Below are 144,179 nucleotides of genomic sequence, written 5' to 3'. Positions count from 1 at the left end.
AAAACATAATGTTGCCCCCACCATGCTTCACAGTAGGTATGGTGTGTTTTGGGTGTGTTTGGGTGTGTATACTGTGTTTGGTTAGCGCCTGGAGCTCAGTCCAAAAACTTCAATCTTAGTCTCCAAAAAGTTCGATCTTAGTCTCATCTGACCATAAAAGCTTTTTCCACATGGTAGCAGAATATTCCAGATGTGTTTTTGCACTGAACTCCAGGTGCAATGTTTGGCGAAAACCAACACAGTACACCACCCAAAACACACCATACCATTTGGTGGGGGCAACATTATGTTGTGGGGATGTTTCTCTTCAGCGGGGACTGGGCAATTGGTCAGGATAGAAGGGAAAATGGATGCTGCCAAGTACACCCACATTCTTAAGGAAAACCTGCGTCCCTCTCCTAGACAACTGAAGATGGGCAGGTCATTCGCCTTCCAAAACGACAATGATCCTAAACATACTGCCAAAAGAACAAAGCAGTGGCTTAAGGATAGGATGGTGAATATCCTTGAGTGGCAAAGTCAGAGCCCTGACTTAAATCCTATGGAAAATCTGTGGATTGACTTGAAGAGAGCAGTCCATCGCCATTCCCTACAGAATTTGACTAAATTTTAACATTTCTGCACGGAAAATTGGGCAAATATTCCCCTATCTAGGTGTGCAAAGCTACAGTATAATAGAGACATATCCAAACAGATTGATGGTTGTAATGAAAGCAAAAGGAAGCTTTACAAAGTATTAAGTCAGGGGTATGATGACTTTTCCAACCCTGTTATTCTAGTTTATAATTTTTTATTAATTTTCAGAACTGTTGACTTCTTTTTCATTATGTTGATGTTGTACAGCTAAATTTGTAAATACAACTGGAACAAGAATTTTTAAAAATGGGTTTTGTTTTCATGCTGTAAGACAAAAAAAGTAACTATTTCAAAAGGGTATGATGACTTTCTATAGGCACTGTATGTCCATTAAATATAATTTTGTCACAACCTGGTATATTAATGAAGTTAAATAGCACTACACCACCATCTACAGTTCTGCATTTTCACCTTAACATTAAAGTATTATAACTTGTGCAGCATTGCATGTCTCTCCCTACAAGCTTTAAACATCATCTTGACAACCATCCTGATATCTTACCTATTTGTGTCTTCTAACAAAAACAAATAGGGTGACACTGGCAGCTTGAACCAAAAAATGCCTGCAAAAGTCTTAACGGAAGCCCTTTTCAGAATTGGCCCCCTGACACAACAGTGGCCCTTGTGGTGTGATACTGTTGTGGTATTTATTGATCATTATTGTTTAATGATCATGCTTGCACACAAGTTGGATTATATTGCACATTTGCCCAAAATTACAGTAGGTAACATGGAAGAAAATGGAAGCACTTTAGGGGGAAAAAAACAGCTTTTTCCATTTTTAAGAATATAGTGATACAATGAAAAATAAATAAATAAATAAGCTGACAACCTGGCTAGAACTCATGTTGAGGGGTTCAATATGAATACTGGATAGGTTGTATTTTGTACCAAAAAGTGTCTGACAAAGTTTTAATGTCAGTTTTGGCCCCCTAGGATTTCAGAGGCCTTTATGAATTTTGCTTAGTGGTGTAATGGCATGGTATGGCCACGTGGTGGGATCTAAATAGTTTAGGTTCAAATGTATGACAACAATGCAGGTGGAGGTCTGCACTCTCTGAGTGCTTTTCTAGTTCTGTGACTTCAGCTAAGTATTTTTCAACTTTGTAACTTTTATATTTTTTGAACTATGAATTAAAAACGATTAAAAATGTCCCCATATACTTAACATTGTGCCGCTGTGACGCCCCTCTGCTCCCCCTACAGGCCGCTTGCTATTCTCCTTGTGGTCACACGGGCAGTTAATTAAGAGGGATTGCCTTCACCTGGTACCGGTGTGGGCATGCAAGCCATCGCCATCCCTTGCATCTCTCTCTCTCCATACACAGACATATTTTGGACACACCACACTGCACACCACTTCTACTCACTTACATATGACCGACACGCATTCATACACCTATAATTTCATCTCCCTAGACATTCTCGTTATCCTAGATTAACCTATTAACCTTAAATCAATATACATTTTTATTGGGAATCGTGTGCCTCTTTTGTGTTGTGCCGTGAGCCGGGCGTAACACAAATTGGGAGCTCTCCGGAATATTTTCTCCGGGTAAATAGCCTATTGTTTGTAGCGTGTTAAAGGTATACTATGCAGGATTGGCGATTTCATCGCCGGTTTCGCTTTCACTTTTCATTTTCGCTCGTTTTATGCTTGCATATTTCTCTGCAGAGCTTCCCCTACAGCTTTAGCGTGTATATTTGACAAAACTCCTCAATCGGTCAGTCTGCCGTGCCTTTTCATGAGACTTTACATGACACTTCCTGGAGTAGAGCATGGGTGCGTGCCCGGTGTCTCCTGAAGTTGCAAGTGTGGTTTTACCGCTACAGACCACTAGAGCGGCCAAAAAATACACCGTTCGACCGGTAATGACTCATTTAATCATATATAACAGTATGGAACGAATAGATTAACTGAAAAACGTTGCATAGTATACCTTTAAAGTTTTCTTTCATATTTCTTCAGTACGTCAACTGCTGTGCACTAGAAGCAGTTGTTCAGCTTGGTCAATTCATGAGTTTCATCAGGTCCCTTTCCAGAGGTGTAGCCTAATCAAGCACCATGCAGTCTGCATTGATAATCATGGTGCTTGATTTTATACACCTGTGGAAAGGGACCTGATGAAACCCACGAATAGACCTGAAGTTCGCCTACAAAAAAAGCTGCCATCTTTGCCCAAATAAGGAGATCCGGTACCTTGAGATTTTTTCTATGGGAAAATAACATGGGGATTTTCAATTATCGCACCTGTTAAACTCTCGCGGGGACGAAGAAATTGGAAATGCAGACGTTTTGCGCTACAAATTTTGACCTCAGCCTTCAAGTGGATACTGTGATCTTTGGTAGGCTAGTTGAAGATGGCACACTTTGATCTTTGCTACCCCAAAGCTAACTTACAATGCAACTTGCCATAGGCAGTTAGCTTCAATTAACACCCAGAACTCCTTATATGGGCAAAGATGGCAGCTTTGGATCCTATTTGTAGGCGAACTTCAGAGGTCTATAGGCCTTTCCTTCGAGCACTGTTTTGTTGTTTTCCGGTTTTGTTAATTTTCGTATTTTATTGTTTTCGCTTATCGTGGAAACAATCCCGGGAAGGAGTTTCTTAAAACTCCTCTGAGGGGCACGTGAGAACGGCTGCACTCATTAGGCAGTGAGCCTCAAGCCTGGCACGCTTCAGAAGCGTCAGGTGTTAAGTCAGCTTAGGAATTAACGACAGGTCTGGAGTGAACGGTGGTCTATGCCGGGGTGAGTAGAAGTTGTTTGTTTATTCACACTGATTAGAGCCAAGTGCGTGTATGTTTGTATCGTTCGTTAGAATACTGTAGGCCTAGCTGTTGGATTGTAGCCCATTTGGTAACTTTGTCGCCAAACATGTGTGCCTGCCCAGCTGCTGGATTTCAATTAGCCTATGTTTGGTGGTGGTAGCTATGAACATGAAATCGTTGTGAACAGTAGTAGTGAAAAAGAGGTAGGTTTGGTCTCGCTTACCTTTGTTGACTAGTAGGCCCTAGCTTTAAATTCAGTATTGGGGTTGTTTAGCTGATACTGACGAACTCACCCATTTGCAGATAAGTTGTGAGCTAAACTGTTTTGTTGTCTGCTTGGAGCAGTAGTTAGCTACAGTTAGTCTGCGTCAAGTTTCTCTTTGTCTAGTAGCGTTGTATTTGAAGCTTGTATTGTGGCAGTGCAGTTCCAAATGTAACGTCTGCTTATATATGGTAAGTCAGTTTAACATTTTATGGGTTGTAGATTGACTGGGGACGCCTAGTTTATTCAACTAGCCATAGAGTGTTATTTCTATTAGGCCTACTAACAAGAGAACATCTGTGGGTGTTAAGCCTAATTGTTAATTTGTTGAGAATATTAAAGGAACACATTAAAGGTGTTCATGTAATTGCGGATGCTCTTTCTTGAGCATAAGCATGTTTGTTGCTTGTGACCTGTTTCTCTCTTGTCTTCCCAGTGTCCAAGGGCCTGGGTGTTGGGACGATTTAAGCCTACCTTACACTGACAAGATTTGGGAAAGATTTCTGAAAGACTGTAGTCTTTTAACTAATGCCCCTCATTCAAGCTTTACTCAAAAGACTACAATCTTTCAAGAATCTTTCCCAAATCTTGCCAGTGTAAGGTAGGCTTTAGAGATGGGACATGGTCAGTTTTTTTTTATTTTTTATTAATGATTGTGTGTTGATGTTTCACTAGGTTTCCTGGGTGGAAACCTTTTGGGGAAGGAGGTGTGATGCCCCTCTGCTTCCCCGACAGGCCGCTTGCTATTCTCTGTTGTGGCCACCCAGTTTGCCGGCTTGCAGTGGCGAGACATACCACTTCTACTCACTTACATATGGCCGACAAGCATTCATACACCTATCATTTCATCCCCCTAGTCATTCTCTTTATCCTAGATTAACCTTAAATAAATATACATTTTTATTAGGAGTCTGTGTGCCTCTTTTGTGTTGTGCCATAAGCTGGGCGTAACAGCCGCCATGTTGGATTTCAACAACCAGCTACTTCACTGGCATGGTAAGCTAGTCCGTGGCTAACTAGCACCTATGACTAGTATTAGCTGCGCAGCCTCAGAGTTTCTTTAAACTATGCAACCACCATGTTTACCCTAGCTACACCTTAGTAACCATATCTACATTATCTATCTATACATTTTTGCATTTTCATGCACTCGTAATTCCTTGGAATTGCATTTCTAGTTACTTATTTATTGTGGCCGTTTTTTCGTTTATTTTAAAAGAGTGGTGGAAACGGGCTTCCGTTGTAAACGCTCATTAGTGTAAAAAAACATCCCCCAGGAGAGTAAAGTGATAATGGTTAAAAAATGTAAACCTTGAAACCTTTGTGAAATATATTTTGAATTGCAACCAAGGATGCATGACTTTTCCACATGACATTATATCTTCATTTTTCATAGCTTCCTGGGTTGGAGGAGGTTACGTACTTGGTATAGCAGAGGCTGTCTATAACCCAAACCAGGGACTGATCTGGGCACAGATGCCACTGCAGTATGCACTATCATTTATTGTTGGTAAGTTTGTTACAGAATTTGTATTTGTGAGTTGTAAAATCATGACTGACTTTTTTGGTCATTTTGATAGCACTGATAAAAGAAGACCCTGTAACACCGTATTATGTAATAACACGGCATTATGTGATAATGTAATAAATGTGCACGCCATTATGTAATAATTGCCGCATTTTGTAATAATCTGCCGTATTATGTGATAAGCTTCTTGAACGCAATATGTAATACATTTTGGCGCATTATGTAAGACGTTATTACATATTGCGGTTGTTACTACATAATGTGGGTGCTGCGATTTTTAATTTTTTTGTTTAAAGAGGAACTATGCAGGATTGGCGCTTTCATCTCTTTTTTTTTGATTTCTGAGCAATTTTGTGACTATGAAAAAGTTGCATAGGGTTTCTTTAACAATTGGTGCATGATGTAATAACCAACCGTAAGTGACATTAAAACAGCAAAATAATTTGTATTTACCTGGATGTAAGCATGGGTGTTGGAAGGAAACCAAAGAGCATGAAAATGCCAATGCAAATGCTCACGGCTTTTTTAATTCCAAAAATAATTCCAACCACAATAGAAGGACACAGAAATGAAGAAAAAAAAACAGACTTGGCCCAATCATCCATATGTGTAGCCTGACTCTTGCCAGACCCTTGTAGTTCCGCCATGCTCCACCAGAGGCGTTTCGCTGAGCTCCACACAAGGGTCTGGACGCGAGGGCAATCCAAACCCCTGGGCCAGTGATCAAAAAATAAGCAACCAATCAGGAGCGCCGAAGCGAGTGTTTGATTCAAATAACAATGGCGGCACGCAGCGAGGAGTCTTGTGCTGACATTGATTCTGCTATTTCAACCGTTTTGTCGAATCTATCGAGTATTCATTCTTTAAAAGATTAACAGAGAATAGTTTTGAAGACATTTATTGGTGGCAAGGATGTTTTTACTCTTCTTCCGACCGGGTTTGGCAAGAGCTTGTAGAAGCCTAGCACGTCATTCAAGATAACAGGCAAGTGGTTTATCGAATCACATGCGAGGATGTTTTACAAGGACCCGCCTTCAGAAATACATCTCCTATCGAGAAGTCCCAGATCCTTGTGTGAAGCAGACAGCGAACTACAGGATCTGGCGAAAGTCAGGTTACCATATGTGACCCTTCAAAGCAAAATCAGTCGCTTTGCGCACAACGTTATTTTGAGAAAATCAATAAACAATTTCACGTTTTCGCATAATTCGACAGTATATAGTGTCGCCCTTAGTCAACTCCGAGGCCAGGTTCTTAATACTGATGTTTTATTGATACAAACAACGTAGAACTAAACAAACAAGACAAACATACCACAGTCAATCATACATTCATAAACACAGACACAAGCTTGAGCATAATTAAATAATAAACAAACAAAGCGCAACATACCACTTGTGCCGGCTTGTTGGCTAAGAGGCGAGGTTAAACTTGTTGAGTATAAGACGGTGTGGGTTAACTCTTGTGAGCTATTAAGACGACATGCCTGCGGTGACTTCTTGTGAGCATGAGCGCATCAAACAGGTAGCTTACCCTTGTAGCCCCACGAGCTCATTCATAGACCTCTGAAGTTCGCCTACAAAAAGGATCCAAAGCTGCCATCTTTGCCCATATAAGGAGATCCGGGAGTTAATTGAAGCTAACTGCCTATGGCAAGTTGCATTGTAAGTTAGCTCTGGGGTAGCAAAGATCAAAGTGTGCCGTCTTCACCTACCGGAGATCACAGTATCCACTAGACGGCAGTGGACAAAACTGTCTAGCGAAAAACGTCTGCATTTCCAATGTCATCATCCCCAGGTGAGTTTAACAGGTGCGATAATTGAAAATCCCCATGTTATTTTCCCATAGAAAAAATCTCAAGATACCGGATATCCTTATTTGGGCAAAGATGGTGGCTTTTTTGTAGGCGAACTTCAGAGGTCTATTAAAATCAACAACTAACAGGAAGTGACATACGTGGATGCATTGTGGGAGATTGAGTCCATCACATATTACAATGTTAATAAATCTCATTACAGCAATCATTAATTTCATAGGAATATGTACATTGCAGCAGTATAAAAAATAAGAATATAATTGTGAAAAATATGCAAGTCTAAGATAAATAAACCAAACGATCAAACTTGTATGGCTGCAGCTACATAATCTACAGTTTAATATCGTGAACTATTTTCACGGAAAAACATACGTCTTGACTGTTAAATCCGGCGAAGATTCAACACCTTTGCAGTCATTCCCGTTGTCCACGCTGCTTAAAAAGGTGATTTTCTCCTCTTCTGGCATATCGTGACAGGAGAACCATGTCAACCTTGGATACGGTTATCTTAGCAATAGTTTGTGTAATACCCTCGATATACATATTGTTGGAAAGCTTAGTTTATGGCCGTTCACGTGAGCACAATAACTTAATTTAGTAAATTTTACCGAAACGACTGGTTTCGCTTTGCAGGGTCACATATGTCTTCCTCTGAATAGAGTATCACACAAACATAATGAGTGAACTGGATTCCGGCTCCAGCTCCACACGCAGACATAGTCCAACATCTAAGTTATGACTGTTAACCATCGTACTTAAATAGTGCTTTTTTGCCTGTTGTTAATCCTTCACCTTCACAATACATGTTCATTGTGTGGGTAGATGACATGACATGGCTTTTTCACCGTCACAGAAGATAAAACACAATTAATTTCACATTTTCACATTTTAAAATACTGTAAAAGGTTAAACATTTTCTTGCTTTACATGAATTTGTTGTTTTAATACCTGAGTTATTTATCGCTTTTTCAGAACTTTGAGCCAAACCTTACAATTGTCCTATGGTGTGATGGTAGACAACATAATTATATAAATATTAACTTTTATAAATAGAGGAAATAATGTTTCAAATTTTTAATGAACGCTCCTGGCATAATTGTGCAAGTGTCTATTTTACTAAGTGGCAATCACTTTTCCCATACATACATTTCTAAAATGGTAGGAACTCCGTAAAGTTCGTCACAGAAAAAAATGTCCTTTGGTGTTATGCAATAACCTGATGTTAAGTTGGCCAAAATCATGGACAAATACATTTAGTTGAAAGACCCCATTCAAGGTCATGTGACTGAAGACCCCAATGAAGCCCTGGAGCAGTGAACATGGTGAGAATTTCTCTCAGAGTTGCTCAGATATTCAACTATGTTTTCAGACCACTGAAGTAGTTAAGTTTTTTTGTCCTTTGGTGTGACACCCCTAAATGCCATTTTTGTATTAAAATTTGTATTTTTAACAGCAGGACTATGTAATATTATGCAAGTGCATGATGTCAGTTGCTAATGACAGCTCAGTTAGTATTAGCATGGTCATTAACTGCCACAACAGCTTAAATGTCCTTTGGTGTGACAGGAAATGTCCTTTGGTGTGACACTTATAATGACTTAAATTCAAATATTTATTGCTGTTTTAGAGACGACATACAATGTTCTGAAGTGTTACTAAAGCAACTATAATATAAAGTACATAAATCTAAAACTTTTTTTTTTATAACAGAAAGAACCTCCCTGCAGGACCTGTGGCCCAACCTGCCCTGGAACTTCCAGTGTTGCCACCAACGAATAGAATGTCATTGTAGATAATTGTGTCAAGTATGATTAAAAACTGCTCTAACAGCTGAAAAAACAGCCTGACCAGCTTAGGGTGGTTTGCTGGTTGACCAGCTTGTTAACCAGCTTGTTTGGCCACCCTATGATGGTTAACCAGCTATAGACCAGCAAAAGTCATGCAAAAACATACCTGCAGCTTACGATGGTAATTCTGCTGGTTTTGCTTGTCGTACCATCTCACGCTGGTCATTTTAGTTGGTGTTGCTGGTCTACATTACTGGTTTTTACTGGTCATGCCAGCTTATGTTGGTCATAGCAAACCAGTATGGCCATCTTACACCTACAATGTAAAGCTTGGCAGGCTGGTCACCAGCATGACCATCTCACACCAGCGGTATCCCACACGACAGGCTGGTCACACCAGCATGACCAGCTTCCTTAGATGGTCACGCCAGCATGTCCACCTGGTGGCCTAACCAGTTATACCAGCAAAGACCAGCAATAGCTGGAGGAAAACCAGCAAAAAACAGCTAAAACCAGCTACCAACATCAACATGGTTTCTTGCTATTTTTCAGTAGGGATGTTTTAGATAGAGTGTACTTCATGAATGTAACGCAATGTTTTAAAATGGAATTTCCCTATTGAGGATTATGGTCCCTCTTTTGGCGATCAAAAACGGATGGTCAGAAGCACAACGTTTATAGACATTAAAGGCATGGCAGTCCACATTCACTAATTTAATGGTGTGATTTTGTCAGGTGCTGGACACAAAAGGGTTGTTCTTATGTCTCTTAATCAGTCATGGGTGTGTTTTGGGCGTAACATCCTTTAAAACAATGAGAATAATATCTATCATTTCCTTCAACAGCAAACAATGCAACTTCACACAGCACATTTGAAGGAATCTGCATGCACACAAGACTATATGGAACAGGGATTCCACTAAACCTTGCTTTACTTGTGACTAGCAGAGTTTAGCCTACATGCATCTGCACTCACCTATTATTTGAACTCATAGACAAAGTGAAACTTCACCGTGGTTTCATAGTCGACAAATTAGTTCAACACAGTTAAGTACTATTACTATTGACTGACAATGGGTTATCATAAAAAAAAATAGCCTGGAAAAAGCAACACTTATCCAACAAATGTCCTCCTTTATCACTGTTACAATAAACACTACATATATTCTGACTCACTTCATGCAATAGCTATCTTTGTCCTTCAGTGTGACATTTTGTCCTATAGTGTGACAAACATAAAACAACAGAAAAACATCCTTAATTTCAAAACGTACTTTAAAAAAAGCCAGGTTTGGCATGAGGGGAGCTCCAATAATGGCTCCTCTTAGATAGGTACAATTTCAAACAGTTTTGTAAGGTTGGCGGAAAAAAATGTATCGACATTCATAGGAAAAAGTCAATCAAGTTCATCTATTCGTGGTGAAAATGATTGTAATTAGAACTTTTATGTGAAATAAATATAATTTTAAGAAAAGAATGATTTAATAATGTGAACAATTCTGTTTCATGTATTTTTTAATGTTATTCAATATCATTTCTTAGTACTTTTTAAATGTCACACCATAGGACACATTCACAGTGCAGATGAGTGTAAACGTGGAAAAAATAGGTGAGGTCATTGACGAAATGAGTGACCACTATTATTTTCAGAAACTACAGTTTCCATACTACATAAATATTTGTATTTTTTCTTTAAAAATTATGTTTTCCAAAAAAAACACTTTTTCTTGGCCAGATGTCAACTACCCGTGTACAGGAGAACAAGCCACGAGAAGCAGGCTATTTACAACGGCAGAACAAAATATAAATATATCGCCACTCTAGGGGGAGCTTGCCAAAAATGTAAACATGCATATTTCCTCTCATCACTCCGATTTCTTCTCTCTTTCAGGTGGTTTAGTCTTTGCTAAGCCAATGAGAGACAGGAAGTATGTGACTGTTATAGACCCATTTCAGATCAGGTACGGCAAAACTATGACTGTTCTGATGGTTATCCCTTCCCTCGTTGGAGACGTATTGTGGGTGGCATGTTCTCTCACAGCTCTGGGTAAAGTAAACCTTTGATATAGCAACACCTTCTATGGGTTTAACATTACATTTGTGTTGGTGCTAAAGATGCAGCATCCAGAAAAAAACAGCAACTGTTATGGGTGTTCTAAATCTATCTTTATCATATATATTGGATTTTAAGTACTTCCTGAAGTCTTGCCTGAGCAACCCTGTTTCTCTCTGAACACCTAGGTGGGATGATTAGCACCGTCCTTGGTATCCAGCATGTCTACTCTGTGGTGATATCTGCAGCTGTAGCAACCATCTACACTCTCCTTGGGGGCCTGTACTCTGTGGCCTACACTGATGTCATCCAGTTAATCTTCATCTTCGTTGGTCTGGTGAGTTTCACCAGAGATGTTATAAAGGAGGAGACAAAGCATTGAAAGAATCCTCCATAGAAATGTATGGGGTTTGAAATGTCAATATGGCAGTTGTCTACATATCCCGCCCCTTCCTTTAAGGAACCAATGGCAGCGGTTGGAAACGGCATGATTGATGATTGCATGATTGACCTTTTGTTTACTCCCCCATCACCCCGTTTAGGGGTTTGTGAAACATGAACAAAAATATTGGAGATTCAAAAATTAAATCGAATCGTGTGGTGCCAAGACATTCCCATCTATATCCAGAGGCAGTTTGTGACTTGTTTTTGTTGCAGGCAACTATCTTCTCAAATGTTGGAATGAGAAGGCCTCGATTCATCAATTTTACTATGAGTGTTGTGATCTTTGCTACTGTGTCATCATGTGTTTTCCTCCAGTGGCTCTGTGTGCCGTTCATCCTCTTGAATCCCATCTCTCTTGACATCAGCATCACAGCCTTCAATCACACCTACCAGGCACCGTGGCTTGGTCAGCTCAAGACCCGGGACATCTCGCTTTGGTTGGATAACTGGCTCACATTGGTAAGGACAAAATGTCTATATGCTCCTTGCTATACTATGCCTTTTGGTGCTAAAACAGTACCCAGTTTGTGCAGGCATGCATTGGCATTTTTTTTCAAGTCAGTGTAGCGTCAGAATGTTATTTTAAGGTAAAATAATTTGTGTGTTGCATTGAATAGTGGATTCTATTGTTATAGTGGAAAAGGAACAAATGAAAATGCCTGTATACTTTGAGAGCTATACTGAAATACTGTAGGCTACTGTGAGGGACCGAGGTGGCCACCCCACGTTGTGGGAGGTGCAGCACTGGTTTTGGTGGTGTTGAGGAAGGAGGTGGCAGGAGACAGCAGTACAATACAAAATATCCATTTATTTCCAACAGGCTGATCAGGGAAGCACGATCAGATCAGAGTCCAGGCATGATACAGGGATCTTCAATAGGCAGGCAACACTTATAGGCAATTAACTAGGCAACAAACTAGGCAATTAACTAGGCAATTAACTAGGCAACAAACTAGGCAACTTTCCGAGCAACAGGTCCAAACAAGGCGATTTGCAAAACTATGGACCAAACTTTCCCCTTTGCCTCACAGCAAGCAAGGGTTACTTTTTACACTTCAAAGAACATCAAGACTTCCCTTAATCCAGGACCTCCACCTCTTCCATGCGGCTTCCCTGTCTCCCGTGTGTGTCTCTGTGTCAAAGACCCCTACCTTAAATAGGCTAGGCCATTAAGTAATTAGTGCTTGGACTAGGGGTGTCACGATTCTCCAAATCCTCGATTCGATTTAATTTTCGATTTTAAAGCCACGATTCGATTCGATTGTCGATCTTTTTTTATTAATGCATTCCTTGTGTCATTATTATTATTATATTAATTTTTATTTTTTGCCCTCTTCCTATTCTGTTTCAGAGGGCTTTTATTTTGAAAGCAATTTTTATTTTGAAACCGTTCCATCCGTGAGGTTGTAAACAAAAAAAAAACGTCAAACATAGACATGTGAACATAGTGAAATGAAGCAACACAGAATGATACTTTGAATGTTTGAGCACACTCTGAAGACACTCTGAAGAGACCCAAGGTTAGTGTTAATGGAATAAGTACTTATCAATGTGCATTTTAAGCCTTAAAGTCATTTTGAACTGTAGGCTAACTAAATCGTTTTTTTTACTTGCTAAGTTGAGAAGGCTAAATTGGTGTTAGGCTAACTGACGTGAATGAACGCAAAAATGCTTCCACACCTGTGATTTCAGAGTAACAAGAGGTTGATGTGCATTTTTTAACTGGCTGCAGCCTAAAATTAGAGGAGTGTTGATGCTGCACGTGTGTGGTTTTGCGTTTTGGGCATACATGCTGGACGTCACGTTGGGGGTGTGGCTGCATCGTCGATTCTACTTTTCAGTTCGAAGTTCGAGATTGAGATGTAATTTCGATCGATTTCGATTTAAAATCGAGATTGTGACACCCTTAGCTTGGACTGAACCACTATATGACGTGTGTGTGGGGGGGAGAGGGCTGTACCATTAACACCACAGTTAAAATCAAAAGCTTATCACAAACACATACAAAGCAATGAACACGGAACTAGTGCATGTGTGTGATACAAAATCTGTTTGCACAAGGCAGAGTCAAAAGTTAGCAGAAGGGGAAAAGGAGAGGTCTTCTTTTTCACAGCTACATGACATCAAAATGTTCAGAGATTCACTGCAGCTGCATGTTTGTTACTGTGGGCCCTAATTTGGATGATAGGCAAAGTGTGAAATCTTAAAGGTGAGGTCAGCGATCGTACATGATTTCAAGCCAGTAACATTTCTTATGTCATTCAGCAATCATCTCCCTATGATCTGCTAGATGCCCGTTCTCAGTCTCAGTAGGCATCCCTGGCTGGAGATAAACAACGTGGGGCAACATGCCCCCCCAGACTCCCTGTGTGGAGTTTCACTGGGAATAGAGATTGAGAACGTGACGTAAAACGCAGCGCATTTTGGGAATCGGGGGCCCAAAAATTAAGTAGTTTTACTGACGTGCGGGAACAACGCAGCGCAGTTGTTGAAATGCCGTTTACCTGCTGTGTTATAAAATTCAATAGAGTAACATGAAGCTTATCTTTTATCGTTTTCCTGCGTGGAAAAATAATAGTACACGCCATGTTTCAGAGGTGACAAAAAGGCGAGGAATGGCATGGATAGCAGCAGTAAGGAAGCGCAAGATTATGTTCTGTTTTTCACAAAAATTTTTCACGATTAGTTTTCATTATTATCGTGCCAGATCATAGACCCAGAACACTAGTTTACATGGGCTGGCATCAGGCTAGCCAAACATACCCATAATTCTTTGTGTTGATGACGTTGGTCACATGTCTTAGCGATCTCTATGCTGAAGGCAGGGAGAGATAATTTGATACTGTAGGCAAAATCTATTTTCTAATACAACAATATGGGCAAGGCCATAACATTGATGAGTCAGCTCAATGGCCCCATACTCCACACAATTACCTATACTTCAAGCATGAACCTTACCTGTTGATAGACTTTGTACTCTGCCCACCATTTGAAATTAGGGCCCTGTGCTTTAAAGGGATGGTTCTGAGTTATTGCATGTTAGGGTCCTTTGCACCATGACCTCGGAAGACATTTTTTCCCCTTGCTCGATCATATTAGTGCCTGCACTGAGCCATTTGCCTATATAATTATAAGTATATAAAAGTATGTACTTTTTTGATCCTGTGAGGGAAATTCGGTCTCTGCATTTATTCCAATTTGTGAATTAGTGAACACACAGCATGCAGTGAATACACAGTGAGGTGCACTAACCCAGAGTAGGGCCCAACAGCAGCACTTAGAATAGAATATATACTTTTTTGATCCCGTGAGGGAAATTCAGTTCTCTGCATTTAACCCAATTTAACCGAATTAGTGAACACACAGTGAGGTGAATCACACAACCCAGAGCAGTGAGCTGCCTGCCCAACCAGCGGCGCTCGGGGAGCAGTGAGGGGTAGGGTGTCTTGCTCAAGGGCACTTCAGCCGTGGACTGGTCAGGGATCGAACCAGCAACCCTCCAGGTACAATCCCGAAGCCCTAATCAGTAGGCCACGGCTGCCTACTGGTTAATGCTAACTCGACCAATGACCGACCAAGGGGAAAAGGCGTCTGGCTTTAGGTCATGGTGCAAAGAAAGGACCCTAGCGTGAAGTTATTCCCAACCATCCCTTTAAGTATGAATGCTAGGAAAATGATCAAGTAAACAATATATTAATACTCTGATTTTAATGGCTAGGGCTTGGGAGCCATGTCTTTCCAGAGTTTTCAACAGAGGAACTTGTCTTCAGTTTCACCAGCTAAAGCACAGATCGCAAATTTCGCTGCAGCAGTGTTGAGTGTCATCTTGTCAGTTCCATCAATACTGATAGGAGCAGTGGCTGCATCTACAGGTTTGAACTGCTTTCTAAACTCCGCTACCAAATGTCAAGTCCATGTGAAACCATATGTTTGTTCTATTAATTGTAACTTAAAGAAATAAAACACAAACATTAAATGTGCTGTATGTAAAACATGTATTGTAATACATCATTAAATGACCATAGTATGCAATAAGATATTAAGGAACATGCTTTTTCAAATGGCTTCACTAACAACAGTACAGTCAGGACATTCACAATTTAAACTTTCATTTGCGGCCTGCAAATACTCTCTATTAGTTTGGCCATTGACATCCCTGCCACCGGTCTGCAATTCTATGCAGATTTGAAACTGGCTACAGTTGGGGCAACTTTGATCTCATCTGACAGTTGGTTCCAGAGCTGAGCTGCATAGCAACTAAAAGCTGCTCCACCATGTTTAGGTCTAACAGTAGGCTTTGCTAAATTTGCGAAATTATTTACCTTATGACTGAGTAGTGTACCTTAAAGGAACACTTCACCGTTTTCTCATATTAAACTACGTTATTCCCTTAACTACGAGTTGATACTGTACCTCTCACGTTTCAATGTGTGCACTCACTGGCTCTGGCGCGCGGGACACTTTGATAGCACTTAGCTAGCCCAGTTCATTCATTAGGATCTCCATGTTTTCCCTATTAAAATACAGTAACACGAGTAGTCACACGACCAATTATGGTGTGACAAAATAAAACGTGGTGCATTTCTAAGCGAGTAAGAGGGATAACCATGTTGTGTGGCGGAATAACACTTGGTAGCACTTACACTCGGCGCAGTAATATCATCACTCTTGCACTTTCAGTCTCACTTTGGAGCAAGGGGGCAGGCATATTCCCGGAAGTAGAAACACGAAATGAGCTGGTGATCAACGCTCTGCTAACTCCCTTGGACGGCCATAGATTTCAGATTTTTTTGCGATCCCATAACTTCATGTAACATGTGCCCTTTGTCTCCCTTATAGCTTCTGTGTATTCTATATAGGGTATCGAAGGCAAAATTAATTAACTTCTTCCCCGTATATTACGTTGGTTTCCCGTAAAGAAGTATTTTAGCATGTCTGTTGTAGGGAAGCTAACGTTCGCCCGTAATGTTTGGATAAGAAGCTGAGTGAGCCTGCACGAAAACCATGACTGAGAGTCATTCGCAAGATCAGTGAAAATGCGTGTAGCCTACGGTAGCCTACTGTTTGATATGGTAAAGCATTACCTAGAGGCAAGTACACATAATAATAATATTAAAAAACGAACGTTAACAATTTCAGAGGTTTTCGATCTATCAGACGAGTTACAGCAGGCTAACGTCACAAAATGAGTTTGAGTCTGCGCAGTACGATGAACAGGAAACAAATTTTTGTTTCAGCCCCCTCTCATTGAGAACGACGGAGTCTGTTTGTCCATTTCTTTTAGGTCTATGCTTTGGAGTGAGGATATCACTGCGCCGAGTCTAAGTGCTCCCAAGTGTTATTCTGCCACACTATATACTGTAGTTATCCCTCTTAACTGCTTGAAAATGCACCACGTTTCATTTTGTCTCACCATACTTGGTTGTGTGACTACTCGTGTAACTGTATTTTAATAGGGAAAACATGGAGGTGTTTGGTCGCTTCTAACTTCATCTTTGTTTGGATCCTCATGAATGAACTGGGCTAGCTAAGTGAAGTAGCAAAGTAGCGCCGTGCGCCAGAGCCAGTGAGTGCACGCATTGAAACATGAGAGGTATGTATCAAAGTTAAGGGAATAACGTACTATAGTTTAATATGAAAACACGGTGAAGTATTCCTTTAAGATTGTTATCACAAAGAATCATGAGTTCGCTTAGCTCAGTTCATGCATGTTTGAATCCTCTGTTTTAAGCACTAGTGGTCATTCTTACATACTCTTTAACACTTCTGGAAGTTAAAGGGATATTCCGCCATTTTTGGAAATACGCTCATTTTCCACCTCCCCTCGAGCAAAACAATCGATATTTACCTTGTTCCCGTTCATCCAGCCATTCTGTGAGTCTGGCGATACAACTTTTAGCTTCAGCCTAGCATAGATCACTGAATCGGATTAGACCATTAGCTTCTCGCCTGCTAGCTTGATGTTTAAAAGTGACTAAGAATTCTGATAATTTTCCCATTTAAAACGTGTCTCCTCTCAAGTTAGAAAGTGCAATAAGACCAACTGAAAATGAAACCTGGCGTTTTTCTAGGCTGATTTGACATGGAACTACACTCTCATCTGGCGTAATAATCAAGGCAACTTGCAAACGTACCATAGGCGCAGTGATATCGTACGCAGCATCTGAAAATAGTCCCCATAGACATCAAGCAGTAGTAGTGCCAGTAGCTGCAAGTTGCCTTGATTATTACGCCAGATGAGAGTGTAGTTCCATGTCAAATCAGCCTAGAAAAACGGCAGGGTTCATTTTCAGTTGGTCTTATTGCACTTTCTAACTTGAGAGGACACACGTTTTAAATGGGAAAATTACCAGAAATATTAGTCACTTTTAAACATGAAGCTAGCAGGCGAGAAGCTAATGGTCTAATCCGATTCAATGATCTATGCTAGGCTGAAGCTAAAAGTTGTATCGCCAGACTCACAGAATGGCTGGATGAACGGGAACAAGGTAAATATCGATTGTTTTGCTCGAGGGAAGGTGGAAAATGAGCGTATTTCCACAAATGGCGGAATATCCCTTTAAGTTAAGAAAAAACATTGCTGTTCCCCTCACCTATTCTGTCATTGTCGTATTGCTATGATGGGCTCATGTTTAAAGTATGCTTGTGTGTGTGTGTGTGTGTGTGTGTGTGTGCACAGACTGGAACCAGACTGACTATGGAATCCCATCTCCATATGAACGCAAAGAGGCACATGTAGTCCTTCCTCTCTGCTTGGAGAACCTCGCTCCCTCCTATGTCTCCATCATTGGGATTGGAGCAGTGACAGCAGCTGCCATGTCCTCCATCGATTCATCCCTCCTTTCCTGCACTTCTATGTTCACCTCAAACCTCTATAAGAAGATCATCAGACAGCAGGTTTGTTTATCTGCGTTAGGGGTTAGCGTTGCCATTGAGTTGCTGTTTTAAATCAAATCAAGTCAATTCAATTCAGTTTAATGGGTAGTTCAGTGGACATTCTACGGGTGCGTCTATTACATCTCAACAGGCATAAGAATACATTTATTAACCCTCTGACTGCCAGGGTTTTAAAAAAAATAAAAATGGATAAACAAAGTAGAGGGAAATACATCAGTGAATGACGCAAGTTTTCAAAAACAATCACAAATAATTCTCTCCCTTTCTCTGTCTGTCGGTCTGTCTCTCTCCCTTTCTCTGTCTCTCTCTGTCTCTCTCTCTCTGTAGGCATCAGACAAGGAGCTGATGTGGGTGATCCGGATAACTGTCGTTGTAGCTGGTGTGATTGGTACTGCGTTGACTTTCATTGATAACAGCATTGTGTTCTTTTGGATCCTAAGTTCTGACATGGCCTACTGCGTCATCCTCCCCCAGTTAGTTTGTGTCCTATTCTGTGATCTCTCCAATAGTTATGGGGCGGTTGTTGGGTTTGTCTTAAGCCTGCTGTTGAGGGTCTTGAGTGGGGAGCCCCTAATCGGCCTCCCGCCAGTTATCTGCTTTCCGGGAGGTGAAGTAATTGATGATGTGTACGTCCAGCCTCACCCTGTCCGCACACTAGCTGCACTCTTTGCGTTTCTTTGCATTCTATTGTTCTCTTACATCTTTGCCTACCTCTTTCGCTGTGGGACACTCCCCAAAAGGTGGGATGTATTTGGTGTCACCAAGGTCACAATCTCTGCATTAGACAACCAAAATAGTGTACCAACATCATTAAATACTGCTGATAGAGAGAGCTTAATGATATCATTGGATGCCAAGAGTTAAATGAAACCCGAATGAACTGTAAAGCTGTAGAGTTCAATTAAGTTCAGTTGAATCAAGAAAATATTGACCAGTAGACCGATGTATGGACAATACATTATCTCTTAGGCCTACTTCTTAGAACTATTGTGAGTTCTTCTTTTTCCTTATATGTTTAGGTTATAGCAAATAAACAGCCTAAATATGTAAGATTTATTTTCTTTTTGTACAAATAAAGTTGTGTACAGGGATGGGCAAAGATACATCAAAATGTATTTGGAAATAAAACGGCAAATGTATAAATGTATCAATATATTCTTTCTACTAAACAGCAGCAATGCCATGATCATTCCATTGTACTTGTACAATGACAATAAAGGCTAGGCTACTACTACTACTGTATGTGTCAAAAAATACTTAATACATCATTAAGTACTGCTGTTAGAGAAGTAACCCCCCCCCCCCCCCCTGAATGATGATAGACATACAGTATAGTTTAATGGATGTTGATATTCATAGTTTAATGGATGTTGATAGTTTAAAACTAGATTTTTTAAAAGTTGAATGTTGATTGTTTAAATGAGGCAAATGTTGAATGGATGTTGATGGGCAGAATGTTTACTGGATATTGATACGCAGATAATTCAATGGATGATGATAGACAGATAGTTAATTAATGTTGATAGACGGATAGTTTAATGGATATTGATGGACATAGTTTAACCCAGGTAAAAAAAGTAGTATACTTCAGTGTATTAGTAATATGGATAAACTACATGAAGTATAAAACAAGTATGCTTCTTGGTTTTTGTGCTTTATTTGAAGTGAATTTAATGTATACTTTAGAAAGTATACTTAGAAATGTGTGTGATTAAGTTCAACTTCTGAGTCCAAAAAGCAAGTATACTAATTTCATAATAATCAAATTGTTTTTTATTGTACTTTTTGAAAGTGTACTTTGTTGTTAGTGTATTTTAAATTTGATAGAAGTACAGTTGTTTCAAGTGTATTAAATTTTATAAACTTAGAGTGGTAATTTGATGTACTTAGACTACTAATGGAAAATGTTTTTACATTGTTCGGCTGATTTCTGAAAAGATTAATGTGGTAAAATGTTGCAGTATGGACGAAATAAGTTTATTTTGTACAAATAATATTTTTTCATTTGGCTCCACATCTTGGTGAGGTAGTAAGTCCACACTATTACCACCATGTATTAATGCACACTTATTATACGGCTCTTCACAATGCAAGTAGAACGCCCCATTGACTTGAATGGGATTTCCCAACGTTCTACCGGTCATTATTTCTTGATAGAGGACCTCTGAAAAAAATAATGACCGCTGTCAATGGCAACAGTCACGTTCTATCTGTGTGGCGAACTATTTATTTTGTTAGCGGAAGCCACGAAACGGTAGCTAAGTCATTGCTAGACACATTGTGGTACGTTTCTTCTCGTTTTGGCAAGTACCCTCCGCTGCGCTTCGGGGTTCAGTTCATCCTGTCGGGAATTATTTTCCGATAATGACCGGCGTTCTATACATTATCCCTTACTTGATTGACAGAAAGGTCACTTTATGTAACAGGTAAAGAACAGTAATTATTTCTACATATATCAAGGTCAAAAAGGGAATCCCTGGAATAGACTATGCTACAGCCCTGTTCAAGTTCTTACTTACTCAGGGGGCAGCCGTGGCCTACTGGTTAGGGCCCGCCGGTTCGATCCTCGACCAGTCCACGGCTGAAGTGCCCTTGAGCAAGGCACCTAACCCCTCACTGCTCCCTGAGCACCGCTGGTTGGGCAGGCAGCTCACTGCTCAAAAGTGATCAATTGTTAAGACAAATCCTAGTTAAACTGCCCCAATACTTGGGAGCAATGCTGCAATGCTCGCCCATTATTGTACTTTTAATATCCTTTTTTTATACATTTCAGGCCTTACGGCCTTTCCTCAGACTGATGACAGTCCCAGAAATCCTAGATGGAAAAAAAATAGACACAGGCAGCCCCCCACCATGGCATGCGCACCACCCAAACCCCCTGTGTGTGTGTGTGTGTGAGGGACCGAGGCGGTCACCCCATGTTGTGGGAGGTGTGACACTGGATGTGTTGGTGTTGAGGAAGGAGATGGCAGGAGACAGCAGTTCCGCATACAAAAAATAGTCATTTATTTAATTGACGGGCAGATCAGGGAATCACAATCCGGGTCCAGGCATGATACAGGGTTCTTCCAGGCAACAACTAGGCACCAAACCAGGCACCAAACTAGGCAACAGACTAGGCACCAAACCAGGCACCAAACTAGGCAACAGATCCATACAAGGCGACTTTGCAAATCTATGGACCAAACTTTCCCCTTTGCCTCACAGCAAGCAAGGGTTACTTTTTCCTAAACTTCAAATGAAAAAAAGACTTCCCTTTACTCCTGGACCTCCAGCTCTTCCCAAGTGGCTTCCCTGTCTCCCGTGTGTCTCTCATATGTGACTTCCATCAGTGAAAGAGCCCTGCCTTAAATAGGCTAGCCCATTAAGCAATTAGTGATTGGACTGAACCACTATAGGACGTGTGTGGGGGGGAGGGGGCTGCACCATTAACACCACAGTTAAAATCAAAAGCATCCACAGACTACATACAAACACATACACATACATAGCAATAAACATTAAAGTGCGTGTGTGCAAAGTCTGTGTAGCACCAGGAAGGCAGTCAAAAGTTTGTCGAAGGGGAAAAGAAAAGGTCTTTTTCACATTTCCTTCCCCTTCTGAAGTCTCACCAACCAGGTGGTGAGACAGGAAGTCTGCCTCATAGTCCTCTGCTACTCACACCTGGGAAACAGTTCCAGGCCAGGAAACCGGCACTTCTGCTGCAGCCAGCACTGGTTTGAGGTCGCCTTTGCTGTGGGGTGTAGGTAGGCACTCCTGGACGGCCCTTCCGGTTTCCGCCTGGTCACAGTCGACCTCTCCACCTTGCAGCAGGTCCTCCTCCAGCGCTGCTGCTCTCTTGGCCCCGTAATCTCCACCAGGGCTGCTCTGGCCAATGCGCAACAAGTCAGTTTCTGCAGAGTTGCTTTGCTCCTGTCTCCCTTTCTCCAGTATCCCCGAGGTCGTACCATCCCACCGCTGCCACCAAATGTGAGGGACCGAGCGTCACCCCTAGTATTGGGATGAGTAGGCTCACTGGCTTGGAGATGGTGGAGGTGGAAAACACGGCAGCCGGAGTATGAAGTTGTATCAAAAATATAGTTATATTTATTTATCATTAACTCAGAATTTCTAGAAAACAAATAACCAAACGCAAAAATAGCACAATGCTTCAATGCTTCAATGCAATAGTAACAGTACCTTGTACATAGCCTCACATCAAGCTAGTACTCACTCTCTCTCATTGGTCTTCAGACTCTTCTCGAGGAGCTGACGCAAAGCTAGGTCAGACCCCTCTGTCTGGTCTCCGCCCGATGCTTGGGCCTCATCATCGCCCTCTGGTGCATCATCTGACTCCGGCTCAACCTCCTCCAGGTTACCTTTCGCTAGTTTGCGGTAGGCCATTTTCCTCCGGGACTGGCCCCGTTTTCCTCCTCTGCCAGCCAGTGTCGGTCAGCGTAACATCCCACCGCTGCCACCAAATGTGAGGGACCGAGGCGGTCACCCCATGTTGTGGGAGGTGTGACACTGGATGTGTTGGTGTTGAGGAAGGAGATGGCAGGAGACAGCAGTTCCGCATACAAAAAATAGTCATTTATTTAATTGACGGGCAGATCAGGGAATCACAATCCGGGTCCAGGCATGATACAGGGTTCTTCCAGGCAACAACTAGGCACCAAACCAGGCACCAAACCAGGCACCAAACCAGGCACCAAACCAGGCACCAAACTAGGCAACAGATCCATACAAGGCGACTTTGCAAATCTATGGACCAAACTTTCCCCTTTGCCTCACAGCAAGCAAGGGTTACTTTTTCCTAAACTTCAAATGAAAAAAAGACTTCCCTTTACTCCTGGACCTCCAGCTCTTCCCAAGTGGCTTCCCTGTCTCCCGTGTGTCTCTCATATGTGACTTCCATCAGTGAAAGAGCCCTGCCTTAAATAGGCTAGCACATTAAGCAATTAGTGATTGGACTGAACCACTATAGGACGTGTGTGTGGGGGGGAGGGGGCTGCACCATTAACACCACAGTTAAAATCAAAAGCATCCACAGACTACATACAAACACATACACATACATAGCAATAAACATTAAAGTGCGTGTGTGCAAAGTCTGTGTAGCACCAGGAAGGCAGTCAAAAGTTTGTCGAAGGGGAAAAGAAAAGGTCTTTTTCACAGTGTGTGTGTGTGTGTGTGTGTGTGTGTGTGTGTGTGTGTGTGTGTGTGTCAAATCCCAGCGGAAGCGGAGTCTTTTTTTTGCATGCCAGTACAAGTTGTTTTTTTTGCAAGTACGAACGACTTCTTTTTTCTTAGATGACATTACCTCGCTGAAAATAAGAGTTTGTGCTTTTGGAACCTGTCAAAGATTGACTAGTTTTATTTCAGTTATGAGTACAGTTAAGTAGAAGTAGGCTTCAGTAGTTGTGAGTAGAAAGGTTTCTTGGTGTTTTGAGCCCCCAACGTTGTCTTCAAGGCAGCGCTGCCTGGAAGGCGCTGGGGTTAGGCATGGGTTAAGGTTAAGGTTAGGAGTATAAGTGCCTACAGCATGTGATTACTCTGGTTTGCTACTGTGTACATTATAACATCCAGATGGCATGAAGCCTACAACCTTAAAAATGTTCACTTCCTTTTTACTTTTTACTTTTACATATAGCCTACTTTTTCAAAAAGACATTGCAGCACCCATAACTAATTTGCATTGAACTACACTGTAAAAAAAAAAAAGCATCTTTAAAAAACAGTCAATTTCCAGCAGCTGGGGCGCCAACAAATAACAGAAAATTACTTATTATTTTCCATAATGAAAATACAGTTTGTAGTTGTAATTTGAACAAGATTTTGCCTTATTTTCATGTTTTTCATGTTTAATTAGAAACATTTTAACATTTTAAAACAATGAAATTACCTAGAAATATGGTAAATAAATGTTACGAATTATGAATACGAGTTACGAATAATAATGCTTACATTTACAGAAATGTGCTGTTATTAGTTAGTTGTATTTGATGTGATATAACAGTATATGACACACAAAATAATGTGATTCATCTTTCAAAACTTGTCACAAAAATGTGGAAAAACATGATATTGGGTTTACTATTGCAATAATTTACTGTTAATTTTAGATCCCATCAAATGCATATTTAGAGCTTCCTGTTAAGCACAATTCACACCAAAGATTCCCGACGTGACGAGACTGAGTTGCAGCGGTGTGAATTAGAAGTTGCACGTAGTTGCAAGCAGTCGCAAGGCGTCGCAGAGCATTAAACACGTTGAGTCGCAGTCGCAAGGTTTTAGAACGTCGCGGCTCGTCTCGTCGGGACGCTTTGGTCTGAACCCTACTTTAGAAACTCTCCGCAATAATATTGTGGGGCCCGGGTTTCTCCAGCAGCGCCTCTGCAGACACATAATGCGAGTAAGCATTGAGAGCCCAACTTTGTGACACCACCAAGGAGGCAGATGAATGCTAATTGAGAAGATAAAGACAATAAAAAATAAACATTATAAACAAGAAACTAACACTTACCCATAATCCTTAACTGCTGTACTGGGATTCAGCCAATGTAAGCCCTAAGGACTAAGGACCAAAAACTCAGACTCAATTAATTGTTGTGTATGTGTATGTGTGTGTGTGTGTGTGTGTGTGTGTGTGTGTGTGTGTGTGTGTGTGTGTGTGTGTGTTTATGTCGTATGCAAAATTTAAAGTAGCCTAATGGATTAACTTTGATTTGTTGTGCTGCATTAGCCTGGCCCTGCCCACCTAGATCTTCTTTCAGGGAGATCTATTCTGGAACACTATAAATCATAACCATTTCCCTCAGACAAGAATAATGTTAGGCCATGCAATCAGCGACGAGATGAGAAGACAAAACCAGGTTGTGGGATAAGGGGGGTGAGGTATGGCTGTCATGTCCCCTCCCTCCAAATCTCTTTAGGAATTACTCATATGCACACATTTATATACACATGAGCTGTAAGAGTAGGAGATATATGCATATAAATAGGAGATACAGGAAAGTTAACAAGCATCATGTGTTGTTGTGGAGAGAATGTGCAAAAATGAGCGGCGGTCATCTAGTTTTTCCAGCTTTCCTACTTTCCTGCTCCTCCTGTTGTGTGCTCTCATCCCTGCTGGCAAATACTGATGTGACAATTGTTTTCTTGTAAAAGGGGGGGGGGGGGGCTAAGGCGATCAGTAGTAGGTCCCAATGCAGATATCATTGCCCCCCCCCCCCCCCCCGCATAAATTCTGCGCACTTTCAGTCAGAGATTAGGGCCAGCACTATTCCTAAAACACATGTATGTCTCCAAAACATTCCTCACTTGTTTTCCAGACATGCATGAAAACAATTAAAACTCACAGCCATAGGTTATTTAGAATGATGACTGTAACCGTCAGATAGGCCTCTGTTTGAAGATTTGGAATAATTCATTTGAAATGGAGTTCCACGGTTTTTCTGGCCGTGTTGGTCGTGTCAATTGTATGAGTATGAACTGTGCTGTCTGTTACAATAAACATTCGAACATTAACTGGAAGACAAGACTTTTTATAAGAACACGCTTCAGCCATAGGACTCCTAATAGATAAGTTTCGTTTATCACACAATTAGCTAAATTTTACTCCAAGGAGCAAAACACCTCCACAGATTTGCACAACATTACACACAATGTCTGCTTCACCTTTTTTGCAAAACATTACACACAGTGATTTGTAAAACTCTACACACATTTCCACACCTTAGACACAGATAAGGATTGTGAGGTTACTTCCTTGTCATTACAAAGCCCCGGATTCCCAATGACTACACTAATGAACGAATTGGATAATCCCATCCACCAGGTGTGTAAGCACACATGTGCAAAATTGAAAACGCAGCACTCAGGTGTACAGTCTTGTTGCTTTTGCAGTAGTTGCTCTTCAGAGTCAAATTGTATGTAGCCTACTTTATGCAGTAGTTTTTGTTTGTGTACAGATTTTATTTGTTCAATTGATTTCATTGTTGGTTGATTACTGTAACTGCTTATGGTTAGAAATACTGTAAGTATTGAAAGAATACTTGAAATATTCAGTCTACAGCAGTCTTCAGTGTTGAGCAGTGCAAGTGCAAGTTTATAGACCTATTTATGTACACTTTCGAACTCGTACACTTTACACATGTCGAACTAATCATGAAGAATGTTTTGGGTTTGTCACACTATTTTTTGGACATCTAAATGGTCCCTTACATAACAATGTCTGGGCAAAAATCTAGCACATGCTATTTCCTAATTTTTCTTTTTAGAAATGTGTTTTGCATTTATCACTGCAGTGTGAAACTGGCTGTAATAGTGTCTGATCATTGAGGACTGTGTTTGTTAAATGACAACTAATAGCATTTTTACAAATATGTGTATATGTTTTGACTGAAGTGTGTATGTTTTGACTGAAGTGTTTCATTTTGCAAATAATCTAGGAATTATGCAAACTGAGTGTGGCGTTTGGATAGCTGTGCTTAAATTTTGTTAAAAAGAACCTGGTTTGAAAAATGGCGTGTAAACAATTGAAAAAAACTGTAAAAGAAAGAAAGATGCTTTAGGGCGCCCTCCAACCAATTGGCCGCCTTGGTGGCCTGTAGGAAGAACCGGTCCTGCCAAACATAGATAAGACAGGACTTTGTAGGCTCAAAAGCCAGACAAGAGCTCTGCCCACTTTAACCAGATCTCTGTGTTTGCTGAAAACTTGTGTGTTTTTGTGCAGATCCTGCAGGCAAAGAGGTTTAAAATCATGGCCCTTAACATACCAGGCCTTATAGCCATGATAGGCTTCTATGCTGCAGTCCTGGCCACGGGAATATGGGCTTCCAAGAAATCCAAAGCAAAAAAGACCACTGGAACAGTCACAGAGGTGGCTCTGCTAGGAGAACGCTCCATAGATCTGTCTGTTGGGATTCTCACAACAACTGGTGAGTTGGTGACCCCTAAAATGTTAACAAATTGCAGGATAGAAAAGTTTCTGTAAGATATTTTGAGCTGCAAACAAGGATGTGGATGATGGGCCCAAGTTAACGTTGTTAATCATCCACACCTGTTCTTTCATGTTTGAAATTGATGGCTCCTGAACAACTAGATTATCTGCCTTATACTCACAACATCTTGAGACAAACTTAAATCAATTGCTTTGTTTCATTTCAAAGCGCTCGAGCAAGAAGAAAATAACTCTCTGTGTCCTAGGCTGTTCAATACACGCGAAGTGCGCAAAAAGTGGCAAATGGCTCTCCAATGTTAATGCAAAACTCACAAAAGTGACTTTTGATCATCAGATGAGAAAACAAATCAAACGAAAATGATTGTTTTGTTTTGTTATTTGTAAAGTAGTCAGATTGAAAACAAATTCATTGATGGCCCACTCGCGAGACAACTTGATATTTCATTGGGTGATCAATCACAAATGAAAGTCTTCTGACTGGATGGACCTGACTGTCAAGTGGGTGACCTATATGATCTCAGGATTTGAGACAACTTATTTACTTTTACCCTATCGGTGATGTGCTGTTACAGTGATAATTCTGCTCAGTACAAGAGTAACAGATTCAGACGTTAGACATGGTTGAACATTGTGTGTACGAGCTGCATTAGTTGAAGCACCATATTAGTTCTGTATATGGGTAATTTAATGTCAAATCAACTGGTGCCTCTGATTCAACCCCATCACATTGCCCTTAGATTTGGGGGGTGATGAAACAGTGTGTTTTGGGTGGTATAGTCTAATGTGTGTGTGTGTGTGTGTGAGTGAGGGGGGTGTACCTATGTGTGTGTGGGGGGCAAGTGCCAAAAGAGATAGAGAGAAAAAGATTAATTTAATAATGATTAATATATTATTACAGTAATTTAAGATTAATAATAAAACATATTTTAAATATCCTGCCCCTGCACTCTCCAACGTCATTAACGGCAAGAAAATGCCCAAAAAATACTTAAAAGAAAAGTGGAAAAGTTCATCAGGAAGGCATGTCAGACAGACAGGAAACCATGTCAGGAGCAGATGTGCTATTTCAAAGTAGTTTAGTTAGGCTTGCCAGGCTACCTCATATGATGCGCTAGGGAAAATGTACAATGTTCACCAACAAATGTAAATGTTAGACATTCAAAATACATGCAGCTGTTATGTTTTTGTAAACAGAAGGTAGATATGTCATTAATTGTCATTATTAAGTTTAAATGTAGTGTAAAGAAGATTATTGGAAAATAACCAAAATCGGCCATAAAATATGAAATTGTCAAACCTATTGTGGTACCCCTAGATCATTATCAATCTTCATATTTATTGTTTTTTCATCAAATGGCACAATATTATCCACAATAGAAGAGTTTTTGAGAGAAAGAGCGGCACTTGATGCACCCTAATGTATATATTTGACTTAGTATTATGACTTTTGACCTTGAATTTTGACTTATTTTATGGCCGTTTTTTCTTTTAAAGTGGTTGAAACGGGCTTCCGTAGTAAACGTTCATAAGTGGCTGTAAAAAAACAATCACACTGGAGAGGAAAGTGATGATGGTTAAAAAATTTAAACCTTGAAACCTTTGTGACATACAGTATATTTTGAATTGCAACCAAGGATGTTTTCCACATGATGAGAATGACATTATATCTTAATTGTAATCTGTTTGTTTTTCATAGCTACCTGGGTTGGAGGAGGTTACATACTTGGTATGGCAGAAGCTGTCTATACTCCAAACAAGGGTCTGATCTGGGCACAGATGCCACTGCAATATGCACTGTCATTTATTGTTGGTAAGTTTGTTACAGAATTTGCATTTGCAAGTGAGTAAAATCATGATGGACCTTTTTGGTCATTTTGAAAGCACTGATGAAAGAAGATTCTGTCAGATGATAATTAAGTAATTAATTCCATCCCCTCACCATGTGTGTATTTCCTGGGCAAAAGTTGAAATCGAACAAAAAACACTTAAATGACATAATCAATATCAATGATTCTCATATAAAACCCCTAAAAGTAGTTTAACGGAAAATAAAACTACATATTTACATGGATATGCATGAAAGTGGTCCTGACTGGGTTGTTTCACATGATGCAAAGGGACAGTAATAAAAAACAATGACAAAACAGCTCTAGGGGAACAAAATCAAAGCTAAAAAAATAGAGGCTAAAGACTAAAGAAATGTTGCAGCAGTAAGCATACGAGTTAGTACAGACATAGTCATAATACACATGTCCTACCGGAATGGTTTCTTTCCTGATTCATTCAAAACAGATTCTCCTGGTAGGAAGGCAGAAGAGATCTACGTTCGGAACAAGATAGCACCCTTTCAATGATGTGTTTTTTAACCCACACACCCAGTGAATCAAATTGACCCTTGGAGTCTATAAGGCTCTCTCTTTTGACGACTGATTGCAATCTGAAACAAAACTATACAGCTATATTCTATACAGCTAACTAAACATATACAGTCTATCTGAGCACAAAGTCCCAGTAGTGCTTCCCTCTTACAGTGACAACAGGGATAGGGCCCAAGGTCAAGACAAATTTTATTCAACAGTCTAAACACATCTGTGTCAACCTTGAAGCAAGAAGGTAGCCCCAGCAAGGCTTTCAGTGTTCAAGGCAGTGGAAAAAAGGGGGGAGCAAGAAGCACAGTGGATAAGAAGTTATCTTGTCTTAGGCACATTCTTTACTGTCAAAGCTTGACGCAGTGTAGTTGACACAAACATACAGTATGTTCCTTGGGAGTCTGTCTTTAGATTAATGTAAATGTATTGAAGGGACCACACAGGAGTCGATATGTATTGTTGGTTTTAAAGTGTAACTTCACCCCATAACTCCACCCACTTCCCATTTCTGAAAAAGGCTTTCAAAATGGGCGGGACGTTCTGAAATTTGGCAGGGAGTGCAGCACTGCTGCAACCAATCAACCATGGTGATTTTGTGTCAAATGAGTGCTAGAACCATGGCTTATCACAGGTAGGCTAATCAGGGCAGCAGGTGTTGGGGCGTTTCATTCTTAATCTCTAACAACCCGGTGACATAGCGTGTTTCTCAAAGTCAAGAGTGCATCCTTGATAGAAGGCTTTCTTTCGAGTCGGGTGCTAGAGAGACAAGGCTACACACCTTCCCAGTAGGGATGCACCGATCCAACTTTTTCAGTCCCGATACCGATACCGATGCCTGGGCTCTGCGTATCGGTCGATATCTGATACCAATCCGATACCATTGTTAATTAATAAACTGTATACCTCACCATGTGGAAAAGACTAAAGGCATCAGGCTTGACTTCATTCTTCATTCTTTCCCTAACTAAACATTACTTTCCTAAAAATATCTAACAAATTAATACTTAGATATAAAGGTAATGTATTATTATTATTAATATTATCATCATTATTGATTATATTACTAGTATTAAAAAAACAGTTGTACACCAGCAGCAACTTGGAACAGCATTCACATTCAAGTTCATAGTTATTACTAGATAATAAATCTAATAAAAAACAATTTTGCAGGTAAAAATCCCATATTAGTGACATACATTGAAACACCCCTGCCAAAATGGTGTCACCCGTGAAACCCCTCTATTTACTCATAGTGGTACGGTCCCGCAGTTTCCCCACGATAAACTAATTGGTTCACACGGAGTTTGAATGGTGGTAAACGGTAGAAGTCGTTCGTTTTATCTAATAAATGATACGTTTTTAACAGCCAGTTTGAACATTTGCATGTCTTTATATCAAAAACAGTTTATACAGATGAGATAAAAATGACGATGTGTTTAGTTTGAGTAGCCTATTTTGTTGAGTGTTACACATTAAACGTGTTGCCTAAATGCAACAAAACGCATGAAGATCATAATTAATCTATGACAAATGGTGGTTAGTATAGATATTCTTGTGATCCTATGACATAAATTTGGTATCTGTATTTATCCCATCCATGAATTTAGACACTCAGAGCACACAGTGAGGTGAGGCACACTCTAACCCGCAGTAGTGAGCTGCTGCTACAGCGGCACTAGGCTAAATGGCTGGTTGCGCGTCATGGCTCAGCCTGTTTTTGAGACCATATTAAATTCGGATCGGCCCATGGATCGGCTCATTTTATCCGATCCCCGATCCAGCTATTTTGTTCATATCGGGGCCGATATCCGATCCAAATATCGGATCGGTGCATCCCTACTTCCCAGTACCTTCCCCAGCTGTCAAAATCACATGCAATGGAACAGCCTAGAGAGTGTGGAAGTGCACGCCGGTTCCGGCTTGGAAGGACCAATTCTTGACTTTGAGAAACACCCTTAGAGTCGCCAGAGAAGTGCAGGACTATCAGCATTTTAGACCAAAATGCCATGGCATGTTTCAACCTGTAGAAGGCGTGGAGAGCTATATCGCCAATGCAAAATTATACAAAATGTTACTTTTCTCGAGAAACTTGATTTTTGTCATATTAACCCTGGTAATAGTGTAGTTCACCACTTATGAGTAAAATCAATCAACAGCTCAAAAAACATATTTGTAGTTACACTTTAAGCAATTTATTTAATGGCCTATACAGACTACACGACTTTTTTGTCTTTCATGATTATCTTTTATGATTGACCATGTCAGACTAGGCGATCAGAGAACCACAAAATCATGCAGCGTCGTGGCCGCAAGAGTGGCCACATTACAAGATCATTTATCGTAGCCTTCTCGTCGTATTTCGTCACAGTGTCAGTGTCAACACGGGAGTCGTAGGAGATTCCCCAAAAATTCTAACATGCTAGACGTCGTTCCCGACTTTGAATATTCGGACCCGACAATGGAAATTTGTCGGCCACGACACAATCGTGGCAAAATCGGCTGAAATCGTGTATTCTGCACAGGCCATAAGAGAAACAAGTAGGCTACTGCTGGCACCAAGGCCAGTCACACTGGCACTGCCTGGGTGTAGGCATGGGCATTGTCACACAAAGAAACCAGGAACATGAAAATGCAAATCCTAGTATTTTCTGCTAATTAACCAACATCTCAGTTACAATGTTTCCCAAACCCGTCGTACTTAGCACTTTTTTTGCCTGCATGTTGTTCTTTTCTCCTCCAGGTGGTTTAGTCTTTGCTAAGCCAATGAGAGAGAGGAAGTATGTGACTGTTATAGACCCATTTCAGATCAGGTACGGCAAAACTATGACTGTTCTGATGGTTATCCCTTCCCTCGTTGGAGACGTGTTGTGGGTGGCATGTGCTCTCACAGCTCTGGGTAAAGTAAACTTTTGATAAATCACCTTCGATGGGTTTAACATTAAATTTGTTTTGATGCTAAAGATAGAGCATCGACACAACCACCAACTGTTATAGGTGTGTTAAATACATCATTGTCATATTGCCTTTATTGGATTGAAAGTACTTTCTACATTAAGTACTTATATATTGCAAGCTTGCCTGAACAACCTCTTTTTTCTCTGAAAACTCCTAGGTGGAATGGTTAGCACCATCATTGATCTCCAGCATGCCTACTCTGTGATGATATCTGCAGCTGTAGCAACCATCTACACTCTCCTTGGGGGGCTGTACTCTGTGGCCTACACTGATGTCATTCAGTTAATCTTCATCTTCGTTGGTCTGGTGAGTTTCACCAGAGATGTTATAAAGGAGGAGACATTCAAATAGTCCTCTTTAGAAATGTACGAGGCTTAATGTCAATAGGCGAGTTTGTGTTGGTGCAAAACTGCGCAGCACAAGATGCACGTGGTTAAAAATCTGTCCACGATGGTCTAGATGGGTGTGTTTACCACTCGGCAGTCGATATCACATGGCCTCAACTTATCGCGGGAGCAAGGCAGCAAGGCGGCTGCTGAGCAGTGGCGCAGCAGCTCTCTACTGTGGAGCCTAGACCCTGCCTTCATGACGTCAGGACTTTGCCCTAATTGGCTTTTACATCCCTGACGTATGTGCAGGTGTGTAGAGGCCTCTTCATATCCACAAGGGTCCGTGCAAAGCCATCGATATCTCAAAGTTGCGTCCCTACCATTGACTCCCGTGTACAAACAATGGCGGCACATCCGGGAACTATTCCATTGAGAATGAATGAATATCTAATAAGACTTTTCTACATGACTTCTAGTCGTGTGCATAATAATGCATTTTCATTGAGTAATATGTGTATGTGGAAAAGCAGTTTATAGTAATTTTCATCGAGTATTTACCGTAAATATTAATGCGATCGCTGCTGTCAATCCCGTAGTAAACCAGGGACCGAGGGAACTACTGAGTCTACCCACTAACCACGTGACCGCTCTAATCTGGCTTTAACGTGGAAGTCAACGGCTGTCGCAACTTTGAGATATCGATGGCTTTGGGTCCGTGCCTCATGTTTCGTCACATGGTCATGTCTAGACCAGTGGTTTTCAAAGTGGGGGCCGCCAGAGGGCGCTAGGGGGGCTGCAGCAAGTTCGATGAAAATATACTGTAATTAAGCAAAAGCAAAAGCAGAAAAAAACCTCATAAAATATTTCTATTATTGTATGTATTGATATGAAATACCATTATAATAATTTGTTGTATACCTGCTGTTGTATACCTTTGAGGGTGTAAGGTAAACCATGATAATAATGTTGACGTTAACAATTAGGCTACTGTAGGCTACCGTGTTCATTTCAAATATCCTTATTATCGCGGTTGATAACCACGGTCTGGAAACAGTGTGTTAAATTCCTTCCAGCTTCATCCGAGCCTGCTTTTGACCTGGTAGGCTACTATGAAGCAAAACTGCACCTACCGATTCTGTTGTCTAATTTGATGGATTTAACCACGATTTGGATTAGGCTACACATTTTAAAAGGCGGAACATTTTTACCGCAAACGTGCACTGTGGCTGTCATAAAGCAACTCTGCGTCTTTATGTACATTCATATTAAATCCATTCCACTAACATTCCACTAGGGCTATCAGGAGAGTACCAAAACATTTTATTTTGAGCACTGGTTGTCACTCAAAAGCATGGTAGATTATAAGCACCCGGCCAATTAAACATGACCTGAAGGAAAAAGTGAACGGGACATGAAGGAAAAAGTGAACGGGACAACACGCAATCCCATGCTATGGTAACCTACCTAAATCATAGAATTTAACATTGCAAGACACTTATCTTTTCTATGACACCAGAAATATTTTCTCTACCTTGTTAGTTTTTTGAACATTCATTTTATGTAATGAAAACATATATACTTGTATTACTGTATGACTATTTTCCTAAAACCGAATGAAACCTAATTACGTTCACATACTTTTTTAAAGTGACAGGCACAGTATCATTAAAGACAAGTGTAATCAATGTGAAGTATTCAAATTACTGAATATTTTTAGCTATAAGTAATTATGCAGATCCTAAAATACTATGTCAACAAAATATATAGTTTATTAATTCACAATATTAATTATAAATTTGCAATGTAATAAACACTGTCACACTTTTTTAAAACAATTTCAGCTTGTGTAGGCCTCAGCTTGTGCTTTTTAAACATATGAACACATATTTTTATTTTAAATAGCGCGATAATACCGAAAACCGTGATAATTTTGGTCACTAAACGTGTAATACCATTACATCCCTAAATACAGAAGTGTTAGTATTGCAAAGCCTATAAAATAAATAGGTTTTCACCTATAGGCCTGTTTTATTTACTTATTTCTACATTTGCCGTATCGTTGATGGGTTCAATACAAAATCATGCAAAAGGGGGGCCTTGGCCACAATCTAGTGGTATTTGGGGGACCTTGTCAAGGGGAAGTTTGGGAACCCCTGGTCTAGACTACGGAAAGTAGAGAGTGTACAACTTCATAGCAGCGTTTGTATCCCCTCCCCTGCTGTCACCGGCAGCTCACGCTGCTGCAAGAGGTCATTTGGAGTTGAACTTAAATGCGCCTAATATGGCAGTTGTCTACATACAGTATCCCGCGCTTTCCTGTTAGTAACCAACTGCATTGTTCAAAACAGCATAATTGACATTTTGCCTTCTGGTTACTTCCTTGTCACCAAAAATGGTGGTCTTCTGAAATTACGAGTCCACCCCACCTCCTTCAATGTTGGACCATGACCGAGTCAAGACCGAGTATTTTTCCTTTCAATTCCAAGACGAGACCGAGTAAGCAAAAAATGGTCTTGAGACTGGTCCGGACTCGAGTACTACACCCTTTACACACCTCCCCTTCATTTGATCTTGTAACTGTAACTGACCAGAGACTTCTATCAAGATGGCCGGCTACTCTGAACTTTGGTTTGACACATTTATGATAATTTAAGAGAGTTGTTCTGCAAGCAGAGGGGTTGTAACTTCACGCCTAGTTCCAAAATTAGAGCTGCATCATAATCTACTCAGTAGAGGCAGCAAGAGAGTTTGGCACTGGTGTGCATATTGATGGAATTGAAGTAATCAAACGCCAAATGTGGAGTACTTGTGGCCTACGTCGCACCCATGTTTCCACCGAGATGTGTATATCCTGAGGCAGTTCTGAGGATTTGTTCCTGTAGGAGGCAATAATAAATGCATTGTTTTATCGTCTCAAATGTTGGAATGAGAAGGCCTCAATTTATCAAATTTACCCAAGCTGCCAACTCTCACGCTTTCGGCGTGTGACACACGATTTTGCCTGTTTACACACGCACACACGCCATACATCCATTTTCTCACGTTAAACAAAATCTGATCTTGGGCTGAGACCTGAAACTCGTTCATTCCTTTTCAAACTCCTCGACGGTAGCCTATGGCGATAAGAAGCGCCACTGTAGGCTAACCCTATTCCTAGTTTGCGATAGAAGAAGGAGACACCCGCAGGAGAAACCTCCATTGTCGAGAAAGTCGCCAATCTGGTCAAAGACTATGATGTTACAATCAATGTCACAAATCATATATACTGTAGGCCTATCGTCAATTAAGAACTCACCCTCTTAAACTTTAAATCTTTAAAGAATTTATTTTGTGTGGATGAACTTGATTCCCTACATGTTAAATGTACACTAAGTTGCACTTTTTGTTTGCTGGAACGTGTGGATGTAATTAAACATTGCAAGACACTCATCTCTTGTATGATCCCAGAAAGATTTTCTTTGACTTGTTTTGAACATGTATTTTATCTAATGACACAGAAAGCTAAATGAATTGCTTCCACATATCCTTGTCATGCACTATATGCAACTTTTCTTTCCACTCGCGTTAAACCTTGAGACTGAAGGCTACCCTCACGTATTTCTTAGGTTGCTTTCACACTAGGTCCGTTTAGCTGGACCGGACCCGAGTGCGGTTACTTCTGCCGTAGTTGGTCTCTGTTCACATTACATGTTTGTCTGCGGACCCGGGTCCGTTTGCGTCATAAGCAACACAAGCTTCCAGAATTCTGTTTACAAAATATCACTTGGCAACACAGCAAAAGGCAGTGCCGGGTCCGCACCCGAGTTCGGTACGGTTGCGTTCACACTATCAAAAACAACCGAACCATCGGCCCAAACGAACCCGGGTCCGGTCCAGCGGACCTAGTGTGAATGGGCCCTTAAAGCGACAGGCACTCAATTACACACACCACTAATGCACACGCAATTAGACCTACACACCACTTAAAGATATGACTAACTGTAATAGTCTTGAAATCAGTAGGCTACACAAATGACTAAACATTTTAGCTACTAGTAATTCTACAGATTGTAAAATACTAAACATTATACAACAATTGGGTTCTATGAAGCTGTTTCTTTGTTTCTGATTGGCCGAGAGACGTTCCATGAGTTGAAATATCCTACGATAATCCACTCGGACTTTTTACAGTTAATAATAAATCACTCCGCGATACAATGTCAAGTTGTGAAGTGTGAAACGAACTGTCACGTTGCATCCAAGCTGAAATACAGACGCTCAGAACATAGAATATGATGGAGGTGGATATTAGCTAGTTGGATGGCATGTAGGCGAAGTAAAATAGTGATGTTTCAAAGCTAAAAGCATGTCCTAACCAGACGCAATGCGAGCTAACGTTTATTAGGCTACATTGCTTGACAACGGGAGAGATAGAACTAACGACTGGCTTTTGGCCATAGCAACGTGCTTTTAGAACTAACGACTGGCCTTTGGCCATAGCAACCATCCATTTAGAACTAGTAACGGCAGTTTGTCCTGCAAGTAATAGAAATTTGTGGCGGAGAGAAGTAGTTCTACAAACAAGACAGTTTTAGCGATTTAAACGTTTACATTATAATGGGAAATTAGCGCAAAAAACAAGTGGTAGAATTGTTGTATAAAAGCAATATAGCACGAGTGGGAGTGGGTTGTTGCTGGATATTCCCACGGGTGTTGTTGCCTGCGCCACTCGGCCTCCGGCCTCGAGGCTACGGCCGAACAACACCCGTGGGAATATCCAGCAACAACCCACTCCCACTCGTGCTATATTGCTTAATTATTGTCAACAAAATATGTACACTTATATGAATTCCAAAATATATGGTACAGAAACATGGCTATAATATTCTCTCTCTCTTTGTGTGTGTGTGTGTGTGTGTGTGTGTGTGTGTGTGTGTGTGTGTGTGTGTGTGTGTGAGTGTGTGTGTGTGTGTGTGTGTGTGTGTGAGTGTGTGTGGAGGGTCAAGCAGAATCTTGGATGGCCACTGGTGTGAATGATCACACAATATTCAATATTAGGCTACTGATGATTAAATCACCAAATACACTAAAGTGGTGAAAAAGTATCGAATTCGCAATTCTTGACATGGTATCGGTATCAAAACAATAATTTTGGTATCAAGACAACACTGGCTGAGTTTTTTGGTCACTCCCGACAGAATCTCACTCCAAGGTATTTTGAAAAGTTGGCAGCTCTGATTTTACTATGAGTGTTGTGATCTTTGCTACTGTGTCATCATGTGTTCTCCTCCAGTGGCTGTGTGTGCCGTTCATGCTCTTGAATCCCATCCCTCTTGACATCAGCGTCACAGCCTTCAATCACACCTACCAGGCACCGTGGCTTGGTCAGCTCAAGACCCGGGACATCTCGCTTTGGTTGGATGAGTGGCTCACATTGGTAAGGACAAAATGTTAAAGAACCACCCAGGAAGAATTGATATCTATTGCATTGGCAATGTGTGACTTCATTTTCAAGTCAGTGTAGCATCAAAATGTCAAAAAGTAAAATAATTGTATGTGTGTTGCTTTAAATAGTGGATTATGCTGTTATAGTGGAAAATAACAAATTAATATGGCCATATACTTTTTAGAGCTATACTGAAACACATCAAAATGTTCAGTGATTCACTGACAGAAGCTGCATGTTCTTTGCTGTGGGCCCTTATTTGGATGATAGGCAAAGTGCAAAATCTTAAAGCCAGTAACATTTCTTGTCTCGTTCAGCAATCATCTCCTTATGATCCACTAGCCTATTCCGTGACACTGTAGGGGAAAAAAATCAGTCTCATCAGTAGGCATCCCTGGCTGGAGATAAACAGTGGGGGCACCCTGCCCCCCAGACAAAAACAAAACCGCTTGTGGAGTTTCACTGAAGGGAGGGGTGTCCTACCTCTCAGGTGTGATTCCTTTGGTCCTTGGTTGAAATAAATGTGCATTATTTTGGACAAAATAATTTGACAATTAGGCAAAATCTATGTGCTAATGTAAAACCATGGGCAAGACCTTAACTGCTAACGTTGATGAATCAGCTCAATGGCCCCATACTCCACATAATTATACAGTATATACTTCGCACATGATAACCTTACAGTACCTGTTGATAGACTTTGTACTTTGCCCACCATTTGAAATCAGGGTCCTGTCCTTTGAAGGGATGGTTCTGAGTTACAGTATTTCACACTAGGGTCCTTTGCGCCATGACCACGAGCCAAACCCCCTCCCAGATAGCGTAAATTACCCCACTAATAAGTTTGTAAGTAGGCTACACCAGGAGTTTATTCAAGTAAATAAAATCACGAGATACATTGTTAGTTCCATTAGTGCCTGCACTATGCCATTCACCAGTAGCAAATTTGCTTATAGTGAATGGCTTGGATCGACCAAGGGGGAAAAACATTTTGGAGGGGGTTTGGCTTGAGGTTACTCCGAACCATCCCTTTAAGCATGAATGCTAGGAACTTAACACGTAAACAATATATTAATACGCTGATTTTAATGGCTAGGGTTTGGGAGCCCTTTCTTTCCAGACTGTTCAACAGAGGAACTTGTCTGCAGTTTCACCAGCTACAGCACAGATCGCAAATTTCGTTGCAGCAGTGTTGTGTGCAATTATGTCAGTTCCTTCAATACTGATAGGAGCAGTGGCTGCATCTACAGGTTTGAATTCCTCTACCAAATATCAAATCCATATGAAGCCATATGTTTGTTCTGTCAATTACAACGTAAATAAATGCAACACAAACCTTAAATCTGCTGTAAGACATGTGTTGTAATGTGGGGGCAGTCGTGGCCTAACTGCTTAAGGCTTCCAGCTTGTGATCGGAGGGTTGCTGCTTTGACCCCCGACCAATCCACGGCTGAGCAAGGCACCTCACCCCTCACACACACACACACACACACACACACACACACACACACAAACACACACTTGAGCAAGGCACCTCACCCCTCACCCACACTTGAGCAAGGCACCTAACCCCTCACACACAAACACCTGAGCAAGGCACCTAACCCCTCATTGCATTAGGATAAATGCAGAGACCGAATTTCCCTCACGGGATCATAAAAGTATATGTGACCCTTCAAAGTGAAATCAGTCGCTTTGCGCACAATGTTATTTTGAGAAAATCGACAATAAACAAACGTGAATTTCACGTTTTCGCATAATTAGACAGTATATAGTACAGTCTACAGTTTCATATCGTGAACGCATTTCACGGAAAAACATATGTTTTGACTGTTACACTCGGCGAAGATTCAACACATTTGCAGTCATTCCCGTTGTCCATGTGTCGCTTAAAAAGGTGATTTCTCCTCTTCTGGCATATCATGACAGGAAAACCATGTCAACTTTGGATGAGGTTATCTTAGCGATGGTTTGTGTAATACCCTCGATATACATATCGTTGGAAAGCTTAGTTCATGGCCGTTCACGTGAGCACAATAACTTAATTTTGTACATTTTACCGAAGCGACTGGTTTCGCTTTGCAGGGTCACATATATACTATACTTATACGTAAGGGATAACGGCCGACGAGGTGATCGTTTCGATAGAAAAAATGGCTAGGTGGAGGTCTAGAACTCCGGCGACGTACGAAGCACGGAGACGGAGTTACCTCCGCCGTGCCATTATTTCCATCGAACCAGTCGACCTTGAAGGCCGTTATCCTGCTAATCTCCCGTTTGTATTCATCCCATATATTTATTCCACCGTAGCCACTTGTGTAGTGTTAATTTCTTATTACAATGTAAACGTTTACATCGCTAAAACTGTCTTGATTGTGGAACTACTTTACTAGGGTGACCAGACGTCCTCTTTTTCCCGGACATGTCCTCTTTTTGAAACCTAAAAATGTGTCCGGGCGGAATTTCAGAATCGTCCGGGATTTTGTTATTCTAGCCTAACGTGTTTTCACCGAATTTGCATTGCTCTTTCATTCACTTAGTAGGCTAATCACGCCCTCCCCCTACAGTTCGCTTTGCATTGAGTTGAAGTGTAGAGCCTGACCTTACCGCCATTGGTCGATATTCTCGGCCGAAACAATTTAATTGGTTATTCACCTCATCAGCGCACACTTCCTTGTTTACCGGCAACGCGCAAAACTATCCGGCATCTTCAGCTATGCCGAAACGCAAGTGCAAGTTCACTGACTAATTGAAACGTAATTTCCATGTTTTCGTCTCGATCGAGATCAATACGAAGCTGAGTGCCTGACCTGCAAAGCAGGCAGTTTAGGAGGACTGAAAAGTATCAGCCATTGGACAACTTTTCAACTTTAAAAATGTCTCATTTTGTGCAATTAGGTTTTATTTTTTCTTATTTTTGTTTTACCATTGTTGTGAATAAACTTTACATTGTATAGCCTACAAATGTATAGTTTGTTTTTGCACATTTAAAACTTTAAACTACAAGTGTTCAAAATAGCCTTTTGAGGCAGTGTTTTTCTGTTAGTGTTGGGCCGGCCAATAAAGCTCATTATCATATATCACCATGTATGTTGACACATGTATATGAATGCACGTGTTCATAGGTGCATAGCCTATGTGACCCAAATGTGCATATATATTTGCCGTGTATGTGCACATATATTTATATATATTTGCCGTGTATGTGCACATATATTTGCCCCCCCGCCCCCCCGCTGAAGTGTCCTCTTTTTTGCAAACTCAAATCTGGTCACCCTAACTTTATGCCACATATCAACTTTCTACTTGCAGGACAAAACTGCCGTTACTAGTTCTAAATGGCTGGTTGCTATGGCCAAAGGCCAGTCGTTAGTTCTAAATGGCTGGTTGCTACGGCCAAAAACCAGTCGTTAGTTCTATCTCTCCCGTTGTCAAGCGGGCATACTCTAGGATTCTGATGAACGTTAACTTTGAAATATCGCTAATTTTCTTAGCCTACTGCCACCCAAGTTAGCTCAGTCGTATGCTACAATGTTACTATGTTCTGCACGTCTGTATTTCAGCTTGGATGCAACGTGACAGTTCATTTAAACTTCGCAACGAGTTTGCCGAATTAATATTCAAGTGTGATACGGGCAACACGTTGGAACTACTTTGAAGGTAGCAGGTTAATGGCCAAGAACGAAGTTAATGGCCACCCCATCAGCCAATCAGAGAAGAGCAGGTTAATTCCATTGTTGAGGGAGATAAATAAATCATAACATTACCTGATATCAGAGATTAAGGAACATGCTATTTTCAAATATGGCTTCACTGACAACAATGGTGCAGTCAGGACATTCACAATGTATTCCCCTCCAACCCCCAGATACTATACATCAATTCTATGCAGATTTGAAACTGGCTACAGTTGGGGCAACTTTGATCTGATCTGAAAATTGATTCAGAGCTGAACTGCATAGCAAGTAGGCTAAAAGCTGCTTCACCATGTTTTGTTTGTGTTTATATTTGCTAACAAGTATTTCTCTTGAGACCAGAGATGTCTGGAAGGTGTGTATTGCTGAAGCATGTCGCTAGATAATTTGGTCCCATTCTATTTAGTAATTTATATAAACAACCACAAGCGCTTTAAAGTAAATTCTGTGACTTACTGGAAGCTAATGCAGGGACTTAAAGGCTTAGCTGTTAGTCAGTGTGATCTGTATCCGTGGAGACCATTTCCAGCACATTTCATACAATCCCTCTAGTTGCGGAGTTCGCTGGTGCTAGGCTAGTGCAAGTCAATGGTATGTACTAGCCTGCCACTAAACACAGTCTTACCCACTTCACAGTATACTCGAATAAATTATAACGTCATACTATCGATTAATTTCCTATTACAATGTAAACATTTACATCGCTAAGACTGTCTGTGAGGGAGGGGGAGGGGGAAGCAACACTGAAATGTTTTAATTTTTCGTCTTTACCCATTTTAAGCACTAGTGGTCATTCTTACATACTCTTTAACACTTCTGGATGTTAAGTTAAAAAAAAACCTACTCTGGCATTGTCCTATTGCTATGGTGGGCTCATGTTTGAAGAATGCTAATGTGTGTGTGTGTGTGTGTGTGTGTGTGTGTGTGTGTGCACAGACTGGAATCAGACTGACTATGGAAGCCCATCTCCATATGAACGCAAAGAGGCACATGTAATCCTTCCTCTCTGCTTGGAGAACCTCGCTCCCTCCTATGTCTCCATCATTGGGATTGGAGCAATAACAGCAGCTGCCATGTCCTCCATCGATTCGTGCCTCCTTTCCTGCACTTCTATTTTCACCTCAAACCTCTATAAGAAGATCATCAGACAGCAGGTTTGTTTATCTGCGTTAGGGGTTAGCGTTGCCGTTGAAATGCTGTTATCAATCAATTCAATTCAATTCAGTTCAATTCAATTCAGTTTAATGGGTGGTTCAATGGGCATTCTATGTGTGCGTCTATAGAGTGCGTAAGTGAAAGTGTCACGTTATCCCGGTAACGCGATTTCCTGTTCTAAACAAACAACTTGCAAGTGGCATTTTCCATTGCCTCACCGTGTTGTTTCTTTCAAAATGAAAATAAATGCATTTTAAGCGTTAAAAATCACTACCATGTCAAGGCGTTTATGTATGCTTCTGGTGTACTAAAAAGAGACGTTCATGCTAGCATGAAAAAAAAAAGTTTATAATCTAACGGCAAGCTGGACTAATATATGATTACGTAAGGGATAATGTATAGAACGCCGGTCATTATCGGAAAATAATTCCCGACAGGACGGACAGAACCCCGACGCGCAGCGGAGGGGTTTTGCTTCGTACTGAAGGGAATTATTTTCAGATAATGACCGGCGTTCTATACATTATCGCGCTTATTATATGGCTACTTGCCAAAACGAGAAAATCAACTTATCTCAATGTGTCTTTAGCAATGACTTGGCTACCGTTTCGTGGCTTCCGCAACAACTAGCGGAGTGAACCCGTTGCCATTGGCAGCGGTCATTATACCTTCGGAGCGGTCATTATGCAGATATAACGGACCGGTAGAACGTTGAGAGGCCCATTCAAAGTGAATGGGAGCTCCCTCAACATTCTAGAGAGCCATATAATAAATGAAGTTAGCTCATGTCAACCGATGTCAACTCGTAAATTAATTTGCGCAAAAAACGTGGCTTTTTCTGTAAAACAATCATCTGCCATAGGATTTCACATCACACTTACGCACTCTATTACATCTCATCCGGCATTAGAACACTTTTATTAACCCTCTGACTGCCAGTTTTTTTTTTTTTTTTTTAAATAGGTAAACAAATTAAGTAGAGGGAAATTCGTCAGTGAATGACACAAGTTTTCAAATACAATCACAAATAATTCTCTCCCTTTCTCTGTCTCTGTCTCTGTCTCTGTCTCTGTCTCTGTCTCTGTCTCTGTCTCTCTCTCTCTCTCTCTCTCTCTCTCTCTGTAGGCATCAGACAAGGAGCTGATGTGGGTGATCCGGATAACTGTCGTTGTAGCTGGTGTGATTGGTACTGCATTGACTTTCATTGATAACAGCATTGTGTTCTTTTGGTTCCTAAGTTCAGACATGGCCTACTGCGTCATCCTCCCCCAGTTAGTCTGTGTCCTATTCTGTGATATCTCCAATAGTTATGGGGCGGTTGTTGGGTTAGTCTTAAGCCTGCTGTTGAGGGTCTTGAGTGGGGAGCCCCTAATCGGCCTCCCGCCAGTTATCTGCTTTCCGGGAGGTGAAATTATTGATGATGTGTACGTCCAGCCTCACCCTGTCCGAACAGTAGTTGCGCTCTTTGCGTTTCTTTGCATTCTATTGTTCTCTTACATCTTTGCCTACCTCTTTCGCCGTGGGACACTCCCCAAAAGGTGGGATGTATTTGGTGTCACCAAGGTCACAATCTCTGCATTAGACAACCAAAATACTGAACCAACATCATTAAGTACTGCTGATAGAGAGAGCTTAATGATATCATTGGATGCCAAGAGTTAAATGAAACCCGAATGAACTGTAAAGCTGTAGAGTTCAATTAAGTTCAGTTGAATCAAGAAAATATTGACCAGTAGACCGATGTATGGACAATACATTATCTCTTAGGCCTACTTCTTAGAACTATTGTGAGTTCTTCTTTTTCCTTATATGTTTAGGTTATAGCAAATAAACAGCCTAAATATGTAAGATTTATTTTCTTTTTGTACAAATAAAGTTGTGTACAGGGATGGGCAAAGATACATCAAAATGTATTTGGAAATAAAACGGCAAATGTATAAATGTATCAATATATTCTTTCTACTAAACAGCAGCAATGCCATGATCATTCCGTTGTACTTGTACAATGACAATAAAGGCTAGGCTACTACTACTACTGTATGTGTCAAAAAATACTTAATACATCATTAAGTACTGCTGTTAGAGAAGTAACCCCCCCCCCCCTGAATGATGATAGACATACAGTATAGTTTAATGGATGTTGATATTCATAGTTTAATGGATGTTGATAGTTTAAAACTAGATTTTTTAAAAGTTGAATGTTGATTGTTTAAATGAGGCAAATGTTGAATGGATGTTGATGGGCAGAATGTTTACTGGATATTGATACGCAGATAATTCAATGGATGATGATAGACAGATAGTTAATTAATGTTGATAGACGGATAGTTTAATGGATATTGATGGACATAGTTTAACCCAGGTAAAAAAAGTAGTATACTTCAGTGTATTAGTAATATGGATAAACTACATGAAGTATAAAACAAGTATGCTTCTTGGTTTTTGTGCTTTATTTGAAGTGAATTTAATGTATACTTTAGAAAGTATACTTAGAAATGTGTGTGATTAAGTTCAACTCCTGAGTCCAAAAAGCAAGTATACTAATTTCATAATAATCAAATTGTTTTTTATTGTACTTTTTGAAAGTGTACTTTGTTGTTAGTGTATTTTAAATTTGATAGAAGTACAGTTGTTTCAAGTGTATTACATTTTATAAACTTAGAGTGGTAATTTGATGTACTTAGACTACTAATGGAAAATGTTTTTACATTGTTCGGCTGATTTCTGAAAAGATTAATGTGGTAAAATGTTGCAGTATGGACGAAATAAGTTTATTTTGTACAAATAATATTTTTTCATTTGGCTCCACATCTTGGTGAGGTAGTAAGTCCACACTATTACCACCATGTATTAATGCACACTTATTATACGGCTCTTCACAATGCAAGTAGAACGCCCCATTGACTTGAATGGGATTTCCCAACGTTCTACCGGTCATTATTTCTTGATAGAGGACCTCTGAAAAAAATAATGACCGCTGTCAATGGCAACAGTCACGTTCTATCTGTGTGGCGAACTATTTATTTTGTTAGCGGAAGCCACGAAACGGTAGCTAAGTCATTGCTAGACACATTGTGGTACGTTTCTTCTCGTTTTGGCAAGTACCCTCCGCTGCGCGTCGGGGTTCAGTTCATCCTGTCGGGAATTATTTTCCGATAATGACCGGCGTTCTATACATTATCCCTTACTTGATTGACAGAAAGGTCACTTTATGTAACAGGTAAAGAACAGTAGTTATTTCTACATATCAAGGTCAAAAAGGGAATCCCTGGAATAGACTATGCTACAGCCCTGTTCAAGTTCTTACTTACTCACGGGGCAGCCGTGGCCTACTGGTTAGGGCCCGCCGGTTCGATCCTCGACCAGTCCACGGCTGAAGTGCCCTTGAGCAAGGCACGTAACCCCTCACTGCTCCCTGAGCACCGCTGGTTGGGCTCACTGCTCAAAAGTGATCAATTGTTAAGACAAATCCTAGTTAAACTGCCCCAATACTTGGGAGCAATGCTGCAATGCTCGCCCATTATTGTACTTTTAATATCCAGCAGATGGCGTGTCCTCCATGGAAAAAAAGCCTTTACCAGATGAAATACAGTATGCAGTGCGTTTAAATACTTCAAAATAACATTTGATAATGGACCTTACATTTTTCAGTAGAGATACAGTGTTTCCCCTAGAATTTTTTCCAGCAGTGGTGCTAGGGTCTGTCAAGCACCCCAATTTCAACGAATGTGGAAGTAGGCCTTATTGTGGTGACATTACTGATCATGTGAAGATGTTGCAGTGGCGCTGAAAATCCAGCCGTGGTGCTGGGCCACTGCTGAATACATTGTAGGGAAAACACTGAGATAGGTGTGTAGATTTGAACAAAAGCTGGTTTGGTTCTTAACCGAAATACAAGCTTCACAGTGATAGCCCCAGGACAAGTAAAAATCTGCACACCGGAGAGTTCCCAATACAGTTCCTTTTTTATACATTTCAGGCCTTACGGCCTTTCCTCAGACTATGATGACAGTCCCAGAAATCCTAGATGGAAAAAAAATAGACACAGGCAGCCCCCCACCATGGCATGCGCACCACCCAAACCCCCTGTGTGCGTGTGTGTGTGTGTGTGTGTGTGTGTGTGTGAGGGACCGAGGCGGTCACCCCATGTTGTGGGAGGTGTGACACTGGATGTGTTGGTGTTGAGGAAGGAGATGGCAGGAGACAGCAGTTCCGCATACAAAAAAATAGTCATTTATTTAATTGACGGGCAGATCAGGGAATCACAATCCGGGTCCAGGCATGATGCAGGGTTCTTCCAGGCAACAACTAGGCACCAAACCAGGCACCAAACCAGGCAACAAACCAGGCACCAAACCAGGCACCAAACCAGGCACCAAACTAGGCAACAGACTAGGCACCAAACCAGGCACCAAACTAGGCAACAGATCCATACAAGGCGACTTTGCAAATCTATGGACCAAACTTTCCCCTTTGCCTCACAGCAAGCAAGGGTTACTTTTTCCTAAACTTCAAATGAAAAAAAGACTTCCCTTTACTCCTGGACCTCCAGCTCTTCCCAAGTGGCTTCCCTGTCTCCCGTGTGTCTCTCATATGTGACTTCCATCAGTGAAAGAGCCCTGCCTTAAATAGGCTAGCCCATTAAGCAATTAGTGATTGGACTGAACCACTATAGGACGTGTGTGTGGGGGGGAGGGGGCTGCACCATTAACACCACAGTTAAAATCAAAAGCATCCACAGACTACATACAAACACATACACATACATAGCAATAAACATTAAAGTGTGTGTGTGCAAAGTCTGTGTAGCACCAGGAAGGCAGTCAAAAGTTTGTCGAAGGGGAAAAGAAAAGGTCTTTTTCACTGTGTGTGTGTGTGTGTGTGTGTGTGTGTGTGTGTGTGTGTGTGTGTGTGTGTGTCAAATCCCAGCGGAAGCGGAGTCTTTTTTTTGCATGCCAGTACAAGTTTTTTTTTTTGCAAGTACGAACGACTTCTTTTTTCTTAGATGACATTACCTCGCTGAAAATAAGAGTTTGTGCTTTTGGAACCTGTCAAAGATTGACTAGTTTTATTTCAGTTATGAGTACAGTTAAGTAGAAGTAGGCTTCAGTAGTTGTGAGTAGAAAGGTTTCTTGGTGTTTTGAGCCCCCAACGTTGTCTTCAAGGCAGCGCTGCCTGGAAGGCGCTGGGGTTAGGCATGGGTTAAGGTTAAGGTTAGGAGTATAAGTGCCTACAGCATGTGATTACTCTGGTTTGCTACTGTGTACATTATAACATCCAGATGGCATGAAGCCTACAACCTTAAAAATGTTAATTTCCTTTTTACTTTTTACTTTTACATATAGCCTACTTTTTCAAAAAGACATTGCAGCACCCATAACTAATTTGCATTGAACTACACTGTAAAAAAAAAAAAACATCTTTAAAAAAACAGTCAATTTCCAGCAGCTGGGGCGCCAACAAATAACAGAAAATTACTTATTATTTTCCATAATGAAAATACAGTTTGTAGTTGTAATTTGAACAAGATTTTGCCTTATTTTCATGTTTTTCATGTTTAATTAGAAACATTTTAACATTTTAAAACAATGAAATTACCTAGAAATATGGTAAATAAATGTTAAGAATTATGAATACGAGTTACGAATAATAATGCTTACATTTACAGAAATGTGCTGTTATTAGTTAGTTGTATTTGATGTGATATAACAGTATATGACACACAAAATAATGCGATTCATCTTTCAAAACATGTCACAAAAATGTGGAAAAACATGATATTGGGTTTACTATTGCAATAATTTACTGTTAATTTTAGATCCCATCAAATGCATATTTAGAGCTTCCTGTTAGAAACTCTCCGCAATAATACTAACATTATTGTGGGGCCCGGGTTTCTCCAGCAGCGCCTCTGCAGACACATAATGCGAGTAAGCATTGAGAGCCCAACTTTGTGACACCACCAAGGAGGCAGATGAATGCTAATTGAGAAGATAAAGACAATAAAGAGTAATGAGAAAAAAAATAAACATTATAAACAAGAAACTAACACTTACCCATAATCCTTAACTGCTGTACTGGGATTCAGCCAATGTGAGCCCTAAGGACTAAGGACCAAAAACTCAGACTCAATTAATTGTTGTGTGTGTGTGTGTGTGTGTGTGTGTGTGTGTGTGTGTGTGTGTGTGTGTGTGTGTGTGTGTTTATGTTGTATGCAAAATTTAAAGTAGCCTAATGGATTAACTTTGATTTGTTGTGCTGTAAGAGTAGGAGATATATGCATATAAATAGGAGATACAGGAAAGTTAACAAGCATCATGTGTTGTTGTGGAGAGAATGTGCAAAAATGAGCGGCGGTCATCTAGTTTTTCCAGCTTTCCTACTTTCCTGCTCCTCCTGTTGTGTGCTCTCATCCCTGCTGGCAAATACTGATGTGACAATTGTTTTCTTGTAAAAGGGGGGGGGGGGGGCTAAGGCAATCAGTAGAGACTGAAGATGTGTGGCAGCCAGACTCTACCATGCCAAAGTTGAGCAGATATCATTGGTCCCAATGCAGATATCATTGGTCCCCCCCCCCCCCCCCGCATAAATTCTGCGCACTTTCAGTCAGAGATTAGGGCCAGCACTATTCCTAAAACACATGTATGTCTCCAAAACATTCCTCACCTGTTTTCCAGACATGCATGAAAACAATTAAAACTCACAGCCATAGGTTATTTAGAATGATGACTGTAACCGTCAGATAGGCCTCTGTTTGACGATTTGGAATAATTCATTTGAAATGGAGTTCCACGGTTTTTCTGGCCGTGTTGGTCGTGTCAATTGTATGAGTATGAACTGTGCTGTTTGTTACAATAAACATTCGAACATTAACTGGAAGACAAGACTTTTTATAAGAACACGCTTCAGCCATAGGACTCCTATTAGATAAGTTTCGTTTATCACACAATTAGCTAAATTTTACTCCAAGGAGCAAAACACCTCCACAGATTTGCACAACATTACACACAATGTCTGCTTCACCCTTTTTGCAAAACATACAGTGATTTGTAAAACTCTACACACATTTCCACACCTTAGACACAGATAAGGATTGTGAGGTTACTTCCTTGTCATTACAAAGCCCCGGATTCCCAATGACTACACTAATGAACGAATTGGATAATCACATCCACCAGGTGTGTAAGCACACATGTGCAAAATTGAAAACGCAGCACTCAGGTGTCGTATACAGTCTTGTTGCTTTTGCAGTAGTTGCTCTTCAGAGTCAAAGTGTATGTAGCCTACTTTATGCAGTAGTTTTTGTTTGTCTACAGATTTTATTTGCTCAATTGATTTCATTGTTGGTTGATTACTGTAACTGCTTATGGTTAGAAATACTGTAAGTATTGAAAGAAATACTTGAAATATTCAGTCTACAGCAGTCTTCAGTGTTGTACAGTGCAAGTGCAAGTCTATAGACCTATTTATGCACAGTAAATTCGCCAGTGTCAAATATGCAGTGTAAAAGTACATTAACTCTTTCCGAGCAAAATTAACAACAGATAGAGTCAACTGCTCTCCAGTGTCAGTGAAAAATCACGTTGTTGAAAGACGTGGTGTCAGAAGTAGAGCTCCGCCTACTTTCTCCTCATTTTTTCAAATCTAACAGAAGATTTCCAGCGCCATTTTTTCTCCTCCGAAGATTTCGGTAAGTGTCGCTTAATCACATATTAAAATAATAATATGACATGTGAATAAAAGTCGCATGATGGAATGACTTTATATTCTTGTTGATCTTATGCTCCGGCTGGTCTTTGGTCTTAAAATAACGTTACCTGATTTTGAAGTGATAGCTGCTAACTAAGCAACTTGAGTGCTAACACTTGTTGAACGGTGCAAGCAACAGTCCATGCTGGTAAAGTTATCTGGTGCTAATGAGAGAGTGTGTGTTACTGTATATTACAATACACGTCGTGAAACATTAATGCCGTCTAATCGTTATTCAGTGAGTCTGTTGTAGTGTTTTGAGGCGAGCTAGTTGCTAACGTTTACCTAGACTACAGTTCGTTAAAATAGCAAACGTTAGCTTTATGCTATGCCAAAAGCCCGGGCAGATATGTAATGACTAGCAGCTAACTAGCTAACTTCTGATTAGATCAGGCCAGTTGAGGTAATCAACATTGTTGTAACATTCTGGAGGGGTGAAAATGTATTTCGTTTTTTTGTTCAATGCTAGGAAAATATTAGTGCCTGGAGCTGTGTGTTGTTGGGAGCTTGAAATGGCTAACTAATGCAATGTTAGGGTGACTAGCGACATGTGTTAGCTGCTACAGCATCTAAGTGCTGTTTCTCTCTGCAGAAAGGATGCTACTAAAGAAGAACTTGGCAATGTCCAGAAGTTTGTAAGAAGCCTAATCTTACAGAGTTTCTGAATGCAGGTAAGAACATAACATGTGCAATTCGTTTTTATAGAAAATAAATAATTAGATTAATTGATCTTTCTGCTAACACAAGCTTTTGTTCTCGTTTCTTTGCCAAGTTTGGTGTCCCACCTGCAATGGAGAGTATGACAATTCTTTGACAGTTTTGGGACAGAGGTGGATGAGGATTTTGCAGATATAATAAATGATCCTTCAACTGGGGTGTTGACCATCAAATATGATACAGGTTTGTTTCAGATACAGATAAAAAGGATCATGTGTATATTTAAATATAAATATATTTGTCATGCTATGTTTACATTGTTAATAAGATGAATGTCTAAGCAACATGTATTTAACCTTTTATATATATATATATATATATATATATATATTTTTTTTTTTTTTTTGACAGTGTCTATCTCCATTGTGGCTTTTGAGTATTCTCAACCGTCATCCCTTAATTCATTGGACTGGCAGGAGACGGTCATCATTCCAGATAGCCCTTCCAGAAAACACCAGAGGCTGGATGCAAAGGCAAAGCAAGTAAGGGTTGACACACATATATCAATGCTTTGTTGTGAAACATCTGATCCTTCTCTTGTACTAATTCATTTGACATGAAAACTAAAACTCTTTATCCATCTTAATTGAAACCTCTGTTGTTTACAGCTTGGGAGAGTGATCTGGCATTAATTTTACTGCTGCTGCATCTAAATCCACCGACAGCGCAGGGTCGGAGGAGACTGGGAAAAGTGGCGGCCTCCCAAGCAGAAAAAAATCTTGTTTTCAAGAAGGTTTGTATGTTACTTCTTTATGACAAGACGTTTTTGATGTTTTTATAGCCACATAAATGTAATTGCCACTCCATGTGTATTTGTCTTCTCAGAGTGAAACAAGCATCTAGGAACATCTAGATGCATTCAGGACCAGCACTCAGCCCTGTCTCCTGGCGGTCGGACTGAAGAAGAGTGAGCTCCACCAAATCCTTGACCAGAACGCCATACCATGCAGGTCCACCTCGTCCCTTGGTGCCTTCAATGAACTCTTCAGGGCACATTTTGTCTTTGGTACTTCGTACAAGCCGATGCGGCACAACATGTATGTATACTCAGATTACAGTGTACATTGATGTTCCTCATGTAGCTGACATTAGGGCAAGAGTGCACTGCCATGTCATACAAACCTAATGTTGTTTTAATGTGACTTTTGAATCAATGAGATGTGTACATATCTTGGAGTTGAGAAGCTAAAAATAAAGTTTTAGAAGTATTATGTGATTGTCATTTTTACCCACTTCATGGTTGGTTTGGATTTGGATTGTTTGGATAAATGTGTCTGCCAAATGTGTTTTATTTGATACAGGTATTTCATTTACTGAAGTAAAATAAGAGGAAAAACAACAATAAATTAAGAGAACAAAACGGTTTACACTAAGGGGAGTAGTTTAGCTTTAACACCAAAATAGAGAGGAAACAACACCAATAGTGTTAATTAACCATTGGTGTTAAGTTTAGTTTACACTTGTCAGTGAATACAGTAACACAATAAGTGTTATTTTTCAACACCAATAGTGTTAAATATACACTTGAAAATTAACACTGTGCTTAGAGTACTTTTAACACTATTTTGGAATGGGACCATATGTTATCTTTAGCGGTGTTAAACTTAACTCTCTAGGAGTTAAATTAACACTGTAAAATTTACTGTGTGTACACTTTCAAACTCGTACACTTTACACATGTCGAACTAATCATGAAGAATGTTGTGGGTTTGTCACACTATTTTTTGGACATCTAAATGGTCCCTTACTGTACATAACAATGTCTGGGCAAAAATCTAGCACATGCTATTTCCTAATTTTTCTTTTTAGAAATGTGTTTTGCATTTATCACTGTGTGAAACTGGCTGCAATAGTGTCTGATCATTGAGGACTGTTTGTTAAATGACAACTAATAGCATTTTTACAAATATGTGTATATGTTTTGACTGAAGTGTGTATGTTTTGACTGAAGTGTTTCATTTTGCAAATAATCTAGGAATTATGCAAACTGAGTGTGGCGTTTGGATAGCTGTGCTTAAATTTTGTTAAAAAGAACCTGGTTTGAAAAATGGCGTGTAAACAATTGAAAAAAACTGTAAAAGAAAGAAAGATGCTTTAGGGCGCCCTCCAACCAATTGGCCGCCTTGGTGGCCTGTAGGAAGAACCGGTCCTGCCAAACATAGATAAGACAGGACTTTGTAGGCTCAAAAGCCAGACAAGAGCTCTGCCCACTTTAACCAGATCTCTGTGTTTGCTGAAAACTTGTGTGTCTTTGTGCAGATCCTGCAGGCAAAGAGGTTTAAAATCATGGCCCTTAACATACCAGGCCTTATAGCCATGATAGGCTTCTATGCTGCAGTCCTGGCCACGGGAATATGGGCTTCCAAGAAATCCAAAGCAAAAAAGACCACTGGAACAGTCACAGAGGTGGCTCTGCTAGGAGAACGCTCCATAGATCTGACTGTTGGGATTTTCACAACAACTGGTGAGTTGGTGACCCCTAAAATGTTAACAAATTGCAGGATAGAAAAGTTTCTGTAAGATATTTTGAGCTGCAAACAAGGATGTGGATGATGGGCCCAAGTTAACGTTGTTAATCATCCACACCTGTTCTTTCATGTTTGAAATTGATGGCTTCTGAACAACTAAATTATCTGCCTTATACTCACAACATCTTGAGACAAACTTAAATCAATTGCTTTGTTTCATTTCAAAGCGCTCGAGCAAGAAGAAAATAACTCTCTGTGTCCTAGGCTGTTCAATACACGCGAAGTGCGCAAAAAGTGGCAAATGGCTCTCCAATCTTAATGCAAAACTCACAAAAGTGACGTTGGATCATCAGATGAGAAAACAAATCAAACGAAAATGATTGTTTTGTTTTGTTATTTGTAAAGTAGTCAGATTGAAAACAAATTCATTGATGGCCCACTCACGAGACAACTTGATATTTCACTGGGTGATCAATCACAAATGAAAGCCTTCTGACTGGATGGACCTGACTGTCAAGTGGGTGACCTATATGATCTCAGGATTTGAGACAACTTATTTAGTTTTACCCTATCGGTGATGTGCTGTTACAGTGATAATGCTGCTCAGTACAAGAGTAACAGATTCAGACATTAGACATGGTTGAACATTGTGTGTACGAGCTGCATTAGTTGCAGCACCATATTAGTTCTGTATATGGGTAATTTAATGTCAAATCAACTGGTGCCTCTGACTCAACCCCATCACATTGCCCTTACATTTGTTTGTTTTTCATAGCTACCTGGGTTGGAGGAGGTTACATACTTGGTATGGCAGAAGCTGTCTATAGCCCAAACCAGGGACTGATCTGGGCACAGATGCCACTGCAGTATGCACTGTCATTTATTGTTGGTAAGTTTGTTACAGAATTTGCATTTGCAAGTGAGTAAAATCATGATGGACCTTTTTGGTCATTTTGAAAGCAATGATGAAAGAAGATTCTGTCAGATGATAATTAAGTAATTAATTCCATCCCCTCACCATGTGTGTATTTCCTGGGCAAAAGTTAAAATCAAACCAAAAACACTTAAATGACACAATCAATATCAATGATTCTCATATAAAACCCCTAAAAGTAGTTTAACGGAAAATAAAACTACATATTTACATGGATATGCATGAAAGTGGTCCTGACTGGGTTGTTTCACATGATGCAAAGAAATGTTACAAAGGGACAGTAATAAAAAACAATGACAAAACAGCTCTAGGGGAACAAAATAAAAGCTAAAAAAATAGAGAGCTAAAGACTAAAGAAATGTTGCAGCAGTAAGCATACGAGTTAGTACAGACATAGTCATAATACACATGTCCTACCGGAATGGTTTCTTTCCTGATTCATTCAAAACAGATTCTCCTGGTAGGAAGGCAGAAGAGATCTACGTTCGGAACAAGATAGCACCCTTTCAATGATGTGTTTTTTAACCCACACACCCAGTGAATCAAATTGACCTTTGGAGTCTATAAAGCTCTCTCTTTTGACGACTGATTGCAATCTGAAACAAAACTAAACAGCTATACAGCTAACTAAACATATACAGTTTACTGTATCTGAGCACAAAGTCCCAGTAGTGCTTCCCTCTTACAGTGACAACAGGGATAGGGCCCAAGGTCAAGACAAAGTTTATTCAACAGTCTAAACACATCTGTGTCAACCTTGAAGCAAGAAGGTAGCCTCAGCAAGGCTTTCAGTGTTCAAGGCAGTGGAAAAAAGGATAAATATGGCAGGTTGTATTGCCATGGGGAGCAAGAAGCACAGTGGATGAGAAGTCTTGTCTTAGGCACATTCTTTACTGTCAAAGCTTGACGCAGTGTAGTTGACACAAACATATGTTCCTTGGGAGTCTGTCTTTAGATGAATGTAAATGTGTTGAAGGGACCACACAGGAGTCAATATGTATTGTTGGTTTTAAAGTGTAACTTCACCCCATAACTCCATCCACTTCACATTTCTGAAAAAGGCTTTCAAAATGGGCGGGACGTTCTGAAATTTGGAAGGGAGTGCAGCACTGCTGCAACCAATCAACCATGATTTTGTGTCAAATGAGTGCTAGAGCCATGGCTTATCACAGGTAGGCTAATCAGGGCAGCAGGTGTTGGGGCGTTTCATTCCTAATTTGTAACAACCCGGTGACGTAGTGTGTTTCTCAAAGTCAAGAGCGCATCCTTGATAGAAGGCTTTCTTTCGAGTCGGGTGCTAGAGAGACAAGGCTACACACCTTCCCAGTACCCTCCCCAGCCGTCAAAATCACATGCAATGGAACAGCCTAGAGAGTGTGGAAGTGCACGCCGGTTCCGGATGCGCGCTTCATTTGAACCGTGGATATTGTGCTGCTTTTACAGGAGTTCCGACAACTGTGCAGCTGCACTTTCCTCTAAATTAACTTTTTTGAGTAGCCTATAGTATTTCCACATTTGACTTGGTCTTCACATCACAATCCGTATTTTATAATTATGTTAGTGTTAATGGAAAGTTATACCGGTAATTGACAACGGCAACGGTAATGTTGACCTTGCACAAAGTTTGCATTGAGCGAAGTTCAGAGATAAATTAATAACAAAAGTCTTATCACAACGTATTCATGCACATTGACATAGGCTAATATGCATTTATCATGAATATGCACAATAACTTGATATAAATGCCTGAGCAAATACGATGGCATTAACAAAACACTTGAGAAATCATATTTAGCCTACTGTACATTAACACACACTGCTTCTCTATACTTTCCATCTCCCTCTCCCTCTTTTTTTAAATCACACCGTCAGAAAATTTCTAATCGTCCATTAGCAAAGGATTGTGGGTTATTTCTTCACGCCGAGGATCCATGGATGCATCCTCCAAAATTTCCAGAAATTCTCAGAACGAAGGACTCAGTACTTGCTAGAATTTGAAAGCATCCTTGACTTTGGAACAGTGCTTGACGAGATTTGATGACGTAACGTCCTTGAAAAAGTGGCTTGGAAGGACCAATTCTTGACTTTGAGAAACACCCTTAGAGAAATACGGATTTCAAAGTTGGACTTCCTGCTTTCAATGATGTAAAAATCATCATTTTACATCATTGAAAGCAGGAAGTCCTATTCATGGGTTTCATTGAAATCCGTATTTCTCCCATCTCAAGGCAAACTGAGGGAATGATGCACGACCATTCAAAAACATGACTGGTTTTCTAAAGATACAAAGCTTAATGCTAATCGGTGAAGTGTCCCTTTAAGAGAAACAAGTAGGCTACTGCTGGCACCAAGGCCAGTCACACTGGCACTGCCTGGGTGTAGGCATGGGCATTGTCACACAAAGAAACCAGAAACATGAAAATGCAAATCCTAGTATTTTCTGCTAACTAACCAACATCTCAGTTACAATGTTTCCCAAACCCGTCGTACCTAGTACTTTTTTTGCCTGTTGTTCTTCTCTCCTCCAGGTGGTTTAGTCTTTGCTAAGCCAATGAGAGAGAGGAGGTATGTGACTGTTATGGACCCATTCCAGATCAGGTACGGCAAAACTATGACTGTTCTGATGGTTATCCCTTCCCTCGTTGGAGACGTGTTGTGGGTGGCGAGTGCTCTCACAGCTCTGGGTAAAGTAAACTTTTGATAAAGCACCTTCGATGGGTTTAACATTAAATTTGTTTTGATGCTAAAGATAGAGCATCCAGACACAACCACCAACTGTTATATGTGTGTTAAATACATAATTATCATATTGCCTTTATTGGATTGAAAGTACTTTCTACATTAAGTACTTATATATTGCAAGCTTGCCTGAACAACCTCTTTTTTCTCTGAAAACTAGGTGGAATGCTTAGCACCATCATTGATCTCCAGCATGTCTACTCTGTGATGATATCTGCAGCTGTAGCAACCATCTACACTCTCCTTGGGGGGCTGTACTCTGTGGCCTACACTGATGTCATCCAGTTAATCTTCATCTTTGTTGGTCTGGTGAGTTTCACCAGAGATGTTATAAAGGAGGAGACATTCAAATAATCCTCTTTAGAAATGTATGAGGCTTAATGTCAATAGGCGAGTTTGTGTTGGTGCAAAACTGCGCAGCACAAGATGCACGTGGTTAAAAATCTGTCCACGATGGTCTAGATGGGTGTGTTTACGACTCGGCAGTCGATATCACATGGCCTCAACTTATCGCGGGAGCAAGGCGGCAAGGCGGCTGCTGAGCAGCGGCTCTCTACTGCGGAGCCTAGACCCTGCCTTCATGACGTCAGGACTTTGCCCTAATTGGCTTTTACATCCACAATTAGGCTACTGTAGGCTACCGTGTTCATTTCAAATATCCTTATTACAGTATCGCGGTTGATAACCACGGTCTGGAAACAGTGTGTTAAATTCCTTCCAGCTTCATCCGAGCCTGCTTTTGACCTGGTAGGCTACTATGAAGCAAAACTGCACCTACTGATTCTGTTGTCTAATTTGATAGTTTTAACCACGATTCGGATTAGGCTACACATTTTAAAAGGCGGAACATTTTTACCGCAAACGTGCGTTGTGGCTGTCATAAAGCAACTCTGCGTCTTTATATACATTCATATTAAATCCATTCCACTAATGTAGGGCTATCAGGAGAATACCAAAACATTTTATTTTGAGCACTGGTTGTCACTCAAAAGCATGGTAGATTATAAGCACCCGGCCAATTAAACATGACCTGAAGGAAAAAGTGAACGGGACATGAAGGAAAAAGTGAACGGGACAACACGCAATCCCTTGCTATGGTAACCTACCTAAATCATAGGATTTAACATTGCAAGACACTTATCTTTTCTATGACACCAGAAATATTTTCTCTACCTTGTTAGTTTTTTGAACATTCATTTTATGTAATGAAAACATATATACTTGGATTACTGTATGCATGACTATTTTCCTAAAACCGAATGAAACCTAATTACGTTCATATACTTTTTTAAAGTGACAGGCACAGTATCATTAAAGACAAGTGTAATCAATGTGAAGTATTCAAATTACTGAATATTTTTAGCTATAAGTAATTATGCAGATCCTAAAATACTATAAATGTCAACAAAATATATAGTTTATTAATTCACAATATTAATTATAAATTTGCAATGTAATAAACACTGTCACACTTTTTAAAAACTATTTCAGCTTGTGTAGGCCTCAGCTTGTGCTTTTTAAACATATGAACACATATTTTTATTTTAAATAGCGCGATAATACCGAAAACCGTGATCATTGTGGTCACTATAACCGTGTAATACCATTACATCCCTAAATACATAAGTGTTAGTATTGCAAAGCCTATAAAATATAGGCCCGTTTTATTTACTTATTTCTACATTTGCCGTATCGTTGATGGGTTCAATACAAAATCATGCAAAAGGGGGGCCTTGGCCACAATCTAGTGGTATTTGGGGGGCCTTGTCAAGGGAAAGTTTGGGAACCCCTGGTCTAGACTACGGGAAGTAGAGAGTGTACAACTTTATAGCAGCGTTTGTATCCCCTCCCCTGCTGTCACCGGCAGCTCTCGCTGCTGCAAGAGGTCATTTGGAGTTGAACTTAAATGCGCCTAATATGGCAGTTGTCTACATACAGTATCCCGCCCTTTCCTGTAAGTAAAAAATGGTGGTCTTCTGAAATTACGAGTCCACCCCACCTCCTTCAATGTTGGACCAAGACCGAGTCAAGACCGAGTCTTTTTCCTTTCAATTCCAAGAGTCTTGAGACTGGTCTCGAGTCCAAGACCGGACTCGAGTACTACACCTGTACACACCTCCCCTTCATTTGATCTTGTAACTGTAACTGACCAGCGACTTTATCAAGATGGCCGGCTACTCTGAACTTTGGTTTGACACATTTATGATCATTTAAGAGAGTTGTTCTGCAAGCAGAGGGGTTGCAACTTCACGCCTAGTTCCAAAATTAGAGCTGCATCATAATCTACTCAGTAGAGGCAGCAAGAGAGTTTGGCACTGGTGTGCATATTGATGGAATTGAAGTAATCAAACGGCAAATGTGGAGTACTTGTGGCCTACGTCGCACCCATGTTTCCACCGAGATATGTGTATGTCCTGAGGCAGTTCTGAGGATTTGTTCCTGTAGGAGGCAACAATAAATGCATTGTTTTATCGTCTCATATGTTGGAATGAGAAGGCCTCAATTTATCAATTTTACCCGAACTGCCAACTCTCACGCTTTCGGCGTGTGACACACGATTTTGCCTGTTTACACACGCACACATACATCCATTTTGTCACGTAAAACAAAATCTAAATCAAAATCACGTATTTCTTAAAGCGACAGGCACTCAATTACACACACCACTAATGCGCACTCAATTAGACCTACACACCACTTAAAGATATGACTAAGTGTAATAGTCTTGAAATCAGTAGGCTACACAAATGACTAAACATTTTAGCTACTAGTTATTCTACAGATTGTAAAATACTAAACATTATTGTCAACAAAATATGTACACTTACAGTAGGTATATGAATTCCAAAATATATGGTACAGAAACATGCATAATATTCTCTCTCTCTTTGTTTGTGTCTGTGTGTGTGTGTGTGTGTGTGAGTGTGTGTGGAGGGTCAAGCAGAATCTTGGATGGCCACTGGTGTGAATGATCACACAATATTCAATATTAGGCTACTGATGATTAAATCACCAAATACACTAAAATGGTGAAAAGTATCGAATTCGCAATTCTTGACTTGGTATCGGTATCAAAACAATAATTTTGGTATCAAGACAACACTAGGCTGAGTGCGGGACAAATTTTTGGTCACTCCCAACAGAATCTCACTCCAAGGTATTTTGAAAAGTTGGCTGCTCTGATTTTACTATGAGTGTTGTGATCTTTGCTACTGTGTCATCATGTGTTCTTCTCCAGTGGCTCTGTGTGCCGTTCATCCTCTTGAATCCCATCTCTCTTGACATCAGCATCACAGCCTTCAATCACACCTACCAGGCACCGTGGCTTGGTCAGCTTAAGACCCGGGACATCTCGGTTTGGTTGGATGAGTGGCTCACATTGGTAAGGACAAAATGTTAAAGAACCACCAAGGAAGAATTGATATGCCCCTTGCTATCAATACTAGCCTATGCCTTTTGGTGCTAAAATCTTTTAGTCAAAAATCGAGCCATAATCCTACCTGATCAACAGTGTCCCATAGTGCAATATTAAGCATTGCTGGCATGCATTGGCAATGTGTGACTACATTTTCAAGTCAGTGTAGCATCAAAATGTAAAAAAGTAAAATAATTGTATGCGTGTTGCTTTAAATAGTGGATTATGCTGTTATAGTGGAAAATAACAAATTAATATGGCCATACCATAGACTGTATATAGTCTATGGGCCATACTGTATACTTTTTAGAGCTATACTGAAACACATCAAAATGTTCAGTGATTCACTGACAGAAGCTGCATGTTCTTTGCTGTGGGCCCTTATTTGGATGATAGGCAAAGTGCAAAATCTTAAAGCCAGTAACATTTCTTGTCTCATTCAGCAATCATCTCCTTATGATCCACTAGCCTATTCCGTGACACTGTAGGGGGGGGGGGGGAATCAGTCTCATCAATAGGCATCCCTGGCTGGAGATAAACAGTGGGGGCAGCCTGCCCCCCCCAGACAAAAACAAAACCACTTGTGGAGTTTCACTGAAGGGAGGGGTGTCCTGCCTCTCAGGTGTGATTCCTTTGGTCCTTGGTTAAAATAAATGTGCATTATTTTGGACAAAATAATTTGACAATTAGGCAAAATCTATGTGCTAATGTAAAACCATGGGCAAGACCTAAGTGCTAACATTGATGAATCAGTGGCCCCATACTCCACATAATTATACAGTATATACTTCGCACATGATAACCTTACAGTACCTGTTGATAGACTTTGTACTTTGCCCACCATTTGAAATCAGGGTCCTGTACTTTGAAGGGATGGTTCCGAGTTACAGTATTTCACACTAGGGTCCTTTGCACCATGACCACGAGCCAAACCCCCTCCCAGATAGCGTAAATTACCCCTATACGCCTATAGCAAATTCGCCTACAGTGAATGGCTTGGATCGACCAAGGGGGAAAAACGTTTTGGAGGGGGTTTGGCTTGAGGTTACTCCGAACTATCCCTTTAAGTATGAATGCTAGGAACTTAACAAGTAAACAATATATTAATACGCTGATTTTAATGGCCAGGGCTTGGGAGCCATTTCTTTCCAGAGTGTTCAACAGAGGAACTTGTCTGCAGTTTCACCAGCTAAAGCACAGATCGCAAATTTCGTTGCAGCAGTGTTGTGTGCAATTATGTCAGTTCCTTCCATACTGATAGGAGCAGTGGCTGCATCTACAGGTTTGAATTCCTCTACCAAATATCAAATCCATATGAAGCCGTATGTTTGTTCTGTCAATTACAACTTAAATAAATGCAACACAAACCTTAAATCTGCTGTAAGACATGTGTTGTAATGTGGGGGCAGCCGTGGCCTAACTGCTTAAGGCTTCCAGCTTGTGACCGGAGGGTTGCTGCTTTGACCCCCGACCAGTCCACGGCTGAAGTGCCCTTGAGCAAGGCACCTCACCCCTCACACACACACACACACACTTGAGCAAGGCACCTCACCCCTCACCCACACACACACTTGAGCAAGGCACCTAACCCCTCACACACACACACCTGAGCAAGGCACCTAACCCCTCATTGCTCCCTGCGCGCCGCTGTTGGGCAGGCAGCTCACTGCTCTGAGTGAGTGTGTGCTTCACCTCACTGTGTATTCACTGCATGCTGTGTGTGTTCACTGATTTCACAAATTAGGATAAATGCAGAGACCGAATTTCCCTCACGGGATCATAAAAGTATATGTGACCCTTCAAAGTGAAATCAGTCGCTTTGCGCACAACGTTATTTTGAGAAAATCGACAATAAACAAACGTGAATTTCACGTTTTCGCATAATTCGACAGTATAGAGTACAGTCTACAGTTTCATATTGTGAACGCATTTCACGGAAAAACATACGTTTTGACTGTTACACTCGGCGAAGATTCAACACATTTGCAGTCATTCCCGTTGTCCATGCGTCGCTTAAAAAGGTGATTTCTCCTCTTCTGGCATATCATGACAGGAAAACCATGTCAACTCTGGATGCGGTTATCTTAGCGATAGTTTGTGTAGGCTAATACCCTCGATATACTGTACATATCGTTGGAAAGCTTAGTTCATGGCCGTTCACGTGAGCACAATAACTTAATTTTGTAAATTTTACCGAAGCGAGTGGTTTCGCTTTGCAGGGTCACATATATGCTATACTTATGTAAGGGATAACGGCTGACGAGGTGACCGGTTTGATGAAAATAATGGCTAGGTGGAGGTCTAGAGCTCCGGCGACGTGCGAAGCACGGAGACGGAGTTACCTCCGCCGTGCCATTATTTCCATCGAACCGGTCGACCTCGAAGGCCGTTATCCCGCTTATCTCCCGTTTGTATTCATCCCATATATTTATTCCACCGTGGCCACTTGTGTAGTGTTAATTTCCTATTACAATGTAAACGTTTACATCGCTAAAACTGTCTTGATTGTGGAACTACTTTCCGCCACATATCAACTTTCTACTTGTAGGACAAAACTGCCGTTACTAGTTCTAAATGGCTGGTTGCTATGGCCAAAGGCCAGTCGTTAGTTCTAAATGGCTGGTTGCTACGGCCAAAAGCCAGTCGTTAGTTCTATCTCTCCCGTTGTCAAGCGGGCATACCCTAGGATTCTGATGAACGTTAACTTTGAAAGATCGCTAATTTTCTTAGCCTACTGCCACCCAAGTTAGCTCAGTCATATGCTACAATGTTACTACGTTCTGCACGTCTGTATTTCAGCTTGGATGCAACGTGACAGTTCATTTAAACTTCGCAACGAGTTTGGCGAATTAATATTCAAGTGTGATACGGGCAACACATTGGAACTACTTCGAAGGTAGCAGGTTATACGAAGTTAATGGCCACCCCATCAGCCAATCAGAGAAGAGAATTCCATTGTTGAGGCAGATACGTAAATAAATCATAACATTACCTGATATCAGAGATTAAGGAACATGCTATTTCAAATATGGCTTCACTGACAACAATGGTGCAGTCAGGACATTCACAATTTATTCCCCTCCAACCCCCAGATACTATACATCAATTCTATGCAGATTTGAAACTGGCTATGGGGCAACTTTGTTCTGATCTGTAAATTGATTCAGAGCTGAACTGCATAGCAAGTAAACGCTGCTTCACCATGTTTAGTTTGTGTTTATATTTGCTAACAAGTATTTCTCCTGAGACCAGAGATGTCTGGAAGGTGTGTATTGCTGAAGCATGTCTGCTAGGTAATTTGGTCCCATTCTATTTAGTAATTTATAAACAAGCACAAGCACTGAGTCAATTCTGTGACTTACTGGAAGCTAGGGACTTAAAGGCTTAACTGTTAGTCAGTGTGATCTGTATCAGTGGAGACCATTTCCAGCACATTTCATACAATCCCTCTAGTTGCGGAGTTCGCTGGTGCTAGGCTAGTGCAAGTCAATGGTATGTGCTAGCCTGCCACTAAACACAGTCTTACCCACTTCACAGTTCACAGTACACTCGAATAAATTATAACGTCATACTATCGATTCATTTCCTATTACAATGTTAACGTTTACATCGCTAAAACTGTCTGTGAGGGAGGGGGAGGGGGAGGGGGAGGGGGAGGGGGAAGCAACACTCAAATGTTTTCATGTTTCGTCTGCATTACCCATTTTAAGCACTAGTGATCATTCTTACATACACTTTAACACTTCTGGATGTTAAGTTAAAAAAAAACTACTCTGTCATTGTCCTATTGCTATGGTGGGCTCATGTTTGAAGAATGCTAATATGTGTGTGTGTGTGTGTGTGTGTGTGTGTGCACAGACTGGAATCAGACTGACTATGGAAGCCCATCTCCATATGAACGCAATGAGGCACATGTAATCCTTCCTCTCTGCTTGGAGAACCTCGCTCCCTCCTATGTCTCCATCATTGGGATTGGAGCAATAACAGCAGCTGCCATGTCCTCCATCGATTCGTGCCTCCTTTCCTGCACGTCTATGTTCACCTCAAACCTCTATAAGAACATCATCAGACAGCAGGTTTGTTTATCTGCGTTAGGGGTTAGCATTGCCGTTGAAATGCTGCTATAAATCAATTCAATTAAATTCAGTTCAATTCAATTCAGTTTAATGGGTGGTTCAATGGGCATTCTATGTGTGCGTCTATAGAGTACGTAAGTGAAAGTGTCACGTTATCCCGGTAACGCGATTTCCTGTTCTAAACAAACGACCTGCAAGTGGCATTTTCCATTGCCTCACCGTGTTGTTTCTTTCAAAATGAAAATAAATGAATTTTAAGCATTAAAAATCACTACCATGTCAAGGTGTTTATGTATGCTTCTGGTGTACTAAAAAGAGACGTTCATGCTAGCATGGAAAAAAAAGTTTATAATCTAACGGCAAGCTGGACTAATATATGATTACATGAAGTTAGCTAATGTCAACCGATGTCAACTCGTAAATTAATTTGCGCAAAAAACGTGGCTTTTTCTGTAAAACAATCATCTGCCATAGGATTTCACATTGTGAATTTGGTTTCGGTTTCGGTTTCGGTTGCTAAGGAAAAGTGACATCACACTTACGCACTCTATTACATCTCATTAGAACACTTTTATTAACCCTTTGACTGCCAGTTTTTTTTTTTTTTTTTTTTTTTTTTATAAAGAAATAAATAAAGTAGAGGGAAATTCGTCAGTGAATGACACAAGTTTTCAAATACAATCACAAATAATTATCTCCCTTTCTCTGTCTGTCTGTCCCTCTCTCTCTCTCTCTCTCTCTCTCTGTAGGCATCAGACAAGGAGCTGATGTGGGTGATCCGGATAACTGTCGTTGTAGCTGGTGTGTTTGGTACTGCATTGACTTTCATTGATAACAGCATTGTGTTCTTTTGGATCATAAGTTCAGACATGGCCTACTGTGTCATCCTCCCCCAGTTAGTTTGTGTCCTATTCTGTGATATCTCCAATAGTTATGGGGCGGTTGTTGGGTTTGTCTTAAGCCTGCTGTTGAGGTTCTTAAGTGGGGAGCCCCTAATCGGCCTCCCGCCAGTTATCTGTTTTCCGGGAGGTGAAGTAATTGATGATGTGTACGTCCAGCCTCACCCTGTCCGAACAGTAGTTGCGCTCTTTGCGTTTCTTTGCATTCTATTGTTCTCTTACATCTTTGCCTACCTCTTTCGCCGTGGGACACTCCCCAAAAGGTGGGATGTATTTGGTGTCACCAAGGTCACAATCTCTGCATTAGACAACCAAAATAGTGTACCAACATCATTAAGTACTGCTGATAGAGAGAGCTTAATGATATCATTGGATGCCAAGAGTTAAATGAAACCCGAATGAACTGTAAAGCTGTAGAGTTCAATTAAGTTCAGTTGAATCAAGAAAGTATTGACCAGTAGACCGATGTATGGACAATACATTATCTCTTAGGCCTACTTCTTAGAACTATTGTGAGTTCTTCTTTTTCCTTATGTGTTTAGGTAATAGCAAATAAACAGCCTAAATATGTAAGATTTATTTTCTTTTTGTACAAATAAAGTTGTGTACAGGGATGGGCAAAGAATACATCAAAATGTATTTGGAAATAAAACGGCAAATTTATAAATGTATCAATATAAACTTTCTACTAAACAGCAGCAATGCCATGTTCATTCCGTTGTACTTGTACAGTGACAATAAAGGCTAGGCTACTACTACTACTGTATGTGTCAAAAAATACTGTATTTTGTATTTTTAATACAAAGGAATATGAAATCTATCAGTTCATTGGCTGAGCTGATGAAGTATTGTAGACAGCAACAGACTTTCGCCTGATAAGATAGGCTACTACTACTACTGTATGTGTCAAAAAATACTAAATACATCATTAATGGATATTGATGGACATAGTTTAACCCAGGTAAAAAAAAGTATACTTCAGTGTATTAGTAATATGGATAAAGTACATGAAGTATAAAACAAGTATGCTTCTTGGTTTTTGTGCTTTATTTGAAGTGAATTTAATGTATACTTTAGAAAGTATACTTACAAATGTGTGTGATTAAGTTCAACTTCTGAGTCCAAAAAGTATACTAATTTCATAATAATCAAATTGTTTTTTATTGTACTTTTTGAAAGTGTACTTTGTTGTTAGTGTATTTTAAATTTGATAGAAGTACAGTTGTTTTAAGTGTATTACATTTTATATACTTAGAGTGGTAATTTAGTGTACTTAGACTACTAATGGAAAATGTTTTTACATTGTTCGGCTGATTTCTGAAAAGATTAATGTGGTAAAATGTTGCAGTATGGACGAAATATGTTTATTTTGTACAAATAATATTTTTTCATTTGGCTCCACATCTTGGTGAGGTAGTACAGTATATAAGTCCACACTATTACCACCATGTATTAATGCACACTTGATTGACAGAAAGGTCACTTTATGTAACAGGTAAAGAACAGTAATTATTTCTACATATATCAAGGTCAAAAAGGGAATCCCTGGAATAGACTATGTTCAAGTTCTTACTTACTTACTCACGGGGCAGCCATGGCCTACTGGTTAGGGCCCGCCGGTTCGATCCTCGACCAGTCCACGGCTGAAGTGCCCTTGAGCAAGGCACCTAACCCCTCGTTGGTTGGGCAGGCAGCTCACTGCTCAAAAGTGATCAATTGTTAAGACAAATCCTAGTTAAACTGCTCCAATACTAGGGAGCAATTCAAGGTTATCTTGCTCAGGAACACAACGCAGCTGAGAATCGGACAAATGATTTTCTGACTGCTGCAATGCTCGCCCATTATTGTACTTTTATTAATAACCAGCAGATGGCGTGTCCTCCACGGAAAAAAAGCCTTTACCAGATGACATATGCAGTGCGTTTTAATACTTCAAAATAACATTTGATAATGGACCTTACATTTTTCAGTAGAGATACAGTGTTTCCCTTAGAATTTTTTCCAGCAGTGGTGCTAGGGTCTTTCAAGCACCCCAATTTCAACGAATGTGGAAGTAGGCCTTATTGTGGTGACATTACTGATCATGTGAAGATGTTGCAGTGGCGCTGAAAATCCAGCCGTGGTGCTGCGCCAGCTGAATACAGTACATTGTAGGGAAAACACTGAGATAGGTGTGTAGATTTGAACAAAAGCTGGTTTGGTTCTTAACCGAAATACAAGCTTCACAGTGATAGCCCCAGGACAAGTAAAAATCTGCACACCGGAGAGTTCCCAATACAGTTCCTTTTTTATACATTTCAGGCCTTACGGCCTTTCCTCAGACTATGATGACAGTCCCAGAAATCCTAGATTGAAAAAAAAAAGACACAGGCAGCCGCCCACCATGGCATGCGCACCACCCAAACCCCCCCCTGTGTGTGTGTGTGTGTGTGTGTGAGTGTGAGTGTGAGTGTGAGTGTGTGTGTGTGTGTGTGTGTGTGTGTGTGTGTGTGTGTGTGTGTGTGTGTGTGTGTGTGTGTGTGTGTGATGCTGTCCGGAGTGCAGCTCAAATCAGCAGCTGGGGCTTCAGTCTCCTCTCCGACGTCTGAGTCTGCAGCTCCAGGGGCGCCTGGTGCCATGGGCCGGGGCTGTTGCCACGGTAACTGAGGTAGATGGGGATCCTCCAGTCGCAGACGGGGTCCAGGTGTTGGATGCTGTCGCCGGCGGTGCCACCCGTGTCCTCCTGCGTTGCCAGCGCCCAGGAGGTGATGCCCGCCAGGAGGCTGTTGGCACACCTGAGCCACAGCGTGTTGACGCTGACGTACGAGGGCACTGCCAACCCCAGCAGCAGGCTGCTCAGGTGCAGCAGCAGGTATGGGCACCATGGCGCGGCGAACAGCAACACGCAGGCAACGTAGATCGGGGGGTCCCGCTGGCACGGATGCTGCATCTCCATCTCAACGGACCAGACGGGCAGGTCGCCGTGGGTGACGGGCAGGTTGCCGTGGGTGACGGGCAGGTTGCGTCTCCACTGTGTTCCGTGCGCCTCCATTTCCGGCGCCACCTGGAGGAGGCGGCGCGTCCAGCGCGGCACGTGGGGCAGGTGCAGCAGCAGCACGAATCCGACCGCCGGCAGCAGCAGCAGGCAGAAGAGATCGACGCCCCGCGCCACGCACACGTCACACACCCGCGTCCACCGCAGCAACCCCGGCCTGCCCTTCACCTCCAGCACCGACAGGTCCGTGTGGAGCGCCGAGTACAGCCCGGCTAGAACCCACAGCGCCAGAACCGCCGCGCCCTGACCCACGCCTCCCCCCGGCCAGCGGGACCGGAACCGGAACGCTCCGTCCTGCCCTCGCCGGGCCACAGAGGCGTAGTCCAGCGCTCCGAGCACCAGCACGGGCAGCGGCAGGAAGGCGTAGACGGCGGAGGCGTGCGTGAGCACCAGGGCCTCGTAACCCGGGTAACCGTCGCAGCAGTCCAGCAGCCGGTCGGCGGTCGTGGCGGCGGCCAGCGCGGCGGGCAACAGGAAGTCGGCCAGGCAGAGCGACAGGAAGCAGAGGCTCATGACGGAGCACGCCGGCCGCTGGAGGCTGTAGTTGAGCGCCAGGACGCAGTTCAGCAGCACCTTGATCAGCAGCATGGGCAGGAAGTCCAGCGAGTGCTCCACCCAGTCCACGTCCCAGTCCGGCCTCTGCTGCAGGGTGGCTGCCAGGCTGTGGTTGCCAAGCAACATGGTTGTTGAGTCGGCTCACTGGCACCACCTGGTGAAGGACAAGGGAACAGCAAAGGCAGTTGGGTTATTTGTGTCTTCCATAGACCTCTGAAGTTCGCCTACAAAAAAGCCACCATCTTTGCCCAAATAAGGAGATCCGGTATCTAAAATAACATTTTCAATTATCCCACCTGTTTAACTCTCACGGGGATGATGACATTGGAAATGCAGACATTTTCCACTACACAGTTTTGTCCACTGCCGTCTAGTGGATACTGTGATCTTCGGCAGGTGAAGACGGCACACTTTGATCTTTGCTACCCCAGAGCTAACTTACCATGCAACTTGCCATAGGCAGTTAACTTCAATTAACTCCCGGGTCTCCTTATATGGACAAAGATGGCAGCTTTGAATCCTTTTTGTAGGCGAACTTCAGAGGTCTATAGCCTGAGGGACCCTCTGATGAACGATGTCTTATTTGATGTACAGTAGGTACGGAGTTGAAAAGCAACACATTCCTGCATGTTTGTGGGAAGAAATAAGTAAGAAATAAGCAGTTTATATCACAATTTTAGCACTGTTTCATTCATGATGCCTCCTGTTACAATCAAGGTTGTAGAACTGAGTTTTAACTGAGTTTAATTCCTAGTTGCCTGCAGCTCGATTTTGGTGTGCATTTGCATCTCTCCTTCCATGACCGGGTAAACTGGTCCGATCTGCCGATGATTAGATTTTGCCCTGCGGCTCAGGCTGGAAACCAAGACTGGGTAAACTGGTCCGATCTGCCGATGATTAGATTTTGCCCTGCAGCTCTGGCTGGAAACCTGCACATTTATCTCTCCTGCTTCCTTTCCATGTTATCACAACCTGGCTTATCCACCAGGCACAGCCAGATCATTGGTCTGATTGGTTGAAGGACTATCCAAAAGCGTAGAGTCATTTGAACTATACCAATTGATCACACCTCTTGTGCAGTAGATATAAAATGCAGACTCCCCAGACTAATGTTCAATCTTAAAAGATTGAGTTTAATATGGTGATAGCCAGACAACTGATATGTAGCTCTTCTAAAATCACTTACCGAGGTGAAAGGTACAGAATAGGCCAATAGGAACGCAATGATCAGTTTCCTCTCCGTGATTCCACAGCAGACACAGGCAATGTTCAGTCTCAAAAGATTGAGCTTAGTCTGGTGATAGCAAAGATCGTATAGTTACTATATGAATCACAAAGGGGTTTTTCAATGGAATGAAATGGCACCCACTTCCGCCTCCTAAAGGGGCGTGATCTGTGACGAGATAATGGGTTTAGAACGGTGTAGAATCAGCAGAAGCAGGTGCCGTTGATGACAGGTTTATTTCTACCATAAAAAAAATGCTCCCGTTTGCCTCCTAAATGGGAGTAGTTGCGTCACAGTGAAACCGGAATTTACCCTCATATGAATCGTCTCGCTTTATAAACCGTCTCTGGTGATAGCCAGGCTACACAGAAGGACCCTGCGCTCATTAGTGCAGGAGCTCCTTACCTCCTTACCAGAAAAAGACCCAGGTAATGTGCATCAATACCCCAACAGCACCTCCAATAACCATCGATGGAGAGGTGCTGACATGTGTTGAAGAATTTTCATACCTTGGAAGCATTATAAGCAGTGAAAGTGGAACACAAAAAGACATAAAGGCACGTCTAAACAAAGAAAGAGGTGCTTTCAGCCAACTGCGCAACATCTGGAAGTCCAAACAATACAGCCTTAGAATCAAGCTCTACAACAGCAATGTCAAGGCTGTCCTGCTGTATGGTTCTGAGTGCTGGAGAGTAACAAAGCAGGATATGAGAAAGGTTGAAGTCTTCCATAACAGCTGCCTCCGTCGACATCTGCAACATATTTTGGCCAAATACAGTCTCAAATGAGGAACTCTACAAGAGGACAGGCAGCTTCCATATGTCTCTTGATATCAAAAAGCGCAGACTAAGATGGCTTGGCCATGTATTGAGGATGCCCAATGAAAGACCACCCAAAGTTGCCTTGAGATGGACACCAATCGGGAAAAGAAAAAGGGGCAGACCAAAGAACACCTGGCAAAGGACAGTGATGACGGAGCTGAAGGGGATGGGTCTTTCCTGGGGCGAAGCACAGGCCAAAGCACGAGACAGGGTTCAGTGGCAGGGTATGGTTGCAGCCTTATGCCCCAACTGGGACGAAGAGGATAAGTAAGTAAGTAAGTCCTTACCTTTCAGAGACGACACTCTAGGTGCCTCTCATTCAGCGATTATACGTCCTCCCTCGCTCATCGGGCCTCGATCCTCACTGATCTACATAAAGAATGATGGTGCGGCAACAATGGGATAGTCTATCCCTTCTTCTATCTTTCGTTATGTAGATCAGTGAGGATCGAGACCCGAGGAGCAAGGGAGGACGTGTAAACGCTGAATGAGAGGCACACCCTGTCGGCTCTCCCAGGGGTCAGGGGTCAGACAGCGTCCCGACGGCAGTGCTGTGGTAGTGGGCTGAAGCAGGTGCGCTGTGGCAGGTGTGCTGGAGATGGGCTGCAGTCTGTCCTCTGAGGCAAAGTCACATCCAAGCAATGCTGTCTAAACACAGAGAAAAACCTTATGATGTTGACAGATGATCAGAAGGACGTGTGTGTGTGTGTGTGCGTGCGTGCGAGAATTATCTGCAGGAGACAGTCTTCTACAGATAACCAGCAAAACAATCAACAATCATCCCAGTGAAGAGCCATCCGCAGAAATACAGAGAAAAGAAAATGTTTAGTCACCGCTGTGACCTCAACTTGCTTTGCTTTTTAATGCCTATATGCAGACATGGTGGTTTGTTAAGATTATGTGACCTGCTCGTTCGATTGTCCAGGGGCTTGATTAGTCCAGACGCTGTTTGACTCCGGGAGTCTTGGGAGGCAACGTTAAAGGCAGCTTCAGTGGCAATGTGGTGGTGACCATACCACCATCAATAAACCATCAATAAAATATCTATCTATCTATCTATCTATCTAGTTCAAGTTCAAAGAGCAAGAGGCACCGACAACAAAATCCAGTCCTACTGTCAAACATGCATCAGATAGGGGTTTTGAAGCTCCTTCCCAACTCCTCTGGCTAAGCCCCAAGGGATAACAGAAACAGAGCCCACCCACACACAGGTAACCCAACAAATAATGTTAAGCTCCAATTCGCTAGGAATTCGACATTAATTTTAACAAACAAACACAAACACAAAAACCCAACCTAGCCTAGCCTCTCATTGAGACACAGTGAGCTAGTTAGTTAGCTCGCTAACTAGCGGGAGCTAGCATAGAGGGGAAAAATAGCTAACGCCAGGACCACACCGTATTTAAACATCAAACACGACAAATAATGACACACCTGTAAAGCATGCAAACAGCACACAGCTGGGTTTGAAGCTCCTTCCCAACTCCTACAAAAAGCAACAAATAATAATGCTAAATAACAGCGATGCTAACTATTAGCCTAGTTGTTAATCGCTAACCAATGTAATGTACAGTAATAACAGAGAGGGTTCAAGTAATAGTAATGAAGGATCTTTGGTAATAACTAACTAGCTAGTTAGCTACAGGCTTGTAATGTAGTAATAACCAGCTAGTTAGCCACCATGGTTAGCCACAGGCTTATGTTACACCATATGTGGGTCTATTACATTACAAAGTACACTAAAACAGACAAGTTACAGCCACAATACATGAAGGGAATGTACACAAAGAAATAATATACAAAATCATAGTTTTAAAAGTGGTGGTTGGCAATGTAGAGAGAGGATAGAGATTAGATTTAGAAAAAGAAATTTTGGAACATTAGGCCTGTCCTGTGAATCACCCCAAGGGTAGTATTCCTCCCTGGACCACCACTGAGCCACCACCAAACCGGTCATGCAGAATGATGGTGCAGGCAGCATAACATTCTCCATGACATCTCCAGACCCTTTCATGTCTGTCATGTGCTCAGGGTGAACTACATACTGTGAAAAGCACAAGGCTAGTTATGTGTGCTACAAATTCCAGTTGAGCTCCACTGAGCTGGTTGTCTTTGTCAATGCCCTCTGTGAACTTGCAATGCACAGACAAACATTTCTGTGATTTGATTGTGCGCTCAGGATGACATTCGTGAAAAAAGCTTGGAGCAATGTTGCAGGGCCAGCTACATGTTTTGAATTTGGATGATTTATGTTCTCAAGTGTTGAGTCATTAAAGTCTCTAGAAACTTCAGGTTGTCATGGGGGGGGGGGGGGGGGGGTTGTGCATTTTTTTAGCTTGTGTTTTGTGTTTGTCACTGTTGATCAAGTTTGACAGCTTTGCTGTTGCCCAACATATAGGCTACCAGCCGACCCAAATGTAGTAGGCTACACTTACTAAGTGTTAAAATCTTATATTGAGACTAAAAAAATATCTAGTTAGTATTGTTTTTAGTATGAGGATTCTTACTTTGAGATTATCTAAAGAGTAAAGTGTAATCTCCCATACTGTTGTCTTTTCAAGCAGCCCTTCTGCTTACTCTGCCTCTATTCATCATGCTACAAACATGTATTCACCTGATGAATGAATACATGTATGGCCATTAAGGCAGAAGTCTGTTGTGGCCTACAGTAAGTGTCAAGAAACATGAGGAGGGTTAATGGCAACATGTATTCATGCTCGTAGAATATGTTTAAATAACATTCAAGGCCGCATGTGGCCATCAGCAATGGGACCAAAGACTTTAGTGTCCATTACTGTGACTAAAATGAAAATGAAACCAGAGAACAACAGAGTCTGCTCTAATCTGACTCAGACCTTGAAGAACAACATTAAGATATTAGGAGAGTATACTGTAGTGGACTTTATTCCCCTGCTCTGGTAGCTTGTTCCACCATCAGGGAACCACAAACCAGAATATACATGTAAGCAGGGCTGGCCACCACACCACCTTCACCAAAGAGGTGATGTTCTCACTGCTGCATCTCATTTCTTTCTTTGTCTGTTTGTTTGTTTATCTGTCAGCACGATTAGCCTACACAAAACCTAAACAGCGGATTTTCATGAAACTTGGTGGACGGGTTGAGGTCAAGGAATAATTTTGTTTTATTTCATGTGTTCAGTCGTTTTCTAAAAAGGCCTATGTGTAGAGACTAGGGCTGTCAATCGATTAACATTAATTAATCTAAATAAATCACATAGAATTTTTGCTGTTAAAGCATCTTAAATATTTCAATTCAAATTAATCATTGAATAATCAGCATTAGCGACATTAAAGTTCAAAAACGTTTTTATTATTACTTTCACTGTTCAAATAATGGGCATAACAATCTATAATATGACCTAATATGCTGAGGAATAAATTCAAAAGTGCCTCGGGAAGAAGTTTTTTTTCCACATACATGTACAAGGCATTTCAGGCCACAGTTATAATAGGGGCCTCAATGTTCAACACTGTTTTTTTGCATTGATTTGGTAGAGTTGACAAACTCTGGTGATATGCAAATTCCTTGCTATGGCAGAGGACTTTATTTTCATCAACACTTTATTTTTATCAGCACTATCAGGCCATTTTTTTTTTTTTTTTTTTAAAGGATGTTCCAATCAATGATCTAGGTAGCACATTCTCTTCTCTCTCCTTTATTTTAGTTGTTGTCAGTTTTAAACCATTTAAAAAAAACTCTTGAATAGCGTGCTGTCAGGCTGCAATCACCGTAAAGGTGAAGCGTGTTGACGCATAACGATACCCTGACTTCTCTCAAATAATTTCAAAATGTAGACTCTGTGGGTAGCTTGAAGTACAGCATAGGCTATTCACATTTAACTCTGATCAAATCACTCAAGGAATGTGACACCTCCAGTTAGACGCTGAAGCAATGTACCCTACCGGGCGCAAGATGGCTTATCTCCAATCCTACCCTCCTCCTGGAGGTATGAGTTAAGATTTGAAACTTCTTCTTCCTGTTCATATACACTGTGAAGAGGAAAATATATCATGCGCACTAAATCCAGAGGAAACTTGTATTTCCCCGGGCAAGCTCCTAGCTAAATAGCAAGTAATAATTGTGGACGCGGCTTAGGTATCCAGCCATTTTCCGAGATTACAGCAAATCTTTGGGTTGTACTGTAGAGTCATGTAAGGTAACACGGAAGACAAGTAGCCTATACTGCGATGGACTGCAACCTAAACGAAGTCAAAGCTTTGATAGTGCTACAGTAGCTCGACCATTCTTCCACGCGCTGGAATACATTACATTACATTACATTACATTACATTACATACATATGGCTGACGCTTTTTAACCAAAGCGACTTACAACATGGTAAATACATTTAAAGGTTTTGAGAGCAATTCTAACAACAATTTTAAAACCACAAGTGCATCAATAAGTGTATAGTAAGTGCATCAATGAGTGCAATTGCAGTAATGCTATGAGAGGAGATGGTCTCTGAAGAGTTGGGTTTTCAGACATTTCTTGAAGATGGCGAGGAACAGGTAGTGTGTTCCACCAATGAGGACCATGCACAGTAGTCTTTCTACGGAGAACCAACTTAGCAACTTCACTCTCCCCTGACTGCTTTAAAATATTTGACTTCGTAGCCATCAGTGATGGAGTCACTGACGGACGTGATCTGCCACTTGTTTTTATTGTGTATAATATGTGTATGAGTACAGTCAATGTGTTTTAAATAACCTATGTGTTTGGAAAGTGTGTGTGTTAAAGTGTATCTTTGGTCACTGCAGGTGTTTCAAAGTTGAACTAAATGTATCAAAACACACCCACCCTCACCCTCACCCCACACACTCAAAGTGGATCGGCAAAGATGTGACTGTGTTCCTTCAGTGCCGAATATTTGATCTGAAATCAAATAAATTACAGATCAACAGTACATGTGTGGTGTGTCATTGCACTATACTTTTTTTAGTATAAGGACAATGTGCCCTCATTTTACTACTGCGTTCAATGTTTAGGAAACAGTGCATTTTCTAAATATACATTATCTCACAAAGGTGACACTTTGCTATAATGTAAAGTAGTCAGTGTACAGCTTGTATTAACAGTGTAAATGTAAAGTCCCCTCAAAATAACTCAATACACAGCCATTAAAGGTGCAACGTTTTTCAGTTAATCAATTAGTTCCATACTGTTATATATGATTAAATGAGTTATTACCGGTCGAACGGTGTTTCTTTCGGCCGCCCTAGTTGTCTGTAGCGGTAGAACCACGCTTGCAACTTCAGGGGACCTCGGGCACGCACCCATGCTCTACTCCAGGAAGTGTCATTTAAAGTCTCATGAAAAGGCACGGCAGACTGACCGATTGAGGAGTTTTGTAAAAAAAAATACACGCTAAAGCTGTAGGGGAAGCTCTGCAGAGACATATGCAAGCATAAAACGAGCGAAAACGAAAAGTGAAAGCGAAACCGGCGATGAAATCACCAATCCTGCATAGTATACCTTTAATATCTAAACCACTGGCAACAAACATGAGTATAGGATCAGTGTTGCGGGGTAACTGACATGTATTCCGGATTACGTATTCTTTTTCATGCCCTGCTTCCTCTTCCTCCTCCATTTAAGCCCTCGTGTTCTCCACCTCCTTTTCAGTCCCTGTCTCCTCCTCCTCTTGGTAGACCCCTCCCTCTATTCTCTCCATCCTTTTCTCTTCTCCTTCATTTCCACACTCTCCTCTGCTGCCTCCTCCTGGACATGAGTGGAAGTGCGTTTTACCTTTTGGACTCAGACGAGCCAATTCACCTGGCATCTCTCTGTGTCCCTTTCCTCCGTCATAGAGAATTGATGCACTACAACACAGTGTGCCTTGTGATAATAATGATCAATCTAACAATCTAAAGCGATAAGTGTAAACTCCCATACTGTTAGTTGCTTAGAGTATAAGCAGCTTTTAGGCTTACTAATGTATTCACCATATTACGCAGTTACTCACTTGTTGAATGAATCTATGGCCATAAAGGCAGAAAACTGCTCTGGTATAAGGGTCAAGAAGCATGACGAGGGTTTAGTTAAAGGCAACATACATTCATGCCCATATATTTTCAAATAACATTCAGGACCACCATGAGGCCATCAGCAATGGGACAAAAGGCAGACGTCGTAGGACAAAACTGATCACATCCTCCTGGACAATGTCTGATATTGTCCGAAATACAAGCCAGAACCATTAGTCTGGAGTCTGGACACTTTCAATGCCCTGTAGAAGACAGGCTTTTTGACCAACTGGCCATCAATTCTCTGCATATTTCACCAGCGAGTTATGCTCATTATGGGTGACTGGGTGAGATCCAAACTGCACTGGATCCTTCTGTGAGTTTAAGAGTGGAAGGGGAGTGGTGGACTTTAGTGACTGAACATCAGGTAATTTGATCAGACTTAGGCCTTGGTAAACCACATTAAACATATCAGGAGGAAACATAGTGGACATTGTAGCCCTGCTTTGGTAGCATGTAGCAGCTTGTTCCACCCTCAGGGAACCACAAACAAGAATATACATACAGTCATGGTTGAAATTGTTGGCAACCATCCTAAAGTTGACTAAAAAGAGGAATATAAAATCATCTTTTGGAAATTGATTTTAATGACTTAAGTAGCCTTAGTGTTTTACCACCAGTAGATACCCCAATTGCAGCCGATATACCATTTCTAAAACGTTAGTCGTACGTTTCAATGTTTACTTGACGTGAGTAGCCTGATGTCAAGCCTCTCCGCCTGCACTCACCGTAAGGGTTAAGTGTGTTTACGCTTAGAGGGCGTGAAAGCTGGAACATTGCCAAATACCTCAAGGGGGAAACACCTCACGCCTATTATTGGTCCTATAAAGCCTGCGACAGGATAGTGACATTGCACTTCCTACCTTAACTCAGCGCCTCAGAGAGTATATATGCATGCGGTTTTGTGGTGGAGGTAAGATAGGCCTACACAGTCCTGGCACTAAAGACCGCTTTCCAAAATCTGCCATTTCTGGAAATCTGTTTGGACATTAATTGGCATGCCGCATGTAAGTGTCTGCGGATGATTATATTGAGATGGACTGCCTGAACCTTAAACGAAGTGACAGTATGTGTACTCTGTCAAACTTCCACACGATGGAATACTGTACAGAATATTTAAAGGTAAGCCTGACCGCGGAAACAAATAAGCAATAAGATAGGGAAACATAACCTATTTACCTGATTACAGTTTTTTTCAATTGCTTACACACAATTTTTAAAACCGAGTTCTGTTTAACAAAATTTAAGCACAGCTATCCAAACGCCACACTCAGTTTGCATAATTCCTTCTTTGCAAAATGAAATTCTTTGCAAAATGAAACACTTCAGTCAAAACATATACACATATTTGTAATAATGCTAGTTGTCATTTAACAAACACAGTCCTCAATGATCCGACTCTATTGCAGCCAGTTTCACACTGCAGTGATAAATGCAAAACACATTTGTAAAAAGAAAAATTAGGAAATAGCATGTGCTAGATCTTTGCCCAGACATTGTTATGGGATCATTTAGATGTCCAAAAAATAGTGACAAACCCACAACATTCTTCATGATTAGTTCGACATATGGAAAGTGTACATAATAGGTCTATAAACTTGCACTTGCACTGTACAACACTGAAGACTGCTGTAGACTGAATATTTCAAGTATTTCTTTCAATACTTAAAGTATTTCTAACCATAATCAGTTACAGTAATCAACCAACAATGAAATCAACTGAACAAATAAAATATGAAGACAAACAAAAACTACTGCATAAAGTACATACACTTTGACTCTGAAGAGCAACTACTGCAAAAGCAACAAGACTGTATACTGTAGCATACCTGAGTGCTGCGTTTTCAATTTTGCACATGTGTGCTTACACATCTGGTGGATGTGATTATCCAATTTGTTCATTAGTGTAGTCATTGGCAATCCGGGGCTTTGTAATGACAAGGAAGTAACCTCACAATCCTTATCTGTGTCTAAGGTGTGGAAATGTGTGTAGAATTTTACAAATCACTGTGTGTAAAGTTTTGCAAAAAGGGTGAAGCAAACATTGTTTGTAATGTTGTGCCAATCTGTGGAGGTGCTTTGCTCCTTGGAGTAAAATTTAGCTAATTGTGTGAAAAAAGTAATTTTAGTGTGTAAACAATCGTAAAAAAAACTGTTAAAAAAAAGTATTATTAGTGACAAAGGATTATGCAAAGCAATCATGTCCCCGTGTCACTATATTTTTAGCAGCCGTTAGGCTACTAATTTCATTGAGTGGAGAAATTAAACAAACCTATTACAATTTGGAGATAAGAAAAGATTGGACAGTTAAAATGCACATAGTACTTGGCTACTTTTTTGCTGACCAATGCACGAACCTAAAACCGGGAGACTGACAAATATGTCAACACTTTGAACGTTTTGTTGCGGTCGGGTTCTGTAAGGGGGACTATGGGAATGTGTGTATGTAGCATTCATTCCTGTTGGTCCCCCTGCCCACTGCTGTTTGTTTGTTTACCCGCTGTCAGTACGTTTACACTATGAATTACACTGTGTACTACACTCCATGAAACTTGGCGGAGGGGTTGAGGGTCAAGGAATAAATGTGTTTTATTTCATGTGTCGGCCCTTGCTCTCCTTGCTGGGTTTTCTAACCTGTTCTGATCTTCTGACTATAGAAAACATAATCATTTATGCTTTTGTTTAGATTAATCTATATTTGAAGGACATTTAATGGGGATCATTGAGAATTCTTACATATTTGCATAGCACAATATGTGTAGGCTCAGAGTCTATGTGCGAACGGAATGCTCCCGACAGAACTCTTGATCTTGGTAGAGTGGACAGCCAAAAACAGAAGCAGGATGCACTCAGCCATTTAGATGGAGCTTCTTGGTTCAATTTAATTTGTGTTGTTATTTATTTGTTGTCGCTTTGGACAAAGGCGTCTGCTAAATAACAATAACCATAACCATGTGTGTGTTCATCTCAATCCATCACAGATGTCAGCGGGAGAGAAGGACAGTCGTGATTCTCCCCCCTCAGCAGCTGCCTTTAAGACGTGAGGTCATGAGGATGGAGGTGGACTCAGCCTCTCAAGGTTAAGAGGTCGTCTGGACGGTCAGCCACTGCTCTCAATGCTGGAAAAAGGCTCAGACATGGACATTATGTCATCAGTCATGTCAGTGGTTCATCATCTCGTAACAGGGTGAACGGCACTTCTGCATTCGCTTCGCAGCCCTATAACAGCACTATGTAAGTTTACCGGATCGGGTAGCGGATCTGTAGTTCGATGGAATGAGACATAAGAAATGTGACTTGCTTCGATGTGGCAACACATCATACTTTCATAAAACCATTCAGATTTACTTTGTGTTCATTTCAATCCATCACAGATGCCAGCAGGAGAGAAGGACAGTTCCACCAGCAGCTGTCTTGAAGAAGCCGGTTGCTCAGGACATGTGGACGTGGGCAAAGAGAGAGAGAAGATGAAGCTGATTGCTCTCCCAGCAGCTGTCTTTAAGGGAGAAGATGAAGCTGGTTGCTCAGGACGTGTGGATGTGAGGCAAGAGATGGACTCAATATTAAGAAGTCTTCTGAATGCTCTCAGTCAGACTTAGACATGGACATTATTTTCAGGGAATCACAAATGACCAATTGTGCAATAGTGTACGATTTCATAGAAACAGTAGCCTACACTATTGCACAATTGCTGGTCATTAGGTACTATTTCTATGTATATATACTGCATGATTGCTTGTGTGTGAGAATGTGTGTGTGTGTGTGTGTGTGTGTGTGTGTGTGTAACATCTCTGGACACAGAGATTGCCCAGTGTACAATATAGCCAAAACACAGAATATTGTCCAAAAGAGCATCACACCTTGCTGAGGGTCCCAGCACTTAAATGAAGCACCAACAACGTAGTTGAACATGGGACCCGTCATGTCTGTTGTAGCCATTGGTGGCCATTAATTCCAAGAAGTAACTGTCACTGGCATGTAAGATCTACAGTAAGCATAAATTCATACATTTAACTTGTCATTTGTCATTGAAATAGGCACCTCACTTGTCACCTTTTGTACAGTCTTTTACATCAAATAGGCAATACAGTACTTTCTTCAAATGTGCCTTAGATCCATGCATGCAAATAGCAAGGCAGAAGAGAGATGGTATCTCTTATGGATAATGAATGATTACTGATTGAAGAATTGTCCAAAGGAGCATCATAGAGTGACATTACATTTCTTTTTTTGAGTTCCACTAAAACTATCTGAGATACAGACGGTTACGTCTGGCATCATGTTTTTGTTTGTTTTTATGTAATTTTCGTAATTTTATGTTTTATTCTGTTCATTTTTTGTACTTATTTGTTTAGATTAATGTTTTCACTCTTTATTTACGCTATTTTCGATAGTCTTGTGCAAGTTGTCTATTTGTTTGTCTGTCTTGTATGTCTTGGTGTCACGGGTACGCTGGCGATTACGCCACTCCGTCCGGCATCTTTTGTCTTGTGCCAACTCTGTCTTTTGAGTGTTTGTCTGTGTTGTTTTTATTATTTGTTGATTTTTGTTTGATATCTGTCTTTGTATGTCTTGTGCCACGGGTACGCTGGCTAGTAAGCCGCTCCGTACGGCATTATCTTATAGCGATTTGTTATTTTTTAAATTTGTTTGTTTGTCTTGGTGTCACGCTTGGTGGGCACGCTGGCGACTACGCCGCTCCGTCTAGCCTCTGTTGTCTTATGTAGGCCTACCCAGAGCCATATATGTTGTTTGTCTGACTGTTTGTTTTACAGCACTTTGGTCAACTGTGGTTGTTTTTTAAAGTGCTATATAAATAAATTGACATTGACATTGACATTGACAGATAGTAAACATTGCAGTGTTTTATGTAAAGCACATCAGTGTGTTGTTGTGAACCTGAAAAAGTAGTTCAATCGCTGCATGTGTGTAACATTTTGTTGCAAGAACGACAAATGGAAAAAGGATTGTTAGGAGCTGACTGCAGGGTTTCACTTTCGAGAGACTTTAACAATACTGCAACGGCACGACTGAATCACCAAAACGGTTTTAAACGAACTTTGATTGAATACGACGAACTGAGTAAGAACTGGACATTGAACTATAAGCTTATTTAAGATTATCCACACTGTTATTGAATGAATGCATATTGATGAATGCACTTTATCTTTTTATCTGTTTGTTTGATTTATCTGAAATTAAACCGTAAAACAACACATCAAATACCTGTGGTAAGAGTTAACTAAAAAAATAAAAAATAGAAACAAATAGCATTAAATAGCAGAAAAATTAGACCATGTTAGTATGTCCTTTATTTAAATCCTTTAACAATGTCTCAGGTACAATATTTTGGACAATAACAAACTATTTGTATAAGATGGGTTATTGACTAATGTACTACACTTCACGGTTGACTCTACAGTATGTGCTTAATCTTAATTTAGTTAAGCAGATGTGAACTTGTTAATCATGTTTGTACACTCCACCATATTCAGACTCCCGTCTCCATCCACGTCGCTATTTTCAAACAACTCTGCTGTCTCTATGTTGTTCTGTAGAGCAGGACAGAATTAGAGTTTTAGAATCCTCGGGCTGATTGGTTCATCTCAATCGGAAAACATAAACCTACTACTAGTCATAAAGGATTGAGATGGGTATACACCACCATGGCTAAACTGGTGGATACACACACACACACACACACACACACACACACACACACACACACACACACACACTACAGAACAATGTGGGAAATTCTATTAGGTCAAGTTCAAAGCGTTTCCAATTTCCAATTCGCCAGAAACACAAATACACATACACACACACACACACACACACACACACACACAGACACATACCTGCGTCACCTGCGGGAACTTCTCCTGGAGCAAGGAGACGAAGTCTCCCAATTCCATTGTGCCGTTTGTTGAATATTGATCACACAATGGTGTATTGGCCTCTAAAGGAAAGAGAGAAAGAGTGAGATTATTTTTGAATAATTTCTCTCTTTTTTTTTTCCTAAGTATATTTTTTGGGGCTTTTTATGCCTTTAATTGGATGGGATGGTAGAGAGAGAGGCAGGAAGTAAGTGGGAGAGAGAGTTGGGGTGGGATGCGGAAAGGACCACGGGGCGGGAATCGAACCCGGGTCGCCGGCATGTGGTGCCCCAGCCAGTCACACCACGGCTGGTGCCATAATTTCTCTTTTTTTTTTTTTTTTTTTTTAAGATTATTTTTTGGGCTTTTTATGCCTTTATTTGGACAGGACAGTAGAGAGAATGACAGGAAGTGAGTGGGAGAGAGAGTCGGGGTGGGATCTGGAAAGGACCACGGGGCGGGAATCGAACCCGGGTCGCCAGCGTACGGTGCAGGTGCCCCAGCCAGTTGCGCCACGGCTGGTGCCATAATTTCTCTTAAATAAGAGCTTATTTAGTTGTCATAATTTGTCAAGTACATTTTATGTGGAAAAAAAAATCTGTAACACGACAACAGTAACGTTGTCAGAATGTATAGAAACCTATACCTGTGCAGTACAGCAGACAGAACAGGCTCAACACTGCCACCAAGGGTCCGTAGCCAGCCATTGCACACATGTCTCGGCCAATGTTGTATTCACACACACACCTGCCCAAAACACAAAATTATTATTCGTTAGTGGTCTAATTAACCCATGAAACACTTGTTAGGGAGACCCAAAATCTTATTCATCAAAGACTGGGCAGCGAAGTTTTGCCTCGGGCGTGGATGGCCAAACTTTCACCTACATAAGTTCCTCAGGTGTGCTACATGTCTGGACAGAGAACACCAGTCCATAATGTGGATTGTTTGCATTCTGACTGAATACTGCCCGAGGCCAAAGTACTTGGTACTGAGATGAGCTAGTCTGAAAAAGGAGAAATCCAGAAGAAATCCAATCTTAACACGGAGCTCAGTTGATCGTGATCATACTGTCGTCGGTCACAAATATGTGACGGTATAACCTAGCTGTCTGGCTGGGCTTACAATGAAATGCAATGTCCGGAAACGCGAGCAATTGGCCTGTCAGCTATCTGAAAACTTTATTTAAGCTAACATCTACACTGGTCTATTTGATGGTGTGTTGGACCTGAATAAGTTGTGTGACCACAATCATAAATCTTTGAGGCTTTCACCTATGGTAACACTGACATAATCTCTAGTTCATTGTTAATTCATCACGTGTAGTATGTCAACATTAGGAATTATGAGTTAGTTTAGCACTTCTTCCTTATGAATTCATTATACCCAGGGGGCAAAGGGTGTTTTACAGACATGGGCTGCTGTAAAAGGTTGTCATGCAAAAATAAAATCTAGGGTGTCCCAGGATCACAACCTGGGTGGCCAACCCGGTCAATAAGCTGCTGTTTGTGTGTTATCGCCCTTTTTATGCCCCATTATAAGTCTATGGACGAATATATTATGGGGTGAATAGGGTAAAAATTTTAACAAATAGATATCCCCACAAAAAATTCTCAGATGATTATTTACATTAAGGCAATAGTTTTTTGTATTGCAAGTTTTTTAAATATCATGCACAAATATGTAAATGAGGCATCATACACTTAAATGTACGCAATAGAAAAGTTTGGCCTGTACCTTATGGGTAAATACAGTAAGAAACAGCCTAGGCTGAGCCTAACCTATATATTTTCTAGGATCTTAAACCCTGTAGATATGATTTAATATGTGCTGAGACAAGTCTCACCTTCTTCCACAACATTTGACAATGAATCTCTCTATAGTATTTGCATTGCATTGTAATGCATGGATTCTCAATGTACACCCATGTAGCTTTATGTTAGTGTAACCCAAAATTGTCCCATGTTAACATTCATTTTTATATTCAGCATAGTCGGACCTTTCACCAAAAGTTTGTTTGGTTGATAGAGGTGCACTTTAAGCCCCCCAAGCCCAAGGCTATATGTATGCAAATCCGTGCATATTTCATTTGATAATGGTTCATCTACATAAATGTATAAAGTATTTCAGAAAACTTGCAATACAAAAAAGTATTGCCTTAATGTAAATAATCATCTGAGAAATGTTTGTGGGAATATCTATTTGTTAAAATTTTTACCCTATTCACCCCATAATATATTCGTCCATAGACTTATAATGGGGCATAAAGAGGGTGATAACACACAAACAGCAGCTTATTGACCGGGTTGTCCACCCAGGTTGTGATCCTGGGACACCCTAGATTTTATTTTTGTATGACAACCTTTTACAGCAGCCCATGTCTGATTTCCCTAACAAAGGGGGTTTTGCCCCCTGGGTATTATGAGTTCAGTATGTACACATTAGGAATTCATCATTACTAACATAGGAAAATACACTGATAACACCTGCTAAGTGAGACAATAGGAGAAGCACATTGGTTAATCCTGAGGAAATGAGAATCATGTTTTGACATAAGACCTCTAAGTTTGGTAATATGTTTTAGGTAATAGCCAAGAAAACATATTTAGCCTGTAGTTATTGCTTTCATGTGGCTGTTGAAGATAACTGTCAATTAAGACACCAAGATTTTTGACAGTAGCCTAGGCTATCCTTTGCTTTAACCCTGTTTTTGCCAGGAAGAGTCCGATCCAATCCAATCCACTTTATATAGCGCAATTTAAACAAACGCAAGGTTTCCGAAGTGCTGCACACCATAACAATAAAGGACAGCAGTAGGATAAATTGATAACATAAAAGTAAAAATTAAAAGTATAAAAGTAATAAAGAGTGGCAATCCTAAGTCTAAGTCTAAGACTCTTGCAAAATAAAATTACTTCAGCTTTTTCTTTGTTTAGCTAAAAAATATGACACTAACAACTGGAGGTCTTAATATAAATAATGGGAGGGAATAAGAGAGAGAGAAGAGCTGGCGTGTCTTACCTGGAGCAAGTGGAAGGATGCGCTGCTTTCTCTGACAAAGTCAACAGTGATGGCGAGGAGGGTGGAATGGAGGGATATTTATACCTCCCAGGTAGGGAGGGTCAGAGGGTGAGACCCTGTGTGTGTGTGTGTGTGTGTGTGTGTGTGTGTGTGTGTGTGCTTGAGTGGGTTGGGACCCCTTGGGGTAACATTACTGGAGAGTCCTGCAAAACCTGTGGCCATTACAAAAAAAGTTGAAAGAAAGTGGAATCCCACCCATCAGTGGACATCGTTGTGTGTGTGTGTGTGTGTGTGTGTGTGTGTGTGCGCGCGCGTCTGCTGAACATTGGGGGTGTGTGAGCAGCATTACTTGCAGTTCCATATAAGCTCTTTATGGGCCATTCCAAGTCAAATCAATTGGTGCCTCACTACTCACTGATATCTGTAAAGACACCAATCGTATAGAATACGATACGATACGATACGATACAACTTTATTTGTCAGTTTGTGCTGAAATTCTTTTTGCATCCCTGAGTAACTCATTTAAGGATTGGAGGACGGAAACAGTACATACATGTACAGACAGACATATAGCATCAATAGACAAACATGAATACATGCAGGACATAAAGGACATTATGCAAACAGACAAACTTGAGACATACAGTAGCCACAATATCAAGCTTCAAGCATGACCGAAGACCAAGAATACAGTACATATATTACAAGAAAGAGGCTACAACAATACATCCAAGTTACCCCCAGAAGAACAGAATGCAGAATTGTTCGTCAGTTCATAATGTGAACTGAATAGTACTGCCCCAAGTCCAAAGTAGTTACTGAGATGAGCTAGTCTGAAGTTGCTGAAATGGCTTAAAGGACAAATCCGGCCAATTTTAACACGGAGCTCAGTTGATCGTGTTCACGGAATACTGTCGGTAACAAGTATTTGACAATATAAAGTTTAAGTGTTGGTGCATGCGTAACTCAAACGCAAATCTATACGGACTCACATTTGGTAGTCACACTTACCACGGTCGATGTTATTGCAGTTAGCAACTATGCTTTTGGGAAACGGACTCCAGAACAGGGTTTGTCAGATAGTGTTGAAAACCATATATTTTCTGTAAGCATATACTCTCAAGATGTGAACTAACATGGGTTTTGACATTTCCCACCTTCCTCATGACTGCTACCCATGCATAATACACTGTGTAAAGTAAGTAAGTAAGTACATTTAGTTTATAGAGCACATTTAAAACAGCTCCACTGACCAAAGTGCTGTACAGAAAATATGGCTAAAAAAAATAGAAAATGAAAGCAAATCAGAACAAGCAAAATATAAGCACTGTGCATTAATGATAATGACCTCCGCCAAGGAGGTTATGTTTTCATCGGGGGATTATTTATTTGTCTGTCTGTCTGTCTGTCTGTCTGTTTGTTTGTTTGTTTGTTTGTTTGTTTGTTCGCAAGATAACTCAAAAAGTTATGGATGGATTTCGATGACATTTTCAGGGAGGTTAACTTTTGGGAGTGATCCGTATCACTGTCTGGATCCAGGAGGCGGTTATGTTTTCGCTTGGCGGAGGTCTGTGCTCTCTGAGTGCTTTTCTAGTTGTAGGTGTGTTTTTTGTCATACAGTACCTGTAGGCCTATATCAATGCCTTTATTTGCCCACCCCCGCCCCCGCCCGTGGGGCAAATTCTTTGTCTTACTGTATATTGTATATTGAGTGCTCTGCAAAGGTTCACCTGTCAGTCCCCATGCTATTTCTGTCTTATACAGACACATATAGTCATCAGAAAGTAACAATAAAGGGTCCTCTCAGTTTGCGGCCAAAAACAGGCCTCTGAACTAACAGCAACAACATGATAAATGGGGACATCATCACAATGTGTGCATTGGGGAAAGGGTTGGAAGCAGAGACTCTTTGTGTCTGTGTCTGTGTGTGTGTGTGTGTGTGTGTGTGTGTGTGTGTGTGTGTGTGTGTGTGTGTGTGTGTGTGTGTGTGTGTGTGTGTGTGTGTGTGTGCGCTGTGCTGTGCTGTGCTGTGCTGTGCTGTGCTGTGCTGTGCTGTGAATCTACTGCTTCCTGCCCATCTAGTTCTGGCCAAACAGCAAAGAGCAGCCTACAGGGGCGAACAGGTCGGTCCACAACATATGGAGTATGTAACTGAACTGGAACCAACAGAACCTGCTCAGTGCTGCTCTGATGGAGGGGGGGGGGGGGGGGGGGGGGGGGGGGTTGTATATTGGCTGGTTTTGATTACTGGGTTTGGTTTTTACCCCCCCCCCCCCCCTCCCCCTCCATAAATTACGCCCCTGGCAGTAGCAGTACGTTTTCATGCAGTTTCATCCACACCCTTCCCTTTCTCTTCACATCCACGCACGTGTGTGTGTGTGTGTGTGTGTGTGTGTGTGTGTGTGTGTGTGTGTGTGTGTGTGTGTGTGTGTGTGTGCTCAAAGAGGTTTCATCCGTACCCTTCCCTTTCTCTTCACATCCACGCACGTGTGTGTGTGTGTGTGTGTGCTCAAATAGGTTTGTGTTTCGTGACTGGGAATGGGAATGCCAGTGTAAAGGAAAAGCTATTTATACCGAAGCCAAGGCATCGTGCAGATCCACAACACTGCTATTCTAAAATGATACCTGCTATTTTTAAATCAACTGCACAGCAAAGCAAAAAAGACACCAAAGGAAGAATTGATGCTTGCAAGGAAGCTCTGCACCACTCAACTTGCGTGTCACTATTATGGCTACAAAAAGACTGCATTCCACTGCACAAAACAAACACACTTAAATTCAATCATATCGAAGGAAATTAAGTTTAGTTTAGTTTATTGAGCTTCAGCCTCATTGCAGGTTCATAAGGACCTGATCAATCAAGACCTGATGACATGTGATTATACAACGTACTCAAAAACCCATTTAATCTCAAATTTTTCACAGACAAGAAAATATCAAAATCATGTATCTTGATAGTTCATACAATAACATGTTTAATGGCACAGGAGCAAATTGGGTTTTTTTTTTGGTCACAATTGTGACCGGCAGGATTAAGGAACAATAACAAACCCTATAGTCCAGCAGCCAAATGCCATAATTTAGGTGAACCTGGTTTTGTCGGTTAAAGTTTTTTTTGTTTGTTTGTAGAATCTGCTAGTGATATCTGCTTGTTACTCTGCTTGTTACTTTTTTTACCCTATTCACCTGTAGTATATCCGCCTTATATTCAACACATTGGACAAGAAAGGCTTAATATACGAAATTGCCCAAGGGATATCACCGGGCACCCTCTTAAATCTTAAAGAGGTACCCCTAGTCTACTAGATTCTGCAACAAAAAAAACTTTAACCGACAAAACCAGGTCTGACCCCATGGCTGCCTGACTACTACAATACAGTACGTCAACCTTATACTAATGCATTGCTCCTCCTTCCAGTACGTTTCAGAGTTGTACATGACTAATTGCCATGAACCAAATTGTTATCTTTCAATCAATGTTTTTTAGATATAGATAAGATAAATAGATAAACAAACCAACATGATTTCAAATAGGTTAACCCTTTCATGCGCAACGTCCACATGCGTGGACAGTAACTTTAACTCTGTTTTCTACTTATTTATCATGTTGATATACACCAATCCACTTCAGGACAGTTTTAGTAGGTCCTTGGCAATATATTAACAATATTTATTATACGGCTCTCTAGAATGTTGAGGGAGCTCCCATTCACTTTGAATGGGCCTCTCAACGTTCTACCGGTCCGTTATATTTGCATAATGACCGCTCCGAAGGTATAATGACCGCTGCCAATGGCAACGGGTTCACTCCGCTAGTTGTTGCGGAAGCCACGAAACGGTAGCCAAGCCAAGTCATTGCTAAAGACACATTGAGATAAGTTTATTTTCTCGTTTTGGCAAGTAGCCGTATAATAAGCGCGATAATGTATAGAACGCCGGTCATTATCTGAAAATAATTCCCTTCAGGACGAAGCAAAACCCCTCCGCTGCGCGTCGGGGTTCAGTTCATCCTGTCGGGAATTATTTTCCGATAATGACCGGCGTTCTATACATTATCCCTTACGTATCATCTTATATTTGGATTATTATATGGCTCTCTAGAATGTTGAGGGAGCTCCCATTCACTTTGAATGGGCCTCTCAACGTTCTACCGGTCCGTTATATCTGCATATTGACCGCTCCGAAGGTATAATGACCGCTGCCAATGGCAACGGGTTCACTCCGCTAGTTGTTGTTGCGGAAGCCACGAAACGGTAGCCAAGTCATTGCTAAAGACACATTGAGATAAGTTGATTTTCTCGTTTTGGCAAGTAGCCATATAATAAGCGCGATAATGTATAGAACGCCGGTCATTATCTGAAAATAATTCCCTTCAGTACGAAGCAAAACCCCTTCGCTGCGCGTCGGGGTTCTGTCCGTCCTGTCGGGAATTATTTTCCGATAATGACCGGCGTTCTATACATTATCCCTTACATATTGACTGCTTGATGACATCATCAATTCAACATGAGTGACAGTATAATGGCCATATGCTGAATGCTCCAGGCATATCTGTAAAAAGCTAGTACTCAAGAAGGCAAAATCATGTAAAAAAAATATTATGCTGTACAGGAGAGTGTGTTGAACAACTCTATGTTTTCAGAAATTAAATCGGATGTAAAATAGAGTTTGTAGACCCTAAAAAGCAACTGTCCACGTATGTGGACGTTGCGCAACAGAGGAGTTAAATGGCCAAAAATTAGATTTTGTAACTAGGACTTTTTTTTTTTTTTTTTTCAAATATGATTTTAATTGCTTTAAATTACAAAGAAACAAATATTTGGTAAACATATTTATAAATAATGACCTAATTACATGTGGTAATGCCAAGGTGGTATGGTAATATGGGGGTAGTAGAGGGTTGGGTGGGTAGTAGAGGGGTGGGTATGAGAGTACTAGAGGTGTGGGTGGATTAGTAGTAGAGGGGTGGGTAGTATGGATGTAGTAGAGGGGTGGTTGGGTAGTGGTGGTAGTAGAGGTGGGTAATATGGGGGTAGTAGAGGGGTGGGTGAGGGTCGGTGAGCAATAATGGGGGTAGTAGAGGGGTTGGGCGGGTAGTATGGAGGTAGTAGAGAGGTGGGTGGGTAGTATGGGGGTAGCAGAGGGCTGGGTGGGTAGTATGGAGGAAGTAGAGGGCCATAGTTTCCACATTTTCTGTCATTACATTTTATCCTTTTTTACCCCTTTGTTGCGCACTGTCCACATACGTGGACAATAACATAACTTCTATATAAAAGCATATTTTTAAAAAATTCCAACTGATTTTCAGTATTGGGCTCATATAGAGTAATAAAATCAATACTAAAAAAATCTAGACACTTTTTTTCATAATGCGTGCATGAAAGGGTTAATTTTGTGCCTTTTGTGCCTTACACTGATAGTAAGCCCCCTATACATTGAGGCAATAAACCCCCAAGTGGTTATTTTCCATTGTGTACAAAGGTGAACATGACAATGGCTGTGCAGTGTGCAAGCATTTTACTTGACTGTACTGTAGGTGTCGCGTTTTCTACACCATCCAAGACCAGTCAAGATCGTCAGCATTCAGTAACTGCGGCTCCCAGCAGAGGGCGCTGTAGACACGCTACCGTCCACTGTGTACAAGTGGCACATGGTGCCCTGCTAAGCTCTGTGGCACGTGTGTGTGTGTGTGTGTGTGTGTGTGTGTGTGTGTGTGCAAAACATAAATAAATGAATAAATGAATAAATGAATGAATGAATGAATGAATGAATGAATGAATGAATAAATAACAGTTATGCGTGGCCAGATATGCAAATGTACTAAAAAAAGCATACCATAGTAGCCTGGCAAGCCGAACTACACTGAAATGTATAGGTTGGGGTCGGACCATTCACAGAGTTGAAGCCTGTGGGTGGGATGAACAGTTGTCTTTCAAACTGCCTCTGCACGTAATAGGCCAGCATTTGTGACCAATCGTAGCCGGTCGGCAAAACGGCAACAGGGCTGCCAAGTTTCAGAAAATTGCTAGTGACAGTGAGATGCGTTCGTCGAACATTTTTTTGACTGTCTGTCACACTCAAACGTGACACTTGGCAGCTCCGATTAGAGTCGCTTTTTCAAGTGTGAACTTACCAAGACAGAGGCAAATAGATGTTACACAGCTCTGCAACAAGTATAGGACAATGATAGACGTAGCAGCCTTAACGTTAACTTGGAAACTCAAAGAGAAACAGCGAATCAACAGTGAAGAAAATCTAGCAAGCAGGAGAACGTTTTAAATCTATATTTATTGGAGTCGGCGCTGTTGTGTGTGAAAGATAAGTTAGATGCCAAGACATACCTTTCGTTGCTTCTGATTTGTTTATTGCGTGATGCCTTCGGGCTCAAGGACTCCGTACACAGATAGAGCGTTCTGATTGGCTCGGCTGAACTCGAGCCTGGCGCAGGCTTGTCCTCAACGGTGCGACCCTAGACCATCCCGCTAGGCAAAAATATTTTTGGCCGCTAGGGTGCGTCTAGATTTCTAGGCTAATACCATAGTGCAATTGGCGCACAATACTAAAATGTACGCACCATCTAGTGAAACAAGCGCACATTTTATCTCAATACAGCTCAATATCATATATATCATATCAATATTATATATATCATATCACATATTAATGAAAGCATTTGAACTGGAACGGAGCTGTTCCAAAGGATTCTAATCCTCACAAGGATTCTACATCATGATGCTGCGGCCCATTGTGCTCTTCCAGCATTTCAGTCCAGGTGAGGGAGCAGTCCTTCTCCATGTCCAGGTGAGGGAGCAGTCCTTCTCCATGTCCAGGTGACGGAGCAGTCTTTCTCCAGGTCCAGGTGAGGGAGCAGTCCTTCTCCATGTCCAGGTGACGGAGCAGTCTTTCTCCAGGTCCAGGTGAGGGAGCAGTCCTTCTCCATGTCCAGGTGAGGGAGCAGTCTTTCTCCAGGTCCAGGTGAGGGAGCAGTCTTTCTCCAGGTGACCTGCGTTGTGTTGTCTGCACTGATGGAACAACTTATGAGCTCCATGATGATCACATCCACACCATCCTCTACTCTCTGATCCACTCCACCCACCCTCCACACACTGCTCTTCTTCAGGTCCTGCCTCCTCTTCCTTTATTTCAGCCCTTGCATCCTGCTCGTCTTGTCAGATCCCTCTCTCCATCCAGTTCACTCTTCCACTTCATCAGCCTCATCTTCATCCTGGTTTCACATGCTCTCCTCTATATAACCACATTTAGTCGAAAGGAAATGACCAAAATCTGCTATCACACGTTTTATGTTTAATGTTTTCATGTGCATTTGTTATAGGGACCTAAAATATTGGCTTGGCGTTAATAAAGTCTGTTGTATTTGCAGACTAAATACTGATTGATGCCATGTGGGGCCACTGTCTCGGGACAGTTGGGTGTCCCGGGACAATGTCTGGGTGTCCCGGGACAGTGCTTAGGTGTCCCGGGACAGTGTCTAGTGTCTCGGGACAGTGCTTAGGTGTCCCGGGACAGTGTCTAGTGTCTCGGGACAGTGCTTGGGTGTCCCGGGACAGTCCACAGGCCACCAGCAACAGTACAGTACAGTTATTGCTCCCACTGCTACTGCTGTGCTGTCAACTTGATTTTTTATTTGTATCTCAGACTATAGCGGTGACCAAGGAAAATCTTACCAATGTCAACTATAGTCAGATTCATTTCTGGTGGCTGATGTGTTGATTAAGCAGCTGTGTGTCTGTCTGTCTGCCCTCTGTAGTGGATCCTGGGATAGATGGTCAAGCAGGTAGGCCTATGACTTCCAGAAACCATACCTTCACATAATGGATGCGGTCCTCTCCAGGTAGCCGCTTACAGAGCTGACAATTCATGGAAAATAGATTGTATGAAGTCCAGCACACATGGGTTTATGTCAGCGCTGTAAGCGGTTACCTGAGGACGGATACACCCACTCACATATTCTGTCATCACGCATACAGACTGGGATTTGTGTGCTGTTGAATCATGCTTTATGGGAATTTATGCTGTTGAACCGTGCCTCATGGGAATTGTATTTCCTTCACAGTGAAACTCCAGAAGAAACAGAAGACAGACAAACTGGGTTTGACACGGGTGAGAAGTGACCTCCTGAACATCACACACACACACACACACACACACACACACACACACCAAAAGTGTCCTCTGTCCCTCTAGTGGCCACAAATCTATATGCACTCTTCCCATAGGACTCAGCTCGTCTCTCAGTGAAGTTGATTAAATGAAGAACAATATCCCTTCGAGCTGTTTGGCTTTGTTGCCTATAATTTAACCCATAACAGCTATATCCAATGGCTCAAATGTAGTATTTGCCTTAATTTAAAGAAAACCATGCAATGTTTGATAGAGCCCTGATGTATAATGTAAATCAGGTTTCTCGAAAGGAATTTGGTCTCTGCATTTATCCCATCCATGAATTAGTGAACACACAGTGAGGTGAAGCACATACTAACCCAGAGCAATGAGCTGCCTTGCTACAGCGGCGCTCGGGGAGCAGTGAGGGGTGAGGTGCTCAAGGGCACTTCAGCTGTGGATGTGACCATAGGAGAACACGGCTCAGCCACTTCCCCCACCCATACGTTTCCAACTCGTCGGGGATTGAACCGGCAACCCTTCAGTTACAAGTCCAAAACCCTAACCAGTAGGCCACAGCTGTAGAGATCTGATATGCATCTGTTAATTAGAAGTGAGTGCTTGTGTCTTTACGTCCCCGCTGATGCCCTGAGTTAGACTCCTCTTCAGACGCCGCTGATGACACTGTCGGGGCACACGGAGGCGGTGTCGTCGGTTCTGTGGATGGACAACGAGGAGATCAGCAGTGCATCATGGGATCATCACACCATCAAGATGTGGGACGCAGAGACAGGCAGTCAGAAGAGCAATCCGGTGAGAACAAACAGCCTGGGCTCTTCTGAGCCCTTCTTCTCTCCTGGTGAGAGTGAGCGGAACAGTCTGAGTTCTTCCTCTCCTCTTCCTATCGTTTGTCTGATTTTTCTCTTTTCCAAATATCTTCTTCCTGCTTCTTGTGACCTCTTCTATGTGTTTCTTCTTTTGTTTTATCCTGTCTTTCTTTGATAGTCTTCCCCCAACTCTCTCAGTACAGTGCAGCAGTCACATGATATCCTCTCTCTGTCTCACCCTGCTGTCCACCCCAGATGGGCAGTAAGGTGTTCAACTGTGTGTGTTTACTCTTTTGTTTTAGCCTCTCTTCTCTTTGATAACTTCTCCACTCCATTTATTTTAATAATGCATATACAGTATTTTATCTCCTCCTTCTCTAACTCTTTCTCCCTGGACCAGGGAGCAGGCTAAAACAAAAGAGTAAACACATGCAGTTGAACACCTTACCCTTTTCTTTTAGCCTCTCTGCTCTTTGATAACTTCTCCACCCCCATTATTTTATCTCTTCCCTCTCTAACTCTCTGTCCCTGGTGCTGTCCACCCCAGACGGGCAGTAAGGTGTTCAACTGTGTGTCCTACTCTCCACTGTGCTGGCAGTTGGTGTCGGGCAGCAGCGACACACACGTCCGGCTGGTGGACCCCCGTGCCAAAGGTCAGACCCTATTAAAGAATAGCAACTGCTGCCTGCAGTTAAAGCAATTAACGGCAAACAGATCAATCAAAGTATTTTACTGTCCATTCTCCCCGGTCACGTTCATTGACTGGTTTGCGCTGTTTGCGCTGCATTTGTTAATCGACTTGAATCGAATGAATGATACGACAGGAAATCCGCCATGTAAAATGTACACAAATTCAGTAGGTCATAAACTTGCTCTTGCACTGCATAACACTGATGCTGCAGATTGAGTATTTCTTGCAGTATTTCTTACCATAATCAGTATGAAATCAATGAAACAAATAAAATCTGTAGACAAATAAAAATGACGGCATAAAGTACATACACTTTGACTCTGAAGAACAACTAGGCCTACTGTAAAAGCAACAAGACTAGCACACCTGAGTGCTGCGTTTTCAAATTAGCATGTGAGTGCTGGTGGCAAAATTAATCAGTCAAAGAAACCTGTCCTCAGTAGGCCATTGAAAGTGTCCAGAAAAAGGATTCTGGCTTGTATAGACCATCTGACAATATCAGCGACTGCCCAGGAGGATGTGATGATTTTGGACATAGGCCTACTTAAAACAAACGTGATCAAACCCTCTGGTTCACTTCTTAAAAGCATAGAGATGGTGTTACAAAGAAAGGGAGATGGAGAACATAAATGGAGGATGAAGAGGAGGCAATGGGCCTGAAAAAGAGCAATGTATTTGTATTTCAAATATGTAATCCGGAATACATATCAGTAGTCCGCAACACTGCATATATTCTACTCACGTTTGTTGCCAGCGGTTTAGACATTAACGGCTGTGTGTTGAATTTTTTGAGGGGACTTTACATTTACACTGCTGTACCCTGACTACTTTAAATTATAGCAAAGTGTCATTTCATCAGTGTTATCCCATGAAAATATCTAATAAAATATTTATAGAAATAGGGCTGTTACCTTTGTAAGATACTGTATATTTAGAAAATGCACTGTTTATTGTACATTGAACATACAATAGTTAAATGAGCACACACTTTAGTAAAATGAGGGCACATTGTCCTTATAAAACAATATAGTGCAATGACACACCACAAATGCACTGTTGATCTATACTTTATTTGATTTCAGATCAAATTCATTAATCCTTGCACTCAAGGAACACAGTCACATCTTTGCAGTTCCACTTTTAGTGTGTGGGGTGTTTTGATTAATTTAGTTCAACTTTGAAACACCTGAAGTGACCAAAGATACTTGGCTCTATTATCAGGATCAACTGGGCATTGTCGCAAGTCACTCGCGCTAGTTTCTTTGGGGGCGGTCCTAGCGCAAAAGGCTATAATGACAGCTTGAAAAGTGAACATTGCGCTCAGCGCAAAGTGAAAGGGGGTTGTCTTAATTTAGTTAATTAGTCGTGGGTGTCTTTTGGGCGTAGCATGCTACAAACCAATTAGATTTTACACTCTCATTCCCTTTAAAAGCCTGGCGCATTGTTCAATGGTCTGTTGGTATTATCATGGCGGAGTTACCTGGGCGTCTACTCCAGAAGAGACCGACTTGCTCGTGCGTGAGGCATGGGCGGCGCGTAATGGAGACTTCCTAACTTCCTAAGCCTTCCCAACTTTTATGCTGGGAAATTGTGAAAATAATGTACATGATGTGTGAATATTATTTTCTAACACGGATAGTTCTGGTCCTTGATGATGATTGGCTGAATCGCGTTCGATGCTGTTATAAAATCCAACACAAACATACACCTTGACCGCATTTCGTTAATGCACTACCACAACTTGCACAAAAGTTAAAGTGGCTGCGTGTCGATGTTGCATGGCAACCATTCCTATGGAAGAAATATGTATTGGCGGAAGAATGATTATCTATGAATACATCGACGTATAGTTACCATTTTAGAAAAGCAATAAGTCACTCTAGTCCATAGTTTAGGCTACACTGATTTTAGAACAGCTAAGGGGGGTTTTAGGCACTTGCTTACGGTCTCTCGGAGCTTATGACTTAAATAGATTATTTCAGAATGAACGCAGCAGCCGCAGCTGTAGTCAGAAGCTAGTTCTCACTATTGATCATTATCATTATTACATTTCCCTTGTGTGTGTGTGTGTGTGTGTGTGTGTGTATTCACACCAAATTGGCATGCCATGCCGTACCCACCCAATATGCACAGCATCCCATTAGCTGCCTGCCATCAGGCTATTTACAATCTTCTATTTTAAGAAAAAGTCAGTCAATACGTTATCAAAATTAACTTAATGCGCTATATAGCTATATCCACGCGCACACATTTCGTCTGAACAGGAGAGATTACGCACGCAGGCTCGCAACTAGGCTACGTGTTGTTTTCTTTTACTCCGCTATCAGCACACAATGTGAAGCTAATTCACTAACTCCTACTCATCATGGATATCGCAAGTTCTTTAAACAAACAAAACAGAAAGGATGGAGGATGGAGGCAGCTAGAGAAGTTATTCCAGATGAGCAATAACAAGGTAGACAGTTGCCAGAACACTACTGTACAGCTGTTTAATGCCAGACGTTAAAGGTATGCTAGAACAAAACTAACTGAAGGTAACTTAGCCATAGGGCTGTGTAATGTTGTCTAAATGAGCAGGTCACTGTTAGACGTTATTGTTGTATTATTGCATGTGGATGTTGTTATGCTATGTATGCTACTTTTTGCTGACCAATACACGAACCTAAAACAGAGAAACGGACAAATATTATTTAATTATATTCGGGCTGCGCGCGCTCCTGCTGATGAAAGAAGTGCGCACTGTGCACTCTTCCATATCCCCAAGCCTCATGCGCTCATATAATAGCCTTTCAGCTATGCGCGAGTGATTTCCGACTAGGTTTTTCCTGGTCAGTGGCGCACTTACTTTCTTCATCCATATATTAGCGACTGGCGAGCTTTGCGCCGGACCACACCTCTTCTCTTCACTGACACGCCCGTTAGGGCGCAATATCATCTCCCATTTAGAGAACGTACATTTGCGCTGGACAAATGAAGGATGCGCTCGCAGAGAATAGTAATTAAAGGTTGCGCAAGTGGCGAAAGCTCATTGCGCGACCGGCAAAATCGGGCCCAATAACACGCACACTTTCCAAACACATAGGTTATATAACACACATTGACTGTACACATTTACATACCTGTATACACAATAAAAACAGGTGGCAGATCATGTCCATTTTGTCAGTCACGCTGACTGAGATAGGCTACACATGTCAAATATTTTAAAGCAGGCGGGGGAGAGTGAAGTTCCTAAGTTGGTTCTCCATAGAAAGAGACTAGTGCATAGACTACAGTGCATATGGATGCCTTTAAGGGCATGTGTTCATGTCATAATGTTCATGTCTGAGTCTTTTTCCAGCATTGGGAGTAGTGGCCGACCATCCAGAGGACCTCTTACAGTAACGTTGAGAGGCTGAGTCCATTTCTCTCCTCATGTCCACATGTCCTGAGTAACCAGCTTCATCTTCTCTCTTAAAGGCAGCTGCTGAGGGAGGAGAATCACGACTGTCCTTCTCTCCCGCTGGCATCGGTGATGGATTGAAATGACACATAGTGAACTCTCTCTGTGTGTGTGTGTGTGTGTGTGTGTGTGTGTGTGTGTGTGTTTTTGGTTAGACTAATCAAGATCTGAAGAATCCTAAAGGTGCTATGTGGAATTCAAGTCAAGCCAGTACTACTCTCTGATTTTAGACATGCCCCATTGTGTGTGTGTGTGTGTGTGTGTGTGTGTGTGTGTGTGTGTGTGTGTGTTTATGTGGAAAGAGGGTTGACAAGCCCTGAGGAGTCTTCAAGCAAGAGTAAACGTGTTTAGTAAAGTTAACCATCTCTCACATAAAAAAACAAACAAACAAAAAAGGCTAGATAACAGGAGAAATACATTTTAGGTCCCCTTTTCCTTCTTCAAATTGTAGCCTACTTTATTTTCTCCAAACTCTGAAATTGGTAGCCTGTTGGGTCCAATGAGTGCCAAAAATCATAGTGACAAAGGAATGATTGCTTTGCAAAATCCCGTTGTCAGTATAGGATACATATCCAAAACATCAGGTCAATTTGTTCTAAGTTTTACATACGACTGTATTCGCATTAAGTCTTACCTTAAAATACAGTATTCCAGCGTGTGGAAGGAGTCCTTTTTACTAATCACGAATTAGATCTGAACAGGGCTGTACACTGCGAGCAGGTTGTCGCAAAAACGATTAAAAATATATTAGTGCGAATATAAAAAAAATATTACTGGCACACATGCGAGTACTGATTTCAACCCTTTCATTCGCATTTTGCTCCTAAAATGAATCCACACCAATTTTTGTGCATCTGTATACAAATTTCAGAGTTGACAACTCTTAGGCCGCACTCACACTAGGTACGTTTCACCCGTACCGTACTGGAGCACGGTTGCCTCTGGTTCCTGGTCTGCGCTCACACTGCATATAATCAAACCGTAATTGGGTACGATTGAGTTGCTGTGTTCTAGAATCTTTATGCAACGTGTGGTTGTTACAGTTTTTGCCTATTGCTTACACACTAAAATCAAATGCTTACACCAAAGCCTCAATACTTAAACTTCTTGTATCATACTTTACACACAGTGTAACCATAGCTTAAACACATTCTCTGCTTTGCACATTGTTTGCAATTCTGCTAAACACTTTTTGCAAAATACTAGCAGCTACACACATTTTTTTTCTGCAAAACCCTTTTTGCAAAACACTACACACTTTTTCTTACATTAAACACTTTGTGCAAAAACAAAATCCCCTGATATCATTGGGAAAACACTTTGTTCAAAATGCTAAACTCATCTGGCAATTGCAAGCACTTACTTATACACCTGAAAACACGTGCATAGAAAACATAACACCAATCGGTCTGAACCTTAGCACTACAAATAGGCCTACAAGCCATTTTGAGAACTATGGGTGCCTCTCAACATCTCTCCTCGATCCTCGAGGGGCGTTCCCACTGATCTATAACTAGCACTGGATAGACTATCCCATTGTTGTCACCCCATCATTCTTAGATCAGTGAGGACGAGGATCGAGGAAGGAAGGGAGGGTGTAAAAAAGACCAAATGAGAGGCACCCAATGAGAGTAAGTATAGGAGGACAAGGAGAGAGAGCTGTCGGACGTGGAAGAGGACAAGGACAAAGACAAGGACCAGTGCAGAGATGTGTCTCAGATGACATCAGGGCTGCTCTGGTCTGAGATGTTGTATACCTGCCCCCTTACAGCCCATTTCTAAATGCAATCGAGGAATTACAGTATTTTCTGCATGGTGGTGGAAAGTTCATGTGAAGACATTGGGGATCAACCCCCCAGCCCCCACCGCATACACACTACAGTAACTTGCACATACTGTATACACACACACACACACACACACACACACACACTCACATGCACATACACACTCACAGACATATACACACACACACGCACACACACAAAACAAATATGTATGTTGTTTTTTTTCAATCGCAAATGATCCATTTGGAGTGCTATTTATTCACGAGTGTCTCATTCCCTGAATGGCCACCTCTGACTTTAGCGAACCCACACTGGAGAGTATGCTACAACTACTGACTTTAGCGAACCCACACTGGAGAGTACTATAGGCTACTGACTTTAGCGAACTTACTGGAGAGAACTCACTCCCTATGTTTTTTATTATAATAAAGAAGAGTTTATTTTTGGACACACGCCTCTCTGGTTTTCTGTGACCCCGAACCTGTGTTGCCTGCAGCTTACAGTTTTTCTCAATTGTTTACACACAATTTCTGGTACTTGAGACACAATTCCAGTAATATGTAGCTCATGCACCAACCTCCTGAACCGATTCTGCTGAGCTATAAGCACAAGTTCTGCTTTACCATCAAATTGCCGTTCTAAAACACACTGTTTTCAAAACACTACACACAATTCTCTGCATTTGACACAATTTTCATGAAGAAAATGTCTTGTTCTCTCAAGGAACACACTGCCATTCAAATTCTAAAGCTAACTGCCCTACCATGCACACTGACTCATCACATGGGCAAACACCTGTCACACAGTTTTACAATTATCAATCACAGCTTCAGTATACAGTAGTAGTACAAGCAGAGGCAGAGCCAGAGGAGTGAGAGTAAGAGGAGGAGGACGGGGAGGCCAAGGACCGTAATCTCCGATGAGATCCGAGCCAGAACATTGCAGTGCTGTGTATCAATACAGTACAGTACCGTAAAGTATACAAGCTCAATGAGCACAGTAGTACAGTATTGCCTGTGTGCTGTTCTGTAGGACTGTAAAAAATAAAGTATGTTTCAAGTATTTGGGGAAAGTATTCCTACTTTGTATTCCTACACAGTTTACAGTATTTTACTATTTGTTTGGCAGCTGAAGGATTACCAACACAAGGGCTTCTGTCTCCTGAAAAGGAAACTGAAATCATGAGTATTGTCCTAGAAGAAAATGCCATAACATTACGGCAAATACAAAGAAAAATAATAGAAAACAATGAGATATTTAAAAATATTGATAGGGTAAGCTTATCAACTTGCTGTATCAGCTTATATACTGTTTGTAGTACTGTTTGTAGGGTAACACTGAACAAAAAAAGGCCCAAGTCATTATGATGATTGGAGAAGAAGTGTTTTCAATTCATTGCCGTGTTTTACACTGAGCACATCAGTGTTCAACTGGTTCTTATAAATGTCTTGATATATGATGGTTTGTGTGTGTCTCTTGAGAACAAAAGAGCATTTTGAGGAGAAATTACATTGTTTTGAAGGTAAAGTGTCATTTTGCAGGAGAATTGCAGGGTTTTGGCCATTGTGTGTGTTGTTTTGGATTTGTGTGTGGAGTTCTAAGAGTATGAGGCATGTTTTTAGAAAATGTGTGTTAACAATCGAGAAAAACTGTATATCCATTACAGTTTTTTCTGAATGCTAAAGCACTAATCGTGATTCTTGTAGCACAATTTCTAAAACTATTAACACATATAGCAAAACCACTCACTGAGTTTGCAAAACTAAAAGCACAAACACTGCTTTGAACTCAGTTTGCAATTTTGTAACACACATTTTGCAAAACTGTAGGCACAATTCACTGCACAACACTCAATTACCAAATTTCCAACACACTCCTAGCAAAATCATACACATGTATGGCTATCATTAGCACTATTTTGCCAACTGTCTGGCACATTTTCACAGGTGAAAACTGTTTTAGATTATTAGTTCACTTTGCAATCAGCCTAAGCAGTGTAAATAAGGCACAGGTAAGATATCCGTGTGGAGTACAATGGAAGGAGCAGGAAGAGTGAGAATTAGAGGAGGCCTAGGAAGAGGACGTGGAGGTGAAGGAGCGAGAGGGAGAGGACGACAAGGACAAGGAGCCCGGTGCCTTGGACAGGAGGACATTGCTTGCAATGTACTGTAGATGAAATTTTGTGGCCGTACCCAGAGAGATGTCATGATGTAGACAGATTTTTATTTTTTTTTGTCTCAGTGAAATTACTATTTTGTGTTTTGACTTTGTATTTGTTTTGATGAGTGTGAACACCAATACTTGAAGTTTGGATTCCTATATGTTTACAGAACTATGACAAAAGTATGACCTCAAACTACTGTAGCCTACCTTGTGCACAGAGAAAGCAAAAGCCAGATGTGTCTTGTATTCATACCATCAGTGTGTAGTTGACACAATGTGTGCTTAGTAGATGATGGCTTGTGAACTGATTGATACAGAAACACCATTTTTACAAAGGTGTGAAGAGTTAATCAAGCTGTGTTCGCTTTTGCAAGAGAAATACAATGTTTTGATAATTTGGTGAAAGGTTTTGCTATTTGTGTGTAGAGTTTTGCAAAAATAGCCAATAGTTACAAAAAAAGTGCTTAACCAATCAGAAAAAACTGTAACCAGTCTCAGAGAGTTAATATTCTGAGGGGAAGGGCCTCAGATGGCGTAGGCCTAGTCGACATGTTGCAAAGTTAGAGCTAACTATCCACTTTGTTAACCTGACTTTCGCCAGATCCTGTAGTTCGCTGTCTGCTTCACACAAGGATCTGGGACTTCTCGATAGGAGATGTATTTCTGAAGGCGGGTCCTTGTAAAACATCCTCGCATGTGATTCGATAAACCACTTGCCTGTTATCTTGAATGACGTGCTAGGCTTCTTCAAGCTCTTGCCAAACCCGGTCGGAAGAAGAGTAAAAACATCCTTGCCACCAATAAATGTCTTCAAAACTATTCTCTGTTAATCTTTTAAAGAATGAATACTCGATAGATTCGACAAAACGGTTGAAATAGCAGAATCAATGTCAGCACAAGACTCCTCGCTGTGTGCCGCCATTGTTATTTGAATCAAACACTCGCTTCGGCGCTCCTGATTGGTTGCTTATTTTTTGAGCACTGGCCCAGGGGTTTGGATTGCCCTCGCGTCCAGACCCTTGTGTGGAGCTCAGCGAAACGCCTCTGGTGGAGCATGGCGGAACTACAAGGGTCTGGCGAGAGTCAGGCTACCACTTTGTCACATAGGCTACCAAACCCCAAGACAAGTCATGGCAGAGTAAGTTACAGTTTTTTCCAATCGTTTACACACAATTTTGAAAACGGGGCTCTTTTTGTCTAAACACATCACACAATTAACCAAACACAACACCCAATCAGCAGAACATAACAGATTGTTAGCAAAATGAAATATTTCTGTCAAAACAATAAACACATTGATAAAACCTTGTACTGTTCTCATATCACTAACACATTCTTTGAATGATTCCACACTGTCGCTATCTTATACACACCAACACAATAAATTCAAAACACATCTGTAAAAACCTTCTTCCAATATATGGATCTTATTCAGACATATTGTTTGAGAGCATTAGGACAATTTAGATTACAAAAATATTTTGATGAACCCTCATCAAGCAATGCACAAAACTGATGCTGCAGACAATATTTCTTTCTTTCACTGTACCAAATGTTCAGTTACAGTGACAAGTCAATCAACAGAAAATGACAAAATTATAGTTCTTACAACTGTAAAATGTAGAAAAATAAAAATGTGTACACAAATGAAAAGTACTGTACACTTACAGTCACTGAAGAAAAACTAAAGCAACAATACAAACAAGTAACAACAATACGTACTAATCTCTCCGTCTAGCTGGATCAAGCCATGAGAGTTCATCCACATCACAGGCTATGGGTGCCTCTCATTTGGGCTTTTATACATCCTCCCTCGCTCCTCGGGCCTCGATCCTCACTGATCGACATAAAGAATAATGGGGCGAAAAACAATGGGATAGTCTATCCAGTGTTAGCTATAGATCAGTGGGAACGCCCCTCGAGGATCGAGCATAACACACCTGAGTGCTGCGGTAGATGTGATTATTCAATTTGTTCATTAGTGTGGTCATTGGCAAGCCAGGGCTTTGTAATGAGAAGGAAGTACCTAACAATCTTTATCTGTGTCTAAGGTGTTAAAATGTGTTTTACGTTTTGACATTCACTGTGTGTAATGTTTTGCAAAAAGTGTGAAGCTGAATTTGTGCATAATGTTGTACTGCTCTGCGCAGGTGTTTTGCTTCTTAAGTGTTAAGTATTGTTAACTGTCTGATAACCTTCATTTTAGTGTGTATACGTTTGGAAAAAACTGTAAGCACCCAGCCAATTAAACATGACCAAGGAAAAAGTGAACGGACAACTCACAATGCCATGCCACGTTAGGCTACCTAAATCATTGACGTTAACATTGCTGGACACTCATCTTTTCTATTACACCGGAAATATTTGTCTTTACCGTTGTTAGTTTTTTGAACATTCATGTTATTTAATGAAAACATGTATCCTTGAACTATGCCTGACTATCCTAATCCTAATGAATGAAACCTAATTATGTTCACGTAGGCTACGGTAGGCCTACTTCCTGAAGTGACAGGCACTCAATTAGACCTCCACACCACCCCTGTAATATCATTAGACAAGACAAGTGTAATCAATATGAAGTATTCAAATTACTTTGAATTTTAAGCAGGATAGGCTAGATCATTCACAGCAGTGGCAATCCTAGTCTCTGCTCAAACCCTCCATACACACAGAAAATGGCTTGTCTGGTTTCTATTTCATATTTTGAATTCAGAATTTGTATACATTTTGTTAACAATTCATAGCATTATAGGATCTGCATGATTACCAGCTTAAGGCAATAAGGTTTTCAATGAAATTGTAGTGCACCTACATTTTTTTCTGTGCTCCTATTTTTTTTTTTTTCCGCAGTCTTTGCACTGCATGGGAAGCTTTATACAGATCTCATCATGAGCATGTGGGTGAACCAGATGACAGTCACAATAGAATCTGGAAACTGGAATCCGGTCTAACAAGACATCTGAATGACATGTCGGAGCACCTATGCTAAGCGTACAACCCTGTATCTGAACATAACACCACACCCTCATCCCTTCTCCGTGTTCTAGCCTTTGCCAACTATCATTACAGTTTTTGCCTATTGCTTACACACGTTTTGCAGCATTTGGCTCATTATGTCAAAACTCTACACACAGCTACAGTATATAAGACATAGCACTTGGGGATAAACAACTCACATCTATGCCAAAATGAAACACTGCAATCAAAACATTACACTCCCTTCTAAAAACTAAATTCTTGCAACAAAACTAAACACACCGTACCATTTGAATTATTCTACATATCACCAGTAACACACTGATGTGCTTTACATGAAACACTGCCGTCTTTGTATTTTTCTTTTTATTATCTTTTTTGGTCATTTTCTCAGACCTCGTCTTCTGTAAAACTCAAAAGTTGTAATCAATCAAGAGTTTTTACAAAAAACAAACATTCTCACAGAAATAAAGAGAAATAGAAACACCAAATATAGCAACAAAACAAAAGAAAAAAACAATTACTGGATCATTTGCAATTGAAAAAAAACAACATACATATTTGTTTTGTGTGTGTGCGTGTGTGTGTGTGTGTGTGTGTGTGTGTGTGTGTGTGTGTGTGTGTGTGTATGTCTGTGAGTGTATATGTGCATGTGAGTGTGTGTGTGTGTGTGTGTGTCTGTGAGTGTGTATACAGTATGTGCAAGTTACTGTAGTGTGTAGGCCTATGTGGTGGGGGCTGGGGGGGATTGATCCCCAATGTCTTCACATGAACTTTCCACCACCATGCAGAAAATACTGTAATTCCTCGATTGCATTTAGAAATGGGCTGTAAGGGGGCAGGTATGCAACTTTTGATATATGAAATTGATATGGTTGTTGAACCAATCTCAGACCAGAGCAGCCCTGCTGTTATCTGAGGCACATCTCTGCACTGGTCCTTGTCTTTGTCCTTGTCCTCTTCCACGTCCGACAGCTCTCTCTCCTTGTCCTCCTATACTTCTTACTCTCATTGGGTGCCTCTCATTTGGTCTTTTATACACCCTCCCTTCCCTCCTCGATCCTCGTACTCACTGATCTAGATAAAGAATGATGGGGTGACAACAATGGGATAGTCTATCCAGTGCTAGTTATAGATCAGTGGGAACGCCCCTCGAGGATCAAGCATCGAGGATCGAGGAGAGATGTTGAGACTTGAGAGGCACCCATAGTTCTCAAAATGGCTTACCTGAGGCCTATTTGTAGTGCTGGTTCAGACTGATTGGTGTTATATTTTCTGTGCACGTGTTTTCAGGTGTATAAGTAAGCGCTTGCAATTGCCAGATGAGTTTAGCATTTTGAACAAAGTGTTTTCCCAATGATATCAGGGGATTTTGTTTTTGCACAAAGTGTTTAATGTAAGAAAAAGTGTGTAGTGTTTTGCAAAAAGGGTTTTGCAGAAAGAAAATGTGTGTAGTGTTTCGCAAAAAGTGTTTTGCAGAATTGCAAACAATGTGCAAAGCAGAGAATGTGTTTAAGCTATGGTTACACTGTGTGTAAAGTATATTACAAAAATGTTAGGTAGGCTATTGAGGCTTTGGTGTAAGCATTTGATTTTAGTGTGTAAGCAATAGGCAAAAACTGTAATAGCCTACCTCAACATTGAGATAGAAGCAGGAAGCTTAATTGAGCAACTAAGCTTCCTGCTTCTATATCTCAATGTTGAGATGGGCTTACAGTTTTTTCTGATTGGTTAAGCACTTTTTTTGTAACTATAAGCTATTTTTGCAAAACTCTACACACAAATAGCATAACATTTCACCAAATTATCAAAACATTGTAGTTCTCTTGCAAAAGCGAATACAGCTTGATTAACTCTTCACACCTTTGTAAAAATGGTGTTTCTGTATCAATCAGTAAACACAAGCCATCATCTACTAAGCACACATTGTGTCAACTACACACTGATGGTATGAATACAAGACACATCTGGCTTTTGCTTTCTCTGTGCACAAGGTAGGCTACAGTATCTCAGTTTGAGGTCATACTTTTGTCATAGTTCTGTAAACATATAGGAATCCAAACTTCAAGTATTGGTGTTCACACTCATCAAAACAAATACAAAGTCAAAACACAAAATAGTAATTCCACTGAGACAAAAAAAAAAAAAAAACTGTCTACATCATGACATCTCTCTGGGTACGGCCACAAAATTTCATCTACAGTACATTGCATGCAATGTCCTCCTGTCCAAGGCACTGGGCTCCTTGTCCTTGTCGTCCTCTCCCTCTCGCTCCTTCACCTCCTCGTCCTCTTCCTAGGCCTCCTCTAATTCTCACTCTTCCTGCTCCTTCCATTGTACTCCACACGGATATCTTACCTGTGCCTTATTTACACTGCTTAGGCTGATTGCAAAGTGAACTAATGATCTAAAACAGTTTTCGCATGTGAAAATGTGCCAGAGGAGTTGGCAAAATAGTGTTAATGATAGCCATACATGATTTTGCTAGGAGTGTGTTGGACATTTGGTAATTGAGTGTAAGCAGTGATTGTGTTTAAAGTTCCGCAAAAAGAGTGTTGTGCAGTGAATTGTGCCTACTGAGTTCAAAGCAGTGTTTGTGCTTTTAGTTTTGCAAACTCAGTGAGTGGTTTTGCTATATGTGTTAATAGTGTTAGAAATTGTGCCACAAGAATCACGATTAGTGTTTAAGCATTCAGAAAAAACTGTAATGATAGTTGGCAAAGGCTAAAACACGGAGAAGAGATGCACGGGTGTGGTGTTAGCGTCAGAACAGGGTATATGCTTAGCTTATCACAGGTCGGTGCTCCGACGTGTCATATAAACCTCGTTCAGCCGGATTCAAGTTTTACAACTTACTGTGGCTGACATGACGCATGTCCTCATGTAAGTGCCACTGTGGATGTTTGTTTCTGTACTGTGGCAGCCTACTCAGCTTATAAATAGCCTAGGCGACATTCACCTTTACGGTGTGACAGCGCGCTATTCAAGTCAAGTGAACATTGAAACGACTTAGACTTTTAAATAGTTTAAAAACGACAACAATTGGGACTATACTGATGGTAAAGCAGTTGACACTCTTTTTTAGAAAATAACTGAAAGGTCTGGAATTCGCAATGCATGCTGAGACGGTCCAAGTCCCGCAAAGCTGCGACAGTTAATTTGACTTAGACAGATAGACAGACAGAGAAAGAAACAGCAATGAAAAAACAGCAGTGAGAAGTGAGAACATCACCTCTTTTGTGAAGATGGTGCGGTGGCCAGCCGTAGCCTACATTCCTGTTTGGGTCCCTGATGATGGAACAAGCTACATGCTACCAGAGCAGGGGAATAAAGTCATGGCCTGCAGTTTAATGTTGTTGCAAGGCTTAGTCATCAGATGCACTCAATGATGTTCTCTGTTCTTGTTTAATTTTAGTCACAGTGGAGCTCATTCTACTTTTAAACTCATAGAAGGACTACAGTTCAACACCACTACTAACTTGAGAGGAAGGGGGGTGAGCAATAGCCGCACATTTATTATTACCATCGACACCAGGACAAGATGAAATGAAAATCGTTAAGGTAAGGCATCCGGGTCTATGATCCTTTCGTTCCCTCATGAAAAGGTTAAAATAATCCAAATAGGCTAGGCCTATTCCTCGTCTTCTTCTTACGCGTTAGAGTGGTAAGTGCCGAGAAGAAGGCCTATAGGCTAATAGGTTGTGAGCCTTTTTATATGGGGTTACAGCAGCCTATGTCGTGAATTAACGGCATCGGTGTGGTAGACTATCCATTTTTAGACTTTCATATCTCTATAAGGCTTATAGAATAACGGGAAGATTATTTGTTGTCTCGTGAAGTTTATTATTCTGTTTCTCATACCCTGAATTCGATTTCAATTTCTTAAAGAAGGCAGTAGCCTAAAACTTTTGGTGAAAGTGTGCTGAAAGCAGTCCAGCAGAAATCTAGAGCTCTAATGAGTAGAGCAACCCAACCGCTTGGTATGATAAATCTGATAAAATGATAACACGTCAATAACATGTGTTGGCTAATGTTCTATGGCCAGGCATTCTAGTTCATTTGTAATAGGCTACCTTCTTAAGACTAAACATGGCAGCACACACACTACCTGGACCAATGACAGAAAATAAAAAGGTTCCAGCTCAGTTTTTCGAGTAACCCTCAACATTGGAACTGAGAATGCCACCATAGATTGTCTACTTTATAAACCGTCCGTAGTGTTGCTTATTAGATAGCCTAGATTTGTTTTCATTATGATGTTGTAATTCGATTCAGTGTATGCATTAGTAATACATTTCATTATAGCCTAATACTGGCCATCTTAACTAAGGGACCCATTCAGTGGAGCACTCATTTTGGGGATGGACCGGCCAAAGCTTAAGCGAAGTCACAGTATGGAGCGTATTCCACCAGTCTTCCACATGCTGGAAGATTTTAAGGTAAGACTTGATGTTACAATTGTTTTTTTGTTTTTTTTTTAAGATTTTTTGGGGGGGGCTTTATATGCCTTTAATTGGACAGGACAGTAGAGAGAATGACAGGAAGCGAGTGGGAGAGAGAGCTGGGGTGGGATCCGGAAAGGACCACGGGGCGGGAATCGAACCCGGGTCGCCGGCGTGCGGTGCAGGTGCCCCAGCCAGTCGCGCCACGGCTGGGGCCTATGTTACAATTGTTTATAAGGAATAAGGTTGTGAACCGATTGACTTGATATTTTGAAAATCTATTGCTACAATTTGGAGATGGAAAATTGTGAACAGAACTGAAATGTTTAAGGGCACACATGGACCTAAAAACTTCATATAACTGCTCCCTGTTATCTGGCCCAGTTTTTGTGTTGGTTTGCATTTTTGTCTAATGAAAGAGACTACCTTTTGTGTGAATAGGGTTAACACAACAACCCACAACACACAAACACAACGCAACACACAAACACGCACCCAGATGCACACACCCATACACAGCACATACATCAATGATCTCCCATCAGTGTGTGACGGTGTGGAGATATTGAATGCTGATGATACAGTCCTGTTTACACATGGCAAAGATCCGGAAAAGGTCGCCTTACAATTGACACATACACTCACTAAAGTCTCAAAGTGGTTGAGCAATTCTTGTCTCACGCTAAACACTGATAAAACTGTCACCATGTTCTTTCGAAATAGATTCAAATTAAGCACTATTCCAAATATATACGTAGATGGTGAAAAACTAAAAAATGTTGATGAGTTCAAATACCTGGGAGTGACCTTAGACTCTACACTCACTTTTAAAAAAACACATAGCATAGCATAGCAAATTTTAGACACATCCGTAACTCACTAAGTGCTGATGCTGCTAACATATATGTAAATGCAATGATTATGTCTCACCTACATTACTGTATGTCAAGCTGGTCACAGGCTGGCAAGACTGCCTTGAAATCCATTAGATCACTTCACAGTCAAGCTCTCAAAGTTCTAGATAGAAGATCAACTCAGTACCATCATTGTGCCATATTGGACAAATATAACATGCTTAGCTTTGATAACCTTATTCTATTCTCTGACATGCGTTTAATACATAAAATAATTCATAATGCTGCTCCACCACCTCTGAAAACATTTGTTCAAACCTGTTCTGAACGAACAGGGAGAGCCACAAGATCTATCACCAGGGGTGATTGTATTCTGCCAAATCGGAACACCACATTTGCGCAGTCAGCCTTTTCTTTTAGAGCTGTTAAAGCATGGAATGCTCTTCCTAGTAATCTGAAAAGCTTTACAGATTTCTACACGTTCTCACGTGAAGTGAAAAAATGGATTTTGAGCAAGCAGTCTTGCCAGCATTACAGTAATCATAGCATTTATACAAATGTATTGGTGTGAGTGAGTGTGAGTATGTGTGTGTGAGTGAGTGAGTGAGTGAGTGAGTGTGTGAGTGAGTGAGTGAGTGAGTGTGTGAGTGAGTTTGTGTGTGTGTGTGTGTGTGTGTGTGTGTGTGTGTGTGTGTGTGTGTGTGTGTGTGTGTGTGTGTGTGTGTGTGTGTGTGTGTGTGTGTGTGTGTGTGTGTGTGTGTGTGTGTGTGAGTGAGTGAGTGTGTGTGTGTGTTTATGAGTGTTATTTTCTTATTTCTTATCTTATCATTCTTAACTTATATGCCCCCCCCCCCCCCCTTACCTGCTCAGGGACTGGCGGATGGAAATTAGCTGTTAGCTATAATCTGGTGCAAGTCATCTCTTTACTATGTAACTAATGAACCTTGTACATGGTCCCTGCTTCAAATAAACTAAATAAACTAAACTAAACTAAACTAAACCCACATACACATGCATAAATTACTATTACCACATAGCCTACCCACCAGACACAGCTCAGAGTTCACTGTGTGTGTGTTCCTTTCCATCCTTCACAGATGCCAGCGAGAGAGAAGGACAGTCAGACCCCTCCACCAGCTGATGAAGCTGGTTGCTCAGGACGTGAGGACGTGAGAGATGGACTCAGCCTGTCAAGGTGAAGAAGTTGTGTGGATGTTCTCTGTCAGCCACTGCTCTCAGTGCTGGAAAAGGGCTCAGACATGGACATTATGGATGTGTACTGTGGCCCTTGAAGACGTCCATATATTCCGTAGCCAGATTACCCGTCTACAGAGATCCAACCTATTTCAATGATGGGGTGGACACACTATCTGTCACTGTTTTTATTGTAAATATTTATGTGTTCAGTCAGTGTGTGTTGTATATTACTCTGAAAGTGAGGGGAAAGTGTACGAGTTACAGTTGCTTTGGTACATTTCTTAGATCAGAATTTAAATTCTCAAAACTGTTTGTTCAAACTCCACACATCATATCACTTGTGCACATCATTAGCAGTTTCTCCCCATCTTGAACAAATAGCAATGCTTTAGTACATCCATGCAACTGATTTTGTACAAATGTCTGCCGTTTTATTTTTATTTATTTATTTATTTCACTCGCTAATGTCATGTTGGTCAAAATGCACTACTGCACTACTGGCTCCCCGCTGAATAGTCTTATCCCATAAAAAAATGTCCTTATTTCATCACATGGAAATATGTTGAACTAGCTGTTATAACTAGTTTTGTAGTCTGTCTATCATATATAAATATATGTGACAGGATCGTCAGAAAGGGTTTTATATTGATCATTGTCTTTTAACAGGATACAACTTTGAAATGTATCCACTGTCTTGAAATCAATTACCTCCAGTCATTTTACTTTGTAGTTTTGATTTAGAAAATAGTGCCTTGTGCATTGTGCATTGCAACTCTCATATTGCCAACAAGACAAACAAGTTTGACTGTCTTAATAAACAAGGGTGATTCCCATCAATCGCTACTCTCAATGCTGGAAAAAGACTCAGACATGGACATGGATGTTTGTAGCCCTGAAAGCCATCCTGCACTGCCTACCCGTCTATGGAGAACCAACTTACCAACTTTGCTTTACCCGGACTGCTTTGAAATATTTGACAGGTGCAACCTATTTCAATGATGGGGTGCCTTTCACAAAATGAACACTGTCGGTCAACTGTTTTTATTGTAGGCCTATGTTTATGTACAGTCATTCAGTGTGTGTTGCATAGCTTGTGGAAAGTGTGTGTGTTAAAGTATATTTGGTAACCTCAGGTGTTTCAGAGATGAGCTAGATTTCTTAAAGTTCTCTACCCACCCTTCGCCCCAACCAACCCCACACACTAGGCCTACAGTATATGATTATCACACCTGTTAAACTCCAACAGGGACGAAGACATTGGAAATGCAGACGTTTTGCGATACACAGCTCTGTCTTCTGCCTTCGAGTGGGTACTGTGATCTTTGGTAGGTAAAGACAGCACACTGTGATCTTTCCTACCCCAGAGCTAACTTACAATGCAACCTGCCATAGGCATTTGGAACGTCAACGGAGAAGTCTTTAAAACATAGACAACCTCTGTAGGAATTTGTCCCTGATGTCTGGGCTATAGCAAATATAATAGGTATTTTTGTAGGCATAGCATGCAAGCCTCGGCTCCAATTTTTGGATGCATTCTGTGGGTCAATTAGTTGCTACCTAACTGAATTACCTGTCTAAAGATATTTCCATTATTCTGGTGAACCTTTGGAAATGCCTCAGGTACACCATACTCAGGAAACACTATTACATTGACTTTGTGTACAACATTTAGCATGGAAATGTCATATTTCTGTGGTAAACCAAAACTACATCTCGCACTTAATTTGTCAAAAAAGGTTGTTTAATGGAGTCAGGACAAAGTCAGCTATTTTGTTCCCAAAAATGTTATCAATCAATATTCAATCAAAAACAAAGACGATATAAAAAAAAGAAAAGAAAACAGAATGTCAACATCTTAACTTCAAACTCACTTTGAATCAGGATCATGAATCCCAAAGGGTTCAGCAGAAACTATATCATTAAAATGAATTGGGGGGCATTATTTTAGATACAGTACAAAAGAATTCAGTGGCATCAGTAAAATCCTGGATGAGCACTTCTTGATAGAGTGCACTGAGAGGAGGTGTGTGTATTTCAGAGGGGAATAAATCAACAGGGCTGCATCATGGGTTCCTCAGGACACAGTAGACAGAGCAGGGAAGGGGTTCTGTTTGCTGACGACAAGTTTCTGATGCTGATGAGAGATGTAGCCTTTGATGTGACCCTACGACAGATACATGTAACTGTTATACACGACAAAAATGACATGTTTACAATTACTGTACAAAATATAAACAAGCCTTATAATATATAACACCCAACAATCTAAAGATCAGAAAAGTGTTCTCACTTGCGAAGAAAGATTAAAAATAGCCACAAGTGGCCTGTTGACCTATTGTTTCACCAGGCAAATGAAGAAAAAGTTGGATTTTGGAGAAGTTACTTAAGGATGAGGCACATAGACTTCTGAAGATAGACTTAGTATGCCAGAGTAAAAGAAAATATAAATGTTTGGCTTGCAGTACCACCACATGGCTGGCTTGTTTCAAATTCAGTTGAGCTTTTATGTACTTTTCTGTTTTTATGAATGGACCTATCGAATTTAGTGAAGACAAACGAGGGTATGGCATTACGGGTTTGTGAGCTGTGGTCTTACCATGTAGATGAGGTTGGCCAGGAGGCACTGCACCTCATCGATATCCACCTCCTCCACCTGCATCATCTTGAGAGCCACAAGAAAGGCATCTAGGGGCAGCTGGTGAGTTCTCAAGAGATGATACCTGCCAATAGAGAAGCTACAGTCAAATTCTGAACTAAGATAATAATGATGATAATAATAATAACAATATTTTGTAGAAAAAACTAAATGTCCTCTGTGCTCCTGAGAATCACTATCTGGTGCGTCAATGGGAAAGGACAAACTGTAGCAAAGAATCAAGGTTCACCAGAGTAACTCAGAGGTGAAGTTTTAGATATTTATTAAGGTGCCAACATTGTGGACTAACGTTTCGATGTTTGCCACGTCTTCATTCATCAAAAAGTTAGTCCACAATGTGAGCAGGCACCGCAAAAAATATCTAAAACTTCACATCTGAGTTGCTCCGGTGAACATTGATTCTTTAATAACAATATTTTCTTTACTGATTTATTGTGAAGTTTAACCATAATTTCTTTCTTATGAGCTGGAACGAAAGGCATATAATTATGTAAATGTTCAACGGTAATGCCCACATACATATTCAGCTTTTAAAATAGCCGCTCAGGTCTACGAGGACACATACACTTTTTTGAAGAGGTTTCTGTAGGTGATGATCTTCAGCTTCTCGAGGATGAGGAAGATGCCACAGCGGATGAAGAAGGTTTCGTGTTTAGTGAGCGCCTCATTCAGCAGCAACAGGTTTCCCTCACTTTTCACAAGGTGGGACGAGGAAGGGAAAGTTATTTTTTTTAGACAGACAGAGACCAGATGCAATACAGATTAGAAAGCATATAGATAGATATACTTTACTGCAGAACAACAATGTTGGTGGAAAATGTTGGTAATTGTGGTTGTTACAGAAAGAGGTAACTCAATCACAATAAAAGACAAAAGAAAGAATAACAAAACAAAACAATTGTAAGAAGAACTAATGGGGACTGATATGAGAACCATAGCTAAGTGTAGTATCATATCAGTATAATAATATCATGTAATATTATACTGTGTATATAATTACATATATGTAATAGCACAAGTATATAATAATATTTTGAATTGTAAGAATAACTAGAAAATTGCATCTCCGAGTAGCTGCAAGAGTGGCCTTGCCCACTAGGGGGCAATGATGTCAACGGGGACTGATATGAGGACCATTGCTCTTGAATAAATAAAAAGATGTTTGCCGACGTTAGGGAGTGACAGGTTTGCGTACCCAACAGCTTTGGTGACGTCTGTGAACTGCATGAGGTCGTACTTCTGCAGGAGTGAATGCGTTGGCATGTGACCCTGAGAGGCAAAGGATGGAAAATGTGTGTGAGACAATCAGGGCTGTATATATATAAAAAATAAAAATAGTGAAAATAAAATCTGGCCCCTTCGCGTTCTTGAGACTACAGCAGGCACATAACTAAAGCACTCTGTTCACGGAGTGTAAGACTGTTTTAGAAGATTGGTCTAATATCTTTTCCAAAATGTCCTATGCCACCATCACCTCTTGTACGCTTCAGTTACATGCCCTCCATGCTTCTGCTACAAACTTTGTTTATTGCAGAAACATGGAATTAAAAAATATATATTAACTACAAAACAGAATTAATGAAAAGGGGGGGAAAAAAAGCAATCTAAAAGTCAGAGGAAGGAAATACGAGTTCCTGTCTGGATTGGCAGACATCATTTTTTTTTTATTTGTATATTGTTGCTCACTGAATTATCTATGTATTTACTTGTTTTTTTTTGTTATCAACTTTTTTATTGTGTTTTTTAGTTAGTACAACAAACACACAAACAAACTGAAATACATGTAAAACAACAAATAAGACAACATACATCAAATAAGACATGTGTATGACATGTGTATGTATTTACTTGTTTACCCACTCTATGACACATGCATAACCTGCATTAGTCAAGTCACACTTATTCATATAGCACACTTAAACGCAATGCAATTGACCCAAGGAGCTCAAATTATCTGTGTCTTACCAAGAGCATCTTGACAGGAAGTAGATAGATGAGGATCAATCTTTTGTTTCTCTGACAGGACCGATGGCAGTGTTGAAAGGCAAAAGACAAATAACCCTCAGCTGGAAAATGATAAATTAAAAAAAGTTGAAATAATAATTTCAGCACGCTTCTCCACTTCATCGATGTCACAGGCTGTGTTTTGTATTGTTGCATTTAGCAGCATTTCATTTAATTTGTGCACCATCTTTAACATTTTGAATAGCCTATTATTATATTCCTTTAACAAGAGCAAATAATAATAATTGGTAAATAATAAATAATAAAAAATAACAATAAACAATAAAAGTTTATGTGGCTATTTTCAGACTTAAGGCAGTCTAACATTGCAGGAGTGTTCCCTTCCCCGTTGTTCGTACTAGAGGAAACGCTTGATGGTGTTTTAAGCCCCCAACGTCGTCTTCCAGGCAGCCCTGCCACCGTTGACTTAAAGCCACCTAAACCTAACCTAACACTAACCCTAACACTAACCCTAACACTAACACTAACACTAACACTAACACTAACACTATCACTATCACTATCACTATCACTATCACTATCACTAACACTAACACTAACACTAACACTATCACTATCACTATCACTATCACTATCACTATCACTATCACTATCACTATCACTAACACTAACACTAACACTAACACTATCACTATCACTATCACTATCACTATCACTATCACTATCACTAACACTAACACTAACACTATCACTATCACTATCACTATCACTATCACTATCACTATCACTAACACTAACACTAACACTAACACTAACACTAACACTAATCCCAAACCTAACCTAACACTAACACTAACACTAACTCTATCACTATCACTATCACTAACACTATCACTATCACTAACACTAACACTATCACTATCACTAACACTAATCCCCAACCTAACACTAACACTAACACTAATCCCAAACCTAACCTAACACTAACACTAACACTAACACTAACACTAACACTAACACTATCACTAACACTATCACTAACACTAATCCCCAACCTATCACTAACACTAACACTAACCCTATCACTATCACTATCACTATCACTATCACTATCACTAACACTATCACTAACACTAACACTATCACTAACACTATCACTAACACTAACACTAACCCTATCACTATCACTATCACTATCACTATCACTAACACTAACACTAACACTAACACTAACCCTAATCCCAAACCTAACCTTAACCCATGCCTAACCCTATCACCTTCCAGGCAGTGCTGCCTTGAAGACAATGTTTGGGGGCTTAAAACACCAAGAAACAGAGGGCTCCGTTTAAGAAACAGTTACTGGCAGAGGAAAAGGCCTCTCACCTAGCTTGAAGTCGCTGTCGAACATGGCCTTCCTTCCAACGTAGTATTTGTAGGTAATCCTCTGTGCCATGCTGTACTCATCTTTAAGGTTGGAGCTGTCAATCGCCCGAATAAGAGGTTTGCACAAGTGCAGCTTACTGATCTATGGAAGGTTTATACGACATACAGTATTCAGAAAAGTATCAATCTTCTTAAAAACACTCCATGTTAATCCTATGTACTAAAGGCTGCAAAAGTATCACAATTACAATTTGAACCAATGCAGTTATCTCAACACAGAGGCTACAAATAATTCAGTCACATGACAGACAGTGAAGCTTCTCGTGCACTTGTGATTCTGGCAAAACTTAGACATTTGGAATATTGACACTGATGTTCAAAAATCATATCACATATGATAAATAGACTTTACACCTTCAAGTAGATCATATCACATATGATAAATAGACCTCACACCTTCACGTAAATCATATTGCATATGATAAATAGACTTCACACCTTGAAGTAGATCTTGAAGAGCTGGTTGATGAGGAAGAGCATACCCCACTTCTTGGAGTCGTCAATGCCAGCACGGCTGGAGAACATTAGAGAATGAATTATTGGGGTGTTAGAGGGTGTCAGAAACCAATCACTACCACAGGGTTTGAAATGTGGACGTGTGTACACACTTAGTTTTTGGTTTGAATGTGTATTTATAAAGTTATGGGCTTAAACAGTTCAAATCGTTATATTTGATATGGACTCTTGCATTTTTATGAAGGGTAGCTACTGTATATGTAGCCAATGGATCTCGATGAGCATTGGGGTGAATATGGCCTTTGTACTAATGTGTTTTGTTAAGTACAAATGACAAAAAATCCCTGACTTCCCATGTCTGGAACATACTTCATCAAAATCCTAAGGTATTCCAGAAATCGAGGGCTGAGAACCAAAGGGGCGTAAGTGACATTTTGGTCAACATTGAGTTATACAGTATATATCTTGACGAGCTCTTTCTAGCTGACAAAATTATAGAAGTAAAATATTTATAAATATAAAGTTGTTGAACAAAAACCAGAGGCCTTTAACTGTGAACATATAGAAGCAATTACAGTAGATTTGTTTTGGCTCTCCTGTAAAGTTGGTGAAATGTCACTTACGCCCCTTTGGTTCTCAGCCCTCGAAATTCCATGACCTGCGGGAACCCTGTGTATGGTGTGTATGTGCTGGGAGACTGGCAGTGTGTACACTACAGTATACTTACTTGTCACTTGTGTATGGTGTGTGTGTGCTGGGAGAGCAGCAGTGTGTACACTTCTACAGTATACTCACTACAGTATACTCACTACAGCATACTTACTTGTCACTGGCACACACTCTGAAGCAGCTCATAAGCAGTTCGGCGGCTTTCTCCAGCATGTCGCCCAGCTTCCCTTTGCCTCTCTTCAGCAGCTGCTGCTCAGCCTGAACACGGGAAACTAAAGGGTTAATCATGCTCAGCCTGAACACGGGACACTAAAGGGTTAATCATGCTCAGCCTGAACACGGGACACTAAAGGGTTAATCATGTCGCCCAGCTTCCCCTTGCCTCTCTTCAGCAGCTGCTGCTCAGCCTGAACACAGGACACTAAAGGGTTAATCATGCTCAGCCTGAACACGGGACACTAAAGGGTTAATCATGTCGCCCAGCTTCCCCTTGCCTCTCTTCAGCAGCTGCTGCTCAGCCTGAACACAGGACACTAAAGGGTTAATCATGTCGCCCAGCTTCCCCTTGCCTCTCTTCAGCAGCTGCTGCTCAGCCTGAACACAGGACACTAAAGGGTTAATCGAAGCATGTCGCCCAGCTTCCCCTTGCCTCTCTTCAGCAGCTGCTGCTCAGCCTGAACACAGGACACTAAAGGGTTAATCATGTCGCCCAGCTTCCCCTTGCCTCTCTTCAGCAGCTGCTGCTCAGCCTGAACACAGGACACTAAAGGGTTAATCATGTCCTCCAGCTTCCCCTTGCCTCTCTTCAGCAGCTGCTGCTCAGCCTGAACACAGGACACTAAAGGGTTAATCATGTCTCAGCCTGAACACAGGACACTAAAGGGTTAATCATGTCGCCCAGCTTCCCCTTGCCTCTCTTCAGCAGCTGCTGCTCAGCCTGAACACAGGACACTAAAGGGTTAATCATGTCTCAGCCTGAACACAGGAAACTAAAGGGTTAATCATGTCCCCCAGCTTCCCCTTGCCTCTCTTCAGCAGCTGCTGCTCAGCCTGAACACAGGACACTAAAGGGTTAATCGAAGCATGTCGCCCAGCTTCCCCTTGCCTCTCTTCAGCAGCTGCTGCTCAGCCTGAACACGGGACACTAAAGGGTTAATCATGTCCCCCAGCTTCCCCTTGCCTCTCTTCAGCAGCTGCTGCTCAGCCTGAACACGGGACACTAAAGGGTTAATCATGTCGCCCAGCTTCCCCTTGCCTCTCTTCAGCAGCTGCTGCTCAGCCTGAACACGGGACACTAAAGGGTTAATCATGTCCCCAGCTGCCCCTTGCCTCTCTTCAGCAGCTGCTGCTCAGCCTGAACACGGGACACTAAAGGGTTAATCATGTCCCCCAGCTTCTCCTTGCCTCTCTTCAGCAGCTGCTGCTCAGCCTGAACACAGGAGACTAAAGGGTTAATCTCAGTGGTTAATCTAACCTCGGTTCTGCTGCTTTTTATACATATTTAATTGTTGTGTTTTAAATGTTTTATGCATGTATGTATGTACAGTATGTATGTATGTTGACCTTGAGTGCCAAGAAAGGCACTTTTAAATAAAATGTTTAATAATAATAATTATTATTATTATAAAAAAAAACTGAAGGAATTGTTGTTCATTCTGTAATAATTCACTGAACGCATTCACTGATTTGATCATAGTTCTGTTTGAAGGAAAACATTTTCTCTGTGTTCAGTCATCTGAAGTGGCCCAGGGCTGCTGCTGACACAACATCCGTATGTTGTCCATATCTATATCCAGGGGTGGAAAAGTCCAGCTTCAGAAAGTAAAAGTCCTACCACATATCTGAGCCAACCATTCACTTAAACCAGCTGATTCTAATTAGCACAACTCTTCAGAGAGCAGCTCATTGGTTGGATTTTTACTTTCTGAATCTGGATTTTTTCCACCTCTGTCTAATATCTATTCAATGCTGTCACATACCATGCAGTGCTGAAGATGAAAACACCACATAACAAGTACAGGAACTTATGTCCTCAGCCCACAACTAAAGATAACTCACATTGTTGGCGAATATCCGTAAGTCCAATGCAACAGCAAACATCATTGGCAATGCCCTGCAAATACCAGACAGCATTACTAACAGCAAAATCACAAATCAACGTCACAAGGGAACGCTGGAGACACAGATGCTATGGGATATTATGGTAAATGTTTACAATCATGGCAGGAGTCTTCTCAAACAGGCACTTGGTCAGCTAGGGGGTCATAGTTAAGTTTACCCTAATCTCAAAGGTAATATTTCATGGCACAACTTCATCACACAATACTGTACATTGGAATCCAATGTGACGATGGGTGAACAAAGTGATTTTTTTTTTTTTACTGTAATTGTGACTCAACCCCAGGGCAGTTCTCATCTTGGTCTAGCCTAAAATAAAAACTACAAACACTAATATATAATAGAAACTCACCAGTTTTCTTCTTTGTGAGCTTGGAAAGCCTTCAGAAATGACGTGAGATGTTAAAGATAATTTTTGGATAAGAGGCCACTCACACAACATGTACAACAAGGTGGCAAAATTCTCACAATATGCAGATTCTTTTTTCTGCCTTACTGAAAGGATATTGGACTACCAAAGATTGGCATTTGTAAGCATCCACAAAATCATGATTGGAGACCGCATATATGCACCTATGAAAAAAATGAAATAAAACATACAAAATAATCATTTATATTTTTGAAGTGAAGCTCCAGTTGAGATACATCAGAATAAAAAGACCAACAAAAAAAAAGGTAACACACATTCTAGTTGATTTTCATCTATTAAATGAAATGATTGAGCTGAAGGAGAAAAAGAGCAGAGGAATGCCATTCTGTTCTTTCTATTTAAAATGCATTATCATTCAAACATTCAATCACAAAACTGTGCACACTACTAGCCATGTTTACATGGACACTTTTAATCCAATTAGAAACGGTATAATGGCTCAATCAGAATAAATGTTCTCATACAAACTCCTCAATCGGAATAGAAATGGCTGATCGGATCAGCATTTTAATTGGAATGAAAGAGGTGGTGTAGTCCATTCCTATTCTGATTGAACAGCCATGTATCCAGTCAATCAGATTGCCTGCTGTATCTTCTCAAGGGCAAGTGGACAAACACGGCTATTCCAATCAAAGACTCCTACAGCACTTGAGAGCACCTGATAAGAACGTACCCCATGCAAACAGACGGCACAGATTTTTCAGTCGGAACAGCTTAATCGGCATGACAACAAAACTATGCATGTGAACGTGGCTACTGTGACATCACATACCTCAAGTGAGCAGCTACCATCTCATCATATGGCGGTTCCAACACCTGCTGACATTTTTCCTCTGGACTTGAAAGCTGTAAATAAAAAAACATAATTTTATACATAACAAGTTTGGAAAACTATATCCAAACCCACCATATGCAGTGGCAATGTGAAAAATGTGGCCACACCCTACAAACATGTTGGTCTGCTGATTTAGTCTTTCTAACAAAACAACAAAGATGACTGTTGTGTCCCAATCTGACTTTGTTATGGCCTTTTATTACCTCTGCCAAGGAGGTCATGTTTTCATCAGGGTTTGCTTGTTTGTTTGTTTGTTTGCTTGTTTGTTTGTTCGCAAGATAATATGGATTTCAATTTCATTTTCAGGGAAGGTCTGAAATAACCCAAGGAAGAAACTATTACATTTTGGGAGTGATCCGTACCACCACCTGGATCCAGAAGGCGGTTATGTTTTCGCTTGGCGGAGGCCTGTGCTCTCTGAGCGCTTTTCTAGTTAAACTTAAAATAACTATTGAACTATAAAATGGCTCGTTATTTGCTTGGATTTGTTTCTAAACCTCCTTGACTATGATGTAGACAGCCATGCATGTAACAGCGTTACCTGGAGCCTCGGATTGGCTACATGTGGGTGTTTGAAAGACAGCAGTTCTGCACAGAACGTCCCATCACGTGTGTCGATAGCCTCCACCACCTTTTGAAATAAAATAAAAACACGGACATGTAAAAAACATTCACGTGTCCTTATACCTCAAAAACCCAAATATTCAAAATAGCAATAACATACAAACCATGCATATGTGAAGAAAATGAATGAATTAGGTGCAAAGTAAATAGATTCGTTTTTATATGTGTCCTGAAACATTACTAAAGTAACTATATTGGCTTGTGGTTAAGACAGCATGTCAACACAACTGATTTGCAGCTTTAAAATATATATATAATTTCTCATCTAGGTCACTACACCAACCTGTTGTAGATACTGGTTAATTGTTATGTGTGCCATGTTTTCTCTTCAGCGTGTCTGGTTAAACCTGAAAAACAGTGAGATGCTTAATGTTAACATCCATTTTTAACATTACGAACCATTTGTCTTCATGCAATCAAGGATAATGTTCCATAGACTAATCTTACGTTGTGATAAATGCACACTGAATGGTGGCAGAGCGCTATACTAGGTCGATACTCTGTCTCACTGCCTCATCAGGACATTTAACATTTTATCATTTTCACATCACATGATTCATCAGATATAAATCTGTCTACATTAGCAATATAAAATTAGTTGACTGTCTGGTGGCCACATTCCTCCTCCAGACAATTGCACTTATTCTTACTTACACTTACTGAATTTTCATAGAATTGTTGTTAGAATTGCTTTTAAAAAGCTTAAAATGTTTAACATGTTGTAAGTCGCTTTGGTTAAAAAAGTATCAGCCAAATGTAATGTAATGTAATGATGGGTGGGTGTCTACTATAACAACAGACAATGTGTAGCATCCACCTGTTGCAAGGCCTGCTACAGAATCAGAGTCATCCACTTTGGGTGATCATTGGGCCAGATGGAATGGGTCTGGTTAGGAGTTTAGCCACCAGGAAACCCCTTACTTGAGTGAGATGAATGTCACAGGGTCTTTTCATTACCTCGGACTGGTCAGAAGGACCTCAAGGATGCATCTCCTACAGCAGTGTCCCTGTGACTAATAATTATGAGGCATTGGGATTGGTCTATAACCAGAGGGAAGATTGCCCCCGACTAGCTCAAGATCAACACCACCTCCAGCAGCAACATTTTTCCAAGAGTTTTCCCAGGAGGTCTCTCATCCACTACCCAAGTCTACACCTGCTTAACCTATCTTCTATCATTCAGCGGAGACAAGGTAAAGCCCTATCTATTGATCTGGTTGCTAGCTACGAATCTACACGTCGGCGTTGTCTTCCGCGTCTGAGTGAAGGCAAAATTGCGTTGTTATGATTCTTCATCCGCATTTGATATAAGCCTGACACAGATCACTCAGTGCAACTCTCAGTAGTTACACGTGTGTTATGTTACTTCAGCACTTCATCATAATAACAACCGAATGAGCGGTGTTACAAACTAGCCCACCTAAGCGTAGCTTACAAACAAAGATCATTGATTAATGTTACAGTTGCAGCTCCCCTTCAACCCTCTCTGCTACAACAGGGCAACTACCACCAGAACCCCTTTACGTATACTACGTTAGTTAAAATCACTGGGGAAACAAGGCTACCTAGCTAATGTTAGCTGTGCACTGGAGAAGCTTAATTGAAAAGACCCTCCTCCTATGTAAGTTAACGTGACATTAGCATTTTACCAGAGTGAATTTGCTAATGTATATTCATGTGCATCACACTGCTTACCTCGAATACTCGCAATGGTTCCTTATCATTTGTGTATGTATTCTGAAAAAGCCGTACCCATGCTAGAATGTCTTTCAGTTAAATTTACGGGCTACTAAAGTATAGTGTAGCCCATAAGTTTAGCCCGCCAATGCACCCGAAAATACTGTCGCTAGAGCCATGCTTTTTAATTCTTCAAAATAAAAGTTTAGGCTTCCTACAATACAACATCAATTGAGAAAAAAATAGTGACTTCTAACAAATATGGCTTCAAAGGTACACTAATTTAAAGGTTATAAAATACAAACCCAACCAGGCCAAAACACTTGAAATGCCTTTTAATTATGCATAAGATTAGGACCAGATTAGGACCCATAATTTTGCAGCGAGTAGGACACCGGATACAGAATGTTGTAAGTAAATATGGGGTGCGTTCAGCCATGACAAAACGTTCGTCTTGCAACAGTGGTGCGCATACAATATACGAGGAGGTTTTATTTGTCACATGCATATGATTACTAAAGTATGCAGTGACATAGTCAGTTCCTTCGCCTGTTGTGCATAACCTTTCTTTCGAAGATTTTCCAAAACGATTATTGTATTATTATTATCATTATCATTATTATTATTATTTAAAATAAAGTTAAATAGAGTTAGGTTCACCCAATCCAGTTATGTAAAAAACATATTCATTCACTTCTTTCTATTATTTCATTACTGAATACACTAACCACTGTGAAAGTCAGTGGTTGGGACTGTGTGAGAGAGAAAGACACTAGGAATCCATAACCTGACAGTTCAATGACAGAAATAGTTTATTGGACTGGAAAAACACTGTTTCACTGAACGGCTGTCCCAACAACATCATAGACACAGAAGAAAGACAACTACTACGGTCATCTGTTGCTGTTATGTTTATCACCCCAACATAACACAAGTCTTGCTTTAAAAAAAAAAAAAAAAACATTTACAAGCAATAGACAGCTATTTGTTCTCCTCCTTGCCTCTTCTTAACTGTGTGATCTCCCATGTGGAGGTGGTGCCTCTGTCCTGCAATGAGAGCAGAACACCCCAAGTTATTAACGTTGGAATGATGGAGGGGTTCCACAGATTTTAAACACATTCGGAAAGAAAGAATAAACATCGATCAGATACTGAAGCAATTGTATTTCTTGGTCACAACCACATTATCCGCACCAACATTAACCAAACCCTGGTTACTCCTTAAAAGTATGAAACTCAGCCTACTGGTAGTTGTTACTTCAAACTCCCTCAAATCTTTCCATATATATTATGAAGTCTTTTTTGTTGCATAATGTTCAACACAATAACAGTAATAACAAACAAACAAAAGCACACAAAAAAGCCTTTTAAGATTGAACATTAGTCTGGGGAGGCTGCGCTTAAGTTTCGTTACATCATCGGCCAATAGCGTGCCAGGACTAGAGTATGGCCGTTTCTGATTGTAGCCAAAGGTTCTGGCAGTAAACAGAGGAGATAGATCTGCTGGTTTCCAGCCTGAGATGCCGGGCAAAATTCGAATTCCCCGGAAGTTCAGGCAGAGTTCACCCAGCCTATTCATCCCATCCCATCTCTTTAATTTTAACCGATTTCACCAAAGTTTTTCTGAATATCAGGGCTAATCCTGTTAATAGAGGCCATATGTCTGCCAGTCAGTGAATTGAAGGTACAGACACTTACTTTGATATGAACCCCTAACGGAGTCAGGTCGTTCCGCAAGGCATCGCAGGCTTTCAGCAGAGGTAACCGGTCTGCATGTAACTGCTTCTTCTTGTTCGATGCACCAGAGGATCCATCAGCAACAGCCTCTAGAGCAAAGTCGCGTATTTCTCTGCGGAAATGCACCAACTGCTCCACGACGTTCTCAAGGACTCCGGAACTATCCTCACCACTGGAGTCCTGTGGGGTGGAGGAGAGAACACACCTGATGATGATGATGATGATGATGATGATGATGATGATGATGATGATGATGATGGTTTTTTCCTAATGACAACTTCTTTATGAAATGTTATGAGATCTATCTTCGTCGTATCACAGCATGGCTGTACAAGGCAACCCTGATCCTCACGCTTTAGCGGAGACATTGGGTGCCTCTCATTTGGGCTTTTATACGTCCTGCCTCGCTCCTCGGGCCTCGATCCTCACTGATCTACATGAAGAATGATGGGTCGGCAACAATGCGATAGTCTATCTAGTGTTAGTTATAGATTAGTGGGAACGCCCCTCGAGGATCGAGCATCGAGGAGAGATGTTGAGAGGCACCCAGAGTGCAAGCAAGGCCCATACCTTTCTGTCCAGCAGGTCAACTCCAAACACCTCCATTGTTTCCCTAATGTAGGTGAGTACAGCTCCAAACACGGCTGGGCTCCTTGACAGTCCTGCAGTCTTACCAAAGAAAAAGAAACGCATACAATTTCAATATATAATATAATGTTTTAACAATTTTAACAAATAACTCTACCAGATTGGAGTCCCAAATCCTGCTCACAAGTGAGAACACTTTATTGAAAGGATGAGTGCATGATACATTAATAAAACCTGCATCAGTCCAGAAGTACATTAAATCTCAATATATAATTTCATCATATTCTCCCACTTGCAAATGGCCCTTAGTCTATAACATGTAGAATGTGCATCAGGCAGGTCATGTCACTGGGAAAATAAACTGCTGTTCACAATGAGACATGCATCAAGATTCAAGAAGTGTTGTGACATCTCATGAGGTTACCTTAGAGACAGTCTGAAGCTGGCAGTTGCATTGGTGAATGAGGTTCATGATGGCATCCACTGCTCTGGGTGTGTCAAAATCATCAGTCAAAGCAGCCCGCACACTGGTTTGCGTAGAAGCTAGCCTTAAAAATAGGGAAGGAATATATTTCCATAATTATGGAAAGTGTCTTCTTGCACCGTTAGATTAGCAATCATACCACATTCAATGAAGAAATGTTTTTACTTCAACCTTCAGGACTGGTATTTTGTGTGTGTGTGTGTGTGTGTGTGTGTGTGTGTGTGTGTGTGTGTGTGTGTGTGTGTGTGTGTGTGTGTGTGTGTGTGTGTGTGTGTGTGTGTGTGTGTGGTGACTATAAGCATGGTAGCATTTCAAGAGAGAACAAACTATGGTGCAAAGGATGAAGCAGCCTAATAAGGCATAATGGACGACACACCATTTGGGTATCAGAAAAATAATGCACATTTGAGGTGGCAATGTGGCCCCGACGTGTAGCCATTTCACTTCGGAGTGGATCATTTTTCTGATACCCTAACTCTGTGTTGTCCATTTTCTGTTACGTAATTACTGATTAGACTGTGCACAAAGTTCAGTTTGGAAAAACATAAGAAATATCAGGATATAGGTATTGCAAAGTGTACCTCTGCCAAAGCACTGTCTCATCTATAGGTTGGCACAACAAATGGCCCAGGATGTAAGCCTGAGCATTATGGGTAAAAGAAGAGATTGTGGCCAATGAACAGTGTGCTTCATTCATGCTTTCATCACTGTACTCTATTCCTGTAGAAAATACACAACAAACATAAAAACCTTTTAGTCAGATTTTCATCATATGAGGTGCCAACATCACAGAGGCAACTAAGAGAGGCAACTAATAACTGATTCATGAGCGGAGTATGTGGCTTTGGTTGAGACTGATAGTGAATGGATACACTGACTGCAGCTTATTCAACAATAAAAAATCTCATCATAAAATCGCAACTTAAAATCATGAATAACATTTAATCGTGAGTTGCGTGTATTGTTACATCCCTATTGATATGAAAGAACTCTGGAAAGACCTGGATTTTAAACTCAAGTTTGTGTTCATGTGTAATTTAACTTACCTGATCTGTATTTTGTTAAAAGACAGAACATACGGAATTCATTTGCAGTATACGACTGTAGAAAATCCTGTAGGTACACAGATAAGACATGTGTATTAATGTGTTTTGATCTTGTAGAATTCAAATGTATCTAAAATGCACCTACAAATGTGTGCACGGGTTTAACCTCACTAATTCAGGCCATATATGTAGCTAAATCTAGACGCTAGATATATTTTGCACATGAGCAAATAAAACAGTAAGATACATACAGTATGTACTAGTTTATGTGTCAAGGCACCACAGCCGTGCTTCTCTATCTCCTAATGTAAGGATATGTGTGAGTCAAGGCCTCATTCTCTTGCCCATATCAGCATAGATTCTAGTTTTCTAAATAAACTACTCTTCAGATGACTTTGAGGAACAGAGATCTACGTATGTGAAAAAACTAACTAACCACTTTTACGCTGTCTCATTGTCTTATTTCCCACTTAATCTCACAAAAAGACAAAAAAAAAAGATTTAATGAACACAGCAGTCCTTGTTATGCAGCCCTAAATGCCTTACCTTAATAGTTATATAATTCTTCAAAGACTTTGACATCTTCTCTGCACCTCCTTTCAAATGAAGATGACCTGGAAGGCACAAAAAATGGTTGCTCTGGTTTGTTTGTTTATTTATTATCATAATTATTATTTAAAGTCATACCATACACTTCAATTTGAAGGGGAAAAAATCTCTTATGATTTCATGATTATCTCATGATTTTCTTGCATTGTTTGAGATATCTTTGAGAAAATAAGCTGATATTGCGGCTGGGTTTTCATTTTGATATTTTGAAATTATTGGCTTCAGTCTGATTGTCCAACATCTCTTTAGGCATCTTGCAGGTGTATCGTGAAATTGTTGATTTCTATGCCTCCCTCTTATTTATTCAGTTTGCTATCATGGGCTGTCCAGTGGTAACATGGGCGAGAGCATACTGTAATAAATGAGAGCAGTTTTGATGTAGAAACCATTTTCCAATTGGCCCATTCTTCATGATAATTTCCTTTCTATAGCCATTACAGGCATAGAGGGAAACAGTCCACTTTGAAAAGCCTACAGTAGTACCGTATTTTCCGGACTATAAGTCACACTTTTTTTCATAGTTTGGCTGGCCCTGCGACTTAAAGTCAGGTGCGACTTATATATGAAATTCAACATGTTTTTGAATAATTCCAAAATGAAAGAAGAGTAAACATTACTGTCTACAGCTGTCTACAGCTACAGGTGGGCGGCCATTCACGCCTTATCATCATTAATATTAATCTTTTTGGCCTCTGTGTCTAGTTACAGCCTCTGTCTGTCTTGGATTTTGTGAATAGATTTCTAAATAAATGCGACTTATAGTCAGGTGTGACTTATATATGGCATTTTCCTCTTCATGGGGCATTTTTTGACTGGTGCGACTTATACTCCGGTGCGACTTATACTCCGGAAAATACGGTACGTCCCTAGTCACCTCAATTTACAGTATCTTAAATCAAAGCCAACAAGAGAAAATGGCTTCATACGCCCTGACTCCTCTAAATATTGATGGTAAGACAAGGACAAATGAGCACTTGCAGACTTTTACACATTTCTGTCTCCTCATTTGGCAGCATTTGTTTTGTATGATTGAGAAGTAGCCTACATTTGTCTACAGCTGAAGTAGCATACTGTGAATCGAAGCTAACCGATTAAATTCTGCGTGCACTATTCCTCTTAGGTAGTCTGGTAGTAAACCAGACCCTGGAATCTTTCAGATTAAGGGTCTGGCCACGAATAATGAAAATAGCTCAACTCGAGGGGCGGCACCAAACATGCGTTTGAAAATCTCTCTGCACGCAACTGGATAACACTACGACCAATGTTTACTCTGACTAATTCTAGACTTCGACACAATTGGATAACTACGACCAAAATCGAAAGTTATAGCGCTGTCGTCATCAGTTCAGCTCGCATTTGTCCCGTCTACGCCGATTTGATTGGTTGCACCGATATTGGTGCAAAACGAAATGTGCATCATTGCTCGTAGACAGAGTATCTTGCAGACACAATTCAAATTGTGTTCTCGCGAGAACTCTGGATCTGCAGGGTACCTCTTAGGCCCAATTAACACCAAAGATCTGTGACGAGATGGAACCGTTGCAGAGGGAGTTGCGAGGTGTTGCAAGCAGTCGCAAAGCATTCGGCATGTCTAGTCAAAGTTGCAAGGTTTTAGAACGTTGCAGCTCATCTTGTTGCAAATCTTTGATTTGAACCCCCCCCCCCCCCCCCCCCTTTAAATGTGAAGGTGAATACAAGTACCGGAGTGCAGGAAGTAGTTGCCCCACTGTTGGCACAGGTGGTGAGCTTCACACTGGGCGATCTCATTCTCATGGTGAGGGAAGGCCAGATCAATTCCTCCCGAATGGATGTCCAGCTGACTCCCAAATACAGAGCTGATTCAGAAATAAATATAAAAATACAGCAACCGTGTGTACACATAAAGCTACTGTGAGCTATGCAAACTATTTATTCCAACTTTCTACTGTTTACTGTAGAAGAGAATACAGTCTGAAGAAAAGCATAAAGCTTGAAACTTCATTGAAATGGAGCAACAGTGTGAAGACTTTTCTATACTTATTCAAACAGATATACAATACCGATCACAATTGTAGTCAGAATCAGAAGAGTGGAAACAAGAATTTCTCAAAATGATCAATCTGTTCAGCCAAGATTTCATTTAAAATTGTACTTCTATGTTCCAACATACTTAAGAGTTCAGATCTTGTTCTAGAAAGATGTTTGATGTTGATAACATACCTAGCAACAGTGGAACATTCAATGTGCCACCCGGGCCTTCCAGGTCCCCATGGTGAATCCCAGGAAGGCTCTTGCGGTTTAGATGCCTTCCATAGCGCGAAGTCCCTGACATCCCGTTTATTTGTTCCCTCTGTATAAACAGTCATATTTAACATTTCCTCTTGTTAAAGACATTCTGATTCAGATTCATTAAAATTCATTTGCTATTCCTTCTTTTCAAAACTCCTTAACCTTCTACAGCATTACCAAGGTGAACTTCCACAGTATCAAATCCAGTCTCCAATCCAGGCAAAACACTGAAAGAAAATCAGAGAAATACCTGCTTCTCCAACTGTGTCTCCCAGGTTCATAAGTTTGCCATAGCGGTGACCTATTGACCCCACATCGAAGTAAACATCTCCTGCACAAACAAAAACAAAAACGAAGCGTTGGGCTAATACAACATCTTGGGATTCTTTCAACCACAATGTGATCAATTTGGTCTGACAGGACTCACCGCTTGCTATTGCGTAGGCATGTCCATTTTTTATGATGCGTTCGATGAATGCCACAATATGAGGGATGTTGTCAGTCACACGCATATAAACAACAGGAGGGATAACCTAGAAGCACATAATTTCAAATGTATTATTATCTATTAATATCATTACTCTGCTTACAAAGGAAAACATGATCAGTTGTGTGTAGAATTTCTTCATGCATAGGAACACACTGCCAAGTAAACATGCCCTTACTATGGAGGGCATACTAGGTTCCTAGAAGCATTTACCTTCATGGATAACATGTCCTGTTTAAAGTCCTCCTCATACATTCTGGCAAGCACAGTGGGAGAGATGTTCTCCTGTAAATAAACACAGCCTCAGTTTAAAAGCACAGCCTCAGTTTAAACGCACAGCCTCAGTTTAAACGCACAGCCTCCATTTAAACACACATCCTCAGTTTAAACACATGGCCTCAGTTTAAATACACAGCCTGTTGTGTTGAATCCCTTTGGAAGTGTATGGATCATTCCAGTCAAGCTGTGTTTCCTGTTTTAAAAGCTAGGACAGAGTTTTGTACTTCAGCGCCCAAACAGAACAGACAGCTAGAGAACCATGACAAGCGATTTGTTGAATCTGACATAAAATGTAGCCAACTGGATTATAATGGACTGTGTACCTTTAATACCACACAGTCAATAGGTAATGATGTGACTGTGAGCATACAGTAAGTAAAGAATTTGCAATATTACAAGTCTACTGATCAGACATACCATTATGATCACTGACAGGTGAAAAGAATGACAGTAATTATCTAGTTACAATGGCACCTGTCTGTGGGTGAAATATACTAATGAAAAATGGGTAAGCGTTTAAAGGGCCGTTCACACCAAGAACGATAACGATAACGATAACTATAAATAAATATCGCTCTTGTTAATATGAATGACAACGTCCACACATAAACTATAACGATAACGACATGAAGAACGATATCGTTGCTGATCACTTTCAGAGCGATTTTGAGAACGATAAAAAGCTAACAGCCAATCAGAACCCAAAATATTCTAGCCATCACATTCATTAACACAAGGAGAGACTTTTCTTATCGTTGGCCAGTGTGGACGCTTTTATCGTTATGGTTATAGTTATCGTTATCGTTATCGTTCTTGGTGTGAACGGCCCTTTAGGATGTGAGGAGACTTTGACAGGCGTCTAATTGACCCCTGCTGATCTCTGTGCACCCTGAAAAACAGCTGAACTCGACAAAACATCAGACCTGGTCTGACGAATCACATGTTCTTTTACAACATGTGGATGTTAGTGCAAGAGTTGTGTCTGCACCTTATGGTTCAAGCCTGCATACAAAAGTGGTTTGCCTGGTGGAATCCAAAGACAGATTCAAAAACACTGGCCAGGTGAAAACTGAACAAGGTGATGCTTGAGAATGACTGTTTTGTAATAAACCAAGACAGTGTGAAAAGCCTTGCATGATTTCAGTCAATCTCCAAACTGCCCAGCTGTCAATCCAAGCGAGCATTTGTGGGATGTGCTGCACCAAAGAGTCTGATGTATGGAGGCCCCATTGCAACTTACAGGACATGAAGGATCTGCTGTTAATGTTTTGGTGCCAGATACCACAGCACACCTTCAGAGGTCTAGTGGAGTCCATGCCTCGACAGGTCAGTGATGTCTTAGCAGCAAAAGGGAGTGTACACAACATTATCAGGGGATCATAAGTTATGGCCAATTGTTGCATCTCCTGTATTCATATACTTCAGTCAGGTCATTTGCTGTGCCATGAATGTAGCTGGAAATGAGCTTATAGGCAGTTAAAACTGAGTGCTTTACTGGGTAGGTTGAGCTCTATTAAACCATGAACTAGCCTAACAGGCTGCTTAGTGGCTTACCTCTGCACTTCTCCTTATGATCTTGTCATCAATATCAGTGATGACCATGACGTGGATAACATTTATTCCAAAAATCTTTGACAGAATCCTTTGCAGAATGTCAAATCTAACATAGGAGCTATGGAGAGAGAGAGAGAGAGAGAGAGAGAGAGAGAGAGAGAGAGAGAGAGAGAGAGAGAGAGAGAGAGAGAGAGAGAGAGAGAGAGAGAGAGAGAGAGAGAGAGAGAGAGAGAGAGAGAGAGAGAGACAGATTAATCAGGTTATGTTTCACTATAGTCAACGACAGTTCCCCACACATGATTGGGGTACGAAGGCCTATGTGTACAGTGAAAAACACCTGCACTTGTAAACATTATCAGTGTTTTGGTATAGTGCAAAGGGCGAAAGCATTACCACGCATGTCCAAGATGTGCATGGTCGTACACAGTAGGTCCACAGGAATACCTTCAAAGTACAATATGTTCATGATAAATGCAGGAACACCAATACGTCCATAGAAAACTTAACAGGGCCATATGTTCTTACACGTTACATACCATTTTGCGATCCCCTCATCAGCCAATATAAGTGGCTCTTTCTGTTTGGTGAGGCTGTTGTATACTTGTATTCCTGTATCAGATCCCGATGGCTTCAACCATTTTTTCTCACTAGACCGACTTGTACTTACACAGAGAGGTCTAACTATGGTTTTACAACAGTGACGAGTGTAACTGCTATTCAACGTGACATATTTTGATGTGCATTTCCAAACGTACGTCAGAAATGTCACGTTTGTCCTCATTTTCTTGACACTAAAACACCTACGTCACCTCACCAATATATTGTGTAGGCTGTATCCTTGCAATTTACGCATCTATTTAGTCTATGCAATCAAACGCGCTGTAAATAAATGGTCATGAGAGCAATTACGTTTGACTTTGCCATTTGGACCTCTGAATTTGAATCGTCCTCGCATACAGTGGAAAGCAGTTTGCAGCGTGTGGACGTTTTCCTATCGGCTACCGTAGTTACCATGCAAAACACGGAAGTTGCGCACTATTGCAGCGTTCGAGACAACACGGGACTCGTGTTGCAACCTTGGGGTGAGTTCGTGACGTATAAAACGTTACAAAGCGTTTGCTTTAATGCAAACAGTGGTGTATTGAACACTGTTGTTAGGGCAAGGGCATTTTTGCCATGGTTTGTTTTCCCCCATTTTTCCCTAGCCTGATCAAATCGAGTTGAATACATTTTCCTTTTTTTTTTGTTTGTTTTTTTTTTACATGTTCAAATGTTGTTTGTAGCCTACATCATTGCTGATAGGATTGCACCTCTACAAACCACCAATAAACAAAAGAAAAGAAAGCACACATCAGTGCACACCATGTCATTCAATCAGGAAAACGCAGAGCAAACCGCTGCAAAACCTTTTGAGGTTGAACTTCCTCCTGGCTGCAGATCCAGGGTGTGCAGATTTAACATCAACACTGCATATTTATCATTGACAACTTTTCAGCATTTACAATTTCATAATTATAATCTAGTTTATCTTATTTACTGACCGGTGCCATAGGCCCTAGACGCCTATTTAGGTGGCAGCCATTGTAAACCAAAGCCAGGCTACAGGGTAGGCCTACACAAACCATATGTGTTCTAGCATTCCCCAGGTGGTGAAAATGCATTATTGGTATAGTCTGTGTACCCTGTTGCCTTGTTTTGGTTTATACAATGGCTGCTGCCTCAATAAAGCAAATAGACTACACTACAGTATCAGTAGCCTATATACAAGAAGTGTTATTAATGTAGGCTAAATTAACTTTCATGAATAAGTTGTGTGTTGGATAAAACAAATTTGAAGGGATTGTGTCACATCATTTTGCTCTATCTCCATTCATTTTGCCCAACATGGGTTACACTTCATAGATGTAGCCTATTCAGACATAGGCTACATGCTGAAGGTTTTATCACCTCCAGTAAAGATATCAGAGATATCACAGACAGGAGACTTCATCATCTTTAATTAACATTTAATTACTGGTGAACCTAGCTTGAACTTGGAAAAAAACTCATTGCACAGTGCACTCCACCTTCGCTCTGTCAGGAAACTCAGACAAATAATTATCCTGTTACATGTTACTTGACAGATTCAGCATCATTATCATTATCTAGGCTACATATGACAGGAACATCAAATATGTTGGTCGCAGAACATGCCCACCAGAGGGCAGCAGTGGTCGAAACAATGTGCAACAGGCTTTGAGGAATGTTTTCTCATTTAGTGTGTATCAGAGCCAAAGAAAGAGAGAGTTGCGACACTCTTTGATGTTGCCGCCACGATCAAAAGTTCCAAAAAAACCCTGTGCTGAATGGCTGAATCGCAGGAGGGTGGGATGTACTTCTGATGCTGGAAGGTGTAATCAATTAACTCATTGACTACTGACCAAGAGATTGGCTGCAAACAGTTCCAAAAGCCCCATAACGAGGAAATAGCCTGGAAAAAGCGCTGCCATTTTTTCCTATGGAGGTCTATGGGAGTGTCGCCACTCTGTTTTATCTACCGCTCTGGTGTGTAGGCTATGTCAGAGATGCCATCCTATCCAGAGGGTCAGGATTGGGTGGTTGGGTTAGTCAATTAGCTTCCAAGTTGGTAGCCACTGTCTTTGACAATGAGATACATGTATGTGGATTGGCTGGGGAATCAGCCAATACATGGAAAACATAATTTGTGGTAACCTTTGATTTGGCACCTGACGAGTTTGGCCCGTAATTCGCCACTTGACGGCAGATGACGACAGCCAACTATTTTAAGCTTAAGTACCTAGTCTAGCGTTGGCCATCGACATGAATAGTAGTGGTACTTCCTCACTCTCCCCGGATCTATATACCTATATGATTCTATCTGCAGTGACGTATATGAAACCCACCACATTAAAACAGCTGTGCTCAGTGTATCCACCTAAAGTCAGTTACAGACGAAAGATAATAAAACAGTGAAAAAAAAATGACACATATACTGTACGTAAACTTCAATAGCCTTGGGAAAATGTTCAACAAGAAAGCAAAGGCCTTCTCCACAGAGTGTATACGCACAGTGCTTTTTACAAACATTGGTGTTCCTGGGGTGCCTGTGTCACTTCCTGTTTTTTTTTTGTTTTTTTGTCTCCGTCTCAATCATTCCACATGTTTCTACCCATGTTGCTGTGCCTTGTCATTGCCTGTGCTGTGTTCACCCATGCCCTGTTGTTCTTCATGTCCAGTGAGGTGTTAACACATGAGTTTGGTTTGTATTACCAGTTTGTAAGTGATTGGGTTCATAATCAGTACACAGTGAATCTCTGAAAGTCGCTGTTGCAGAAAAGAATCTACTGTACTAAATGCCCTACCTTGACCTTGATGGCTGTAATGGCCTGTGAGAATCAGAATCAGCTTTAATGGCCAAGTATGTTCACACACATTAGAAATTTGGTTCTGGGTGTTGGATGTCACTCTGACACTATAGACAATACAGAACTATACACATACAATAATATAAAACAAAACAAGTATATAGACAGTCAAGTCACAATAAATAAGCAAATGATATACAGTACAAACAAACAATGTCAATGAGGTGCTTTTGCAACTCATCCATCATGTTATGCAATAGAATGAGATGGCTGAGTGTGTGTGTAATACTGTTAGATTGAAGCAGAGTGTGATACTGTAGCTGCCAGAAGAACCAAAAATAGGTGCATACTGGTCAGCTATTTATGAGGATGATGATGACAATGGGAAAGACGCTGCTTCTGTGTCTGGTTGTTCTCATAGGGGACGTTCGGAGGTGTCTGGTTATTCTGATACGGGTGTCCGGTTGTTCTGATGGGGGATGTTCGGTAGCGCACGCCACAGAGCTGGGAGGAGCTGAAAAGGTTGCTGAAGAAACTAAAGAAGTTTCTCTCTGGTGGAATTGCAAGTCCATGTATGTATTCCTTTAATTCCAGGATCTGTCATGATTAGCATTGTTCTGCCCTGGATTTCCCAGTCAGGATGCAAGCCTGTTATTAATTTAAGGTGGTTGAAGAATAACAATTATAACCAATTGAGAGAGTCACACATATTAGGCACAGCATACAGCAAGCTAACACTTTTGTACAATGGGTGTTCTGATCTTGATAAATGAGGTCCACATGAAATATTGAACATACATATATTAAATTAAAGCATATCAATTGTATTCATGAAATACAATGTGTAGTTAATAGCTTCTAGAATGTGTACTATTATTAAATATAAATTCAAATTTAAAATGTGTCTGAGAATCTAATTGTCATGGGAATGTACTTCTTCTCCTTGCATGTATCTTCATATTGAAATGTTCTATACTTTGGTCTACCAGGCTGAGCTTGAAGATGGCAGCTTTCCGCTTCCTCATTCTGTGAAGGACTTTTAGTCTGAATCTCTGTTTTCAGATTATTCTCTTTCTTTTGGCATTGGATGATGCCTTCATGCTCGTATATCCGCCCGCCTTCGTTTGTATGTACATTGGCTGACTTGTTGTTGCATTCAACTTGTCCATGACTTGTTGTGTGAGGAGAACTGTCATCACATGTGTCATTAATTATCTGCTGTCTACACAACTGGGTTGTTGACGTGTCAGATTGTTTGGCATTTGTCAGATGTGTTTCGGTGTCGGGTCCTTCTGATTCTGATTCTGATGTGAAGGCTTTCTGAGGTGAACTGGTTTCATCACTTTCTGACATCTTAGTGTTTGGGAGTTCATTTTGAGACTGAGGTTGAGGTGTATTTGATTGGCATCCGTGTTCTACTGAGGCTGAATCGTAATTCTGTGAGACAGACTTCTCGCTTTCTAACTCCGACAGCTGTGATTTTGTGATGAGATCATTTTGAGACTGAATTAGTTGTCTATTTGAATCTCCAGGCTTCAGGCTTTTCTGTGAGAGAGACACATCGCTCTGGAATTCTGATAGCTGTGCTTTTGTGATGAGATCATTTTGAGACTGAGGTTGAGATCCATTTGAATCTACTGAATTGTAATTCTGGGAGACAGATGCCTCGCTCTGGAACTCTGATTCCTGGGGCTGAAATTCTGGTTCACTAACTGGAACAGACAGACGCCCTTGTATGAATTCCTGTGGATCTGTGTGGGGTTTCCTCTCATGTAAAGGAGTGCATTTCACTGCTGACTCACAGAGTTGTGATTGTTCACAAAGATCCTGGAAAAGTTTGGTGTCACGTGACTCTGCTGCATGTAAACATTTAGTGAGTTGCTTTGCATCAGCTTCCCCTGTACGATCTGTGTTTTTCATAAAAGAAAAACAGTCATGTTATACAGTAGTTTTTGTATATTCCAAAGATACACCTTCTAAATTTGTGATACACTGTACTTTACTTTTTACACAATTAGACGTTGACACATAAAGGCTTGTCTGGTTATATGTTTAACAATGTTACCCATATCATTTGAGAGGAGAAAAAGGCAGCACACTGAAGACGGCACTAGGCTGAAATGCGTCCAACAGTAATATAATTTGCCTACACTCAAAGCCCCCGACCTCTGACCTTTGTCGTTGAAGGGGGTGTGCCAGGCCAGTAGGAAGTTGTCGGGCTTAAGATAGGCACATCCCTCCACAGTGCTGGGATCAGGGGGGCGACCCTGCAGCACCACCATGGCCTCCACATACTGCTTCACCAGCTCACGGTATAAGTCCTCCAAGCACCAGTAATCTGTGATGGAAATGATTAAACACACACACACACACACACACACACACACGCACACACACACACACACACACACACACACACACACACACACACAGGCACGCACACACACACACACACACAGGCACACACAGGCACGCACACACACACACACACATACACACACACTGCACATCACGGAGTAGCAACAGGTGTTTGGTGTTTAACAAGATACTTTAAAATGCAAACAATCGAAGAAACTTCAACTCATACTTTTATATACAGTATGATGAAGAATTGAGTTTTGCTGTAAGAGCACCGCCAACACATTATTGCATTGTTTGAACTTCAAGGACACCAGATCCGACACCATCACTCACACAGACGTGTGGTGATATCCTCCTTAGGCTCCTGAATGTTTGGCATGCTTCCCTGGTGATGAGTGGCTGCTCCGCTGAGCTATGTTTAGCTATGATTAGCTTCTGCCTGGACTTAGCGACACTTTCCATGCATTAGGTGGTCTGAGGGGGATCCAGCCATAGAGCCCCCTCTCGTCTATTGTTTCACAGCTCTGAGCTCGTGTTTGGGAATAAAGATACATTGTCCAGACATAGACAAAAGGGGTCTTAACATTCTGTGTTAAAAGTATGTGGAAGAGAGTTTGTATATAGAACAATGAATCTTTGTTCTGCCATTTCAGATTACGTGTTATTCGTTGTTGTTAGAAGAGTCTAGATTGTGTCAAGGACATTATAACTGCAAAATCATTTGTTTCTTGAAACTTTTGTTTATTCACGTCATCCGGTTATTATTATTATGGATGTTCTATAACACACCAGTTACAAACTGTGACTTCATTTATCATTGATATTTATATCATATATGTATAAGCAGCACCACTATACAACAAAGCAGTAAACCCAGCCAATCAAAATAACACAGCCTGTTAACATCAGACCAACACTCTGTCTTTGTTTGCTGTGATAAAAACAAAAGTGTCAACATATTGCCATGTCATAGTTTTATACACAGACACATTGTATTTCTATAACTTTTAAACCTGCAGCACATATTTCCAAAAACAAGCCAACTGTGTGTACATACACGCGTATGCATGCATGCATGACCTCAAATGGGGACATCGGATTATTTCACTGCTTTGGAATTGGAATTGGAAAATGGAATGGAAGAGGCAATGGAACTCTGTTGAAAAACAGATGTATCTGTTGTTGCTATTCCTGTCTCTCTCTCCCCCTCCCCTCTCTCGCTTTCTCTCTTAGAAAGATGAGTGATGATGTATCTCAACGTAACAGAGAGGCAACCGTGGGCTATGATGAAGATGTTAAAAACAGATTCAATGTCACCATCATATTTACATATTGCGTACACGCAGCAGCACAATGTGGTGACTGAAAAAATGTCGGAGTAAAACATATTTAGGTGTGCTATGCATGCTTGCGTAAGCTATTTAGAAGTCTTCTATGTGGTCAAATCCTCACCTGTGACCAATGCCTCGGCTGTCGTTATCAGCATCAGAGCTCCATCACTTAACGGCCAGTTTTCAGAGTCCAGTTTCAGGGCCGCCAGGCCCCCAAGAGTCGCGAGCTCTTCCTGGATCTTAGCTCCAGATGTACACCCTTCCCAGTGTCCTTTGTAGTATCCTAAAGCATCTCCCAACCCACCTAGCAGCAAACCAGCCTTGAATCTCTCTGCTAAAGGGTCCATCACTTGCCCAAAACCAGCCGTACAGCTGGTACAAAGAATTCTCACTCTAGTCTACAAAAAAAGAACGCAGTTCTGTTACCCTATACTGTACTCGTTCCAATATGACAACTAATCTTTCGGCTGACAAGAGGCTTTAAAGACAAAGAAAAAAAAAGCACGCTGCTGTTGTCTTTGCAATGTCTCTTATTTTCTTATTTCTCTCCACACACACACCCCCGTCTCACATCCTCGTCTCGTGCTCCTATCCAATCCCCACACCACATACTCCCTGCTCTTTATAAGCTCTTTGTGAGGCTGGCTTAGGTTGCGATCAGGTGTCTCCTAAAAAGGCAATTCCCATGATATCAGGGACTGGAGACCAGCATGCCAGCTGGTCTACAGATTAGAAAGCAAGTTGTCTCATTCTCAAATGCACACACACACACGTGCACACACACACACACACACACATGCCACTCCCCCCCGCACAGAGAGGATGTTACCGTTCGTCTGACTTGAACAAAAGATCACTCACACTGTCTCTTTCACACCAACAAACAAATAAGGCCAGCACCAAGGTCAGCCAAATTCTATTCATATTGATTGACAGACTAGCATCTTAAAATTCCTCAGTATAATCTGTTTGTGTATCACTGATTCCCGCTGTGGGGTAACCTTTTTTAATCCCACTCCATGTCTATGATGGCCAGCCTCCAATCCTGTTTGTTTTCTTGTTGTCAAAGGGAGAGGCCTGCCATGAAAGGTTTGGGAACCACCACTACTATACCCAAGCAGTTTATGGCAATGTGCATATTGCTATTGCAAATTTAAAAGTGTGTTTTTTCCCCTCTCCACCAATTTATAGTCGACGATTGCACACAAAAAAAGATTTCATAGTGTATTAAATCAGTCTTTGACAGTGTATGGTGTGAATGATGTAATTGAATGCCAACCTGTCATGTGCAAACCTTGCATAATATTTGCTGCTAAGTGAAAGGATGAGAAACATTCATTGAATTAAGACAGAACACAACATACTAAATGTTGAAACTGAGGCAATTCACTATCTTATGTCATTTTATTTTTTAATGCTAATTTAAATTTGATGCCAGCCAAAGACCTGCTGAGCATTATGTCTTTGAGGATTTCTACATTATGGTTTACAGTGTAGCAATTTACAAAACAAAACTGGGATGCTGTGTGATGATTTGCAAATCAAGACAGAACATAGAAAATATATAAAATGTTGAAACTGAGGCAATTCACTATCTTATGATGTAAAAATGTAAGCTAATTTTAAATTTGATGCCAGCCAAAGACCTGCTGGTGGGCATTATGTCTTTTACAAGTCTTCCTTCATGCAAACCAAAGAACACAACACAGAATTCACAGATGCGTTTAACCAGTTTTTACACACACACACACACACACACACACAATTTTAGATCACTGAAATCAGAGCTTTTGAACTCCCGAGTTCCAAATATTCCCAGGTGAATAATGAGGAAAACCCCACACAGTAAGCGCCAGTGCTTTGTATGATGCCTTTGTTTACGTCACATTATGCCAATTTCTCCTGGCAATTAAGAGGGATGTTGAGCTTCCAGCTTGCTGACAACAGCTGAAGTGATGATAGAAGACTAGGGATGTGTGTGTGTGTGTGTGTGTGTGTGTGTGTGTGTGTGTGTGTGTGTGTGTGTGTGTGTGTGTGTGTGTGTGTGTG

At 41.0% G+C, this 144,179-nt stretch overlaps 7 protein-coding genes and 2 long non-coding RNA genes across 14 annotated transcripts in view; 4 read left to right on the top strand and 5 right to left on the bottom strand.

Annotated features, from left to right (window-relative positions):
* The window catches only part of LOC134071511 (high affinity choline transporter 1-like), a 23,684-nt gene extending 4,333 nt beyond the window's left edge, over positions 1-19,351 (top strand). The window contains exons 2-8 of the mRNA XM_062528257.1: positions 5,067-5,180; positions 10,693-10,848; positions 11,043-11,191; positions 11,614-11,757; positions 15,017-15,170; positions 17,978-18,195; positions 18,523-19,351. Of these exons, the coding sequence (XP_062384241.1) occupies positions 5,067-5,180; positions 10,693-10,848; positions 11,043-11,191; positions 11,614-11,757; positions 15,017-15,170; positions 17,978-18,195; positions 18,523-19,059 (1,472 nt within the window). The 3' untranslated portion in view covers positions 19,060-19,351. The remainder of the gene's footprint in view (positions 1-5,066; positions 5,181-10,692; positions 10,849-11,042; positions 11,192-11,613; positions 11,758-15,016; positions 15,171-17,977; positions 18,196-18,522) is intronic.
* Positions 19,352-24,583: 5,232 nt separating this feature from the next.
* LOC134071727 (high affinity choline transporter 1-like) lies at positions 24,584-44,729 on the top strand. The gene is made up of 9 exons (XM_062528562.1): positions 24,584-24,589; positions 26,912-27,116; positions 28,836-28,949; positions 32,249-32,404; positions 32,621-32,769; positions 38,065-38,208; positions 39,314-39,467; positions 42,849-43,066; positions 44,193-44,729. Exons 1-9 carry the CDS (start codon positions 24,584-24,586, stop codon positions 44,727-44,729), a joined length of 1,683 nt encoding a protein of 560 aa, XP_062384546.1.
* Positions 44,730-53,849: 9,120 nt separating this feature from the next.
* Positions 53,850-66,451, top strand: LOC134071726 (high affinity choline transporter 1-like). Its single transcript, XM_062528561.1, has 8 exons — positions 53,850-53,997; positions 54,777-54,890; positions 57,464-57,619; positions 57,835-57,983; positions 60,913-61,056; positions 62,218-62,371; positions 64,948-65,165; positions 65,915-66,451. Exons 1-8 carry the CDS (start codon positions 53,850-53,852, stop codon positions 66,449-66,451), a joined length of 1,620 nt encoding a protein of 539 aa, XP_062384545.1.
* A 1,436-nt stretch (positions 66,452-67,887) lies between these two features.
* Positions 67,888-72,113, bottom strand: LOC134071263 (uncharacterized). Of its 5 annotated transcripts, none has more exons than XM_062527908.1 (3): positions 71,987-72,113; positions 70,096-70,276; positions 67,888-69,807 (listed from the first exon to the last, which is right to left on the bottom strand). In XM_062527908.1, exon 3 carries the CDS (start codon positions 69,777-69,779, stop codon positions 68,610-68,612), a length of 1,170 nt encoding a protein of 389 aa, XP_062383892.1. In that variant the 5' UTR covers positions 69,780-69,807; positions 70,096-70,276; positions 71,987-72,113; the 3' UTR covers positions 67,888-68,609. The 5 variants fall into 5 exon arrangements, with proteins under 5 accessions (XP_062383892.1, XP_062383890.1, XP_062383893.1 ...); XM_062527906.1 differs by having other exon boundaries at positions 70,840-72,107; XM_062527909.1 differs by lacking the exon at positions 70,096-70,276 and having other exon boundaries at positions 70,840-72,107.
* A 6,625-nt stretch (positions 72,114-78,738) lies between these two features.
* LOC134071589 (uncharacterized) lies at positions 78,739-82,478 on the top strand. The gene is made up of 3 exons (XR_009937090.1): positions 78,739-78,869; positions 80,729-80,981; positions 81,122-82,478. It is a non-coding gene; the product is annotated as an uncharacterized LOC134071589 (long non-coding RNA).
* Positions 82,479-83,608: 1,130 nt separating this feature from the next.
* LOC134070759 (uncharacterized) lies at positions 83,609-93,025 on the bottom strand. Its single transcript, XR_009936982.1, has 3 exons — positions 92,990-93,025; positions 84,273-84,373; positions 83,609-83,709 (listed from the first exon to the last, which is right to left on the bottom strand). It is a non-coding gene; the product is annotated as an uncharacterized LOC134070759 (long non-coding RNA).
* Positions 93,026-114,893: 21,868 nt separating this feature from the next.
* Positions 114,894-126,187, bottom strand: pcid2 (PCI domain containing 2). Its single transcript, XM_062527825.1, has 15 exons — positions 126,040-126,187; positions 124,628-124,691; positions 124,262-124,351; positions 123,658-123,731; positions 122,963-123,028; positions 122,808-122,849; positions 122,396-122,450; positions 120,492-120,595; positions 119,651-119,726; positions 119,153-119,294; positions 117,770-117,870; positions 117,000-117,073; positions 116,370-116,495; positions 115,745-115,868; positions 114,894-115,312 (listed from the first exon to the last, which is right to left on the bottom strand). Exons 2-15 carry the CDS (start codon positions 124,661-124,663, stop codon positions 115,223-115,225), a joined length of 1,200 nt encoding a protein of 399 aa, XP_062383809.1. The 5' UTR covers positions 124,664-124,691; positions 126,040-126,187; the 3' UTR covers positions 114,894-115,222.
* A 622-nt stretch (positions 126,188-126,809) lies between these two features.
* Positions 126,810-136,059, bottom strand: cars2 (cysteinyl-tRNA synthetase 2, mitochondrial). 2 transcript variants are annotated; one of them, XM_062527823.1, is made up of 15 exons: positions 135,610-136,059; positions 135,467-135,517; positions 135,074-135,191; positions 133,454-133,525; positions 133,181-133,286; positions 133,004-133,084; positions 132,685-132,814; positions 132,187-132,320; positions 130,423-130,490; positions 129,877-129,943; positions 129,412-129,550; positions 128,771-128,894; positions 128,329-128,427; positions 127,720-127,938; positions 126,810-127,068 (listed from the first exon to the last, which is right to left on the bottom strand). In XM_062527823.1, exons 1-15 carry the CDS (start codon positions 135,852-135,854, stop codon positions 127,003-127,005), a joined length of 1,719 nt encoding a protein of 572 aa, XP_062383807.1. In that variant the 5' UTR covers positions 135,855-136,059; the 3' UTR covers positions 126,810-127,002. The 2 variants fall into 2 exon arrangements, with proteins under 2 accessions (XP_062383807.1, XP_062383808.1); XM_062527824.1 differs by having other exon boundaries at positions 133,004-133,054; positions 135,610-136,058.
* A 3,273-nt stretch (positions 136,060-139,332) lies between these two features.
* On the bottom strand, positions 139,333-142,689 carry adprhl1 (ADP-ribosylhydrolase like 1). Its single transcript, XM_062528560.1, has 3 exons — positions 142,252-142,689; positions 140,612-140,776; positions 139,333-140,345 (listed from the first exon to the last, which is right to left on the bottom strand). Exons 1-3 carry the CDS (start codon positions 142,475-142,477, stop codon positions 139,333-139,335), a joined length of 1,404 nt encoding a protein of 467 aa, XP_062384544.1. The 5' UTR covers positions 142,478-142,689.
* Positions 142,690-144,179: the final 1,490 nt, after the last annotated feature.

Source organism: Sardina pilchardus, chromosome 23, assembly GCF_963854185.1.
Source record: "Sardina pilchardus chromosome 23, fSarPil1.1, whole genome shotgun sequence".
Lineage (NCBI taxonomy): Eukaryota > Metazoa > Chordata > Actinopteri > Clupeiformes > Clupeidae > Sardina > Sardina pilchardus.
The sequence above is the reverse complement of the archived record's forward strand: the minus strand, read 5'-3'. Positions and strand labels throughout refer to the sequence as shown.

Excerpts from the sequence above, each read along its gene's own strand:
- LOC134071727 (XM_062528562.1), top strand. Across the intron at positions 28,950-32,248 it reads TGCACTGTCATTTATTGTTG|GTGGTTTAGTCTTTGCTAAG; the intron begins GTAAGTTTGTTA and ends TTTCTCCTCCAG. Across the intron at positions 32,770-38,064 it reads TCTTCATCTTCGTTGGTCTG|TGGCTGTGTGTGCCGTTCAT; the intron begins GTGAGTTTCACC and ends GTTCTCCTCCAG.
- LOC134071263 (XM_062527908.1), bottom strand. The coding sequence starts at position 69,779 with ATGTTGCTTGGCAACCACAGCCTGGCAGCCACCCTGCAGCAGAGGCCG.
- cars2 (XM_062527823.1), bottom strand. The coding sequence starts at position 135,854 with ATGAGGACAAACGTGACATTTCTGACGTACGTTTGGAAATGCACATCA. Across the intron at positions 135,192-135,466 it reads GCACATCTTGGACATGCGTG|CTCCTATGTTAGATTTGACA; the intron begins GTAATGCTTTCG and ends CTCTCTCCATAG. Across the intron at positions 133,287-133,453 it reads AGGACATGTTATCCATGAAG|GTTATCCCTCCTGTTGTTTA; the intron begins GTAAATGCTTCT and ends ATGTGCTTCTAG.
- LOC134071726 (XM_062528561.1), top strand. The coding sequence starts at position 53,850 with ATGATAGGCTTCTATGCTGCAGTCCTGGCCACGGGAATATGGGCTTCC. Across the intron at positions 53,998-54,776 it reads TGGGATTTTCACAACAACTG|CTACCTGGGTTGGAGGAGGT; the intron begins GTGAGTTGGTGA and ends TGTTTTTCATAG. Across the intron at positions 57,984-60,912 it reads TCTTCATCTTTGTTGGTCTG|TGGCTCTGTGTGCCGTTCAT; the intron begins GTGAGTTTCACC and ends GTTCTTCTCCAG.
- pcid2 (XM_062527825.1), bottom strand. The coding sequence starts at position 124,663 with ATGGCACACATAACAATTAACCAGTATCTACAACAG. Across the intron at positions 119,295-119,650 it reads TCTTCAAGATCTACTTCAAG|ATCAGTAAGCTGCACTTGTG; the intron begins GTGTGAAGTCTA and ends AACCTTCCATAG. Across the intron at positions 115,313-115,744 it reads TGGCCAACCTCATCTACATG|GGTCACATCAAAGGCTACAT; the intron begins GTAAGACCACAG and ends TATCTGTCGTAG.
- adprhl1 (XM_062528560.1), bottom strand. The coding sequence starts at position 142,477 with ATGGACCCTTTAGCAGAGAGATTCAAGGCTGGTTTGCTGCTAGGTGGG. Across the intron at positions 140,777-142,251 it reads AGCCGAGGCATTGGTCACAG|ATTACTGGTGCTTGGAGGAC; the intron begins GTGAGGATTTGA and ends TTTCCATCACAG. Across the intron at positions 140,346-140,611 it reads CACCCCCTTCAACGACAAAG|ATCGTACAGGGGAAGCTGAT; the intron begins GTCAGAGGTCGG and ends TGAAAAACACAG.